The 110,884-nt window shown below is 36.9% G+C and overlaps 6 protein-coding genes across 12 annotated transcripts in view; 2 read left to right on the top strand and 4 right to left on the bottom strand.

The window, feature by feature from the left end:
• Positions 1-3,625: 3,625 nt before the first annotated feature.
• Positions 3,626-30,566, bottom strand: LOC113082409 (NLR family CARD domain-containing protein 3-like). 4 transcript variants are annotated; one of them, XM_026254066.1, is made up of 8 exons: positions 29,992-30,556; positions 24,911-25,085; positions 24,586-24,666; positions 20,625-22,601; positions 17,400-17,573; positions 17,148-17,321; positions 4,856-4,902; positions 3,626-4,740 (listed from the first exon to the last, which is right to left on the bottom strand). In XM_026254066.1, exons 2-8 carry the CDS (start codon positions 25,021-25,023, stop codon positions 4,211-4,213), a joined length of 3,096 nt encoding a protein of 1,031 aa, XP_026109851.1. In that variant the 5' UTR covers positions 25,024-25,085; positions 29,992-30,556; the 3' UTR covers positions 3,626-4,210. The 4 variants fall into 4 exon arrangements, with proteins under 4 accessions (XP_026109851.1, XP_026109853.1, XP_026109852.1 ...); XM_026254068.1 differs by lacking the exons at positions 17,148-17,321; positions 17,400-17,573; positions 20,625-22,601; positions 24,586-24,666 and adding exons at positions 5,440-5,592; positions 5,837-6,010; positions 6,125-8,011; positions 8,743-8,865 and having other exon boundaries at positions 29,992-30,286; XM_026254067.1 differs by lacking the exons at positions 17,148-17,321; positions 17,400-17,573; positions 20,625-22,601; ... (1 more) ...; positions 24,911-25,085; positions 29,992-30,556 and adding exons at positions 5,440-5,592; positions 5,837-6,010; positions 6,125-8,011; ... (1 more) ...; positions 9,148-9,305; positions 10,243-10,343.
• A 390-nt stretch (positions 30,567-30,956) lies between these two features.
• LOC113082415 (caspase-1-A-like) lies at positions 30,957-34,608 on the top strand. The gene is made up of 8 exons (XM_026254077.1): positions 30,957-31,275; positions 32,177-32,447; positions 32,531-32,667; positions 33,009-33,182; positions 33,344-33,599; positions 33,711-33,809; positions 34,063-34,172; positions 34,260-34,608. The coding sequence occupies exons 2-8, from the start codon at positions 32,186-32,188 to the stop codon at positions 34,365-34,367; spliced, it is 1,146 nt and encodes a 381-aa protein (XP_026109862.1). The 5' UTR covers positions 30,957-31,275; positions 32,177-32,185; the 3' UTR covers positions 34,368-34,608.
• Positions 34,609-35,536: 928 nt separating this feature from the next.
• On the bottom strand, positions 35,537-41,364 carry LOC113082414 (tripartite motif-containing protein 35-like). Of its 2 annotated transcripts, XR_003282654.1 has the most exons (7): positions 40,892-41,364; positions 40,694-40,789; positions 39,951-40,172; positions 37,838-37,860; positions 37,554-37,672; positions 35,800-37,295; positions 35,538-35,712 (listed from the first exon to the last, which is right to left on the bottom strand). XR_003282654.1 is itself a non-coding variant. In XM_026254076.1 (6 exons), the coding sequence occupies exons 1-6, from the start codon at positions 41,273-41,275 to the stop codon at positions 36,610-36,612; spliced, it is 1,530 nt and encodes a 509-aa protein (XP_026109861.1). In that variant the 5' UTR covers positions 41,276-41,364; the 3' UTR covers positions 35,537-36,609. The 2 variants fall into 2 exon arrangements, 1 of the variants encoding a protein (XP_026109861.1); XM_026254076.1 differs by having other exon boundaries at positions 35,537-37,295.
• Positions 41,365-62,749: 21,385 nt separating this feature from the next.
• On the bottom strand, positions 62,750-73,157 carry LOC113082411 (NLR family CARD domain-containing protein 3-like). Of its 3 annotated transcripts, XM_026254072.1 has the most exons (8): positions 73,123-73,157; positions 72,848-73,021; positions 71,868-72,026; positions 69,387-71,267; positions 68,981-69,154; positions 65,172-65,345; positions 64,062-64,108; positions 62,750-63,729 (listed from the first exon to the last, which is right to left on the bottom strand). In XM_026254072.1, exons 4-8 carry the CDS (start codon positions 71,201-71,203, stop codon positions 63,200-63,202), a joined length of 2,742 nt encoding a protein of 913 aa, XP_026109857.1. In that variant the 5' UTR covers positions 71,204-71,267; positions 71,868-72,026; positions 72,848-73,021; positions 73,123-73,157; the 3' UTR covers positions 62,750-63,199. The 3 variants fall into 3 exon arrangements, with proteins under 3 accessions (XP_026109857.1, XP_026109856.1, XP_026109858.1); XM_026254071.1 differs by lacking the exon at positions 73,123-73,157 and having other exon boundaries at positions 72,848-73,066; XM_026254073.1 differs by lacking the exon at positions 73,123-73,157 and having other exon boundaries at positions 69,387-71,212; positions 72,848-73,066.
• Positions 73,158-81,673: 8,516 nt separating this feature from the next.
• Positions 81,674-97,192, top strand: LOC113082413 (procollagen galactosyltransferase 1-like). The gene is made up of 12 exons (XM_026254075.1): positions 81,674-82,234; positions 89,077-89,187; positions 90,086-90,203; positions 91,172-91,306; positions 92,365-92,569; positions 92,646-92,765; positions 92,852-92,928; positions 93,059-93,165; positions 93,275-93,407; positions 95,282-95,409; positions 95,492-95,698; positions 96,142-97,192. The coding sequence occupies exons 1-12, from the start codon at positions 82,029-82,031 to the stop codon at positions 96,407-96,409; spliced, it is 1,815 nt and encodes a 604-aa protein (XP_026109860.1). The 5' UTR covers positions 81,674-82,028; the 3' UTR covers positions 96,410-97,192.
• A 12,434-nt stretch (positions 97,193-109,626) lies between these two features.
• LOC113082407 (NACHT, LRR and PYD domains-containing protein 12) overlaps positions 109,627-110,884 on the bottom strand; it is a 6,426-nt gene continuing 5,168 nt past the window's right edge. Inside the window, exons 8-10 of the mRNA XM_026254064.1 lie at positions 110,787-110,884; positions 110,381-110,427; positions 109,627-110,308 (exon numbers count right to left, since the gene is read on the bottom strand). The exon at positions 110,787-110,884 is cut by the window's right edge and continues 76 nt beyond it. Coding sequence (XP_026109849.1) covers positions 109,767-110,308; positions 110,381-110,427; positions 110,787-110,884 — 687 coding nt within the window. The 3' untranslated portion in view covers positions 109,627-109,766. The remainder of the gene's footprint in view (positions 110,309-110,380; positions 110,428-110,786) is intronic.

Raw genomic sequence — 110,884 nt, 5'->3', positions numbered from 1 at the left:
AGTTTTAATTGTTTTTGAGTAATAATAATAATAATAATAATAATAATAATAATAATAATAATAATAATAATAATAATAAACACATCTTTCACTACACTGAAAACAGATGAACTACAAGTGACCATAATTGTTACAGTAAAAACACAATGTGTTTAAACTAAATTATAATAGTTATAGAAACTTTTAGGAAAACAGAGAAGACAGGTTTACAGTTGGAGAATTTGTTTGGAATATTTTCGTTTGTGGGGTCGGAGTCATAATACCCGAATATAATGTTTTTCATATGTACTGAGAAGCCTGGCAAAATCTTACACTTGACAAACACACCAATATCATCCCAAAGTTTCTGAATGCAGTGACATGACCGAAATAAGTGTACAGTTTCTACAGTTTCTAACTCGAACAAAAAGAGCATGTAAGATCAATGTCAGATTTAAATCTGTGTATAAACTTCTTTACAGGGTAGAACCTGTGTATGAGCTTAAAAGAAATTTATTTCACTTTGTCTGTGAAAAATATTTTTGTGGTGGAGACCAGAATTAATCAGCACGAGAGCTTTCCAATATGCGCACCACTGAGTGACATCTGTTTTTCCAGGTCAGACAGCACCTGTCCATCAAAAGCTCACTATCCAATCAGAGTAGATCACTGTGACTGTTAAGCCCACCCCCACGAGAAATCTGTGTCAAAACACCAAACGAAAAACTGCGAACCGTAGGAGAAGTCTGTGGCAATGCATTAAGAATCCAAATGATCTAAACTAACAGAGTTTGCTAAAAATGTAAAAGATTGGATGACCAATAATTGTCTCTTATTAAATTCGGATAAGACAGAGAAAGTAATTATTGGACCAAAAAGCAGTACACAGAATCTTGTAGATTACAATTTGACAGAAATATGTGCCCATTACCTGAGTATAAGGGGTTTGAGCCTTCAGGACTGGTTGTGAGGAAGGAAGGTGGCAAGGCAGTACATGTAGCGTTTAGCGTAGCCAGAAAAACCTCATCCAGTGTGGATAAGTGGTATAATTAATTATCACAGGAGCAGGTGATTGCAGTTCCAGCTGCAAGGGCATCGCTCAGTTCAGCCTCTTCAGTTTTATTTTTGATTTTCCCCAGTGTTTTCCCATGACAACCCACATGCCAAATGATTCATTGAGGTTCATTAGTCTTCATTTGGTGCATTAATTTGTTGTGATCTTATAAATTGAACCATATAGGGTGTTCTCCGTCATCACATATCAATACTGAACACATTCTCATCATATCTAATGAAAAAACAGTCCTTCTCAGGAATAGATATGTCATTGTTTTTCACCTTCTGTCCATGCAGCTAAATTATCAACATACAGTATTGTTCAAAATAATAGCAGCACAATGTGACTAACCAGAATAATCAAGGTTTTTAGTATATTTTTTATTGCTACGTGGCAAACAAGTTACCAGTAGGTTCAGTAGATTGTCAGAAAACAAACAAGACCCAGCATTCATGATATGCACGCTCTTAAGGCTGTGCAATTGGGCAATTAGTTGAAAGGGGTGTGTTCAAAAAAATAGCAGTGTCTACCTTTGACTGTACAAACTCAAAACTATTTTGTACAAACATTTTTTTTTTTCTGGGATTTAGCAATCCTGTGAATCACTAAACTAATATTCAGTTGTATGACCACAGTTTTTTAAAACTGCTTGACATCTGTGTGGCATGGAGTCAACCAACTTGTGGCACCTCTCAGCTGCTATTCCACTCCATGATTCTTTAACAACATTCCACAATTCATTCACATTTCTTGGTTTTGCTTCAGAAACAGCATTTTTGATATCACCCCACAAGTTCTCAATTGGATTAAGGTCTGGAGATTGGGCTGGCCACTCCATAACATTAATTTTGTTGGTTTGGAACCAAGACTTTGCCCGTTTACTAGTGTGTTTTGGGTCATTGTCTTGTTGAAACAACCATTTCAAGGGCATGTCCTCTTCAGCATAGGGCAACATGACCTCTTCAAGTATTTTAACATATGCAAACTGATCGATGATCCCTGGTATGCGATAAATAGGCCCAACACCATAGTAGGAGAAACATGCCCATATCATGATGCTTGCACCTCCATGCTTCACTGTCTTCACTGTGTACTGTGGCTTGAATTCAGAGTTTGGGGGTCGTCTCACAAACTGCCTGTGGCCCTTGGACCCAAAAAGAACAATTTTACTCTCATCAGTCCACAAAATGTTCCTCCATTTCTCTTTAGGCCAGTTCATGTGTTCTTTGGCAAATTGTAACCTCTTCTGCACATGCCTTTTTTTTAACCGAGGGACTTTGCGGGGGATTCTTGAAAATAGATTAGCTTCACACAGACGTCTTCTAACTGTCACAGTACTTACAGGTAACTCCAGACTGTCTTTGATCATCCTGGAGGTGATCATTGGCTGAGCCTTTGCCATTCTGGTTATTCTTCTATCCATTTTGATGGTTGTCTTCAGTTTTCTTCCACGTCTCTCTGGTTTTGCTCTCCATTTTAAGGCATTGGAGATCATTTTAGCTGAACAGCCTATCATTTTTTGCACCTCTTTATAGGTTTTCCCCTCTCTAATCAACTTTTTAATCAAAGTACGCTGTTCTTCTGAACAATGTCTTGAACGACCCATTTTCCTCAGCTTTCAAATGCATGTTCAACAAGTGTTGGCTTCATCCTTAAATAGGGGCCACCTGATTCACACCTGTTTCTTCACAAAATTGATGACCTCAGTGATTGAATGCCACACTGCTATTTTTTTGAACACACCCCTTTCAACTAATTCAACTAATTGCCCAATTGCACAGCCTTAAGAGCGTGCATATCATGAATGCTGGGTCTCATTTGTTTTCTGACAATCTACTGAACCTACTGGTAACTTGTTTGCCACGTAGCAATAAAAAAATATACGAAAAACCTTGATTATTCTGGTTAGTCACATTGTACTGCTATTATTTTGAACAATACTGTATGTTTACACATTGTATGCTTTCAAAGGGAAACAATACATAGAAAGAACACAGCAATACTGAGATGTTGCACCTTCATAGACCAAACAGCAGTGATCTCTATGTGCTCTCTTCCACTTTCTTGAATCCCTCAGCATTAACCCCATAAGTGCAAAAGAAATATAAAATAGATCATTACAACCATATGCAGTTACACTGCAGCACTATAGTCAATAATACATGTCAAATCTAATTATTTTTAATCAAGTTAGTTGAAATAACGTCAGGAAGACAACACTGTGACAGTTTGCTATCATAGAATGCAATAACAGAAACTTGCTTCAAAATGAAATTTTAGCAGAACCTCTGAATCAGATGCAGGAGGCCATTCACCATCTTTTGCATCTTGAAACAAATGTAATAAATTCCTCCATAGTTGTATTTGAATCAAAGCCATATACAGCAGGATGAAACTGCATGTGGCCTGCTGAAGCAATGATGGCATCTACAGTAGCATTTATATAAGATCACAACAAATTAATGCACCAAATGAAGAATAATGAACCTCCACTGACTCTAACACAACAAGAGATGATGCTGATGCAGTAGAGTACAGGTCAAACCCCTCAAACCATTCAGAAAAGAAGTGACAAAAATCAAACAGCAAAACGATTAAATTAAGTTTTACAATTTTATGTGTTATGAATAAATAAACAGCTCTATTTCCTCATTTGACACTTCATTACAATTGTCTCCCCTGTCAAACAAAAAGTGTGAGTCTGTGATACAATTGTGAATTTTCTTTTAGTTGCACTTATGGAAGTTGTCCTCTATAGCTTGATGAAGGGGATCCTAATGCACTGAACACAACTTTTTTTTTCTCACAGTTTTTAGTCAAACACAGCCAAGAAAATCCTACAGCTTCAAACTCACAGTACTCTATATTTAATTGATGACTATTGATATCCATGTGTACTGTACATATATAATTTTATCCATTAATTTTCTTTTAATTGTGACATAACTGCAACTTTATATTACAATCTGACTTCATCTCATAACCCAACTTCATACATTACAATTTGACTACAGTTTACATTTGCAGCATCATGTCTTGCAATTGTGACTATGTCATAATTGTGAGACAGAAAGTTGCCAATGCAAAATATACAATTGCAAATACCTTTAAATTGTTTTTCTCTGATGTGAAAATGGGCTTCTGTATGTGTCTGTGGTTCTTCACAAGGAGTTGTCAAATCTGACACAAAGACACTGAAGATTCAGGATAAACCCCAAATCCAGCGTAGAGGGGTTCAGTGAAAGTGGTGTTGAATGTGTATAAGTGTGTGAATGTGTGTGTGTCAGAGACACTGTAGAAGGACAGAGTGCCAGCCGACACATCTACATACACTCCTACTCTATTAGAGCGGGCTGAAGGGCCAATTACATCAGTGCTATTATTATTGTGCCAGACAGAATAAGTCATATCAGAACAATTCAAACTCCAGGACTTTTCATTGAATCCAAAAGAACAGTCAATCCCACCTTTCCTGCCGATTCCTTTGTATGTAATCGCTACATTACCTGAGCCTTCCCATTTAACCTCCCAGTAACAGCGCCCAGTCAGACTCTCTTTACACAGGATCTGCTCCCGATCATCAAATCTGTCTGGATGATCAGGATACTGCTGAGGATCTTTCACATATGTTGTTTCTTTGTAGTCTTCAGACAGGATGAGTTGAGTGTGTGCTGTGTTTGGATCCAGTGTGAGATCACAGGCATCTGAACACAAGAAGAGATATTACATCATCTATGACATCATAAAATATGCACAGGTGTGTGTGTGTGTGTGTGTGTGTGTGTGTGTGTGTGTGTGTGTGTGTGTGTGAGGACTTACATTTTCTCAGTCCTGGTCTGATTCTGAAATGTCCCTCATGGTCAAAACTGAAGAGAGAAAAAAACATACACACACAAATATATATATATATATATATATATATATATATATATATATATATATATATATATATATATATATACATATATATATATATATGTATATATATATATATATATATATATATATATATATATATATATATATATATATATATATATATATATATATTACAGTATGAAGAAAGACATAAAATAAAAATTTTGTAGTTATTTTGTCTTTCCTCATTAGTCCCTCACTATTCTCACCTTGATCTTGGTTATTGAGTTATTTTATGAATTTAAGCCCCAGTGTTTGCTGTGTTGCTTTGTATATATATGCTTGTTTTCTTGAATCTCACTACACAAAGTTTCATGCCATCTGTTGTGTTCTTTTCACAAGCAACACTCAAACTAAACAACACAATGCTAATGAGATGCACAAACTAAAAGGCTTTTGGTCAAGAGGCAAAAAAGTGGTGTGTGGTTTCTGTGTGACCTAAGACCACTCTAAGTTGACCCAAATTGCGTAACTGCCTGACATACTTGAGTATCTGCAGTTTGTGTTTGAGTAGTTGTACTCCCGATGGTCCTGGGTGATTGTAGCTCAGATCCAGCTCTCTCAGGTGTGAGGGGTTTGAACTCAGAGCTGAAGACAAATAATCACAGCCTTCTTCTGTCACCATACAGCCAGACAACCTATAAACTCACAAAACAGTCTGATAAAAAAGGGAAACTCATGTCCATCTGTTAATGTATCTAAATCTACAAAAAATATCCTCGTTAAAACAATTTGTAATGTATGCTTTAATGAGAAAATCTAGTCCACCATATTTTTTGCCTTTTGGTTTTTGAAGTAAACAGCACAAAGTGGAACTTATGGAACCCCATCAAACAGTGTTAGTACAACTATTAGTGCTAAAACATCTATTTTTTCCCACACCTCAGTATTTCCAGCTGACAGTTTGGACTCTTCAATCCATCAGAGAGCAGCTTCACTCCTGAGTCCTGCAGGTCATTGTTACTCAGATCCAGCTCTCTTAGGACACAGTTTGAGGATTTTAAAGATGAAGCTACGATTTCACAGTCCTGAGCAGTAGGATTACAGCCTGCAAGACTAAAATAGATTAAAACAAATGAAAAATAAATTATTAACCTCACTGTACAACTGGTTTTTCAATAATATTAGCTTAATTCCTCTAAAAGACACTAAATGTGATTAAACACTCACAGAACTTTTCTGCAGTTGATCACAGCTGGTATCAGTCTTCTTCTCCCCTCATCTGATGTGTTGTATTTCTTGAGGTCCAGCTCATCCAGTGGCTCCTCTGACATCTGAAGCATGTAGGTGATTGTTGAGCAGTGAGCAGGAGAGAGTTTCTTCTCTGAGTGTTTGTCTGATTTCACAAACTCCTGAATCTCTCTGGAGAGAGTCTGATCTTTCACTTCCAGCAGACAGAGGAACAGATTGATGGATCTTTCAGTGGAGAGTCCATGTCCATCTTTGAGCTTCTCTTTAATGTACTGTGTGGTTCTCCTGATGCTCTCTGAGCTGTTCTCTGTGTGTGTCAGTAGATCCTGTAAGAGTCTCTGATTGGACTCCAGTGAGATGCCCAGCAGGAACCGCAGGAACAGATCCAAATGGCCATTCTCACTCTCAAGGGCTCTGTCTACTGCATCTCTATGCAGATTATGCATTATATCACAAAACTGCAATGTATCTTTATGCATTATTACATAATGGTAAAACACGTATAATGCAGCGAGAAACTCCTGAACGCTCAGATGAATGAAGCTGTAGACCTTTCTCTGATGAACCACAGATTCCACATTAAAGATCTCAGTGCAAATCCCAGAATACACTTTGGCATCAGTGACGTCTATGCCGCTCTCAATCAGGTCCTCCTCGTAGAACATCACATTACCCTTCATCAGCTGTTTGAAAGCCACTTTAGCAAGTTTCACAATCACTTCTCTGTTGGACTGCAGGAGTTTCTCTGGATCTCTCTCTTCATACTTCTGCTTCCTCATGTTGATCTGAATCAGCAGGAAGTGAATGTACATTTCAGTCAGAGTTTGAGGGATTTCTGCTCTCAGATCTTCTTCCAGGAGCTTCTGAAGCACAGTGGATGAGATCCAGCAGAAGACGGGGATGTGGCACATGATGTGGAGGCTTCTTGCTCTTCTGATGTGTGAGATGATTCTGCTGGCTTGATGCTGGTCACTGATTCTCTTCCTGAAATATTCCTCCTTCTGAGGCTCAGTGAATCCCTGAATTTCAGTCAGACGGTCGATGTATTCGGAGGGGATCTGATTGGCTGCTGCTGGTCTGGAGGTGATCCAGATGAGAGCAGAGGGAAGCAGTGCTCCTCTGATGAGGTTGGATATCAACACAGCCACTGATGAAGTCTCAGTCACATGACAAACTTTCTGAGCGTCTGAAAACATCAGTGTGATTCTGCTTTCATCCAGACCATCAAAGATGAACACAACTTTGCACTGCTCATAAATCTGTGAGTCTAGATCTTGAAGTTCAGGATGAAAGTCCAGCAGAAGTCTGTGAAGACTGTACTGATGATCTCGGATCAAGTTCAGCTCTCGAAATGGAAGCACAAACATGAAATCTACATCCTGATTGGCTTTTCCCTCGGCCCAGTCCAGAATGAACTTCTGTACAGAGACGGTTTTTCCGATTCCAGCAATGCCTTTAGTAAGAACAGTCTTGATCTGCTCTTTCTCCTCAGATCCTGCTTCAGCTGAGGCTTTAAAGATGTCATTGCAGTATATTGGAGTGTCTTGTGAGTGTTGTGTTCGAGCTGTTTTCTCCATCTGTAAAACCTCATGTTCTTCATTCACTCCTTCTCTCTCTCCCTCTATAATGTAGAGCTGTGTGTAGATGCTGTTCAGTAGGGTTTCATTCTCCTGGAATTTGGTTCCCTCAAATAAACCCTCATACTTGATCTTCATGCTGGTTTTGTGCTGGTCTTTGACTCTCTGCAGGTCTCCAGTCTCCAGTGTGTGTTTCTGTAGGACTGTTTCAGTTCTTTCATGTCTGATGTGGGTTTGAGAGTGGGATGAAGAAGATGAGCTGATCGCATCTGTGCCATGCATTTTGCTCCTGCAAAGAGACAGTTCAGCTTAGATCAGTGATGCTTAAAAGACCACCTGAAATGTATTCCACTCTGAGATATGAAAATACAGTATGGGTAATGCGAGATGAGTATGTTCAAAAGCAGATTGGTATATAAAAGTATGTTAATTGAGTAAAATCTATAATTTTAATAAGCTGAGGCAGGTTTTAGAATATTGAATATGATTATTAAGTACATATTTTGATTAACTTATTTTTAATGTGCAATTATATTATTACACAGTAAAAGCCAGAGTGTTAAAAAATCAATAATGAAAGTTTAACTTAGAGAAAATAATGTAAATGAATTCAGTGATTTGGGTCAAACAATGATTACATTATAACATAATCATTATAACCTGATGACTTTTGCTCTTGGCTTGCCAAAATAATTTTAAATTTAAAAAGTAACAAGCAAAGATCTAAAGCAAACAATGACCACTATAATGGTGACACACAAATTGTGATTTTCTTGTTTGGTGATTATGCTTGTTAACATCCAGTGTTCATCACTTCTGATCAATCAGCACGTAATTAATCACATAATTATCTCATGAATATTAACACAGCTTCAGTGTTACTTTAACACTCTTTTAGAGTGGGACCATATATGCTCCGAGCAGTATTAATTTAACACTCTGGCTTTTACTGTGTATTAATTAAAACATTATTCATCTGAGATGCACAATATAACTTAGCAAGTAAATGCTTATACTAACAGAGAGTCAGAGGTCACTGCTGAATTACTGAATTCAGGGGGTCTCTTCATAGATGTGTCACTCTTCAGAGACACACTGCTGGGTTCTGGAGACTCTGATCTCAGTTTCTTCATCCTTGTGATGCTGATAAACAACAAACAAATCTTAAAGGAGTAGTTCACAGTAGTAGAAAATAGTAGAAAAAAATACTATGGAAGTCAATGGGGCTCATCAACTTTTCAACAGAAGAAAGAAACTCATAAGGGTTTGAAACAAGTGGAGAGTGGGTAAATGATGAAAGAATTGTCATTCTGAAAGTGAACTACTTTAATTTTTCACAAACATACTATATAGTTTAATGCACTACAAAAGTACATTTAGGTGAATAAAAATGTCTGTCAAATGCTGAAATGGTGAATGTCTTACTTGGGGTCAGAGGTCATTTCTGAGTTGCTGAAGGCAGAGGACTGACTCTGTGTGGGTTGATCACAGCTTATTTTAGAGGAAGTGTCCTCCTCTTTCTTCTCTTGTTGACTCATTTTAGAGGAAACGTCCTAATCTTCTGTCTCTTCACGTCCTCTCATCTGTCAAAGAGTGTTGAAAACATAGTTTAAAAGATAAAATAAAGAAAAAAAGAACTAAAAGAAAAAAATCTGACTGTTATAGCACCTCTGTGTGTAGAATCTATGCTGTTTTCTAAATTCCCAAATAAAGGTTACAGTTAAACACCATTATTTCTGTATATAATGACACAGCAAAAATGAAATCCCATATAAAAAAAGAATCAACCCCAAAACAGCTTCTCATTTTTACAGGAGTACATGAAATTCAGATTTTCTATCTGTTAAAGCATGTGGAAAATAATCTTAAATCGTGAACTCAGTTTTCAGGAATGCTTTGCAAAATTGATGCATGGGAAAACTCCCAAACGAAGAACAAACCCGTTCAGATCAACCAGAAACATAAGAATTAATAACAATCAATTATTTCATCATTTATATAGCACTTTTCTGGGTACTCAAAGTGCTTTACATGAAAGGGGGAGAATCTCCTCAACCACCACCAATTTAGAAGCCAATTTAATATCTGATACTCGGATACTACATAGTTTAAGGTTTTTTTTTTTTGTTTGTTTGTTTTCTTGATGATTAGGATGATGAGTTGGTAAGAAGAGATGTTCTAAACTCTTTAAGTCTTGTATCCTACTGGAAGTATATTACAAAACTGCAACAATTAGGATTTACAGTTTAAAGTAAAATATTTAATATTTATTACTTATGTCTCCTAGTTCTTCCGATCTTCGTCCTCTTCAATAGTCAAAAATCTGCATTTCAAAATAACTCTGCTACGCACTTCAGTTATCGTCTCGGCCATTTCGGCCAGAACTGTTAAATTGTGGAATGATCGAGGTCTTAAATCCAGTGTAAAGAACAGCAACACAAAAACAGCAGCTCAGTGAAGGAGACATACAAGCTTACTTGGTAAATTCTTAATACATAAATAAATACATTATTAACTTACCACAAAACAGGCGATTTAAAGATGTGGCAGTTTTACAACCTGGAAATGGCAGGTTTACAACCTTGATATGGCGTCTCTTCTTTTCATCCTCTTTCACTTTCGTTTCTAGTTAGTCACATGTTCCTTCACAGTAGATGTAAACACACTCGCGCCCCTCTAGTGGCGCGGAGCATCATCACACTCAATGAGATCACTCTAGAGCAGCTGTGATGTAGGTGACAGCACAACTGAACAAAACCCCTTTAAACCATCACAGAAAATGTTATTGCTTTCCACTACAAATACCATCACAAACCATCAACTTTAATGTTTTCTGTAGTGTGTTGTGGGACATATTCGATTAAGATTTATTGGTTTTAACAAGCCACCAATAGAAGGCGACTAATTACCAGTAGAGACCCACGGAAACCATTACAGTTTGCATTAAAACCAATACAAGTCCCATTTTAAACAGTAAAACTATAACAAATTTTGTAATGGTGTCTATTGTTTTTCTTATTTTTCAGCAGGGAGAGCACACAGTCTGAATGAAAATTAAACTTGGCACAAAAACTAAACATCAATAAAATGTTATGTCATCAGATTAAGTAATTACCTTTTTTTGGTGGGGTGGGGTTTAGTCTCACAATATACAATTTAAATACACAATATATTTGATAATAATATGCATAACTATATACTATTTATTAAAAACATGCTTACATAAAAGAACAGGCTTCTGTGTTGATAAAGAATAATCAGTCCACTGTTGCATAACAAAGAGAGATAAGCTACAAAGCAGCAGACCCAAAAGGGCGACTATGGCAGATATACCGGGGACTTCATATAAAGCACTTGAAGAGCCGTAAAATCATGTGATATCAAAATACATTGAAATTTCTCAAAAACAGCAAAAACATTTGGATGGCTTTCAGCCTCACTGAAGGGTATTCAGATTCAGCAGTGGCACAGGAATAATTATTTCATAATGTCACATAAAGCGGTGATAAAGGAAAAGTCAGTAACTTCAAATGGACCTGTTTATTAATAAAACAGTAGCAAGAGGATGGAAAAATGCTATCAGGCTGTAGTGATACTATAGAGATGAGATCAGGTATTAGTCAAAGAGTGCAAGACAACTGGGCAAACATGAGTCTTTATAAAAGCTCATAAGTTTAACTTCTTAACATGTCCAGGAGATTCTCAGAAGTCAACTCATTTATTCATTACAGCTCTCAGGGTGATTTCAGGAACCAGTGGGTGAAGATATGAACCAGTGTTGAAAACAGTTGTGTACAAATTGTGTTCAGGATTCTTTGATGAGTAGAAAGTTCAAAAGAACAACATTTATCTGAAATATAATCTTTTGTAACATTTTAAATGTCTTTACTGTCCCTTTTGATCATTTTAATGAATCCTTTCTGAATAAAAGTATTAATTGAGTTAATTTCAACCCAAAAAAAGAAATAAATACTTTACATTCTTACTAACCCCAGACTTTAGAACAGTAGTGTATATTGTTTCAAATTATATCTATTTCAGATAAATGTTGTTCTTGTGGGAAGGAGGAGGCGGGAACCGGCGGACAATCGAATGATTTTTATAATAAAATAAAGACAAAACAGTGCGGTAGCCCCTCACGGACGACTGCCGCACACAAACAAAAACCAACAACAAATAAAACCTAGGACCTGGTCCTCTCTCGTCCTTCACTGTCATCGCTCCTGTTTTATATCCTTCCATCTCCTCCGTGGGACTCGAGACCGGTGGATCGAGTAGGTGTCGCTCATTTCTCATTCACTCCACTGGCCTCGCCCCGTTCCTACGGCTCTCGGCCCCGCCCCACTCATCACAACGCAGAGCATAAAAGAACCGGTGAACCGGGTTCCCCGGGTGCTGGATCTATAGCTGCCCACTGCTCCGGGTGTGTGTGCACTTGGATGGGTTAAATTCTGAGTATGGGCTATCATATTTTTCAAATGTCACGACTTTCACTTTAGATAAATAATAAACCACCTTCACATTCTAATACCTGTCAAACCCATATCATTTTAAACCACCTCATAAACCAGTGCACACACACACACTTATATTTCCAGTATGACAGTAGTTTTCCCAGCTAGAATATTTTTGGTTCTAAAAATGTTCTAAGAACATTCCCATGGATTGTTCTAACAATGTTTTTAGCGGGTAGTTTTATTTTTATTCCCATAACGTTCTCTCAAAAAATAGAATAACATTCTAAAAATGTTTATTAAGAACATTCTTAGAACATTATCCCTTAATATTTTAATTAAGGTTTTTGATAATGTTGTAACAATGTTATCAATAGACTTTTTTTTGTTTTTAGAGAATGTTATCCTACTTTTCAGCAGAACATTCTGGGAACTGAAATAAAACTAGCCGCTGAAAAAAAATCCTAGAACATTAAAAAATAATAATAATAAATAAATAAATAAATAAAAATACAGAATATGTCTATGCTTCAATTTTAGGACACTTAGACATGTTATACATGCAGCATATTTTGAATATCCCATATGTGTATGCATTAAATAAATCATAGAATTATAGATGACTTTGTTTTTTATACACTTAAAGGGCAACGTGCCTTGGGAGACACAACACATTAAATATAAAATATAAAAGATATTTAAAAAAAAATTGTTTTAATGTTTTAAGTCCAAATTATATAAAGAGTGAAATGAAAAGATTGTTTTTTTGCTGATATTTTTGCACTCTAGCCTGTTTTAGGGTTAAGATACCAAGATTTTGCAATGACACTGGTGTTATACGCAGATTAAACACAAAATTATTAGTTAACATGAAAACACAATCATTTAGCGCTGATTTTAGATGCCTTGTTTACTGAACAGAAAGAAAACACATTGATCTAACAGCTGGTGACAATTCAGCGGGAGGAAACAGTCTAAAGATCCTCTGAAACTTTACAGTAGCTTTTATAAGATCACAAAACATGAAAATGGATTCGTTCAAACACAAGTAATAGCATATCATAAAAGCTAACAGACTATAAACAGCGAATCTTTCATTTTTTTTTATTTTTTTTATGAGGTCTTGGACAATGAAATGCATGAGAAATATAAAAAAAAATTGTGAATGCTTGAAAAATACAGTTTTTCAGAGATGGGCAGATATTGCATTACTTATATTTAAAACATGCTTTTAATTACTTTTGAGTATTGATGTAATTTATAAAAAAATATTTTGACAGATTGACAATGTATTAAAAATAAATAAATAAATATAACAAACATTAAATAAATAAATACTTAATACAACATTTTAGTGGTTTTTATGCAGTCTGGTGTTGTTCAAATGGTTATGTCCTTTTTTTCAGACCACGAAAGGCTAAAAAATAGTCTGAATGTTACAGCTGGTTGTCAGTTAAAAAAATTTTATATATTTTTGACCAACTTCTCCCCATTTTTTATTTAACTTTTTGTGAGAAAGTAGTCTTTATGCTGGCTAACTGAGCTACTTTTCTTCATATTGTCTTGTACAGTAAACTCAGTATGAGGGACAATGCTGGAATGAAATGTTTGACAAACACAGTTCCTAAAACAATATTTTAACCTACATGATCAACTTAAAAACCTATTTAATAATAAATTATAATTTAATCAAGCCATTATTTTGTACAGAAGTTTGATACTTTTTTGACATGTACGTATTTGTGAATCTTTGTGCTCACCTCTGTTGCTTGAAATGTCTCAGTTGTTTCTTACAGCAGTTTGTTCAATCTGACACAGAGACAGTTCAGAATCATAAACCTTGAACCCAGCGTAGAGGGGTTCAGTGAATGTGGTGTTGAATGTGTGTAAGTGTGTGAGTGTGTGTGTGTCAGAGACGCTGTAGAAGGACAGAGAGCCGGCTGACCAGTCCAGATACACTCCTATTCTCTTAGAGGATGAACGGACTGGTATATTCCTGCTCATATTATTGTGCCAGACAGTGAATTCATTAGCAGAGCAGTACAGACTCCATGTTTTATCACTGTATCCAAACCAACAATTACTCCCTGCTTTCCTCTCGATTCCTTTATATGTCACTGCAACATCAGCTGCCATCCCGCTCCGCTCAGCCTCCCAGTAACAGCGTCCAGTCAGACTCTCTCGACACAGAACCTGCTCATAGAGCTCAAATCTCTCTGGATGATCAGGATACTGCTGTGGTTTTTTCACATGTGTCATCCTCCTGTAATCTTCAGACAGGACGAGTTGAGTGTGTGCTGTGTTTGGATCCAGTGTGAGATCACAGGCATCTGAACACAAGAAGAGAGATACATGAAGAGAGTGTGTGTCTGTGAGTGTGTGTGTGTCAATAAAATGTAAGACCTACATTTCCTCAGTCCGGATGTGATTCTGAAAGGTTCTCCGTGGTCCAAACTACAAAGAGACAAATATAAACCACAAATGATAAATGTTTGGTTTAACATATGTATGAAGCAGCTAAATCATTAGTGTGCAAAGTAACAGAAAACAGAGTAGCCTAATACAGGATTTAGGTAGGAAACAGTCTAATAAACGTCACAGTGATGTCACCATGAGCTCCCAGGATACTCTTGATGAGATCACAATGTGAGGTCACAGTGAGATAAAACTCTAACCTCACAGTGCCCATGGTGTGTGCTCATACTAATAAAACACAAATAGTGGCATTCATTATATTTCCATATTTTGTAACATTTTTTTGCATAACATAGTTTCCCTGTAGCTCAAGTGGTAGAACATTGAGAGGTTGGGGGTTCGATTCCCTGGGAACACAAATGAAAGGTAAAAATTGATAGCCTGAATGCACTGTAAGTCGCTTTGGATAAAAGCGTCTGCTAAATGCATAAATTTAATTTAATAACTATTATTCATTATGTAGCCTAAACATGCCTTTATACTTCACTCATGTTCCAATATCCATGTTAAATCCTTCATGTACGCTAAAATGTTTGTTTGGAGACTGCACACTGATTTTACAGCGTAACTTTTAAAATTAACTGTAACTTATGTTTGGTTAACTGCATTTAGTTTATTTTTAACGAATGGCTGAAATGTCAGAAACAGTAGCTCTAATGTTGTCTGTATGTGCATGAGTTGCCTGTGTGATCAGATGGATTAAAGTAATCAAATTAAGATAAAAAAGAAAATAAATAAAATTCATTAAGAGGGTCACAAAAACTAGTGCAGCCTATACTTTTTGCACAGTTTTTACCGAATCCTCATGGTCTTGTTTACGCTGCTATTCGCGCATATAAAGCTAAAGCCCTGTATAAAAAATAAATAAAAAACATTCTAGTCTTACTGGTCAACAACTGACAAATGAGTTTGACGGTCAAAAAAATAAAAATGAACAAAATTATGTTATTTTACAATTCTCCACTGTATTTACTATGTTGCTCGCAAGTTGAGGTAACTCAAAAATGTGTGCACACAAGCTGACACCAGACGTGATATTTGAACATAGCCACCGCTCGCGTCCATATTGATAATTTCAAGTTTTGCGTTGAAACAACCGTACACCCAATTTTCTGCTGTATGTTTGTTTTTCCGTAAATGAGGCCCACTGTGAGTATCACACTATGAGAATGTCAATGTCATCATTGCTTGATCTCACATGTTAACTGGTTAGACCCAAAAAGCCAGATCTCAAAATCTTATAGCCAATGTTGGAAAGGGTTCAAAAATGAAAATTATGTAGATAAACTAAAGAATTTGCAGGGTCTGGAAAATTTTCCTTAAGACAACTGGGAAGTTTTACTCAGTTATTGCAAAACACAAGATCATCCAGGTAACAATACACAGTATATCATACGTAGAGGTTTAAACTGAGTCACTTGTGTAAAATATATTATTTTGTCTTTTGCACTATATGTGCAAATTACTATATGAAATGTGAAATAGATTATTTTATGTAATTCTCATGAGCCTTTCTATTCTATTAACCTTTCATATATACTGCAAGTTGTATATAAACTGTAAAAATCAGTTTTTGATTTCCAAACAGTCCCTTTGCAAACAGTGTAACCATTAGGGCTGTCACTTTTGAGAAAAATCAAATTCGAACGAATATCGAATATCATGCAATGTATTCAAATATATTCGAATATCTATGTGCCCGCCCCCCTCGCGCGTGAAAAATAATTATAATTATTATTATTTTTTACTTAATGTTTGAAACAGCAGGTTATCAATTCAGAATATCAACTTATATGAAGTGCCACTATGCATATCCCACAACATTAATCAAAATGAAAAAAGGAGTAAGGCATATAGCCTAGCCTAATTCATTTCTTAATATTGTTTGCAAGAAACACCAGTCTATCAACTTGATCTGGAGAACACACATTCGTAGCGCACAGATGTGCCGGGCTACTAGCTATTATTCGCTTGATTTGGTCATGGGCCTATGCTACAATACATCTAGAGTGCCCTCTACTGGATAAGATGGCAAAGAATAAAACAAAAAAACAAACGGTCTAATCCTAGACTGTAAAAAATCCGCTACACATGGCATTTTAAAAAACTGGATATTTTATTTATAGTTCGATTACGGATATTTCACGTCATGTTCGAATGCATATTCGAATATCGAATAAAAAGTGACAGCCCTAGTAACCATTCAGACAGAAGACAGGGAGACTAAAGATTAAATCCATTGAAGAAATGTTGCAACTTGTTCAACTACCTTAAAAACTATTTTCAAGTTAATTAATTTTGTGTTGTGAGATAAAGTGTGGTTTTGTTCCTTGATTAATACCAGTAAAAACTTCATTTTGGTAGGCATGATGCACAACTGACAGCTGTTGATTTTATACTGCTCAACTGATATTAAACAGCATTGCCAGTATTATTGTATAGTGTAAAATAAAATGAACAAATAAATAAATAAATAAAATAATACGGTCTACATACTTGAGTATCTGCAGTTTATAGTTTGTATCATCCAGTTTGTGTTTGAGCAGCTGGACTCCCGATGGTCCTGGGTGATTGTAGCTCAGATCCAGCTCCCTCAGGTGTGAGGGGTTTGAACTCAGAGCTGAAGACAAATAACCACAGCCTTCCTCTGTCACCATACAGCCTGACAACCTACAGACACAGTCAGATCATCTACAGACACACATTGACATTATGACATTCGACATTGACATCATCCTTCTTACACACCTCAGTATCTCCAGATGACAGTTTGGACTCTTCAGTGCATCAGAAAGCAGCTTAACTCCTAAATCCTTCAGGTCATTGCTACTCAGATCCAGCTCTCTCAGGACAGAGTCTGAGGATTGTAGAGCTGATGACACAACTTCACAATCCTGAGCAGTCAGATTGCAGACAGCAAGACTGAAACAGAGTAAATAAGAGTAACACATCCCTTCACACTGGTGTTTTTCCCTCAGCATTTAGACAGGCTAGTATAACTACACTACTTAAGAAACCCACCCTCAACCCATCTCTTTTAGAGACCAGTTTCCCTTTTTCCTTTCATTGCAAAACACTTGAACGAGCTGTGTTCAACCAAGACACATTTTTTACACAGAACAACCTCCTTGACAGCAAACAATCTGGCTTCAGAGTGGTTTGAGTCTAACTATCAGATAGGTCCTTCAAAGTATCTTGGAGAGGGGAGGTGTCCAAAGTCACAACATCTAACTACTGGGGTGCCTCAGGGCTCAGTTCTTGGACCACTTCTCTTCTCTGTCTACCTGGCATCACTAGGTTCTGTCATTCAGAAACATGGCTTTTCTCATTCCATCCTGATGATCCGACATTAGCTTCTTACATCTCAGCTTGTCTAACATACATTTCTTGCTGGATGAAGGACCATCATCTTCGACTCAACCTTGCCAAGACAGAACTGATTGTGATTTCAGCAAACACATCGTTTCATCACAATTTCACTATCCAGTAAGGCACATCAACCATAACTCCTTTAATAACAGCCAGAAGCCTTGAAGTTATGATTGATGATCAGCTGACTTTCTCAGACCACATTGCTAAAACTGTACGATCCTGCAGATTTGCTTTATTCAACATCAAGAAGATCAAGCCCTTTCTTTCAGAACATGCTGCACAACTCCTTGTTCAAGCTCTTGTTCTATCCAGGCTGGACTATTGCAATGCCCTCTTGGCAGGTCTTCCAGCCAATTCTATCAAACCTTTACAATTAATCCAGAACGCAGCAGCAAGATTCATTTTTAATGACCTGGAAAATATGCACACCACACCTCCGTTTATCAGTTTGCACTGTCTACCAATAGCTGCTTGCATAAAATTTGAGGCATTAATGTTTGCCTGAAAAAAACACCACTGGCTCTGCACCCCTTTACCTAAATTCATGACTTCAGACTCATGTGCCTCTAGAACCTTGCGTTTTCGTTGCTTTATTGTGCCATCCCAATGAGTCACAAAATCACTTTAACAGACTATTAAATTAACTGTTTCCTCCTTGTGGATTGACCTCCCCAACTCAATCCGAGCAGCGTAGTCTTTAGCCATCTTCAAGAATCAGCTAAAAACACATATCTTCCATCTTCATTTGACCCTCTAACTGTAGCACTGTCTATTCTAATACTATTATATATATATATATAGTGACGAGTGTCTCGATTCCACATCAGCATCGCCCTGGTAATTCACGAGGAGCACCGGCTCGAGGCTCATCTTGGGCTGATCACCCGCATCTGCCGCTCATCAGCCGGGCCTCATATAAACAGCACACACACAGGAAAAGGGTGAGAAGCCTCTCCACAAGCTAGCACACTGACTCCTCTCTCTGCCTTCCAGAAAGCAGCCTGATCACTGGATCAGCCGGATCACCATCATCACCCCGCAACCCTTCACTTTATAATAAAAGCCATCCTCCAGGGCTTTACACTTGAGTTTGCTCCTGCGTATTCCTTCCACCCCTCCACACTGGTGGAGAATGCGGGCATAACTGTGGAAGGAATACAAATCTCAGATTCCCCAGCTATTCAAACTACTTGGTTTTTTTTGTGTTTTCTCTGCCAGGCGGCTGCTGCTCCCCGAACCTCCAGAATGGAAGAAATCCTCCAGCGACTTACGGAGGTCAGCATCCGCCAGCAACAGATTACGGAACACCTAGCTGCTCGAGTGGACCAGATCGAGTGGCGTGCCCTTGCAACTCCTTCTTGGCCAAGACTGGCCGGGGTTCGACCGCCTCCTGGCCGCCACCATACAGCCCGCCACCACGAAGGGGAGCCGCCCCAAGAAAAGGCCAGTAAGAGGAACCTGTCAGCAGAAGGCCCTACTGGCCATGGACAGCGGGAGAGATGGTGAGTACCCGGTTGTTGAAACTAACCTCCACCATGATCTGTTTCAACAGGTGAACTAAAACCGGGGCCCCATCCTCTCCTGCACTTCATTGTCCAAAATGGCCTACTCTACTGTGTCGCGCAGCGAAGGGGGGAGGAAAAAACTTTGTTAGTGGTACCCCGGACGAATACGGAAAGGGTGCTAGAGTTGGCTCACTCACACCCCCTGGCAGGCCCCCTGGGGTCCGAGAATACCACTAACCGGGTTAGGGATTGCTTTCATTTGCCCGGGCTGGAAGCAGAAGTCAAACGTTTCTGCCAGGCTTGCCCGATCTGCCAGAAGACGTCCCCACGGAAACCTCCCCCCAGCCCGCTGATTTCACTGCCCATCATTGGGGTGCCCTTCGAGCGCATCACAGGAAAAGGGTGAGAAGCCTCTCCACGAGCTAGCACACTGACTCTCCTCTCTCAGCCTTCCAGAAAGCAGCCTGTGACCGGAAGACTTTGCCACGAGCACTCCACCGACGTACCTGGACCCGAGTGAGAGCACCTTTGCACGACGGATCACCGTCATCACCCCCGCAACCCTTCACTTTATAATTAAATCCACCCTCCGGGGCTTTACACTTGAGTTTGCTCCTGCGTATTCCTTCCACCCCGCCACTATATATATTATTTTATATATATATATATATATATATATATATATATATATATATATATATATATATATGCCCCTTTTAGACTTGCACTTTATTCGTCTATCTAGCTCGGTCTATTTTGTTTTTTCCTATCGGTTTTCTTTTTATTTATTATGATTTAAAAAATTGCTATGCGTACTGCATTAAGCTAACTGAGACTTTTTGTAGCACTATGATATCATTGCTCTTTTGTTGTTTTTCATTGCTTTCATTCCTCAATTATAAGTCCCTTTTGATAAAAGTGTCTGATGTAAAATTAAAAAAGCATAATTTTACAGTTTGTATTTTGATAATATCAGCTGATTTCAGTTCAAGTCAAAGACTTTCTACAAATTATAAGATACAAGATACATTAGTCAGCACAATAAACTAAAATCACACTCAAAAACGATTTCTTGTTGTAACATTTAAACACTCACAGGGCTTTTCTGCAGTTGATCACAGCTGGTATCAGTCTTCTTCTTCCTTCATCTGATGTGTTGTATTTCTTGAGGTCCAGCTCATCCAGTGGCTCCTCTGACATCTGAAGCATGTAGGTGATTGTTGAGCAGTGAGCAGGAGAAAGTTTCTTCTCTGAGTGTTTGTCTGATTTCACAAACTCCTGAATCTCTCTGGAGAGAGTCTGATCTTTCACTTCCAGCAGACAGAGGAACAGATTGATGGATCTTTCAGTGGAGAGTTCATGTCCATCTTTGATCTTCTCTTTAATGTACTGTGTGGTTCTCCTGATGCTCTCTGAGCTGTTCTCTGTGTGTGTCAGTAGATCCTGTAGGAGTCTCTGATTGGACTCCAGTGAGACGCCCAGCAGGAACCGCAGGAACAGATCGAGCTGTCCATTCTCACACTCAAGCGCTTCATCTACTACACCTTTAAGCAAATATTTTACTGAAGCTAAATTCTTCAGTCGCTCCATAGTTTCATTTACATGGTAGTTAAAAACATAGAAAGCAGCGAGAAACTCCTGAACGCTCAGATGAATGAAGCTGTAGACTTTCTTCTGATAAATCACAGATTCCTCCTTAAAGATCTCATTGCAAATCCCAGAATACACTGAGGCATCAGTGATGTGTATGCCGCTCTCAATCAGGTCCTCCTCATAGAACATCACATTGCCCTTCATCAGCTGTTTGAAAGCCACTTCAGCAAGTTTCACAATCACTTCTCTGTTGGACGGCAGGAGTTTCTCTGGATCTCTCTCTTCATACTTCTGGTTCCTCATGTTGATCTGAATCCGCAGGAAGAGGATGTACATTTCAGTCAGTGTTTGAGGGATTTCTGCTCTCAGATCTTCTTCCAGGAGCTTCTGAAGCACAGTGGATGAGATCCAGCAGAAGACGGGGATGTGGCACATGATGTGGAGGCTTCTTGCTCTTCTGATGTGTGAGATGATTCTGCTGGCTTGATGCTCATCACTGATTCTCTTCCTGAAGTATTTCTCCTTCTGAAGCTCAGTGAATCCCTGAATTTCTGTCAGACGGTGGATGTATTTGAAGGGGATCTGATTGGCTGCTGCTGGTCTGGAGGTGATCCAGATGAGAGCAGAGGGAAGCAGCTCTCCTTTCATGAGCTTTGACATCAACACAGCCACTGATGAAGTCTCAGTCACATCACAAACTTTCTGAGCGTCTGAAAACATCAGTGTGATTCTGCTTTCATCCAGACCATCAAAGATGAACACAACTTTACACTCCTCATAAATCTGTGAGTCCAGATCTTGAAGTTCAGGATGAAAGTCCAGCAGAAGTCTGTGAAGACTGTACTGATGATCTCTGATCAAGTTCAGCTCTCGAAATGGAAGCACAAACATGAAATCTACATCCTGATTGGCTTTTCCCTCGGCCCAGTCCAGGATGAACTTCTGCACAGAGACGGTTTTTCCGATTCCAGCGATGCCTTTAGTAAGAACAGTCTTGATCTGCTCTTTCTCCTCAGATCCTGCTTCAGATGAGGCTTTAAAGATGTCATTGCAGTAGATTGCAGTGTCTTGTGAGTGTTGTGTTCGAGCTGTTTTCTCCATCTGTAAAACCTCATGTTCTTCATTCACTCCTTCTCTCTCACCCTCTATGATGTAGAGCTGTGTGTAGATCCTGTTCAGGAGGGTTTCATTCTCTTGGAGTTTGGTTCCCTCAAATAATCTCTCATACTTGTTCTTCATGCTGGTTTTGTGCTGATTTTTGACTCTCTGCAGATCTCCAGTCTCCAGTGTGTGTCTCTGTAGGACTGTTTCAGTTCTTTCCTGCCTGTTGTGAGTTCCCGAAAAATGTACAGATCTTGTCAGCTCATGTTTCTCTTTTACGTCACTGAATCTAACAGGTATCTCCATGGATCTGCTGCTCTTCACAGACACACCACTGGGTTCTGGAGACTGTGATATTGGTGGCTTGCTCTTGCCGATACTGACAAAAGACAAACAAAACAGCATTTTAGAGAACAACACAGTTCATCCAAAGATATTCTGTCATTCCAAACACGTAAGATTTTTTTTCTTCTTTGAAACACAAATTTAGATATTTAAAGAAACTGGAGTAGAAAACTCAGAAAACACAGTTTTTCATACACTATAACCTGTCTTTTGCTGTTGTGATGACATTCACTGTCATGTACCAGGTCACAACACACTTCAGTTGACTTCAATAGCTACGCGAAGCATCACATTAACATTTATTAAAAGGATAAGGAAAACTCAATGAAGTTGGGAAATACCCTGAATTATGTGTCACAAACCACAATTTTCAAAATTTGGAACTCTGCTGGATGGAGGAATATTTTCAGGTGAGATTCTGAATTAATTCAGTTAACATAAGCTCTGGGGTAAAATGTTCAGTGATTGAGCTTAGCATCTGCTGGAATGAATTGTACAGTACAATCATAACATCACCTACAATACAGACACGATCTTAGATCCATATTATCTGAAGGATCTAAGAATCCTCACATACAAACTGTTTTGCATCAAGCGAGCAACCATACATTTTTTTTTATTCACTTATGATTTAATCAATCATTTATAATCATCAGCCATTTGTGTAATATATTTTATATTTGTTATTTTTTTCCCTGCTTATGAATTTTATTCATTTATTCTTACATTTTGTCTGTATGAACGAGAAATAAGGTTTTATGGAAATTCAAGGTTTATGGGATGTTATTGTGAAGCAGTTTGGAAATAACACTATTTATTGGATTTGTGCTGTTTAGATGAAGACTGAGCATTGAAACACATGCTTTTCATTATCATTACTTCGTCTCTTAACTTACGGAAATCTGAATGGTTGGGTTGAGGTTACAGCACTTGGTTGTGTTTATCAGACAAGATGACGAAGAAGATTATGTGCTGCTGTAGAGTTATATTTTCGCAAGTTATAACACATGCACCTGAATAATTACGTATGCAAATACAGCAAGTCTGTTACAATTATGAAAACATTTTTATAATAAATTGCTGACAGTAAAATACAATTATGAGACTACAGCGTTTTTCATACATTAATTGCATTGATTGGGGATTTATATCACTGCCTTTCTGAAGGATGAACTATGACAGTTTTATGAAATAGTAAACGTGTATCATACACAAATATAAGTGAACTGAATACCGCTTACCATTATTTTGGATATATCTTCTTTGCAGTGCTTTGTAGTCAGTTAGCATCCATTTTTTCAACAATGTAATTTGATTTATAAAATGAGATTAAACCACAGATTCATATCGCTCCACAAATAAACTTAACTGTCCAGAAAAAATACTCCTCCACTTCTCATTATTGTCCAATGAAATTTAAACATGTGCCAGATCATGATTGGTTGGTGTTTTATACATAATATGGCATTAATGAATAAAGTAATATTCGGAAATATATAATATCTGGATTTTTTTATTTATTAATTCTACACACTAGCTTTGATTATTGATACAAAAAAAAGTTTAAAATATTGTTTGGTTTAATATTTTTGCTTCAGTCGACCCAATCACTGAAATAATTATACAGACTCAGAGTCAGAACAGACTGTGCAATAACAGTCAAGCAGAAGGCACACAACCCAGAGCAAGCCTCAGATTGACAGATATGTAAAAATAAACAGGTATTCAGACTTGTGACTTGTTTCCGAGTGATTTGTTATGGTTTTGTACACATTTTCAGGTTAATCATAATTCAAATGCATTTTTTATTGACCACAATACCATTGCTTTTTGTCTGAGAGGGGTACTTTTGAACCACTTTGAAAAAGGACAGGGGCTTGAGCCCCCAAAGCCCCCTCCCCGTCTATCTGTATAAGACGTATGCTTAAAAATAAATTGCGTCAAAACTGAGGCATACTTCAGACTTGAGTCACTTTGGATAAAAGCATCTGAAAATGTAAAAGTGTCTAGTTTCTTACCTGGGGTCAGAGGTCACTGGCTTCACACCGCTGGGTTCTGGAGACTCTGATCTCGGTCTTTTCTTCCTGCTGATACTGACACTAGACAAATACAATGTCATTCTAGACCACCTGCTGTGAATCTGCTGTTTCTCAATCTCTCGTCTCAAACACTGGCTGCGGTCTGCAGCGGGTCTACAATACCTTTGATTGACATTTATTCAAGAAGTTTTTTTTTTCTCAAAAGGTAAAAAGCCCAAACAACATCATTTAGCAACATTGCCAAGAAGTTGCCCCATGTACCATCAGGCTATGAGACAGACAGACAGTCAGGTGAATGTCTTACCTGGGGTCAGAGGTCATTTCTGCGTCGCTGAAGGCAGAGGGCTGACTCTTCGTGGGTTGATCACAGCTGATTTTAGAGGCAGTGTCCTCCTCTTTCTTCTCTTGTTGACTCATTTTAGAGGAAACGTCCTAATCTTCTGTCTCTAGAGTCTCATTGAGGTGGCACATCCTCTCATCTGTCAAACATAGTTCAAAAGATAAAATAAAGCTAAAAAGAACTAAAAGAAATAGTGTTGTTATAGCACATCTGTTGGCATTTTCATTAAACTGAGCTACAGCCTTAGAATTCACAAATAATGGGAACAGTTAAATGTAACCCCTCTCTCCTGGAACCTCATCGCCACATCTCGTACTTACTCCTAATAGGCTTTGAATCCAGGTCTCCATCATGACAGGCAGATGCACCAACAAGCCTGCTAACATTTGTTAGAAGCACTAACAAAGCGTCTGCTAACTGCATAAATTTAATTTTTAATTTAATTTAAATGTAATTATAATGAACAGGCTGCATTGTCCAAGTAGAAAGTTTAACTGAGCATGCAGCGCTGGTGCAATCACTTGAGTTTTCACTTCTAACAGTGAACGCAACTACTTGCTTTAGTTGTAAAGATAATCTGAATTGTAAACGTTTTTCCTTCATATGTGTTGATTCACAATAAAAACAAATCTTTGTGCATAAAATCAGACTAAAGAAAAATAGTATGCCACTTTCTGCTGTTTCCTTTTGTGCAGCAAAAACATTAACCAAGACTGCATTTTCATTCATTTTCATAATTTATTATTTACATAAATATTTATTGTATAGGCCTATTTGTTTATATATATATTTATATATGTTTATATATTTTTTTTTCTCCACTCGCAGAAGCGCTGCAGGTGCGTGATGTGATTTGAAGAGCTTGTGAATCATCATGTTCTGTTGTTTGCTGCTTTCAGCGCATGTGAAATCAATCCCCGGGAATTTTTTTTTTTTTTAGTATTTTTAATGGGTCTCAGACATTGATCCTTTCTAATTTAATTAAATTCTAATTTAAAATAATATTGTTGGTTAACGGTTAATAATCGGTTAACGACCGTCGGTTGCCGGTTAAGAAAAAAAGTTGAAAAAAGTTGAACATAGTTGAACCACTAAAATATTAAACTTCTGTCATGGTTAACTCTCCCTCATGTTGTTCAAAACCATTTTGAATTCTATTCATCTTCAGACAATTATTATTATTATTATTATTTAATATTCTTCCATCATTTTTGTCTTTCCATTGGAAGTCTAGGCAGTAGATTTATTATTTCATAGGAATTGTGTCATAACAGAGTTTGTAACATCAGCTAATGTGTTTTACAGATGGAGCGTGGAGAGACCGGACGGTTCCCACGGTGCTAGTTTTTCAGCACCCCACACACACATTCATATACTGTAGAAGTTTTCAAGAATACAAAGTTCATATGATGGTTTATATTTAGCTATGAAGCTATAGTTCATTCTCATAAATATTAAACTAAATATTAAAGTCCCCCTGTAGTAAAAATCAAGTTTTTTATGCTGTTTATGCTTTGTGGTTTTAAATATGCTTTTAGACAAACCAAGTGTCAATCCGTGAATCAACACCACTGCTGAGTATTTTCTCCTTTAACCGTATCCTGATGGCAGTCCCAGATGGTTTGAAACAACCCTTGGTTTGCTACGTCACAGTCCAATAACCAATCACATCAAAGAATCAATTCCTATCATTAGCATGCAAAATATACCAATACCAGCACAAGACCAAAAATACATTATAGCAAAAAAACAAAAAACAAAAAATAAACATTAAGCTGTGGTTTAATGTGAATTTAAATAAAGACAACAGGGGGACTTTACATGATATGCAGTTTCCACCAGTCTGTTCAATGTGTTAATGAGATTTTTGAAAGTGATTATCTTTAATAATTCAGATCCCTGTTGAAAATGCACATGTAATTATATGCTTGCTCAGCAGTGTTGGGGAACGTTACTTTTAAAAGTAATGCATTACAATATTGCGTTACTCCCCAAAAAAGTAACTAATTACGTTAGTTACTTTTTATGGAAAGTAATGCATTACGTTACTTTTGCGTTACTTTTTAAATATGAGCAGGGCTTGATTGTTTTTAATATAAGAAGTTATATTTATAGCAAATGTAAAAGCCCTTTCACACCAAAAAGTGTAAAGAATAAACCTCAGGCTGAAGGAAAAGTTAATTCACGTCTGTACAGTAGCACACAGCAGAAGAAGATTCAACACTCATGAGCAATTAAAAAAACAATGAAGCACAATTGTTAGTTTATCTAAAGTAATTTTTGCTTATTAGTATGGTTGAACTGGATCATCAAAGGACAGCAGCAAAGTTAATAAAATGGGATTAGATTCATTTGTGTTATTTAACATTTAATTATTGCAGGTTTGTGTGATATTTTAAGTTTGCATTTCACTGTTTTAATTCATTTTGATGAATACTAACTCTAAATTATTTCGTGAGTAGGGTGAATTAATACAGATTCACATTTAGTCTAGAACTACATCATGTTCACACAGTGCACACAACGCCTCTGTACTTCTGATTTCTCTCAGTATGGGGACTGGAGACTTGTCAGTCATTAAATGAAAAAAGAAAAGAAAGAAACTGGCATTACTTTTTAGAAAAAAGTAACTTCAGATATTTTCTTGTAAATTAAAATGTAATGAGTTACTTGACTAGTTACTTGAAAAAAGTCATCTGATTACGTAACTTGAGTTACTTGTAATGCGTTACCCCCAACACTGTTGCTCAGACCTAATGTTGTGTTGATAAGCATTATGTTGAAAGAGAATGTTGCAACTTTAAATTTTAGTTTTCAACATTTTATTAAGCTACCCTTTGTGATGTTCAAATGAATGTTTATCTAATGTTTTATTTTTAATAAAATGTAAGTGGAAATAACATTGTAGGAACATTATGCTAACCATAAAATAACGTTCTGGAACCATGAAAACGTTCTAAGAACATACATTTGTTAGCTGGGAAGGAAGGAGTCTTGTGAGATCAGGGGAGTAAGGCCTCCGTTACTCAAACACCGTTATTTCTGTACATGACAACAGCGCGCATGTCATTCTTTCGCGTTTATGTAACAGAATAAACAAGCAGTGGTTTATTGGTATCGTTTCGTGTTGGTGGCTATAGTTTAACGCTAAATCTGTGCATTAAAATGGGCCTTGTAGAGAAATATCTGAACGCAATACGCTAAATCACAGCACTTTACTCGCATGAAATGCACGGCGGTGTAACGTTATAGGCTATATTGTATCTCGTTCTCCGGTGTCGCTGTCTTCTGACGCGTTATTGGGGGCTCTGGGGGTGGGGAATTAGTAGTGTTATTAGCTCGATGCATACATATGCTCATCAGATTTCCTGCACATAGTAGACCTATACAACTATATAAAGGTATGGCTGAATTTTGTCCTTCAGTATCACCCAGCAGGCACAGTACATCAATGTGACGTCAGGAAGACGTTGGACTCCAACTAATCCAACGTCAGTCAGACGTCATATTTTGGTTGAAAATGAAAGTCGGGTTGACGTCTAAACCCAACTTTGTTTGACGTCAAACTCCAACATCAGACAGACGTTGAATTTTGGTTGGAATAAGCACCACACTGCAACAATGGGTGAAATGCATGGCAGCACATTAAATATCTCAAGATCTCAGCAGAGGAGGATTAAACAACTCCACAAACAGCATCACCAGCTTCACTTATTACTAACCAGACTGACTTTATTTCTGTCAGACGTCTACAAAAGCTCTTATTGAAAATTAACAGGGGTTTTTCTAATATGTTTAATTTCCATAAAACCATAACAGTGATTAGTGTTTCCATTAGTTGGGCTCTTAACTCGTATTATATCTCTTGTCTTTTTTGGCTGCTGTGATGGTGTGTATGTCAAGCACATTTGCAGCTTCAAAGAAAGCTAAAGTGACATTAGATCAGGTGATGGTGTTATCTGTTGATGGTTTTACAAATCATCATGAAAAAAAACCTGATTTAATGATGTTTTTTAGTCTAACAATTATGTTGTGGTTTTAGTACATTTGTATTACAAACTCAGATCCAGCAGTACTATAACAATCATTTAAAATCTTTTAACAAACATGATCTCAATAAAAGTTGCTTACACTGACACACACACATACATCAACAATCAGCGTATGAATCTCAACATTGGTGACATGCTTCATGCAGCAATGCATACTGGGAGCCATGATTTATACTGTGTTGGCTCCCAGCATGCATTGCTGCATGAAGCATGTCACCATTGTTGAGATTCATATACTTATTATTGATGTCTGTGTCTCGAAAACATTTCTCCCATAATGTATTTAAAAATGAAAATTCTGAATGTCTGACCTCTGGAAAGAAAGTATATAAAGTACATAATATAGTTCACTAATAATAAATAACCACTTTGGGTCAATGACAACAAGAGTCCTCAATCACTCTTCTTTATGACAATGAAAACTATACCACTTTATCTTTGTTTACGGCTCATTTCACAATAAACTATGTGTTTTAGCTACAACTATTACAAGAGCCACGAACTTACTAATACAAAAGTCAAACTATCCAACTAAAGTAAACATTGACCACAATAATGGTGACCAAACATTTCCAAATAAAACTTAATTCTTGTTAATTCTCAAAAAGAACTTCTGTAGACGTCTGACAGAAATAAAGTCAAACTGGTTAGTAATAAGTTAAGCTGGTAATACGTGTACTGTTTATGTTATTTTTGGGGGATGTTTATTCCAGCCAATATTCAGCATCTGCCCAATGTTGGAGCTTGACGTCAAACAGTCGTTGGATTTAGACGTCAACCAGATTTTCATTTTCAACCAAAATCCAACGTCTAACTGACGTTGGAGTCTACATCCTGTGCCTGCTGGACAGAGTATGCCACATTATACTTTTTTTTTCTTTCTTCGAAATATAACGATCCGGAGCAGAAGTCCCACAAAAAAGAATCAACCCAAAATAGCAGTTCATTTTTATAGGACTGTATGATTGTATTAAGATTATGTTTTGCTCTTACCACAAAAGCACGCATCCAGTCGTATAAACAGATTGCGTCCCTTTTTTCCTGCTCTCATCTTAGTTTCGGGGGGATGTTAAATGTCGTTTTTGCGCTCTTAACGGATACTGTGGGAAGGGGTGCCAGCAAATAATGAAAACTCGTGGTCTGTGATTGCTCGATCCTTCCCAAATGCTTCAGACTGCAAACGCCCCCTCCGGCCTCCCGCATCAGGTGCTGTTCTCTTCAGAGGGAGGAGGGATGCTCACTGCTACAGTCAGCTGAGCTCCTCCCTCTAGTGGCGCAGAGCGTCATTACATCATCAGAGAGTCTCGGAGCAGCTTGGTGACTCAACCACTGATCTATAGATGACTGGATCGCCCGCTCATCGCGTTCTAAACGGCCAACACAAGACACCGGAAGTGTTCGATCCGCTATCTTATTAATCCCTAGAGCGCCAATGCGAACCACTGACCTAAGCAAATCAGTCAACTGGGACAGTTTATGCTGTGTATGTAAATTCATTTTTATTTCAGGTGTGTCTGCCTAGTTCTTTATTAACATAATTATATTGTAGCCTACATAGTACGTGTATATTTTCTATGAAAAAATGATGATGTATATATATATATATAATGTCCTGATTGAGAAATATCTATTTCAGACCCTCCGAGATCGTGCAAATTTGTTTGTTATATAAACATTAAATATCTGTACAAGTCAAATAAATGTATACAAACATTTCTTTAGATTTCAGAATGAGCACTTTTATTATATATATATATATATATATATATATATATATATATATATATATATATATATATATATATATATATATATATATATATATATATATATATATATAATAAAAGTGCTCTTTTTTTTTTTTTTTTTTCAAGGTCATGTCCATCTGATGTTTATCACTTTCATGAAAAAAAAAAAGGTGTTTGTGTGACACCCTGTATGTGTAGGCTATATTACAAAACTGTATACTATTGTGCGCAGTCTGTCATGTCCACTGGAGTATCGTCACGTTGGAATAAAAGGACCCTGAAACAGAATCTACTACGGGTTACGGATCAGGTTATGCTACATTATATGGATACTTGCCCTTAAGTTTACCTGTTTTTACTTACCCTTAAACATACCCAGGTATGTCACATGACCTGCGTTCACCCCTGGACTGTTATTCTAGAGCTCCGCCCCAAGACAAGCTTCATTTCTTAAAAGAAATCGAAACCTCGAAACGAACCGAGAAGAAGAAACGTCAAACTGTACGAGAAAATCTGTTCAAGCAGAATCGTAAGTAGATTCCCGTTCAGTTTAGTCATTTATCATTTACAGCGAGGTTGCTAAAAACAGCTTTAAAATGTGGCAGCATCACAAAGGTCTTGATTTTAATAAAATTATAAATTATATTTCAACCAAAAAGCAACACTACAGGAAATAATAGCGCTGAATGTGTGTATGATGTTACTGTAATTTACTTTAAGGGGGAGACTTGAATTTGACTTCAAGAATTTGACTTCAAGTCTTACAAAAGTTTTTCCGATAGCTCTTTGAATGAAATTTCGTCTTCAAAAGTTACATGCACATCAGGTTAAAACATTTTTTTTTTTTTTAATTTAGACAAAGCAGACATCACAGAAGTCTGAAGTATTGAATTTAGGTAAAGGACTGCAGAGCCAGTTGTAGTTTTGTATGCAAACATCAATGTCTTGAATTCTATGCGAGCAGCTATTGGAAGCCAGTGTAAACTGATAAACAGAGGTGTGACGTGTATTCTTTTCAGCTCATTAAAAAATAATCTTGCTGCTGCATTCTGGATATATATATATATATATATACTTTAAAATAATGTATCTAAAATTTTAAACTAGGCTAACATACGTAATTATAATTTGATTTAAATTTTTACAAAATAATGCACATTATAATGTAGTATGTTGTAATTGTAGTTTTCAATTCTGGAGTAACAATAAATAAAACTATGTAATGGTATTTGTAGAACAATGTGTAACACTGGCTACTTTACCTGGTCGGTTCTGCATTCGCTGGTTCTGTCAGCTCAAACTGAGGTGTATTGCGCTTCACAGAAGTAATCAGACAATTATGCGTCTCAATCACATGGGAACCGTGAGCAGATGTTCCATGGTGTTGCTTTAAGAGCACAGTCAAGACTGATTTGTTTTTTTTTTCTTAGTGACGCAAAATGGAAGCCACTATAATGTTGGATGCCCTTAAGGAGCTTACGAAAGAAGAGCTTGAAAACTTCATTTGTTACCTGGGTGAAGATGTGGCAGAAGACATCGAGCCTATTCCTCGAGAAATCCTGGATGGAGCTGATCGTCTGCATGTGGTGGACTGCATGGTAAACCAGTACAGTGATGATGCTGGGAAGATCACAGCCAAAGTGCTGCGCCTCATGAAACAAAATAATCTCGCAAAACTCCTTGAGTCAAAACTTCGGGAAGGTGTGTGTGTTTTTATATTATACATCTAAAATATAAAAAAACATATAAAAATTATATATATATATATATATTCCTGGCTTCAGGTCAGCCGCCTGTGCAGGAGAAATCAAGACGCGCTGCAGAGCCTGTGGAGCTCAACCAGTCTGATGGGAAACCTCGCTGCATGACTCCATCCAGCCAAGAGTTTAAATGCAAAAAACTTCAAAAATTGGGAGATTATGCAAGTATCACTGTCTCAGTTATCTTTTGTAAAAACAATACCTTCAGGGGTAGTCAGACCTGATTTCGGAAGACCATCTTTCCAGCAGAAAGGTGTTCAGGATTACCTGAAAAATAAAGGGATTGACGCTCCTGAATATTACTCTTAAATTGTTTTCTAATGTAATATTTCTGTCAGAAAAATATGTGGAGCTGAAAGCAGATTCTTTGGTTTTCTGGCAAAATATACATACAATGCTAAATGTTTACTGCTAGGAAGTCTCAAGGGTTGAGAAACACTCATTCTGTTATTCTGCAGTCGCTCTTTATTAATTCGGAAAGAATGTGTTTCTTTCTCCATAGATTTATAAACCAGCAAGTTCTCAGAGGAAAGGCTCAGCTCTGCTGATCACCAACATTACATTTCACTATAAAGAGTACAACAGGGATGGAGCAGAGAGAGATGAGGAGAACATGGAGTGGCTGCTGAGAGCTCTGGGTTATAATGTTGTGAAACACAGAAATCTCTCTGGAAAGGTACGTAAAACAATATTCCTCCATCATGAAACCAATACTGTAAAACTAATTGATTCATAGTGTGGAATGTGAACACATAGCCTATTTCAGTTTTATTATACTATACATTTTATTTTTTGCAATCCATTTCTTTTAAAAATAGTTTGTTTATTTATCCCCAGAAAATAGATGGAGAAGTCAGAAACTTCTCTAAACTTCTCTCTGAACATCGAGAAGCAGACAGCACCTTTGTGGTCATCATGTCACATGGGGCAAGAATTGAAAATAGAGATGCCATTTTAGGTGTCCTTTATCATGAAGAGAAAAACCCTGAAGATGTCTACTATGTTGATGAGACCTTCTCTCGTCTGAACTCAGTCAACTGTCCCGCTCTGATTGATAAACCGAAGGTTATTCTCATTCAGGCCTGCAGAGGAGGTACAACACGACGGATGAAACTCAGTGCTTATCATATTGTTATATCTCAATTTTATTTCACAGCATGTGTATACAGTAGAATTGTCTTCCACATTGTTACCTGTCACTCAGGTCACTCAGGAGGTGTGGAATTTCGTGACCAAGTGCCTGAATCTAACCCCTGGGTTCATAGGGAGAAAGACTTTGTCTGCTTCATGTCCACCCTTCCTGGTGAGTCTCAAAAACACGGATGAAATCAGACTGATAGCTCACAGCTCTTCATTTGTCTCATACTTTAAAGTTTAGAAATGGTTAAAATCCTTTTGTTGACAATGTTAGCTTAATGTTGTTCCACACATTGAGGCAGTGACCCTCATAGAGAGCTGATCAAACATCGTTATCATGTTTCTGCAGTGAGCAAAGTTTCAAAGGTTACTTAGTGAACTACTTTATTGCATAATCTACCAATGAATTGTCTCCACAGATACTGCAGCTTACAGGAATAGTGAAACTGGAAGTCATTTTATCAATTACATACTCAATGTTTTCTGTGAATGGGCTCATCAAGATGAAATTATGGAGTTATTCAGGAAGGTAATTTGGAAAAGACAGATAATTTAACCTGATGTGCCTTACTGGTCATTTAAAGTACCCCCCCCCCCTCCCTCTCTCTCTTTTTAGGTCACTAATGACATGGCGACACGCCCAGGAAGAACGAAAGACAAACTCTTGCCGTGTCTAGAAAGAACCTCCCTTACGAAGAAGTTCTACCTGTTCCCTGGGCTCTGATGCACAGCTTAAACCAAAACTTTACATTTCATTCATTCATTCATTCACACACACACACACACACACACACACATACACAGATATATTCAGAAATTTTACTTTTTGACTTAATCTCTGGAAAATTTTTGTTGCTGCCTTAATTTTTTAATCCTAGTTATCAGACAGGCCTTGTAAAACTTCCCATGTCCAGTTGACTAAAAGTTAATCTTAAATCAACAAGAACGCATACTTTTTTTTATTTTATTTTTTAAATTAGTTTAATTTAAGTGTTTAAATTAAAGCTGCAGTAGGGAACTTTTGACGCTCTAGCGGTTAATAAACAGAACTGCTTGCGTCTTGCGGAAGAACATTGTAGCCGGAGCTACTTCTCTCTGTTTATGTCTATGAAGAATCACAAAGTTACTGGGTTACTCCGCCGCGGTACCCCCGAAGCAATCTAAAATAGTCCGAATATAAACACTTATTATAGGTGCACCCTAGTGATTCAGGACAAGCCAAAAACACGGTTTGGAAAATGGATTCATGGTGTACTCGCTTATTATATACATTTTTCTACATTTTGAACACAAACAAAGTTACGGACCACAGCTCTGATTGGTTGTTTCTTACCGGGAGCGATGGAGTTTCTGCAAATGGCAATAGGACACTGGGAGGAGCTTGATTTATTCACAGATTATCTGTCTCATATTCTACTGTCAGGACATAATGACAGGTGTCACAAATATGTAAAAAATATATATTTTTACAAAATTTATCTACTGCAGCTTTAAGCAAATAACTGATTGTTTGATTCAAATCCCCCCAAAATTGTGAGAATGTGCAGTCATTTTTACTCCATTCAGATGTTTTTAAAGAACTTTTAGAAATCTTTGATACTTCAAAAATGTAATTATTAAAGTTTTTCTAATTTGCTACTCATGCATTTGTCTTCCTTCTGCATCTTAATCTGCCTCACTTACAAGACTCAACCTGATATTACTGTCTAGAGAGAGATTTAGCAGCAAACTTCAACTGCAGGCTTTAACAAATCGTCCTGTTCTTCCGATCAGAAGCCTTCATTTACTCATAACTCTTGAGTTTAGAACCTGTCCTACTTAGTAGATAAAAATCACAAACACGACACTATTTACAATTTATTGATATGCAATATTTATTCATATAATTCATTTATATAATGAAACAGATGAGGAGAACAAAGAGAGTTGAATTCAAAATCTCTAATCAGATTTTCCAGTCATTATTAATGGCACAAACATGGCATCTGTCCACTGAAGGCATGCCGCTGTGGACCATTTACAATGTTAGATACTCCAATGAACTGTTTAGGCTACAACTGCATCTCTACCTCTGATTTGATTAGTTTTTTTATTGATTTGATGTTATTGCCATTGCCAAATCGTATTAGCCCAGTGTGCTCTCATTACGTTATTACCTGTTCTTTCATTTCACTGTAACTTGCATCCTTTGTGGAAATGATGTTATTCATACTTTAATAACACATTTTCACTTTGTCAGAAACAGAAAGGGCAAAAAGTAGATGTGAATATCTCCTGTTAAAGTTAGCAGGATACAGCGTGATAAAACCACAGATAGTTAACAATGGTCACAAGTTACTGACAGATTCAGTATCCCCCCGAAACTGTAGTTCCTATAAACATCCACAGACAGCATCTCTTACTGCAGCAATCAATCAGAGTCTGTTGTTAGTTTGACATCTGGACTCACAGATCATGCTCCTGTACTAATGTAACATGTACGGTAAGTGCTATTTATCCTAAACCTAATATAGGATATGTCACAAAAATATCACACATTTCTAAGATATCAAAATGCACATGTGATATAAAAGGGAAAAAGTCATAAGTTTAGGATAGTCGACAAAACCGAAGAAGATTATGAAATACCCTGAACTGTAATTGAACAAGACTTTGCAAACCTGTTCAAACAGGATTTACACACACAAACCAGGATAGGAGCGCTTCTAGAAGCAAAGATGAGTCACACGCTACATCACAACAACACTGCAGGACATTGTGAGGAGGATATAAAGGATTGCTGGGTTTCTGTAATCATTCTACTACAATAATAAACCAGAGCAGTGCAAATATCTGTGCTTGGCATTATCATCGTGGACATGGGCTCCATTATACTCACATGATAGTGCAGTGATGCTAGATCATCTGCTTTAGCTGACTGAACCATTATAACAGACCATTATGGTAATTAAACAGCCTTTTACTTCTCATCTGCCTTGACGGTCACTCTTTCCTAACAGACTCATAAATATAAACACGATACAAATACAAAAAGAGAAAAGGAGACAAGAGAATCGATGTATCTCTATTAACGGTATTTTCTGTTCAACAGTTAGCGTTACGTTAGCTGGGACGACATGCAGCGGGACGGCCTGATCTTCTGGGATCACGAAGGGAAAGAGTTTCTTCTTCAGTGGCACTCTAGCAAATTCTGCAATTAATGAATTGCTGCTAGCATCAGAAAAGCTGACCTTCCTCCAGCGTTTCAGCTGCATCATGTCTTGAAGAAACTCATGACAGTACACTATCTTCACTCTCACTACCTTTACATTTACCTCCATGTTTACTCTCGACATCCCAGCGGCCATCAATTCGTACGAGTCTCCATCGCGTCTGAGACCCCAGAAGCCATTTTCAGGGGTCAAAGGTTGTGTAGCAGGTTTACCCTCCAATCCGAAACACACTCCAAGACTCCAGCGGTGACTGTCTCCCACCTCAACGTCCCACGCGTGAGCTGCATCAGCGTACCCCACGCTGGCCAGCACCATACGGTTACTGTGCAGGGGAAGAGGGTTCCCCTCGTCCTGCCGATGAAAACATGAGGTCACAGAGGTCAGGTCATCGGACACAGAGATGTCTGGTGGAGCAGCGCTTGGGTTCAGGATCACAGGGTCTAAAGGGGACAGGGAAAAGAGATTTATGCTGATAAATAGTTCTTACAGGAATTAAAGGGATAGTTCACCCAAAAATGAAAAACGTGTCATTAATTAGTATAAATCCTCACCCTTACGTTATTCCAGACCCTTTGTTCATCTTCTGATGATAAACGAAGGTCTTATGGGGTTGGAATGACATGAGGGTGAGTAAATAATGATACATTTTTCATTTTTGGGTGACCTATCCCTTTAACTTTTACAGATCTAGTTCTCACAGTAAGGGCAGATGTCCTTCATCTTTTCCCACACTTGGTACTTCAAGTTCCCCAGATGTGTGGAAACATCGATGAGAGCTTCTGAACTCAGCTCCTGATCTGGGAGTGTGTGGTCAGACCTACACACACACACACACACACACACACACACACACACACACAGACACAGACACAGACACAGACACAGACACACACACACACACACACATCACAGAATCAGGTCTGAAAATCAATGCTCATGAACATTCTAAAAGGAAAAGTGAAAGTTCTGATAGAGAAAATACCTGTCCATAATTCTGTGATAATTCTGAGAACAAATGCAGAAAGAGAACAACATAAGCTCCTTCAATGAAATAACAATAATAAACTATAACCAACACACCAACAGGAGCATGTAACCTCACACAGAAATCATTTTTAATTTTGCTATAGTGATATTACATATACTACCACTAGAACACAAATACACAATGTGAAATGTGGGTAAAAGTAATAAATGCACATCTGACTCTGATAAGTGTAACTCTGTGAGATAAAACATTTAAATGAACACCAGTTTCTCTTTCTGTAGTAGATTTTAATGGCATGTCAGTAGTAGGGCTAAAAAATTCACAATATAATGTTTCATATCATTCGTTATCAGTGTTGGGTGTAACGCGTTACAAAGTAACGCGTTACTGTAATAATATTACTTTTTTCAGTAACTAGTAGTGTAAGGCATTACTCGTCTGAAAATAGTAATATTATTACAGTTTTCCCAAGCTAGTTACTTGCGTTACATTTGCCAGTAGCACCTTCATCACACACACAAGGCACACAACACAGAGAACAGAAGGGAAGGAAAGGAGGGCGTGAATGGAACAGTGATTGGTCTGGGTTTGGCACGAGGTAGCATTTACCATCACTGATTGGTCGACAGCCGGCAGCAGAGCGGCACGCTCAGACAGATGGGGAAAAATGGAAGCGTCAACAACGGCAAGCTCTTTTTCAGAGGAAGGTTCCCAGCAACAGAAAGCTAGTTTCGACGGGTGGAGATTCAGTAATTATTTTGTAGGAGTGCTCCGATCACGATCGGCCGCTCGTTAATGCGCATCTCAGTAAAGCCGGTTCTCTAATCAGCGGTTTATTCCATCAGGTGCGTGAACCATATGTTCATACAACCGTGCCAATAAACGCTGAAAATGAACTGGATTTGCGCATCTTCTCAGTTAATAACGGCTCTGTGTAGTAACAGCTGCTCTATGTGAAATCACGCACCTGATGGAATTAAACGCTGATTAGAGAACAGGTGTACTGACGAGCAGAAATATAAGTGAGTTGTGTAAACAGTGATTTATGTGACTTCAATTATTTCTTATTAAACTGAAATCGAAAAGTAAAAAGTATTTTTTGGAAAAACCACATCCTAGTGTTAGTCTTCATATGCTGATGAATAGTGTTAACACGGATATAGAAAAATAAGGAGTGCAAGAGATTGATTCCTAATGTCAGTTTATTTTTAATTAATACTATAGTAGTTCGGTTCCCTTTACATCTTTAACTACCCGTTAATTTATCAATTGAATGGGTGACCTATCCTCATTAATAGAGCAAACATTTGCCCCCCCTGAGAGAATTGGCAGGAGCCGCCACTGATAAAGACCCTAAAGAACACTCCTCCTTTGTATGTTCTCCCTCCATCTGATGCATCTCAGGCAATCATAGAGTAATTAAGAAAAAAAGATGTAACTAGTAATTTAACTAGTAATATAACTAGTTACTTTCTCCAGGGAGTAATAAAGTAAAGTAAGGCATTACTATTTTTGAGAGTAATATGTAATATGTAATATATTACTTTTTTGAGTAACTAGCCCCAACACTGTTCGTTATCGATAATTATTGAAACATTTTTAATAACCTTTTATTTAAAAAATACAAGTAGAAAAGTTTGAATTTAAACACTATTTTAATTTATTCGCATTATTAAGGCAAACTACAAATAATATTAGTTTTAGCAGTCAAAAACTAAAAAAATGTTAACAAAAGTATCTCCTTTATGTCTTATCTTAAGAAAAAAAAAAGTGTTTGTAGCCAAAAGTGTTCTGTACATTCTCTAATTACACATAAATACAATTAAATAACATTCAAAAATGCTGAAAATACAAACATTTTAAATTAGACAATATGTTTTACACTTACTTAAAAAATCTATAACTCTTTCTGGTGTAGTCTTATTTATCATTATTATTTTAAAAAGGTGCTTAAGAGAGCTTATTAAATTAAAACGTTTTCTACTTGTATAAAATGTGTTTAATAGAAGGGGGAGGGGTCTCTCCTTTGTTATTGTAAGTGATGTGTGTGTGTGTGTGTGTGTGTGTGTGTGTGTGTGTGTGTGTGTGTGTGTGTGTGTGAACCAACCTGCAGGAAGGTGATGTCATCATCCTGAATTCCTTCTTTCAGTTCTTTGACTCTGTCAGAGAGAGACAGCATTTCTCCTTGTATTCTTCTTTCCATCTTCGCTCTCTTTTCCTTCTCTTCTTCATTTAGAGCCGTTATCCTGCCCTCCTCCTCCTTTCTGAGGAACTGATGCAGCGTCTCAAACTCCATCCTGATTTTCCTCTCTGTATGCTGAGCTTGAAACTGGGGGAATGTCATGAGTACACACACACACACACACACACACACGAGACAAATCAAAATAAAACATCTAAGTGTATTGTCCACACACAGGATAAATGTCATGACAAACCAAAAACACATGTTCTTCTCAAGGCTGTAACTATTTTCATGTGATGATTTCCCCCATGTCACTTTATTGTGGGCACTATACTTATATATTTTTATTTCTAGTAATAATGTAACATTTATTTCTTGAATTTCTCAATCAGCTTCTGTTACATTGTGATAAAACTGTGATTTAATCACTAATGAATCAATTCTATCAACGCAAATTCAAGACCACTCATTATTATTAGTAATATATATTTTTCTCCAACAAGAACATATTCAATCCTCAATTCAGTTGTTCAGTGTTCATTATTTTAATTTCTTCATCATTAACTTGTGTAAACAACGAAGTCCAGACTTATTTGCAGAGTTCATATCATATCTGGAAGACTAACTCAATGTTTAATTCTATTTATTCTAAACATGAAGCTCACCTGAATGTACCTAGAGATTTTGGGATCTCGTGCTGTCCCTTTTTGTAATGAGACCAATGACTTCTCAGCTGAACGAAGAGCTGCTTTCAGCTTCGCCTTTAAAGATAAAAGTGTAATCATATAAATTGATTCTTCGTTAACGAAGTGGACGGCCATAATTTGAGCATTGATTAATGACATCATCGCACCCGCTCTCACCTTGCGTTGTTGCAGAGTCTGTTGCAGCGGCTGTATTTTGTGTCTCGCATGCTCCTGTTTCTTACACACTGCACATATAACCTCTTCATCTGTTTGACAGAACAGCTCGATTTTCTCTCCGTGTATCGGACACTCGTGTTCTTCATCCCTCTCTTTCCTCGTGCTTTGCTCTCTCAGGTAAGTCTCACAGGTGTTCCTCAAGCACAGGTTGGACACTGGCTCCTGCGGGGACAGCTGTCTACAGACGGGACAGTTTCTGGAGCTGCTGGAGGTCCAGTGATCATTAATACACTGTCTGCAGAAACTGTGTCCACAGCTCAGTAACACCGGGTCTCTGAAGACATCAGTGCACACGGGACACGACAGCTCATCCTCCAGCGCCATTTAGAGAGAAACTAAACAGAGATTTCACTAAAAACAATCCTGACTCTCTGTAAGAACATGGAAACAGACGGAGCAAACAAAACACTCCCTAATTTTAGTACAGCCTCTCTGTATGAGGAAATGACATGTCAAACTCTCATTGGAAGAAAAGAAAAATCGGAACTAATCCCAAAAACGTTAAAATATCTGAACACCAGAGGCGCTGTGCGCTGATGATCCTCTAAGGTTCACATTCAAATCTGCAAAAGCATTTAAAAAGTTGTAGATATTGGCAACTTATTAGTAAAAAAAATTTTAACACATCAATATAATAATAATAATAATAATAATAATAATAAAAACATTTCCAAGAAATTAAAAAAATAACAGTACATATAAAATGTCACCAAGCACACGTACATTTATTTATTTGACATCTGCAAGTCATCTTTTTGTGTTTGCTCATCTGAAATACTACTAGGGCGTCTCTTATCAGATGTGAAACAGACGTCTATTAGATGTCTTTAAGATGTTTATGGTTTAGAACATATGTACAATTGACATCTTAGAGACGTCTGTCAGATGCTTGATGCACAGAAGATGATTTCCAGATCAAGCGATCTTTAACAGACATCTTTCAGACGTATGTGTGCTATTCATTTCCGTATCATTTTACCCTTAAATATAAACACAAATGTAGTCTATTATTGCAGCTGAGATTTCATTTACTTGACTGTGACCACAGCAGATGTCCTCAGTCAACACAACTGGTTTGCAAACTCAACACACACACACACTCGGAAATGCAATGTGTGCTAGATTCTCTGTACTTACACATTCACACGTGGACAGAAGTGGACACACGTGGACAGCATTTCACCAGTACTCTTAAAAGCTTTTGATTTTAGGCTATATATTAAATGCTTAGTATTTGGAAGTGGAGAAATTAAGACGTGCATATGTGTATGGTCATTTGTTGTGTAAAATAAAATGATTTGATTTTGTTTACAGAAGCTACAATTGTAATTTATAACATTTAACATATTCCTGTCTTTATTTCACAGGTATAGTAGAACTATGCATGCATGTCTTTTGTTATTTTTGTTTCTATTATCATCAATCTTGATCTGATTAGTCTCCTAAAACCCCAGTGTAAATATAGTCTAATATAGACTGAGGCACTATCACAACGACAACAGAATAGAGGTCCAGCTTCAAATGTAATGCTGGATCTAGTTATTACAGTAAGAGCAGGTGTCCTTCATCTTCTCACGCACTTCGTACTTCAAGTTCTCCAGATGTGTGGAAACATCGAGAGCGTCTGAACTCAGTTCTGCATCTGAAAGCGTGTATTTCACACTGAACACACACAAACAAACGCACCAAACTTATACACGGATAAACTCATGCATATTTTCTTTTAGAAAACAAAGCATACCTGTTCATAATGCTGTTATAATTCTGTAGGGATGCACACTGAGACAGTTTCTCAAACCCCTCTTTGATTCTTCTCTCTGTTCGCTGAGAATGTGAGGATGGAGTTATCTTGTAAATGGGACGTCAAAGGTTTATATATATATATATATGAGGTAAAAGCAAAGTGTTACTGCTACCAGGTCAGTTGTAAGTACATCAGTTCAAATGATTGGAAATGAACTACACTGATGTAACTCTGTGTTTTTGATCTCTTATGCTGAACTTGTTCATGGACTCTTAGTTTGTATTAACTTTCCACTTGTTCAATCCTGTCTACTGTATGTCCTGTGTTAGGATCGGTGTCTTTGGGATCTGCTGTGTTGTGTTCTTTCTCCTCTTTCTTGTTCGTTCTGGTCTTTGATAGGTTGTGTAATGATGGGGTGTATGATCACCACTGGCGGTTCAGACGAGGCGTGATCTCGCCGTCAGCATTCAACAGGAAGCTCATTGTTGTTTCGTTTGTATTTGTGTTGAGAGCTCCTGGATCCCTCCTCCGGATGATGATCACATTTGTTAAACTCACCTTCATGTGCTCTAAACATTATGTTTTAAGAACGTGGAGCGTAGGGGTGTCTTGTCTATTTATTTTGGCTGGTTCGTTTGGTTTGTGTGTATACTAGTGTTTGTGTCTTCAGTCTTCCTGCTATTTTCTTTACACTTCACTATGTAAAGATTTCACAAAATGTATCACAAAACTCCCCAGTCTTCCTGCCTGTTGTTACGGATCTAATAAAATGTCTATGGAATGCAATTATTGTCACCTATTTAGATGATAGCAGGTCATTTAAAATGCATGCTTTCACATGATTGTGAATCATAAAGACATATACAAAGAAACTGATCATCTCAGATTTAAAGATTTCCTTTAAATACAGTATATCTGTGCAGGGTTTCCTGCTACATCAGAATGGTGTTGGACAACATTGTGAACAGTTTTGTTTGTTACGTGAATTCACCACTTTGATGAGCACAATTAGTGTACAATGGCCCCAGATCAGTTTTGTCCTTATTCTCCATTAAAAGATTCATCACTGATGCAGCTGAGCAGCTTCTTCATTACTTACTTAAAGCAATATTACTTGCAATCATTTATTGCTTAAAGTATGTGGTAGAAGTTGCTGTAATAAAAGCAAAGCATGCATGCAAAGCATACTCTACATGAAAAAGGCGGATACTTTGTTACCAGTGTGGGCGAGACCTTAAGAGAAATTGAAACCTCAAACTGAAGAGAACAAGAAACTGCAAACACATTTTTGGTTCAGTCAGACATGTAAGTATCTTATAGTTTTTCTTTTTACTTGTAACATAGAAAGAGCTGTAGCTAAATCTTATTAATAGTAGACCTCTTCACTTTCTTTTCTCTGCGTGTTTTAAACATTGATCCTCTTTAATAACCAAAAGACTGAATGTTGTGATTTCCTAAGCCAGGTGCAGTACTTCTGTCAGATATTTCTTTGCTTGTTTTTGATAAAAATAGAAAATTAACTTATTAGAACATTAACTCCATCTGACAAATAATTATACGGTCCAGTCATTAATTTATTGCTATATATATATATATATATACTTTTTTTCCACATGTCATTCCATTATATTCATATATCTTTTGTCACCTCAAAATGGTGTTGATGTAGAGGACTAATTTCCCCTGTAGTTCAGTCTGACTGGTTAAACTGGCTCTTGACACTTCTCTATTACTAGGCAGTGGATTTAACAGATAATAAGAGAACTGCTAGTGGGTTCAGACCAATTGAGACGGTTTTGTCCTTTTTTCTCTGATGCAGTGACAGAAAATGGATGCCACTAAAAACCTGATAAGTGAGGCACTTGAGCAGCTAATGAGTGCGGAGTTCAAGACGTTCGTCTGGCACCTGTGGAACGGTGTGTCAGCAGACATCGAGGCCATTCCTCGAGCGGCTCTGGAGAACGCTGATCGGCAGGATGTGGTGGATCGCATGGTGCAGAAGTACAGCACTAACGCTGGGACCGTTGCAGTTCAAGTGCTGCTCAACATCCACCAGAACGACCTCGCAAAGCGCCTCGATGTGAAACTTCAGAAAGGTAAAGGAAAACACTGCATGTGTTATGATTTATGTCTGATGCAGACCAGTGTATATTTCTCATAGAGTATGACAAACATCTTCTCTTTTCTCTCTCCTTCTTCAAGCGAATTCTAGCTGATTAGGAAGAGTTCAGCAGGAACAATCCCATCTACAGCAACACAGCCATGAAAATAAAATCAAGGGAACATTGTTTTAAGATTTCATTTATCTGTAATGTAGTTATTCATTGTCTTTCTGCAAATCAGTAATTGATGAAAAACACATCATGTCTGTATTTCTACAGTAACTCACAAAAAGAATGAATTTGAACAACAGCAGTGGTCAGAGTTATTCTCTCATCTAATAAATGTGATGTTGTTTACTACTGGTCTGTTGTCTGTGTCTGTATCTGTGGCAGTCGTGGTAAGTGATGTTTGGTTTATTTGCACCCTCATTTTATTTTCCATCCCAGTCAAGTTCAACTTGATCTGGATTGTCTTGTAACAGCTCACACAGTTTGTCTGTTTTGTCCATATTGCACAACACATCCATTTCCAGTTACTTGTTATGTATGTACCATTCCAGAGCCCCTCCCCTTCACACTAAATAAACCGGATTGACAAAAACATCTGCTTCTGAGGAAGGCTTTATTTCTTAACAGAAAGGAAACTTCTAAACAAAGTAACAAGGAAATGCAGACTACAAGAAAACTGTCTTCAAACAGAACTTATAGCCATGTTTATGTTTCTTTAGCACTTCATACAGATTGCTAAAAACAGCTTTACAGTAATAAACATGAAAAAACATGTTCTTTTTAATTATAACTCTGATTTCAATTATAAAGGGCTGCTGAAGGAAATAACATAGCGCATAGTACATATGATCAAAATACACACACAAGACGACATAACACAGAATCGTGCTGCAAATACACTTTTTATTTTAACATCCTGGCTTGTATTTCCCAAAAGAATCATAAGCCAAAAGCCCAGTTTCCACCACAGGAATTTGCATTAGATCTTATGTAAGCTGGTTTGCTAACCTTAGCAACTTCCCTTACAAACAATAACTATGGCTTTTCTATTAAAATAAATTAATAAATACTACACTACACTGGCTACACTAACCAGACTATTAAGAATAAAGGTGCTTCACAATGCCATAGTAGTGTCACGCTGTCTAGTCTCTGTTTCCCTGGGTGTCCACTAGCGAGCTCACTTCCCCTTAGGTGTAGTACTCCTGTAAGTAACAAGACAATGAAGAGAAGAACGCATTTGTGATGGCTTCTCGTCTTTGCATTTACTACGAATCTCAATAAAAGCAATGCATATTACAACTGCTCAAGACACTTCATTGTCAATACACATCTGACGTTTCCATAGTAATGCCTGAATATTAACATTACAACTTTAACATTTTGCATATTCAGCATTTACAATTGCCAACGTGACACTCTAATTGATCATTTATATATATTACACTTCCACTAACTTTACAATTTATCTAAAATAATAACATGAGAATGATAATGTAAAACATATTCAGAATCTAATCCATATTCTCAGTAAAGAACATACACTCTGTTTGTTATCTGATGCATTAAATTGAATGACGAGAAATATGAAATTAGCTCATTTACATTCACTCAACTGTAATGCTTAACACAGTTTACAGACATCACTGCCGAATAAATGACCACGTATGTAAATTAAGAGATAATTTATAACATGGAACAATATTATCTCTTATATATTCAAATATTATTTATACTTTACAGTTATAAGGGACTTTCGCGCTAATCGCGGGGCACTTATGCTAACCATGTGCTCAACATGACGAACTCATGACTCACTATTCAAATAACTAAACAGCTGCGTTAAACACACACACAACTCGTTCGTATTATTAACAAATGTTTATGCTTAAATCGAAAATGTGTTTTGCATTATACTTTGCAGTTACCTGTAAGTAACAAGACAATGAAGAGAAGAACGCATTTGTGATGGCTTCTCGTCTTTGCATTTACTACGAATGAGCATCACTGGCGCGCAGGCTGCTATGAGATGCGTGCGATGACGTCATCACACTGGTAGGCTATGCCAAGCGAAAATAATCAATTTATAAATGCATAAACACTCTTTCTTTTTAAACATAAAGTACAATAAAACATTTAAACCATATTTAAAACAATTTGAAAATTAGCATCACACTAAAAAATGTACAAACACAAACTGCCTGTACTCACTATTACACTCTCCCCTACAGGATAAGATGTCGTCCCGACATCTACCAATGCCCTTCTCAATCGAGCTCAATCAATAATGCTTTTTGTTAAACAAAGTTCTTTTTTTTTCTTTTAGTCCATATAAATCAATTGGTGAATGTCATATATTGACAAGAATCTCAAAGTTCAGCAACAATAGTCCATTTGGGGGGATTGTTGTTAGGAATTGACAAAAAAAAGAATATCTCACTTACGCTAAACAAAACAGTCCATTTAAACAGGGGTCACCAATCTAAAGCTTAGAAGAGCTTAACGTGGCTGTGTTCAGAGTCCTAAAACAGTCCATGTTCCCTAAATATCCATATCTGCTTTGCTGTTCACTAGAGTTCACTAATGATTGTCCATTGTTCATATTATGTTTCCCAGCTCATCAGTGTGCATATTAGAGAGGCAGTTCATAGCTGATCAAATGTTCCAGTATGTGTGACCACATATCAACAGTCCATATTGTTTCACCCCAAAGGTAATTGGTAGTATAACCAAAACAGTAGATCACTTAAAGATATGGTAGATTAAAGTTAGTAGCAAAAAGGTGGGGCCTGGTGATAATAAAAGGGTATTGTTGACCAAGTGTTTGGGACTCTGAAATCCTGATAGTAGTCGCCACTCATGCTCTGCACATTGCGACATACTGGTGTCCCAAAGGTGTCGTAAGTGAACGTTTTTGGGGGCCGTCGCATTCTCGTTGTTAACTTGGAACTGTTTTGTTCTCCTGAGTCCATGTTTCTCTGTTCTTGTATTGCAGGTGCTCCTCTCTCAACTAACTCTATTTCTTCAGACTCAATAGTTGATCTGACCTCTAGAGCCTCCTGTCTGTCTCTCGTGTCACTGACTTGTCTCTGTTCTCTAGGCTCAGTTTCCAATTCATCTTGGGTTAACTGTGGATGTTGTTCACGAGCTAGATCATGGTTACCTACTGATGATTCAGGGAAGTCTGACTCCCTTGATAACACATCTCTATTTATCCCATGTTGTCCATCAGTCCTTTTGTCTCTTTGTTGGCATTCCACTCTGAAGCTGTACTCATCTTCCTCACTTTCACTGTTGGCCTCTGGCACATAGTCTCTGTTTCTTCCAAGCTGACCCCTCTTTTTCCTCTGTTGGTTAGGTGCGGCTTGCTTTTCCTCTGCAATGGCTGGCTGTAAATAATCACATGGTAGAAGTAGATTTCTATGTAAGACTCTTGACCTCCCTTTCCCCTGCTCAGGTTTCACCTCATAAATAGGGACATCCTCCATGGCTTGACGGATTACAACGTGTACTTCGTCCTCCCAGTAGTTCCTTAGCTTTCCAGGACCTCCCCGTGGGGTAAGATTTTTCACCAGGACACGGCTTCCAGGGTACAGGTCAGCACATCTTACTTTGTGGTCATAGTTCCGCTTGTTCCTTTCAGCAGACTTTTCTGCATGGTCCCGTGCGATCTCATAAGCCTCTTGCATTCCCTTCGTCCATCGTTCTACATACTCTCGCTGATTAGTGGTGCCGCGGCCCTGGTCAAGTCCGAACAAAGCATCAACAGGGAGTCTTGGGGACCGACCAAACAACAGGTAAAATGGCGAGAAACCGGTAACCTCACATTTAGTGCAGTTGTATGCGAAGACTAGTTTGTTAAGCGCCTCCTTCCAATTGGATTTACCTTTCTCCGTCAGAGTCTTGAGCATCTGTAGTATCGTTCGATTAAACCTTTCCACCTGGCCATTTCCTTGGGGATGGTAAGGGGTTGTTCTTGATGCTGTTATACCACTGTACTTCCTTAGTTGGTCAAACAACTGGTTCTCAAATTCTCCACCTTGGTCGTGGTGTATCCTCGAAGGGAATCCGAACTTGAGGGCAAAATCATTGAACAATCGGTCTGCCACCGTTTTGCCGGATTTTGATGTGGTAGCATAGGCTTGAACAAATCGAGTAAAGTGATCGATGACGACGAGAATGTACTCATATCCTCCTTTGCACTTTTCCAGATGGAGAAAATCAATTGAGACCAGCTCAAATGGGTAAGTTGTCTTGATGCTCTTTAGCGGTGCTCGTATCTCCCTAGATGGTTTTTTTTGCTTAATGCACGGACACACCCTTAGGACATAATGCTCAACTTCCTTTTGCATCTGTGGCCAGAAAAAACGGTCTCTAATAAGACTTGTAGTCCTATCCAACCCTTGGTGGCCCATCTTATCGTGTAGTTCCCGCAAGACGATGTGCTTGAACTTGGCCGGTAACACAAGCTGAGTTCGCTGTGACGTTTTACGGTACAGTATGCCATGTTCATCTAACTGTAACTTGTCCCATTCTCGGATTAAACCTCTAAGCTTTGGTTCAACTGCCCGCCACTGTTTTGAACCTGGCCGCGACCCAGACTGTAAGTGCTCGACGATCACCTTGATGTCCTTGTCGTCACTCTGTGCCTGTCGAATCTCCTCTTTTGACAATAAAGTTGGTGATACTTCATCTGTGTCTCTCCCTGCCATTATGTCCTCGCATTTGACAGTCATGTTGGGGCCCAGCTCATCCTGGATTTCAACAGCTTGTATCATTGCTCCGATGCAACTTGATGGAAGCTCCTCTGTGTACTCTTCCATCACAGTCTCTACATCCAACGGTATCCTAGACAATGTGTCTGCATCCACATTCTCTCTTCCTGGCCGGTAGCGAATTGTGAAGTGGAAATCCGCTAATTCACCGACCCACCGGCACCCAGTTGCATTGAGTTTTGCAGATGAGAGTACATAGGTCAAGGGATTATTATCGCTGTACACAGTGAAAGTTGGGGCGTAATACAAATAGTCCCTGAATTTTTCAGTTACAGCCCACTTTAGGGCGAGAAATTCCAACTTCCCACTGTGAAGATGGTAGTTCTTCTCGGCTGCTGTCAATGTCCTGGACCCGTAAGCAATCACCCTCAACTTTCCACTTTGGCGTTGGTATAGAACAGCTCCCAGGCCTTGATTTGATGCATCCGTATGCAGGATGAATGGTTCAGAGAACTCTGGAAACCCTAACACAGGCGGTTTAACCCTCTGGAGTCTAAGGGTATTTTTGGGGCCTTGAGAAGTTTTGTCATGCCCTGACATTTGTGCTTTTTTCAGTTTCTTATAAATATCTAAATGGGTAAAGTCTAATATCACTGTAATCAGCACAAACTGGGCTATAATAATATGTGAAACCCATGCATGTAAATGATTGTATTTTTGAGAAAAAAAATGTTATGCATGGTTAGTGAAAAACTAAAAATGTTAAATCACTTGAATAAGGGAATAAAACACATACATAAAATTGGTTGCCGGAAAAGTTGAGAACTGGAGCTTGTAGCCTAGAATTTTTCTTTCTGAATGATGTGAAAATCATCTTGTTTACTCACTCACAGAAAACAATATATTGATTTAAATTTTCTAAAACACTTTTTGTTGGTAAAAGTCATATGCGAGTAGGCGTCAACTATCATGAATATCATTGTGATTTACACCTGAGAAGACAAAGGCCTGCATAATGAGCTGCATAATGAGCCTCTCATTCAACTGTGCCACTGTGAGGGAGGACTTACAAGAAAGAGAACAAAATAAAAGTATATAATTTTATGTTTGTAGTTTATTAAGAATATATTTAATTATCCCACAACATAATTTAATATCCACTTGGGGGAGCAGTTAAACAGTTTATTAGGAACAATCAAAGCTGACTTTCAAACAATTTTTTTTGGCATCTTTACTTCAGTCACACAATCCTTCAGAAATCCTTTTAACAATCTTATTTTCTACCAAATAAACCCCATTTATTATCATCATCATTATTATTATTATTATTATTAATGTTGAAAAGAGCTGATAATATTTTTCAGGTTTTTTTAGGGGGAATAAATCGAAAGAACTGCATTGTTTTTACATTTGTTAGAGTTATCTCTATTTGTCAAATTTATATTATTTACATCAAGCTTTTGAATGGTATAGTATTGTATATTGTTATTGAAACTTCATTATGTTTCACTTGATTATACATTTAGTCACGAATTATAGTTTGGAAAAAGTATTTGGAAAAAGTCTAACTAGTAAAATGTTTACACGTTGTGTGAAAACTAGTACAAATAAATAAAGAGAGACTTACTCTGTTTATGATCTCTGCTGAATAAAGTGCTTCATTCTTTTTTCTGAGGAAATCCATTTCTCAAATCCTCAACCACATCACATCTTTTTGGGGTGAATTATGTCTTAGTCCTCTCATCGCGAAGCAAACAGTAAAATAAAATAAAAACTTGAAGAATAGTCTGGCTGCTTTTTCTTCTGTGTGGGCGTATGCAAGCTGCGCGCTTCAGTTTGAATCTGAATAGCGTGTTCAGCGCGGGGGCGTGGTCACATTAAATATAATGAGCGGAGATATGAAAAATAGACATCGCGTTGTTTTCATATGGATTACTTTATCTCAGAATATTTGTTTTCGGCAGCACTTGTTTAGTTTAAAAGTAGACATTCCAGGCTTTCTATAGATCTCTCTCTCATGTCTCTTCGTTGAGTATTCACGGAGTTACAGTTCATTTTAATGAAATGTTTGTACATGACGATCAGCGGAGACAAAGACTGTAGACAGCGCACCTTGTTTGTTATCTTTATTTTATAAGTGCACAAAGGTTTTTTGTTATTATGTCTGTATCAAAAAAAAACTAGACCCTTTACAGATTCGATTGATGTATTGCTCTTATCTGTACGATTAAAACTGAGAGTGTAATTTAAGTTCTTTTTGGGGTTATCAGGTGAAAATGTCTCAAAACGCATATATGCGTTAATCGACTCGAAAGGGTTAACCAAACACTCAATCAATTTCTCCAAGACTTCTTGGTGGTCCGTTGTCCATTCAATTTGCTGGTTTGATGGCACCACAGAACCTTTCTTGCTCCTTTCTGGCCTTTTCTTTGCCTTTGCTGGACTTTCCCCATCATTGACTTTGCCCTTCAAAAGGTTATACAGCGGACTGGCAGTTCTTGAAAAATCCTTTATGTACCGACGGTAGTAGCTGAGCAAGCCCAAGATCTTACGTAGCTCACCTACAGTGCTTGGTCGCTTATCCTTCAAAGCTGTTACAGCAGCGGTGTCGGCTGGGTCCATGCGACTACCCTCTGCAGACACAATTCTGCCCAAGTATCTCACTTCGTTCTTGAACATGTCGCATTTCCGTGGCTTTAATTTAATCCCATGGGTACATAATTGCCTCAGAACTCTCCTCACTGCCTCCACTTGGTCATCGAATGACTTTGTGAAGACCAAGACATCGTCCAGATATGGCACACAGATCTCGTCTCTCATTCCCTCCAAACATTTCTCCATGAAACGCTGGAACGCTGCTGGAGCATTCATAAGGCCAAAAGGAATGCGAATCCATTCATATAAACCCCAGGGAGTTGTGAATGCTGTTAGTGGCCTGCTCTCTGGGGTCATGAAGCCTTGGTGATATGCTTTCCCTTGGTCAAGCAGAGAGAACCAAGAATTGCCTCCCAGGCCATCTAAGACATCTTGCACTCGAGGAATCGGCTGGCGGTCTGGTACTGTCTTCCGATTCAGGTCCCTGTAATCTATACACAGTCTGAGGCTGCCATCCTTTTTCCGGACACACACAATTGGCGAAGAATAAGAGGAGTTGGACTTCTCTACCCACCCTTGAGCTATTAAGTCCTGTAGGTAGTCTTTCATCTCCTGGTACAAGGGCCTTGGCACTGAATTGTATGTTCGAGCTACTGGTGTACTGTCATTCAAAGAGAGACTCATTTGAAGTCCCTTTGCACAACCAATGTCGTCGTCGGATTTTGAGAAAACCTGGCACTCCTCCCTTAACATCTGCTTTACTTGTTGTTGTTGCCGTGCAGTTAGATGGCTCAAGTCAACTGGTGGGTCCCACAGGCTGTCTTCCTCTGTTTCCCTTGGTGTCTCCTCGACCATAATCTGAGTCACAGATCCTGTTCCCCTTGGAGATATCATCATCGCCGGTAAAACTGATCTAACTGGCTGCACTACGCCCAGCTCCACTCTACCTCCTAGGATAATATCGTGATCGGTCTCGTTCTGCACGCTCAGAGTGACTGAAGGGCGACCACCTTTTTTCACCTCCAGCAAGGTGTCAAACAGTTCTAGGCCCTCAGGGTGTTGAGGGTTGATGCATGGCTCAAACAGCAACACACTGTCTTGTCTCACATGTGGCATTTTTATCTTGCACTGTATCTGCATGATTGTGTGCCTTGGTATGTTTACAGATCCCTTGCCCGTACTCACTGTATACTCGCCAAGATCATCAGCTGTCACCAGATTGATGAAGGTATGCACTTTGCCTCTTTTCAGGTTGGGAAAGGCGCTTACAACAGTTTGATACAACTGCCTGTTAGTCTCTTTGTCCGAATTGTCCGTATCTTTTTGTTTCATCACTTGCTCGATTACATTAAATCCAATTATAGGTTTAGGGAGTTGCTGACCTTTTAGAACAAGCATAGGAATGACTAATTCTTTCACTCTTTCAGCAGGGGAGGCCAACCTGAACGTCACTTCAACCCATCCTCCGTACGGCATGTCAGTACCATTGGCCGCCACAAGATGTAGGCGTTCGGGTGTTTCTGTGGCTTCAGAAATATCCCTCAGTCTAACTTCCGGTATGTAGTGATCTTTCCACTGCTCATCAATAATACACACCTGGGAACCTGTGTCCCATAAAGCTTCTGTCTCATGTCCTTGCAAATAGCAGGCCACCAGGCATTGCCTGCCAACTAGGGAGGTTACTGGGGAGTGCTGATTAACTCTGCATTTGGCTGTTATTATGCTGTCTATCTCATGAGGCACAGGGTATTGCGGTTTGGTTATGAATTGTCGTGTCGTGTGTCGTCGGGACATGCTTGTCTCTTGGGTCACTCCCTGTCCCTTTGGAGCAACCCTTCCCCGTTTAACTGGATCTCCCTTGAGTTTCTCGTACCCCGTACTCTGCACCCGGCTGCATAATGTTCGCTGCTGCTGCAATAATAGCAATGGGTGCACAGCTCCGTGCTTCCCCTCTGTTGGCAGTGAAAACATTGTCTAGCTTGCTGACGTTTGGGCTGTTGAAACTGGCGTTGGGATTGCGGCATCCGTTCAGTTGGGTATTGTCGTGAGACTGGGTATAGTGACTGACTGGCTGGGGGGGGTATTTGAAAGTGATGGCGCTGGGGCTGCTGTTGTTGAGCGAAGCGTGTCAAAGCATTGGGGGGCTGTGGTGTTGTATACTGTTGCTGTGAAATAGCACCAAACCGCGGCTGTTGTGCTTGAAATTGATAATGTTGTTGCTCTGAATCCGGCCTCTGGGCTTGATGACCTGGCCCTGGGCTCCACTCTGGTGGCAACTGGCTGATCTGTGTCATGTTCTGCGGATGGTGGCGTGCCGCTGTCACTGCAAATTCTTCATTGTTAACTGCAAAGCACTGCTGTGATGCAACTAGCGGTTGTTGAATTTGCTCTTTGATCAGCATGATGTCATCGCTTAGTTTTTTTAGCTGAGACATTAAATCAAGTTTTGACTGTTTAGGCTGGCATTTCTGTTCAGGGACAGGCTCCTCCAGCTGGGTGGCATGAACAACAGCCTGACGTTCTGTTTTCCGTTTGTTCTGCCTCTCTGACTCATGAGAGCATGCAACATTTAATTTTTCCAGCAATACTTCGTCAGAAATCGCAGCATCAGAAAGATACGGCTGTAAGACGCTCTGAACACGGTCGTTTTGCAAGCACGTTAAAACTGAATGCAGAAACATGTTCTGCACTAAAACAGGGTCATACTTCAGCCCAGATTCATCTTCTTGTGAGGCAAACAGAATTTTTTGTCTCAGGTCAAGAGCACGTATCAGGAAGTTTTGGGGGGTCTCTTTGCTGCGCTGGCCCTCGGTGGTCAATTGTTTGTATAATTCAGTTGCATTTTTTTCTTGATAATGAGAACGGAGAATGCGTCTCAGAGTGGGAAGAGTTAAGCCAGTTTTACCTTCAAGATAGCTACGCAGCTGAAGCCCAGGTGTAATGGATCTGATTACTGCATCTATGATTTCCTGTTCAGGATACCCCTTGTCCAGCCCACTCTCAATTTGACGAGCAAGACTAGAGAATGATAATCGGTCCTTTTGGCCTGGTTCACCGATCAAGCCTGAGATTTTAAACTCTTTATGCCAAATGACTGGCGCGCTGTGTCTCTGGAGCAGTTGTGAACGGTCTGTATGCCTCCCATCTGATGTTGCCTGCGCCCCTGATGTGCTGTTTGCCACAGCAGTATTAATGTGCATGGCCTGAAATGACTCAGTTACAGTACTAGTTCCCTTCACTGGTCTCTTTGCCGTGTTTATGTCTCTCCCCACTTGTCCTGGCTCCACCCATTTTTCTGTATTGTCAGCAGTGGCCGCTGTGAGTTCACTTATTTTCTCTTGAATACACAATAACTCCGCCATACCACTATCCTCTAGTTCTTCCAGCTCACTCCTCAATAAATGACTGCTGATATACTTTATGAGTGAGAGGCGGGTCACATCTTTCACTGACGTGATGTGTAAAAAGGAACAGAGTTCTATTAATTTCTCTCTTGACAGTGTGCATAACTTTTCTCCTATCTCCTCCTGAAGAGTCTGAAGCGCATCCATTCTTGTTTTGTTTTCTCCGCAGTATTTAGCAGTGTTGAAAGTAGTGGTTACCTCACTGACCTGGGTGCCGTCGCTTCTCAACTCACTGTCTCAAGCGCACGCATCACTAAATCAGCCTTGTCTCTCCACTTCACTCTGCAGCCTCACTGCTGTACGTCTGGGTAAGAGATGAATGTGACTGGGTGGTTCTCGCTGATGAAGGAGTCAGTCCACCCAACAATCATCCCAGCGGTGCCTCCAAAATTGTAGTACTCCTGTAAGTAACAAGACAATGAAGAGAAGAACGCATTTGTGATGGCTTCTCGTCTTTGCATTTACTACGAATCTCAATAAAAGCAATGCATATTACAACTGCTCAAGACACTTCATTGTCAATACACATCTGACGTTTCCATAGTAATGCCTGAATATTAACATTACAACTTTAACATTTTGCATATTCAGCATTTACAATTGCCAACGTGACACTCTAATTGATCATTTATATATATTACACTTCCTCTAACTTTACAATTTATCTAAAATAATAACATGAGAATGATAATGTAAAACATATTCAGAATCTAATCCATATTCTCAGTAAAGAACATACACTCTGTTTGTTATCTGATGCATTAAATTGAATGACGAGAAATATGAAATTAGCTCATTTACATTCACTCAACTGTAATGCTTAACACAGTTTACAGACATCACTGCCGAATAAATGACCACGTATGTAAATTAAGAGATAATTTATAACATGGAACAATATTATCTCTTATATATTCAAATATTATTTATACTTTACAGTTATAAGGGACTTTCGCGCTAATCGCGGGGCACTTATGCTAACCATGTGCTCAACATGACGAACTCATGACTCACTATTCAAATAACTAAACAGCTGCGTTAAACACACACACAACTCGTTCGTATTATTAACAAATGTTTATGCTTAAATCGAAAATGTGTTTTGCATTATACTTTGCAGTTACCTGTAAGTAACAAGACAATGAAGAGAAGAACGCATTTGTGATGGCTTCTCGTCTTTGCATTTACTACGAATGAGCATCACTGGCGCGCAGGCTGCTATGAGATGCGTGCGATGACGTCATCACACTGGTAGGCTATGCCAAGCGAAAATAATCAATTTATAAATGCATAAACACTCTTTCTTTTTAAACATAAAGTACAATAAAACATTTAAACCATATTTAAAACAATTTGAAAATTAGCATCACACTAAAAAAATGTACAAACACAAACTGCCTGTACTCACTATTACATAGGCACTTCACCGTAGGCACTAGAATTCCTCTAGTCTGGTCCTGTCTTCACAGTAATTTCACTCCTGTTAATTTGGATTATCCCTGAATAAAGACATCTGCAATTGGTCTCTCTCCTTCCCTGTGTCTCTCTGGTACACGATTGTCTCAAGTAGAACCTTTTTTGTCTAAATGTTTCCATAAAGAACCTTTGGTTACTTGTGGTGAAAGATGGTTCTTAAAAAAGGTAAGAAATGGTTCTTTAAATAAACTTTGACTGAATCATTCTTTGTGGAACTAAAAATGGTTCTTCTGTGGCATCACTGTGAAGAACCTTTTTAAGCACCTTTATTTTTAAGAGAACATTTAAAGCTGCGGTAGGGAATTTTTGACGCTCTAGCGGTTAATAAACAGAACTGCTTGCGTCTTGCTGAAGAACATCGTAGCCGGAACTACTTCTCTCTGTTTATGTCTATGAAGAATCACAAAGGTACTGGGTTACTCCGCCGCGGTACCCCCGAAGCAATCTAAAATAGTCCGAATATAAACACTTATTATAGGTGCACCCTAGTGATTCAGGACAAGCTAAAAACATGGTTTGGAGAATGGATTCATGGTGTACTCGCTTATTATGTTCATTTTTCTACATTTTGAACACAAACAAAGTCACGGACCGCAGCTCTGATTGGTTGTTTTCTTACCGGGAGCGGATGTATTTCTGCAAATGGCAATAGGAGCACTGGGAGGAGCCAGAGGAGCTTGATTTTTACACAGATTATCTGTCTCATATTCTACTGTCAGGACATAATGACAGGTTTAACAAATATGTAATAAATATATTTTTTTACAAAAGTTCCCTACAGCACCTTTAACCATGATATTTGTTCAACTGTGGTTATACAAATGTTAATCAGATTAAACAAAAACAACAACAAAAAAACGGATTGACAGAAATATGAGCTGCTGAGGAGGCATTTATATGTTTTATATCAAGAGAAAGCAAGCCTCTAAACAAAGGAACAGACCAGTGCAGACTGTACATGAAAACTTTGTTCTAACAGAAATGTAAGTAGCACTTTCTTGCACCTTAGAAAAAATAGTAAAAAAATAAATAAATACCAAAAATTATATCTGGTGTATGAATAATTTTTTGTTTGCCTGTGGATTAATTATTGTTTAAACTACAAAGTAATTCAGTTAAGAGCAATGAGTGATTTTCTTTCATTCTGTTTCTTGGATTAACATGGGTGGGGTCACTTTAAGAGATAATGCTGCCATTATAGTGATACACATCAGTGAGAGTACTCAGTTGGGTTTTTCCACGGCTTGTGTTTGAATGCTTTATACTCTTTTGAATGTTTAAATTAGCATGGCTTAAAAACACATGCTAATGATCAGAGGTGGAGAGTCCAGGGGTCAGAAAGTAAAAGTCCTGCCACATTTTTGCTCCACCCATGAACTCAGCAGCTGATTTCACCAGAGGAGGAAACAAGTCATTCTTTCCAAGTCACAAACTAGTCTCAACTCAAATCCCAAGTCCTCAAAGAGTTAAAGTCAATGAGATAATTAAGAGACTAATTAAATGATGATTGTGCATTGGTGATGAACACCTGCTGTTATTGTGCGTTACAGAGGATCAGATGCTGATGTTTTATTGGTTAAAATTATGCCACCATCATGGAGATCAGTGTTTGCTTCAGTTGGGCTCTTGACCTTTGGTTTCTTATGTTAGATACTTCTCTGTAAAAGTACATGTGCTGTTATAAAACCGTTACTAGCTGGTTTTACATGATGAAGTAATTATTAGGCATCAGCCTGTTTATTTCCAAAAAAAATATGTATTTATTATTAACAAATGTTCAGTTTTTAAATAATCTACCTTGTGGAACCGTTGGTTTAATCACTATAATGAATACATTTCCTAATGTATGTAATAAATATACATTTTTGAAATCTTCAACTAATAAGACGCACAGACATCATGACCCAGCATATGAATCTCAACAATGGTGACAATCAACAAAACGCTTCAAGCTGAAGTGCATGCTGGGTAACACCATAGTAAAAACTCCCATCATGCACTGTAGCATGAATAATTATTGTAACCACTGTTGAGGATCATATGATAAGTGCTCATGTCTAAAATCCCGAGCCTGTACAATTTTTTCCCCCCAATATTTAAGCATTACAATAATATTTGTTTAATAGGACTTTTTTTGTAGTTCAGTAATTGCTGAACATAATTTAACAAACCAAAGAGAGACACCTTCATGAAGTTAATTAAAATGTTTTAGATGAAAAAAGGGCAATTAAATTGTCTACTTCAAGCTTTTAATTCAGCAATGTGTTAATGTTTACTACGTAACACAACCGCAAGTGTTTAAAAGCAAATTACTTTGAATTATTAAAAGGGTCAAGAGCCCAACTAAAGCAAACACTGATCTCCATGATGGTGGACTCACCACAATTATGGGGACAAAGTTTTTTTTTTTTTCTTTTTTTCTTCCAGTTGATGTCATCCAAGGCTGTGCTTAAAGTCAATTGTAGTTCTTGTTTTTCTCTTTTCTTCAGTGATGTTGATTGTTAACAGCAGGTGTTCATCACTAATGCAGAATTATCATTTAATTAGTCACTTAATTATCTCATTGACTTTAACTCTTTGAGGACTTGGGATTTAACTTGAGACTTGTTTGTGACTTGAAAAGAAATGACTTGATTCCTCCTCTGGTGAAATCAGCTGCTGGGTTTATGGGTGGAATAAACATATGGCATGACTTTTACTTTCTGACCCCTGGACTCTCCACCTCTGCTAATGATAAGCTTTCATGACTATGGGCAGCAGTGGCCTGTCAACTGTCTTTTTATGATTGCCTCAGCCAGAGATAAATTCATAATAGACCATGTTTGGTTTTTTTGTTTATATTAGTATAAGCAAATATATAATATGATTAAATAGATATTATATGTATAATAGATTGTTATAAACCTGAACAAATACATATAAAATGATGCACATGTTTAAAACTTTAAAAGGAAATTGCAGGTCTGGTAAGAGTTTAACCACACTAGTAAACACAGTTATTAGTTTTGTTTGACTGAGCACAATCAATACTTTTTTTTCCTCCTAGTGACATATAATGGACATCAAAAGAGTGATGACAGATGTACTCGAGGGTTCTTGTGGATAAAGAGCTCAAACAATTCATTTGACAGCTGTGCAATGGTGTGAAAGCAGGCATTGAGCCGATTCCTCGAGCAAAGCTTCAGACTTCTGATCGTGAGGATGTGGTGGACTGCATGGTAAAGCAGTATCCCGATGACGCTGGGAAGATGAAACAAAATGAGCTTGCCAGGCGCCTTGATTTAAAACTTCACGAAGGTATTCATTTATTTTCTACTGCTTTAAGGTTTCATATTTGTGAAACATTTGATGGTATTGGTGATGATGGAGGTGTGTATGTTCGTGACTGTGTGTTTGAATCAGACTCCTGGGTTCACAAGGAGAAAGACTTTGTCTGCTTCATGTCCAGCCTCCCTGGTGAGTCCTCAAAAACACTGATTGCTCAGATGAAACTGATTTATTGATTACATTTGGCTGTTCATTTTGTACACACACAATGGCCGGTAGAAGCTTTTAAAACAACTCAGTTTTCCTTTTGTTAATTATATTAGTTCAAGGTTGTTTCACACTCTGAAGAAGAACCTGACATGAAACTCAAAAGTTTCAAATGTTGCTTTGTACTTTATTGTATGACTTGACAATGAATTAATTATCTCCACAGATGTGTCTGCATACAGGGATACTCACAATGGAAGTTATTTCTTCAATTACATAGTGGATGTGTTCAGCACAAGCGCTTTTATATATGACATTATGGAGTTGTTCAGGAGGGTAAATTGTTTTTCTTTATTCCAACTAAAGGTCAAAACAGTCTCTTTAATTTTATTCAGAATGAATGGGTTTGCTTCTTGTCACATTGGGAGATGATCTTTTCTTTGATAGATTGCCTCACGCATTGAGATTGACCCACATTTCAGAGGCAAGGAGAAACTACTGCCGTGTATTGAAAGGACGGCCCTTGTAAAGAAATTCTACCTGTTCCCCGGACTCTAATGAAGTAAAATCAGTTAAGAGGAAGAACAGGGGAACGGGGTAAAACTATGTAGAAACAACAGCATACTTCCTCAGTTGATTAATCACAGAACATTATCAGAATTGCCTTATATTTTAAGCTTTTTGAAATGTTGTTTAAATGTGCAGTTGAGTCATTACCTACCTAAATATGGATGCATTTACATAATACATCCATCGTCATTTAATTGATTTATTTATTGATTAGTCATTTAGATTTTATCATATTTTTCCATTGTTGTTTATTTTTATGTGTGGTTTCAAGGGATATTTGTCTTCAGAGAATGTCTCCATTTAAAGGTTTTTAACATTAGTGTACATTGTTGTGAAGCAGTCATTTTCCATTGCTATTTTTTGTGGTATAATAAAAATAGTTGGATTTGGGCTGGTCAGATATTTCAGTCTGAGCATTGCAGCTATGATTATCTAATAAACTCGACTCCGTCAACTTCTTTGCTGACAGAAGATTGTTAATAGAGTTTGGAGCACCAGAGAAAAACTTCTGGGCCCGTATTCATAAAGAATCTTAATGCAAAAAGTAGCTCCTAGTGACAAAATTCTAAGAAAATTTTTAGAAATGTGGGCGTTTACTCTTAAAATTAAAGAAAAAATCCTAGTAAAGAAAAAAGTAATTCAGAAAGCATCTTAACCCTTACAAGAGGTCTTAAGGTCAAACTTGTTAGGAGCACAGACGAGGACTTTTAAGAGGCTTAAGAGTTTCTTTAGCAGAGGAGAAAATGGCAGAAAGATGAAGATGCAGAAGAAATGTGTTGCAGACAATGGATGACAGGGAGTTAATAAGAAGTTATAGATTATATAATAATTTATAATTTAATAAATAAATTAAAGTAATCACTACATTACGATATTTGGCAACTGGGAAAATGCAACAATGCAATAGTGATGATTTGGGTCTGCCACAACCTTCTGTAAGCAGAGTGATCACACAAACAATTACAGCACATTCAGAACATCTTATTGTCTCGCAGTTCATTTAGTTTCACTGGACATTCCCTCAAAAAACTGTAGTTATGAATATAGCAGGCTTATAGGTGCGCACAAGCAGGGGGAATGAACCGTTAATAGTTTGTGCTATACGCTCCCATGTCTGCTTCTTGTCCCTTGCTGTGACACCCGGCCCGAATTATCCTTTAAGAATGGCCTTGTGTTCATCCACTAACTGGGCTAACAGTAAACACTGTTCCTCTGTCCAGTTTGGCTTTCTCACCCTTCTTGGTTTTGATTCCATGTTTGATATATTAAACCAACATTCAAACCACCACTTAAATAGGACAGCAATCACTGTAAATGGAAAGAGTGGAACAATTTTTATCATTCTAAGCCAATCAAATACCTTATAGGAAATTAAAAGCATGGTAAATAAAAAAAAGGATTTAGATACACACATATAATGTGTGTTTTTGTGTGTGTGTGTGTGAGAGAGAGAGAATGGTCAAATAGGAAAAATTACGCATGTAAATTCAAAGTGAGAATTAGAATAGAGCCTATACTTAAAATCACTCTTTTTTTCCTTCTTGGACAACTAACCAATCACAGTCTTCAAAAGATTGTGTCATACATAGCAACCGGGTCAACCCCGCCTCCTCACTAAGATGAAAGTTTTTGTCTTTTCCTTACTCAGAGTTGCTCTCAGATCGATCCTGAATCGCTCTTAAGCTAAGACTCCTACGTAAAAGTTTTTAAGCTAAATTAAGAGTTTTCTGAGAGGATTCTTAGAATCTTTATGAATACGGGCCCTGGGTTTTAGATACAAGACAAACAGATATGTTACAAACTCAAATCTATATGTAGATGGACATAGTTGAAGTGTATTTAAATAAAAACTTAAATTTGTAGTTTTATGTTTTCTTATATACTACACTATTGTCATATTACTATATTAACCATAAGCTAAGGAAAGGCAAGTTTATTTGTATAGCACATTTCGTACACAATCGTTATTCAAAGTCCTTTACATAAAAGAAAGTAAAATAATCATGAAAAATAATCATAAAAATAAAACAAGGAATTTAAAAACTTTGGAAATTATTTAAAAATTTGATTTAAAATGAATTTAAGAGTGCAATCATGTGAGTGCTTGGAAAACTGACAGCTTGTTTGTGATGCCTCCGTTGTGTCTTACAGCAAGTTGTTTAATCAGACACAAGAGACACTGAAGAATCAGCATAAACTGCAAACCCAGCGTAGAGGGGTTCAGTGAATGTGGTGTTGAATGTGTGTAAGTGTGTGAGTGTGTGTGTGTCAGAGACGCTGTAGAATGACAGAGTGCCAGCTGACCAGTCCAGATACACTCCTACTCTTTTAGAGGATAAAGGGAAGGGTATATTATTGCTCACATTATTGTGCCAGATAGTGAATTCATTAGCACAACAGTACAGACTCCAGGATTTGTCATTGTATCCAAACCAGCAATCACTCACTCCTTTCCTCCTGATTCCTTTATATGACACTACTATATCAGCCCCCTTCCCGCTCCATTCAGCCTCCCAGTAACAGCGTCCAGTCAGACTCTCAACACACAGAACCTGCTCACAGCTATCAAATCTCTCTGGATGATCAGGATACTGCAGTGGCTCTGTCACATGTATGATCTTCCTCTTCTCACCAGACAACATGAGTTGAGTGTTTATGGTGTTGGTATCCAGTGTGAGATCACATGCATCTGAAAACAACAAGAAATATACACAAAGGACAGTTTTAGCTTTAGAAAATAGCTTTTTACTTCTAAATAAGGTGTTTTTAATGTAAAGACCACAGAGAACAGCATAAAAAAAAGAGCAGTTCATGACCCCTTTGAATCTAGTGTTTTGTCCATGTATCTGTAAGGGGTACAGTAGGTTTAGGGGTAGAGGTTTGGTTAGACTATAGAAAGTGTCATTGATCTGTTTTAAAATCAACGGATATCTGTACAATGTACATAATAATGTGGTCATACAAATGTGTGTGTGTGTGTGTTTGTGTGTATGTGGGGTGGGGGTCAGAGAAAAGACCTACATTTTCTTAGTCCTGGTGTGATTCTTAAATGTTCTCCATTATCCACACTAGAAGGAGTCAAAAAGAAACCATGACAAATGACTGATACTGATAGCTACAGAACACCAAAGACACAAAAACCAACAGCACCCATAAGTTACTGAGGATAAATTTAAAACCAAGTGACTAAACACAAAATACACTTTTCAACCAGTTGTTAAAAAGCAAAAGTCTCCAAATATCAAAGTTAATGAATTTAATGTTTCATTTTCATCTTATTTTACGTAGTTATTGCATCTTTATGTGGATAAACATTTTTTGGTATGTATTGAGAACATACTGAATGTTTTTTCTCTCTCTTTTTTATCTAAATGGCAAATAAAATAAATAAAGTACCGGACTGCTTGCTCTTGAAATCTTTCTGAAATCTTTTTTCACCCAAGTTACCACGTCATCATGCAACGATCAAATCTTTTAATTTTTGATAAATATAATTTTGATATATATATATGTATGTATTTGTAAAAATGCAAATTAGGCATGTACATAATATGAACTGCACATAAGCCTACTGATCATGTAAATGTAATTGTGTTTTAGAAAAAAAAAATGGGTAGCCTACTGAACAACCATAAACTGTTAAAGCTCTTGATCAGTTTTCTTAATGCTATCTTGAACGTTCTATGGTGTAACTTGGGTTGAAAGTTATTGCTTATGAAAGGTTTTGCAGGGCAAATAGCATGGGATTTTTAAAAATGTATTTATTTTATTCTTCTTTTTTAATTGAATATCAAAATATAAAACAAACCAGTAAGTTCTTAATCAGACACAGATATTAGGTCAATAAATAATAAACAGGAGCAGAAACATTCAGTTCAGAATGAGCTGAAGGCTTCTTCTCTTGTTTCACAGAAGAGAGAAAAACTGAGACAGTCTAGCCCTTGTTTATATTGCACACGTCTGTGATGCATTTCAGCTCAGATTAGGTTTTATTTATTACCAGGAGCATTTCAGAAGCTAATGACAGAGATGTTCACATAGAAGGCCTACTGTATGTGTATACATACTAACCCCCGACACTGATTATCAGTACTAGTGATCTTGTGTAAAACACATTATTACCACACATACTTAAGTATCTGCAGCTGATAGTTTGGATCCTCTAGTCTGTGTTTGAGCAACTGTACTCCTGACGGTCCGGGGTGATTGTAGCTCAGATCCAGCTCTCTCAGATGTGAGGGGTTTGAACTCAGAGCTGAAGACAAATAACCACAGCCCTCCTCTGTCACCATACAGCCAGACAACCTATAGATGGATACATAACACACACACGCACACACATACATATGTGCACGAACGCAAACACACATGCAAACACACAAACACACACACACACAAACCAGATAATCTACACAACAGGAAATTAAATAAGACATTAAGGGCCTGTCCACACGAAGTAAGAGCTTTCCCTATCCAATCTTTTTTCCCCTTGTTCTAAAAAAACCCCTGTAAATACAGCATTGTCTCAAATATATGCATACACATAAAACTCAAAACGATGCAGTATGCATGCCATACCAGTACGTGGTGCTGTATTCTGTCACAGAGACACACTAAAAATGGAGAAAAAGACTTCAAGCATGCACATGTGAATGGGCCCTAAGCAGTGACAGTGCTAAAATTAGGAAAACTAACAGTGAATTTATGGTTAATTTTAAAGATCTTTACCATCATCTACATACCATTTATTTCATTACAGTATGTTGCTGTAAAAAATATCCACGCTTATGGATTTTAGTTATGTTTTTTCCTGTCCATATTCTCCTGCCTTGTTCAGTTTCAGTGACCTAGTTTCCCATGTTGTCTTGATAATGATTATTAATTAAGTCAACAGTCCCTAGCTTACTTTAGTATGTATACTCCCTCTTCTGTTCTAGTCATTTACCAGTTATTTGCTATGTTTTGTGTGTGCTTTTGGGCTGGGATAGAATATCATTCTGTTCACCTGTTTTAATTAAAGGGACAGTTCACCCCAAAATAAAAAGGGCCATTAATTACTCACCCTCATGTCGTTCCAAACCTGTTCCTTCAGAGCACAAATTAAGATATTTTTGATGAGCTATCTAACACACCCAAAGATAGCAAGGGGACTACCATGATCAATGTGTGCTTTGATCTTAACGTAAACAATGTAATGGGTTTTAAAATAAAGGAAGCATAATAATTGTACTGGTCTGGGGATCCCTGCCAATTATAATTATTTGCTTAACCACTTTAAAATGGCTTTTTGATTGCTATTAGTCAGAAACCATAAAGAAAATGACACAAACAGCAAAATATTATAATTTCATTTACCTAGCATATCAGTTGAAGCAAACATCCATCCCTTCTTAAAAGTCTGTTTTAAAACGAGCTGCCTGTTGTGATATTTAATGAGTCGACTGCTGTAGCCTATATCCATCTAAGGCATGTTCTCCCTTTATTTTTAATTTGTATATATACTTCTTAAAGGGGGGGGGGGGGGCTTTTCAGCCTCGGGATCTGATTCTGGATCATAAATATACGGCTGAATCTGACTGTTAGCCATGGTTTGTTTTGTATGATGTTTTTTTCCTCATGGTAATGTCAGAGTTTCCAGATGCTCTCAACGCAAAAGCCTACTCGCGCTCGTGATTCTTTAGCTCCGCCCACACGTCACGCCTCCAGACGCTTGTGTTTTTCCGGGGAAAAATCGGTACAGACTATCTTTCTCTTATAAATATAATAAAACTAAAGACTTTTTGGAGTTATGAAGGATGCAGTACTACTCTATAGGTACTCAAGATTAACAGGATATTGAGTGAAAACGAGCATTTCACCCCCCCTTTAAATGACAGCTTGGTAAATCTGTTGGCAATCAAATATTCAATATCGCTACTCATAAGCTATTGGTACATTATCAGCATTGTGGTATTACAGCTGTGAAATTACAAACCAAAAATACACATTCTGAGATATGAACTGAAATGAATTGTGAATTTTATTAACAGTAACTAGTCCTCCTCCTATTTCCACCTCAAAATTTTGGGTAAGCTGTGCCTCCTCCCCCGATGAGCCGCCACTGCTGCTAACACAGAACATACTTGTGTGCCCTTTGTCGCAAATGTAAACATACATTGTTTATGTCCAATTCAAAGCAAAATTACTCTCCAAAATGGCACTCTAGGGTGACATGGAGCAGATGAATTGTTGAATGAAGTTGTTATTTTTCTTTTTTCTTTTTCTTTTTTTTTTGCACAAAAAGTATTCTCGTAGCTTCCTAAAATGATGGCTGAACCACTTACATCACTTGGACTATTTTCAAATGTCCTTGCTCTGTTTCTGTACCTTGATCATGGTAGTAAACTTGCTGTCTATGGAGGGTCTGATGTGGTTTTGTGTCTTTTCTATCTGTTTACCTGTATGTTACATGTCTTCTGCGTATGTCCAATAAACACACTATGAGACCTTATTTCGTGAACCGAATTCTCTTTTACTGTGTAACTTCTATACAGACTCACATGAACCTCTCAGTCATAAGCAATCAATCGATCACACTTAAAACACAGAAGCCCACTTTATATACACAGAGTGTCTCACTCAAATCCATCACAGGGTGAGATAGCTCTCGGGTTTCATAAAAATATCTTAATATGTGTTCCAAAGATGAACAAAGGTCTTACGGGTTTGGAATGTCATGAGGGTGAGTAATTAATGACAGAATTTTCATTTTTGGATGAACTATCCCTTTAGTCATTAGTCCCTTCCATTATTTTTATTTTATTTTTAATGACTACTCAATATATAAGGCAAACTTGGACTCTGATTTTTCACATTGCTCAGTTTGTTTGAATTTAGGGTGTCATATCACTGGCTATGCATCGAGATGTGTATCGAATCAGCCTTAGCTATGAAAATGCACAACCCTTTAATACAGTCCACTTGGCAGAGAGAATGAAAACACTGATAAACACCTGATGTTTACAAACAGATTCACTCGAGAAAAATAGAAAAACAAGAACTGCAACTTACTTCCAGCCTTATCCTTCACTTATTACTACTCAGACTGACTTTATTTCTGTCAGACATCTACAGAAGTTCTTACTGAGAATTACAGAGGTTTAGAGATTAATGTTGTTTTACTGAATAATAATTTTCTTGTTAACAGTAGGTGTTCATCAATGTATGAATTCACTTTTTTGTTTTCATTCACTCCTTCAAGTTGACTATATTATTAAACTAACGTGGGGAATAATGAATGAGTGTATCTGTTGTGTTTTGACTTTGAGTGCTGTCAATTCACAATATAATGTGGTAGTGGTATTTTTTAAGTGTATTCTTGATCAATTAATGTGCCTGGTTTAATGTCCTAGGTACTGCCCATGATTTCTATCAGCTATTACAACAGTGTCAGTTAATAATTATCCATGCTCAAGAGAGTGGTTTTCATAGGTAGTTTTTGCAGCAGTGTATTTATAATGAATGTAATGACTGTTAGAATGAAAGTTTATCCAGACACTTCTTTTTACCAACTGTGCTCAATAAAATCATAGACTCTCAAATTCTCTAATGTAGGCTACACAGGAAAGGTCAAAATGATCTGGAAGTTATGAAGATAAGTCTGCAGTTTATACTCTGAATAAACATAAAATAGTTTTGTTTGGACAATTTTGAGAAAATATGGTGAAAGCAGTATTAGAGAAATGAATAAGATAATTTCAAATTATTTATTTATTTATTTATTTATTATTATTTTGAAGGTAAAATGTGTAGACATCCAGAATAAATGCCATTTGATTAAAAAGCTGGAAAAAATATGTGCAATTGTTTAGCTGTTGACACCAGGAATGCATTATTTTGACAGTGTGTTACATTTAACAATTTCAGATCATTCATTATATCCAATATCAAATCAGAAATACCTCAGTCTCTCCAGCTGACAGTTTGTACTCTTCAATCCATCAGAGAGCAGTTTTACTCCTGAATCCTGTAGGTCATTGTTACTCAGATCCAGCTCTCTCAGGACACAATTTGAGGATTGTAGAGCTGATGACACAGTTTCACAATGCTGACCTGAGAGATTACAACCAGCAAAACTGAAAAAGAGAGAAACACAAGCATTAAATTATTAAACCCCTTCTAAAACTGTCATTTCAAAAACATTACCAGAACATTCATTTTAGTTAAATGTATTCTAAAACTATGAAAATTATACCCAAGCAAAATTATTTTCACAACAATAGAGAAAGTAATTCTAATTCGAAAGGACTCAGAGAAAGTAATTCTAATTAGAAAGGACTCACTATAAATCATGGATTAAACACTCACAGGGCTTTTCTGCAGTTGATCACAGCTGGTATCAGTCTTTTTCTCCCCTCATCTGATGTGTTGTATTTCTTGAGGTCCAGCTCATCCAGTGGCTCCTCTGACATCTGAAGCATGTAGGCGATTGTTGAGCAGTGAGCAGGAGAGAGTTTCTTCTCTGAGTGTTTGTCTGATTTCACAAACTCCTGAATCTCTCTGGACAGAGTCTGATCTTTCACTTCCAGCAGACAGAGGAATAGATTGATGGATCTATCAGTGGAGAGTTCATGTCCATCTTTGATCTTCTCTTTAATGTACCGTGTGGTTCTCCTGATGCTATCTGAGCTGTTCTCTGTGTGTGTCAGTAGATCCTGTAAGAGTCTCTGATTGGATTCCAGTGAGACACCCAGCAGGAACCTCAGAAACAGATCCAGCTGTCCAGTCAAACTCTCAACAGATTTATCTACTGCTCTTTTATGCAAGTTTTGCAGTGAATCTAATAATGCTTCTGTATTGCTGCTTATGTGAAAGTAAAACACATAGAAAGCAGCAAGAAACTCCTGAACGCTCAGATGAATGAAGCTGTAGACCTTTCTCTGATGAATCACAGATTCCTGCTTAAAGATCTCAGTGCAAATCCCAGAATACACTGAGGCATCAGTGATGTGTATGCCGCTCTCAATCAGGTCCTCCTCATAGAACATCACATTACCCTTCATCAGCTCTTTGAAAGCCACTTCAGCAAGTTTCACAATCGCTTCTCTGTTGGACTGCAGGAGTTTCTCTGGATCTCTCTCTTCATACTTCTGGTTCCTCATGTTGATCTGAATCAGCAGGAAGTGGATGTACATTTCAGTCAGAGTTTGAGGGATTTCTGCACTCAGACATTCTTCCAGAACCTTTTGAAGCACAATAGATGAGATCCAGCAGAAGACGGGGATGTGGCACATGATGTGGAGGCTTCCTGCTCTTCTGATGTGTGAGATGATTCTGCTGGCTTGATGCTGGTCACTTATTATCTTTCTGAAGTATTCCTCCTTCTGAGGCTCAGTGAATCCCTGAATTTCTGTCAGACGGTTGATGTATTTGGAGGGGATCTGATTGGCTGCTGCTGGTCTGGAGGTGATCCAGATGAGAGCAGAGGGAAGCAGCTCTCCTTTCATGAGGTTTGACATCAACACAGCCACTGAAGGAGTCTCAGTCACATCACAAACTTTCTGAGCGTCTGAAAACATCAGTGTGATTCTGCTTTCATCCAGACCATCGAAGATGAACACAACTTTACACTCCTCATAAATCTGTGAGTCCAGATCTTGAAGTTCAGGGTGAAAGTCCAGCAGAAGTCTATGAAGACTGTACTGATGATCTCTGATCAAGTTCAGCTCTCGAAATGGAAGCACAAACATGAAATCTACATCCTGATTGGCTTTTCCCTCGGCCCAGTCCAGAATGAATTTGTGCACAGAGACAGTTTTTCCAATTCCAGCGATGCCTTTAGTAAGAACAGTCTTGATCTGATCTTTCTCCTCACATCCTGCTTCAGCTGACGTTTTAAAGATGTCATTGCAGTTGATTGGAGTGTCTTGTGAGTTTAGTTTTCTGGCTGTTTTCTCCATCTGTAAAACCTCATGCTCTTCATTCACTCCTTCACTTTCTCCCTCTATGATGTAGAGCTGTGTGTAGATGCTGTTCAGGAGGGTTTGTGTCTCTTTAAGTTTTTTTCCCTCAGATAAACTCTCAAACTTGTTCTTCATCCTGGTTTTGTATTGTTCTTTGATTATCTGTAGTTCTCCAGTCTCCAGCATATTTTTTTGCAGGACTTCTTCAGTTCTTTCCTGCATGATGTGAGTCTGAAAGTGGGATTAAGAGGATGGCACAGATCTGATCAGCTCATATGTCTCTTCTCTGATGAAATAAAAAAGAAAAAAGCAGCAAAGATTACATTAATTTTAGGAGACCCGCAGAGATATAGCAATTAAAGGATCTGATTTTTACTCCCTTCTTTGAGGTGCACCCCTTGTGTTGTTGGAGTACATGCAATGGTATTTCATGTATGTACTAAATTAAATTAGAAACTGCATGTTTATACAAACAAGGAGTCAGATGTCCATCACTGAATGCAAAGGGTTGCCTCATGGATCTGTCACTCTTCATAGACAGACTGGGTTCCGGAGACTATGTTCTTTATTTCCTGATGATAGTAAACTATTACAGCACTATTCTAAATGCACTTTAAATTTACATTTATTTATCTATTACTCATTTTTGTAAATAAACTAATATCATAGTATAAAATTATCAAATATCCCTTCTTGAAAGATGCAAGGGACTTTCTGGGAAGGTTGGTGGGAACATTCCACTAATTAGAAACAGTGACAGTTTAAGTTAAAGAAAGTAATTTTGTGTCTCTCTGTGATGATAACATGAGGCACCACTCAACAAAGGCCATCTTCTGGACAGTCACCTAGGACAAAAGTATCTGCTAAATGCAAGAAGATATCTCACCTGGAGTCAGAGGGTGCTGGTCCATCACTGAATTCTCAGGGATTGATCACTCTTCGCAGACACAGAGTTTGATCCAGAAGATGGAGAGGCACCCATTTTAGATGAAATGTCCTAATATTTTCTCTTGACATAGAGACTTTCAAAGTCACTTTCCTTCCACTTGAAAGAAAGAAAGAAAGAAAGAAAGAAAGAAAGAAAGAAAGAAAGAAAGAAAGAAAGAAAGAAAGTTGAGTAATTGGTTTCGGATCTCTTATGGGGATTTTTTGTATTACGTACAGACATACACAATCACATGGCAAAACCACATTGTCTGCAAGAAAGGAACTGATACTTTGAGGATTGTACAGATAATCCATTAGAACTTGGCCTTCTTTACATGATTTATCATTTATTTAGTAATTTGTTCATTTTCATTTTTCAGTTATTATCATGTTTCAGTTTCATGTCAGTCTTTTATGTAAGACTCCAGTAGGTGCTACATGTTATTAATATAAAACCAGGTAGACAGAGAGATAAAAAAAGTATTTATATAATACATTAATAATAATATTAAAATGCTATTTATAGCATCATACATTGTCTAAATAGAGATTAAAAAAACATAGTTCTTTATGAAATCTTATAAATAGGTTTCCATTTAGCATCAATAGTTCTGTTATTGTTACACTCCAAGGAAACTGTAATCTCTTAATCATATAAAATAAGTTACATGATGGTTTTCATCAACAAATTATATAATGTATATGTATATATATATATATATATATATATATATATATATATATATATATATATATATATATACACACCAAAGATATGAAGAAACCTAAGTAAATATCAGAAGTAATTTTCACTTTCATTGCCAATGTTTTTGTAATTTTGGACAGAGCTGTTCACCGATGATTAAACTCACATGTAAAGAAAAGCAAAAATATATTATATGACTACGTTAATATATTAAGAATAAGTTCTGAACTTACCACAGAATATGCAACTGTTTAAATTTCCAGTGTCAACAGATTTAAAGTCTCAAAACCTAGTTTTTCCTTCTTCCTTTTAAACTTTTGATTGTAGGGTGAAATCCAGTCACAAATGGACACTGCAGGAAGGGGAAGCATCATGAAGAGTCATGTGTCTCATGCTGCTGTCTGAACCTGAATAACACAATTGCACAATTCTGAAGAGCCTGTGACATGATGAGAACATGTCCCACTGATATGAACTACAAACACACTCATTATGAATGATGACTTACTCTATATAGACTGTGTGTGTGTGTATCCCATAGACAGTAAAATAAATGGACACAGTGACCCCATTGGATTCAACTGAGACAAGTGAAGTCAATTAGAAGCACGGACTTCCTGGGGGTTGAGCATACTGCGCAGACTCAAACTGAGCTTGATGACGTAAATGTCATGTGACTAACCTGTCTGACAATTGTAAGTCTTCTAATCGCTGTGCCAAGAGAAATCTGAATCACCCACTGAATCTTGCAGACGTTGTTGAATAATTTTGTCCCATTACTTTTATGGACTCTCTATGGGCTTTTCCCTTGATTTCATGCCTCCACGTCCCCCTGATAGCCTCATAGAAAGTAAAAGATTGTCTGCAAGCTTCTCCTCCTGTCCATATGGTAATTTCTCTATTATGTGACAGAGAGTCACAGGATATGACGCAATCGTTGGCCTATTTTTGACAAAAACTGCTTCTACGGGGCCACAACGTAAGATACAAGGTAATGGGGCCTTTTATACATTTTCATGTTTCTTTAGAAACATAATGAATGGACAAATGGAGTCTTTAAATGCCTCAGATGGAAATGTATTCACTGTCAAAGTGACGCCAAAATGAATGGGAGTCAATGGAATGCTGGTGGGGGACCGCTAGCCAATGGCGGCGCCCAGGGATGCTTCAATAAAATATGAAACTCTGCCCCCCCTGGATTATCCTCATATTTGTGTCTTCAGTCATCCTGCCATTTTCTTATAACTTCAAATATGTAATGATGTCACAAAATGTAGTACAAAATTCCCGTCTTCCTGCCCGATATAACTGATTTAGTCCTGTATTGGTTCTGTTTTATCCAAATAAAATGTCTATGGAATGCATATAATTGTCACCTGATTTAATTACAGATTTTACCATCTTGTTCTGGACTCTTATTTAATGACAAGGTATTCTCAGATGGACGAACAGCTGCTTTCAGCTTCCCCTTTAGAGATAAAAATACAAATAATTAGCATATAAACATTTGATTTAACTTTATAAGCAGGCTTAAGGTTTGAAAAGAACTGCTTTAATGTGACATATGATGAAAATCTGACTTTTCCTGGTTTTACCTTCTATAATCAGGTCCCCAAAGCATCTACCAACCAAGGAAATGTGAAAAAGAATAACCCAGTAACTTTGTTTTTGGTAAACCTTTTTCTGCAAGTATCTGAAAAAACAACTAGTGAGTCTAATTTTGCTCCCTTGGTGACGTGGCAAAGGGATTTTTCAAGAGACAATGGTGTACCAGCTCTAATGTTATGGTGAAGGTTTGAGCAAAACATGCTAACTGTTCTGTCTTCAACTCCACAGATGAACACAGAACACTGTTGAGAGTCCAAGCCTCAGAGGAGACAACAGAGCAGTGAGTTTCTTGATTTATTTACTGTATACTGCTGCTACCACACAAACTTGTGTGAAGGGAAACTTAGTTTAGTACTCACATGCTGTGACTTTTTGTCCATGTGCTTCAGATGTGTGCTCTCAGAAAACCCTATATCAGAAGTTTAAACTAACATGGTTTAAAAATCATGATGATAAACATGATAATCAGATCCCAAACAGATGTTTTCAGAAGGTCGGAGCTGTAATAAGGCAGCTCCATTCTGGAAAAGAGGGCGGTTCAAAGCAGCTCATTTGCATTTAAAGAGACAGGCACTAAAACAGCATCTTTCTGCTTCATTCAAAATAGGCTTTTTCAAAATGAAACTTTATAGACACATTCTGCGGACACCAGAGACTTATACTGCCTAATGTAAAAAGGGGCATAATATGTCACCTTTAAATCCTTAAAAAAGAAAGTGACAGTGAAAAACAGTGTTTAATTGTTCTGTTTGCTGTATTTGGAGAGAGGTAAGTTGTTTAAAGTATTTGAGAGACTGAACTGATTTACTGATAAATAACCAAAATATAAAATAAAACTTTCTCACCTTGCGTTGCTGTACAGCCTGCTGTAAAGGCTATGTATGGTGTGGTCTCTGCTCATAATCCAAACACACTGCACATTTAGCCTCTTAATTTGTTTGACAGAACAGCTCGATTTTCTCTCCGTGTATCTGACACTCGTGTTCTTCATCCCTCTCTTTCCTCGTGTTTTGCTCTCTCAGGTAAGTCTCACAGGTGTTCCTCAAGCACAGGTTGGACACTGGCTCCTGCGGGGACAGCTGTCTACAGACGGGACAGTTTCTGGAGCTGCTGGAGGTCCAGTGATCATTAATACACTGTCTGCAGAAACTGTGTCCACAGCTCAGTAACACCGGGTCTCTGAAGACATCAGTGCACACGGGACACGACAGCTCATCCTCGAGCGCCATTTAGACACAGCAAACATGAAACTGAATAAAGATTTCTCTGAGAACAAATCCAAAATAAACACTTCCTAGTTGTTACAGCCTTTGTATGAGGAAATGACATGTCAAACTTTCATTGGAAGAAAACAATTCAGGAGTGGGAGCTCCAAGATGGCGCCGTGGATAGTAGTGGTTTTCTAAGCTGAGAAACAAATTGGGTATTTCTCACAAATGGTCGTATACATTCCGTAAAGTTGCTCGCTACTATTGGTAGATTGTTAATAGTTGCCGAGATTGAATAAATATTGAAGTTGGAGTGCTGCATCAAAACTAAACTTAATTACGAAATCATCAGGTTCACTGCACATTTCAGAAAAATGGCTGAGGATCTTGGCGCAGAGATGGAGGTTGATACTATAAAAGAGAAGAGAAGTTTTAACGAAACTCACTCGTATGCATGTAAAGTGAAAAGCGGAGGAAGTTGTGAGTCTTGTCCGAACACACCAAGCAAAAATCAACCTCCCAAAAGACATAAAAATGACATTGACTCCTCTGCCAAACAAACTGAACTTTCTTTGAATGACGTGCAGGAAAATATCCGAATTCTCTCTGAGAAAATCAATGAACGATCCGACCAGCTAGAAAGAATGGTTAAAGAGAATTCTTTCAACATTGAAGCTTTGGGCAAATCTCTCACCTCAGTGCATGATGATGTGATGGTCCTTCAGAAAGAAAACGAAATGCTGAAAAATGCGAATGCTCTTCTGGAAAAAAAGGTGAAGGAAATGAACACAAAAATTAATGATCAGGAACGTTACAGCCGCAGATGGTGCCTGCGTTTGTATGGGCTGTCCGAACAAACTAATGAAAACGTGAAAATGAGAGTCATGGAAGTTTGCAAAGCAGTGGTTTCGGACGGGGATAAACGGGTGGTAGCAGATGGTTTGGATGTGGCACATCGGCTTGGTAGGCTTAAAAATTCGGATGATGGCAGAGTGAAACCAAGACCGGTGATCATAAGATTCGTTTCCCGTACAGCCAGAGATTTAATCTGGAAAAACTCAAAAAACAACGAGTGTCTAACTACCAAGGGGCTGCGATTTAAGGAGGATTTGACAGATTTTGACATGGAAGCACGGAATCGTCTTTGGCCGACTGTGGAGAGAGCAAGGAAAGAAGGCAGAAATGCATACTTCAGCGGAGCGAGGGCTTTTGTAGACGGGAAAGAGATTCGTCTTGAAGGAGGCAACGGTCCTACATAGGCTTATGGTCGTCTTGTTGCAGTCTGCACAATTGGCGGTGTTTTGCAAGACATGTTAATCTTTGTTTGGGAAAGGAAGAAAAGAAAATAAGAAATGTATGCTTTTGGAACTGAATGCTCATTACTTTTTACTTTCCCTAATGTTTGCAACTTTAAAAATAGTAGTAGCTACTTTTGTCGAACATTTGTTAGGATCCCATTATGTAAAAGTCTAAAGTTTAGGTTTATTTTACTCTTGTGGTTCTTAATTAATCGTTGAACGTTTATGTCTCTTTCTTTATTTTCTATCAATGCCAGAGGTATTCGTGATCTTCTGAAGAGAAAAGCTTTATTTTTGTATTGCAAAGGGAAAAATTTAGATTTTTGTTTAATTCAGGAAACGCACGCATGTTCTTCAGATGCTGTGTTTTGGAAAAATCAGTGGGGAAAAGAGATTTGGTTGTCATTTGGCAGTAACCGCTCAGCGGGGGTCGCTATTTTACAAGATAAATTTACAGGGCAAATAGTAAACTACGAAAAAGATGACTGTGGTAGATGGATATTGCTTGTGTTAAATAAGGATAATGAACATTTTGTAGTAGTCAATTGTTATGCCACCAATAACAAAGTATACAACGGAATACTTTTTTCACATATTGAATCTAGGATTCAGCATTTTATTTCCCTTTATCCTTCAGCCCAAGTTATTTGGGGAGGAGATTTCAATACTGTGTTTAATGAAACCATTGATAGATGGCCTCCTAAAACTAGACCAGGCCCTTCTAGTGAATTGGATAATGTATGTTTAAGATTGGGTCTTATTGATGTGTGGCGAAGTAAAAATCCAGACAAGGAAGAATATACATGGAGTAATAACGACTTATCTCTTCATTCTCGTATTGACTATTGGTTAGTGTCTAATGATTTAACTAATAATGTGACCTCTGTATTGATAGAACCTTGCATAATGACAGATCATAAAGGAATTTTTATAAAAATAAATATGGTACAAGACAAATTAGTTAAAAATCATGGTAGCTATTGGAAATTAAATAACAAATTGCTTGAAAATGAATGTTTAAAGGAAAAAATTAAAAGTATTATTGAAAAATATAGAAAAATTGCAGAGTTAGAAAAATCATATGGAAAGTATTGGGAATTAATGAAGTTTGATATTAGAAAGGCATTTATTAATCAAGGAAAATTAGAAACAAAGAATAGAAATATTAAGGAAAAATCTATAATTGAGGATATTTTTAATTTGTGTAAAAAGAAGAAGGAACTGTTAACTGATTGTGAGTTACAAAAATTTGATTTATTGCAAATTGAATTAGATAAGATCTATGAGGATAAAGCAAGAGGAGCATTTGTTAGAACTAGACTTAAATGGTTAGAAAAAGGGGAAAAAAATACAAAATATTTTTTTGGCCTTGAAAAGAGAAACCATGATTTTGCCTCAATTTCTAAATTAATGATTAACAACAAATTAGTAGATAATTCTTCAGTTATTTCAAAATATGTTGCTCAGTTTTTTAGTAATTTGTATTCTCCTATATCAGCTACTTCAAATATGGATACCTTTTTAAATAATTTAGTGAGTGATACCAAAAAAATAGACCAGAACTTTCAGAATAATTGTGATAAAGAAATAAATAGTGAAGAGTTGAGAGAGTGCATTAACTCATTAAAGAATAACAAATCTCCAGGCAACGACGGGCTAACCAGTGAGTTTTATAAGACTTTTTCTAAATAACTTTTACCTTTTTTATTGTTAGTATTTGTGGAAGCTATACAAAATGGAGAATTGCCTGCTTCATTAAAACAATGAATTATAACATTGATTCCCAAACCTAAAAAAGACAAGTTATTTATTGAAAATTGGAGGCCTATTAGTTTATTAAATAATGATAGTAAATTGTATGCAATGATTTTTGCTAGAAGATTGAAGCAAGGTTTAGACAAAATAATTGATATAGAACAGTCTGGGTTTATGAAAGGCCGTCATATTAGGGATAATATTAGACTAGTATTAGATATGATTGATTATAATAACTTTATCGAGGATGATAGTTTTATTTTATTTATTGATTTTTATAAAGCATTTGATACAGTGATTCATAATTTTATTTTCAAAGTTATTAAATTGTTTGGTTTTGGAGATATGTTTTTGAAAGCAGTCAAAACATTGTATAGTGGATGTAATAGTTCTGTCAAACTTGCGCATGGCACCTCACAAAGATTTGATATTCATCGTGGCATTAGGCAAGGATGCCCTCTCTCTCCTTTTTTATTTTTGTTAGTTACTCAGGTTTTAGCATCGCATATAAAACAAAATCAGTTTAATGGTATCACAGCTTTAGGTGTACAATTCAAACTTAGCCAGTTTGCTGATGACACTGCAGTGTTTTTGAAAAACAAATTTGAAGTACCCAAAATAATAAGATATGTTGAGGAATTCACTGGTGTTTCAGGCCTTAAAATGAACTTAGATAAATCTGTATTATTTCCCCTTAAAGATTGCTCCTCTTCAGAAATAGAAAATATTCCAGTTAAACATAAATTAACATATTTAGGTGTAATAATCTGTAAAAATGAAAAAACAAAGGAGTCAATTAAACTTTGAACCAATTATTGAAAAAACTAAAAAGAAATTTAATTTGTGGTTATTGAGGGACATTTCGATATTTGGGAGGGTTTTATTGTCAAAGGCGGAGGGTATATCTAGATCTGTTTATACGTCATTATCATTAGATGTGCCTCCCAAAATTATTAAAGATCTAGATCAGATTCTTTATAATTTTATTTTGAGGACAAAACCACATTATTTAAAAAAGGAGGTAATTTGTAATCCTAAAGAGCAAGGCGGACTGGAGGTCTTAGATTATAATACTCTCAATGACACTTTTAAAATTAAATGGTTGATAGAGTTTATGAAAAATAGAGAAAGTCCTTGGAATGCATTTCCTTATTATATATTTTATACTCTTGGAGGCATAGACTTTTTGTTGAAATGTAATTTTTCTGTTGACAAAATTCCTGTTAAATTGGCCGGTTTTCACAGACAAGCCCTGTTAGCATGGAAATTGGTTTATAAGCACAATTTTTCACCCCACAGATATTTCATATGGAACAACAAAGACATATTATTTAAAAACAAATCTTTATTCTATCATACTTGGTTCAAGGAAGGTATACTTTTAGTAAGACAGTTAGTTAATTCCCATGGATACTTGTTATCGTATACTGAATTTCTTCAGAAATTCCAATTACCAGTTAAACCAAGAGAATTTGCGATTGTTTTTGATGCAATTCCAAAGAGTGTGATGTTACTTTTAAAAAACTGTAACTTAGAAGAAATCAGCATGGTTAATCCTTTTGGTAACATTTTCATTGAAAATACTGATGTTTTAAAACAACAGTGTAGCAATAAGATTATAAGAAATGCTCTTTGTTCTGTCTCCTTACCCGCAGCAAGATTTTTTTGGTCATCTTTATTTGGTAATATCTCCTGGGTTAAAGCGTGGAAACTGCCAAATAAGTTTTTTATCAATAACAAAATTAAGGAAGTGTCTTACAAAATACTCCATAGAATTTATCCTGCTAAGCATGTTTTGGAAAGATTTAAGCTTAATATTTCATATTCTTGTGAATTTTGTGGTCAAGAAAAAGAAACTATCTTACATCTTTTTTTTCATTGTATTTATTCAAGAATATTTTGGAAAGATTTGGAATTCTATATTAACAGAAAAATTGAAGGTATGATAGAAATTTGTATATTTGATGTAATTTTTTATACAGAAAACGAAAATTTGAATAGTAAAGAACAATATATTATACAATTGTTTATTTTGTTAGGAAAATTCCATATACATAAGAAAAAGTGGGCTCAATGTAAACCAAATTTTGTACATTTTATAAATGACTTTAAATTATATCTAAATCTCTTGGAACAAACCGAAAACAAAAAAGCAATGAAAACATGTAATGCTCTGAAATCATTGAAATGTAATGTATTTTTTTCTCTCTCTCTTTTTATCTCTCGCTCTCTTTTCTCTGGCAGCTAATGTTAATTTGATTATGTGAATATGTAATACCTCATGTTCTTGTGGCATTGAATTAATAAAGCATCATAAAAAAAAAAAAGAAAACAATTCATTGAACCGTTAATATATCCACATGACAGGGGGCGCTAATGATCCTCTCCGATTCACATTCAAATCTGCAAAAGAGTTTAGCTATACTGCCAAAATCTTAGTAACATTTACAAACAGATTTATTATTATTATTACAATAAGAACATTTTAAATAAAAACAAAATGTCAACGTGGATTAGGGGTAGAGGTATAATATTTAATATTGCATTATATTGTTCGTTTCCGTATCAAATTGTGCATTAAAAAGTGTATAGCTGATTTGAACTCATCCTTGAATTTAGGCTACATGACTGTGACCAGCAGATGTTCTCATCGAGCGCTTCAGAACTGAGCTGGTTCACAAGCACCGTTTGTCCCACTGCCATATTATTCATCACTATTCTAATAAATGTATATTCATATCCTTCTGGTCTGCTAACAAGACTCTTTTTTTATTGAACAAACATAGCAGCAAATACAGTTTCATCTACAAAAACAAAAATAAAATAATTATCAACAGTAGACAAAGAGCAAGTAAAGTAAAAAGTAAGTAAAATAGACAAAAGTAAAAAAAAAAAAAAAAAAAAAAAAAAAATTAATTTACAAAATAATAATAATTGAGCCAGGGGTAATATATCCTTTAAATAAATTCAAGAGAGATATACATGCATCGAGTACCTTTTGTTTACATTATAAAAAAGCATAAATATTATACTTTGTGCATAATGTAACTGATTTTAAAGCTTTGGCATTGTTGGAAGAAGATATAGTACTCAAGTAATATTTAAGGTCATTGCTCACAAGACTCAATACTGTAGAACGCTTGTATTGTGACGTGTACATTAGCCACACCCACAAAGTTTCTAGCAGATTCGGACCGAGCCCAGCTGCTGTTCTTAAAGGGGTCGCCGCGAAATTAAAGGAGAACACATTACTTTATAGTTTAATTTCAGTCTACAGTTTAATTATCGTTAATCTCTCTGTCCTTTACCAGATGATTGAGAGCAGTGTATTTTTCTGATCTTTTCGTACCCCAGCCTTTCTATTTTTAGTAAGAAGCCCTTCCCTTTAAATCTCCTCCAGGGACCACCTAGAGTCGCTCCGTATTTCTGTCGGTTGGCAGTAAATCACCGATGGTCACTGTTCGCGTCAGCGCGTCGCGATCAGTCCGCCGTTCCGCTTTCTGCCCGATCTTTCGCTTTTCCTGAAATCCTCTCGTTCTCCAGCCATGCATCTGCTGTGTTTCTGTATCCTGCTGCTGTGGACCGGACCGGCGCGCGGTTATTTCCCGGAGGAGCGCTGGAGCCCGGAGTCCGCGCTGCTCGCGCCGCGGGTGATGCTCGCGCTGGTCTGCCGCAACTCGGCGCACTCTCTGCCGCACGTCCTCGGAGCCATCGACCGCCTCAGCTACCCCAAAGACCGCATGGCTGTATGGTGAGTCCCGGCCGATTGGACTGTTTGGCGTTATTTATTCTGCGCGATTACGCGTCTGACAGCTGCGCGTCCTGCGCTCGACTCATGCGTTACGTGTTTAACTGTATCACGGTGATGCACGCTTGCTACAAATGAAGCGAGCGAACGGGCGTTTATGTGTGTGTTGAGTGAACTAAACTGAGTTTTCTGAGTCTTAACAGATGTGCTTTATGATTTATCTCTGTTTGGAAACGGGAGCAGGATAGTTTTGACTCGGTTCCTGCTGTGACCTGTGTTCGTGGAGGGAAAATTAGCGAGTTTAGACGTGTCGAGGGCAGACAGACACCCCCTTCATGCCCCTCGAGCGGCTCTGCCCCTTTTTTTCCCCCGCACATGCCGATCTGATCAGCCGACGTGTCTTTGTAGCGTGATGGAATCTGTGAGAGAGCAGAAGAACACATGAAGAGGCAGTGAGCTGAGAACTTTCCCTGCGGCGACACACAGATGAAGCACCTTCTGAGAGACTTTAAACCCTCATAAAACATGCATGCCAGAAGACTAGAGAAGACATGTTTAATAATTATGTCGTGAACTAATTATTGATTTCTATTTACTTAGAGCAGTTTCTTCATATTCATCAAATATTTTAATATTTAGTATTCACAGTCAACATCTCTTCAACAAATACATAAAGGTCCCTTATTGTCGAAGTTTAAATTTCCAGGCTTTTTCATGAAAACTGAGGTCTAGGGGCCGGGTCATTCCTGTAATACAGTAACTTCTATGTCCCAATGATTTATTTAACCACATTTTCTCTAAAATGAGTCACATATCAAAATTTCTCAAAAATACGAAAGATTTGTTTTAATTATGTTATAGAGTAGGCTAAACTGCCTCTAATCATACGGATAAATCATGTGAAAAAATATATATATATATGTTTACATTTTCTTCAATTACCATATCATTTTCCATCCTGTTAGTACATACTTTCTCACCGTCCAAAACTGACTGCAATTTCACTGAGACCATTTTATAGAAGTGACATAATGTATTTTTCCCACTGGAATTCATCTTCACAAACTGAGGTAAGCTTCAACTCTCACACCTAATTAGCATAGTTTTTTTTTTTTTTTTGTCCAATGAAATCAATATTTTTGTGTAAATTTTACTTAATTTTTTCATGTTATTCTACTCATTTTGAATGGTTAATTTTACTTAATTAAAATGTGTTAAATTTAATTGATAATATTGCTTGTAATTTTTTTACACAATTTTATTGAATAAGTATAGAGGATCACTTTTTACAGTGCATTCCTAATAGTTAAACATGTCACTATTTTGGTAGAATGAAAAAAATAATGTAACTTTTATTCGCATATCAGGAATGACCCAGCTATTTAACGACCATATACATTTCAAAACAGTCAGTCCACAGTAAAATGCACACAGCCATGCATAAAGTAGCTGTTTTTCTCGAACCGTTGTGACTTCCGTAAAAAGTTGACATCAGAACTACACAATACCTCCTTCAGTCACCCCACACCTCCTTCTGTCAAACCCCCAGACAACACCACATCTGTGCCATTGCAGAGCACTGAGCAACAACAGCACTGAAACATGTGGAAAAGGTTAACTTTAACCTCGAAACCAGATCAGATGACCTGTAACGTTACACTCTCACTCAAAGGATGGAGGATCTGAAAGGATTGTTACTATGAGGAGATCACATGTATAAACAAACTCATCGCGTCTAGCGCGTCATGTTAAAGATGTGTACACATTTCAATTTCAGCAGGCAACTATTTTTACAGCTACATTATTGTTCCAGCCACAATAAATCACTACATTGTATATACAATTACAAATGATTATATATAATGGTCAGTTGTTGTTTTACACACATGCACAGAAATTTTTTTCATACACGACATCATGAGATGCAAAAAACATATGGCAAGAAATTGGTAGACTCGTCCATAACAACAATACTTTATTGAAACTTTTCAGTAAGTGTGGACTGCAAACACTTAAACACTAGCCTACTTTATTTTTCCCTTGAAAAACTTAATTTTTCGATATTTTTTTTTCCTTTAATTACAGTTACTTCCATCTGATGTCATTTGCATTAAATACTATAACCACACTGTAATAAAAACAGTAGAATTTACAGGATTTTACTGGCAAAAAAGTTGTCAATAAAATCGGTAAAAAATAATGCTAATTGTTACGGGCTGAACAAGACGTGAGACAAGCGGATCCATTTGCTGCTAAATTGTTGTTTATTGTCAAGGATAACCCCTTGAGATGAAACATCTCATTTTCAAGGGGTTCCTCGAGACATAGACAAAGATAATACAACACATATACATTCACACTCACAAAATTTGCAAGCTTTATTAGGAGACGTGGTCAGAAACAGGCATTGGTCAGACAAAGGCAAACAGATATGTAGAAGACATGGCAAGAGCAATCCAGTAAACAAGCGTGGGTCAGTCAACGGCAAACATAATCCATCAGGGCGAGACTAGAGGGTCCAGGCAGGGACAAAAAGTATCCAAAGAGGACAAGACGAGAGAGGAAGTCCAAAGTACACAGCACAAGACAAAAACTGAAATAATCTAACACTGAAGATGTAAATGGTATCTTGTAATTAAGTAACTTTAAAAGTAATTTACCCAACACTGGGGCCATTGTATTGTCATTCAGTGAATGACTTTCAGCACATTCAAATGATGTTTTAAGTAGGATGTGCAAATGTGCAGTATTAATTAAAACAAACACCTGGACTTCACCATCCAAAGAGGCAACTAGAGCTCATCTGATGATTATTTACAACTTTGAAAAACAATATTATTTAATGACAGAACATACTTTGTAAGAAAAAAAAAAATGAATATTTTTTGTTTGTCAATTCAGAACCAAGTTATTTTCCAGTGGATTATATAAAACTATTTTCATATAATCCAATAAACAAACCTGGTTTGAAAAAAAAAAAAAAAAAAAAAGCCAATCAGAATTCATCAGACTTTAAAGAGCTCCGACATTTAAATGCTAATGTACAAGCTGGATGCTAATACAGTTATTGTTCTTAGTGTGAACGAGCCTTGAGTAAATGAAAAGAAATTAATGAAATTGTGGGTCTTCCTTTAATGTGAATGTTAAATTGTTAAAAATAGCATATGATTGGCGTGTATCCAAAGCATGTAGAACAGTTTTGGCAGTGTATAATTCTCGTTTCATACAGTTCAGAGTGGCAGCAGTCTTCAGAACTGAAGCATCGCTCTCAGCGTGTGGTTAACAACAGAAACCGAACCGCCGGGGTTTGTGTCGCTGCCACAAACAGACCAGAATGAAACCACAGGCAGTCCGAGACTCTCAGAAGCCGTTTGGGCGGGTTAAGCGCTCGTTAGCACTTTAGCAAATTGAAAAGGAAATCTGTTTACACAAAGTCTTAGTTAATGATCTTGGCAGATCTGAGTGTCAGCACATACACATCAAATTCTATATAATCTAAAGCTTTATTACAGAAATAACTCCAACTGCGCTTAAATCAGTTATGAGAGGCGCTGACCACTAACAAGTATGATTGCTACATAATCGTAGCATTAGAGCGGTTCACACACTCACATGAGAACAGAGACACACGACAACTCGTGATTAACATCTCTAGTTTGGTGGGGTTCTCATCTGCTCCAGATTTCATTTTTACTGGTATACTGTAGGATGGGCGTCGTCACACCCGCGGCCCTGTGATTGGTTCTTTCAGTGGCTTCAATTGACTCTGTAAAAATCAGGCAGCCACATTAAATATATAATTTTACACCCACAGATGTTTAGTTGCCATTTTATCACCATAATTAGATATAATATATAATCCCACCTAGAAATGTTTAATGTTCTAGGAACGTCTTCAGTGGCTAGTTTTATTTTAGTTCCCAGAATGTTCTGCTGAAAGTTAGGATAACATTCTCTAAAAACATTCTAAAAATATCTATTGATAACATTGTTACAACATTATTCTCTAACATTCTAATAAAGCTTCCCATCACACTAGATGTGGACTGACATTGCTCAGAAGTCAAATGTTGGTTGAAAGTGAAAACCCAACCTCTGTTTGGAGTCAAACTCTAGCGTAAATACTCCAAAAACAGTATTACCAACCTCACTTATTATAAACAAGATTTATTTCTGTCATAAATTTAAAAAAGTTTTTATTGAGATTAACAGAGTTGTTGATGGTTTATTGGAAATAATAGTTTAGCTTGATGTCACTATTATGGTGATCAATACTTAGGCAGTATGACTCTTTCAGTTACAGTTAATTTAACTGCTGTAGCTATATTTGTTACAGCGAAAACAGTGAGAGACAAATGACATCAGGTGATCTTGGTTACTAATATTAGAACTTTCCTCATGTAGTGATCTGATCAGCTTGTTTTATCTGGAGTTGAATCTATGCTATTAATTTAATATTAGTGACTATGGCAGATGCAATGCATAAGATCCTACATATTAATATCATATTTTGTCTGTTCTTTTTAAATTACATTGTTAATGAACCAGAGAAAGCTTAGACACACAAAGACCTCAAGAATTACTGTATGAATCTCAACAATGTTGACATTCTTCATGCCACAGTGCATTCTGGGTGACATGGATAAGTTTTGTGTGATATACCGATAATACATTGCAGCATGAAGCATGTCACCATTGTTGAGATTCATACACTGAATCCTGATGTTTGTGTGACAAAAATTTTTTTTTTCAAATTATTGAAATAATCTGCTTTAAATTCAGCTGTGTCTCAGAGCCATTAAGTTGCTTTAAGAAATAATATGTAACTAACATTAGATTTGGTGAAAAACGGTAAACAGACCACATATGTGATGATGTGTTAATCACCAGCAAGCAATCAGCACCATTCAACCACATGTTATCTTGCCACAATAAAGATTACAGCAGCTAAAGAACAACACTGATAAGCCAAGTGTCAAATTGCACAACTAAAGCCAACACTTATCACCATTATGGTGACATCAAACCAAACTATTACTTTAAACAAGGCAAGACATCCAAGTGCTTCTCACGGCATCTGCTTAAATCTTAATAAGAATGTTAGGGGATAATGTTCTAATAATGTTATTTATAGACATTTTTAGAATGTTTTTAGAGAACGTTATCATGAGAACGTTAGAACAATCATGGTAATGTTCTTAGAACATTTTTAGAACACAAAAATTCTAGCTGGGATAATATGTAATTATAATTCATAAACTACTCTTTAAAGTCAGTAAGATATGTTGTAAAGTAAACACTAATTCTGTGAAATAATATGGCAATGCTATTCCAATTATTATATGATTTCATATATTGTGATTTAAAATAACTGTTTTCCATTTATCAAAATGTAATTTATTCTGACGATGCAAAACTGAATTTTCAGCAGCCAACAAATTAGTGTAAGTTTTTATTATCAGTAGTGTGGAGAGTAAGATACATTTTTATTTCAAGATTTTTTGATGAACAGAAAGTTTTAAAGAACAGCTCTATTTCAAACAGAAATAGTTTCTAACATTATATATGTATCTTTACTGTCACTTTTGATCAATTTAATGCATCCTTGCTGAATAAAAGTATTAATTTATTTTAAATGTATATTTTGACACCAAGGTTACGATTGTATACCATCTTTAATATAATATAATATAATATAATATAATATAATATAATATAATATAATATAATATAATATAATATAATATAATATAATATAATAATTTTTGTTGGAAACTCGAAGAAAATTTTTTTAGATGCAAACCAAAATATCACATTATTAACAAAAATTACTTAGATCAGAAGCATTCTAGTGGTCTCTAAACCTAATTATGAACACCAGTACTAGTCATTTTTGTCTTTGCAAATTTAGTGTTAATAACAGAAGCATCCAGACCTGTAGGTCATCAAACACAATCCTGATGGAGATCAGACAGGTGTGTCAGATTTGATTGAGACTGGAAAAAAGAGGTATGGAATTTGCCTTAGGAACTTTCAGAAGCTTGTGTGTGTGTGTGTGTGTGTGTGTGCGTGTGTGTGTGTGTGATATGAGATTGTGCACCTGGATACCATCTGTTCACAGCTAAACCCTGAGCACCAAAGACAGCCTGTGTGATCTCAGTGATAACTTGCCTTGATTTCCCCAGGATCATCTGCTGAACTCACCTGAACACACACGTTTGTACAGTATCTGGCAACGTTGGGTGTTACACAATATATGTAACGCGAGTTACATAATCAGATTATTTCCCCAAGTAACTAGTAAAGTGCATTACTTTAAATTTGCAACTGAGTTTTGCACTTCCTTCATTTAACTCTTGTTGTGTACAGGCCTTTACAATTTCCAAAAACTATTTTTATTTTTAGGTTTATCTTTTATTGAATACAAATAATCAAGCCCAGCCCATAATGTATACATAACATAATGCATTACTTTTCATAAAAGTAACATAATTAGTTACTTTTTATGGAGTAAAGAAATACTGTAATGCATTAGTTTTTAAAGTAACTTTCCTCAACAGTGGCATCTGTGTGAGTGAATCTGACTCATTTTCTTCACTCACACATTGTGTGAAGGGCTCTGGTTCTCCTGTGCTCCTTCTGCAGCCAAACACTAAAGACCAGCTCGGCTTTCCAAGGTCGTGTAGTGCAGTTAAATATGGGCTGATTTTACAGCGCTGCACATCAGTGCAAACTCAACACTCGGGAAGAAAGGAAAATGTAAAAGTTCTAATTACAGTAATTTACTTTCTATTTTGTCATTCATGTTTGGAGAAGTCTGTTTCAGAGGATCTCTCTGTCCTCAGGGTGGCCACAGATCATAATTCAGACAACACCACTGAGATCCTGCGCGAATGGCTCATAAACGTCCAGAACTTCTATCATTATGTGGAGTGGAGACCTCAGGAGGAGCCCAGGTGAGACTGACCTTAATCTACAGGATCACAGAAACATCTGCACACATCTGTGATCTGACCAGTGTCTGCTCGCTTACTCTTCTTATGTTAGAAAACATATTTTGTTAAATCAATCCAAATTCGTTAATTTCCCAATAGACTGATCTTTTTTTTAAACTTTTATTTAAAAAAAATTGTTTTCATTAAACATAAAAAATGTTCAAGTTTTTAAACACTTATTTTCAAGGTAAAAAATAGATGCCGTAAAAATGTACGGTAAAAAGACATCAACATTAGGTTTAACACACAACCCTAAAATACAAAAAACTAAGGAAAAAAATAATTATAAAAATAAAAAAAAACAAACAAACATGAAATAAAAAATTTGACGCAGGGAATTCTGTGAATGTCAATTTTTTTCACTTCCAAAAACGGTATTCTACCATAATATTACATGTAATGACCAATACAGTTTATTACCGTATATAGTAGGGGACCTTCCCTTTAACCATTTAACAGGTTTTTTTAAATTTTTTTTTACTGTTAAGCATTTTTCTTTCACCGTTAAATTCACAATGATTTTTTTCTGTGTTAACGTCCTCTGCTAAGAAATCTTTTCTTGGAAAATAGCTGAAATAAAACAAGTTTCAGTTTTTTTTTATGTATATTTTACTTTACTTGTAAACATTGTAACACAAATATATAAAGTATATTGCACCACATGATATTTTACCACCTCAACTAACCTTGCATTTCCATAAAACAGATTTTTTTAATGCAGAAAAAAACATGCTAATTCTAGTGCATTTAAGTCATTTCATGTATAAATTGCATTTTAACACATATTTGAATTAGTTGAAAGGATGACAAATCAGTCAGGTTTGTGGCTCATGCATGTGTTTGTCTGTGTGTTTCTCAGAATCTATGAGGACGAGAGCGGCCCAAAGCACTGGACGTACCTGCGATACGAGCACGTGATGAAGCTGCGTCAGGCGGCGCTCGACACGGCGCGGGAGATGTGGGCCGACTACTTCCTGGTACATCATCTGAAATCTGAAAGAGTGCCTCTGCTCCTCGCTGAAGTCAGCCACCATCATGCACGGCTGTAATGTTGCCTGTCAGTGCAGATGATGTGACAGCAGTGTGATTACTCTTCCCCTCCCGTCTGTCGAGGGTCACGGGCCGGGTTGCTTGTCTAAAGTTAGCAGTTGCTCTGTTCAGTATTACAGGGTTATTCCTGCTGCTCTGTGATCAGCTCTGTTCCTGCTGTCCAGCGTTTGGCTCCACACTAGTTTAACTGCTCTGCATGTGTTTTAGTGGAAGTACTCTGTACCATTACAGGATTAAACACACTGTCCCTCGAGCCAAAACCACTGCCATGTATACAAGTCAAACATCTTTCCTGGAGAACCACATTGAGTTTTATCTTCAGTAAATGACATACTGTACGTTAAATCGTTTTTTAGTCATCTCTTGAGTTCAAACTGTAAAATTAGGTGTAAATTTCACTCGGAAATAGCTAGTAAACTTCACAAATAATTACAAAGAAGCAGGACCACTGAAATAGTATTTTATCATAAAGTGTTTTCCAATAATGATTGATCTTTGAAAAGTCATTTTTACAATGTGATTCTGATTCAGGAGACAAAATCCAATTTCAAAATGAAATGCTTATAGATTTTAAATTAACTTAATTGCAACCTACAAATGTGTAATTACAAATATATTTAAACAAGTTCCAATAGAAATTACATTAAAATGTATTTTAGTTAACCATAATTATTTGTCAGTGCATTCAGCCGTGCTTTAACCATATTTTAATGACAATAGAAGTCATTTTCAAATGACATATAAAGATATACTTAAGTCCTCTCTCCAGTTGAGTGTCATTTTGTTGTGGATTGGTTTAAAACAATGCATATTTTTTAGATCTAACATTATGTGATTAAATGTGGAGTCGCTATGAATAATAAATGAAATAAGGCTGACAGACTCGTGTGTGCAGATGGTGGACTGTGATAACCTGCTGACTAACCGGGATGTGTTATGGAAGCTGATGCGGGAGAATAAGACGATCGTGGCACCCATGCTGGAGTCCAGAGCGGCGTACTCAAACTTCTGGTGCGGCATGACCTCTCAGGTGTGCATCCGGTTTAGACTTAGTCCTGTGTCAAATCTGCTTTTTAGTTTCTGTCATACTGTATTCTTAGTCAGGTTTTGGTGTCTAAACACTGGGTATTTTAGTCAAGGTTTAGTCAGTGAAGTTTGTATTTGTTTAGTCATGCTGCATAGTGGTTTAACTGATAATCATAATTTCATCGCACAAAATTCGAATAGATGTCATTGTTATTGTCAGTTGTCAAGTTCTCTAAGTCGCTAAATTGTCAAATCATTAAATCAAACTTAATAAAATAAAGTGTTCACGAAGCACAAACAAGGGATCATTTTGACCCTTTGCCCAACGGGGATAAGTATAAATATGTATTTTAGTTTAGCCTTTTTGTTAACAATATTGTATGTTTATATCAATTATAATTAAAAATTAAATTTTTCATATGGCAGTCGCAAACCAGCTTGTTGACATACATTTACATAATATTTTTTCTACTTTTTGTTGAAAAAGATAAAGATAATTATTAGTATTATTATTATTATTTAAATGTTTATAAGTAACTTTCATAATTTTAAATGTTGTGTTTTTGCCTCTTTTGTCAGCAATATTGCATGCTGATATAAATTATAATTATATATTTATCTGAGTCTTTGTTTAATGATTGTTTCAAGGTCCGTTCACACATCAATTAAGATGTTAACTCTAATTGCACACTCCAGATTTGTCCTCTGTCTCTTTAATTTCTCAAGCTCTTTAATGCGGGATGAATTCTGATTGGTTGTAAATATTTATATTGTTCATCAGCTAAAAAAACAACGAGTGTTAGTGATTCCATCAATATTGTTCTTCTGTGTCACTATCGTTTTATTTAGAATGACTTTTCAAACTATATCTCAGTCGTTATTGTTCACACAGGACAAAAATAAATAAATACTCGCTTTTTCGTGCCGCGAATTAATGATCGCACCTGGTGTGAATAGCTCCATATTTCATGTTCAGTGTGAAAAGGCCTTTAGTGTTGGAGGAAGGTTGTGGACACACATCTTTGTTCACAGTCTTGTTAACGAGCGAGTGTGTTATTACAGGGTTATTATAAGCGGACGCCGGCCTACATGCCGATCCGCAGACAGGAGCGTAAGGGCTGCTTCGCCGTGCCCATGGTTCACTCCACCTTCCTGATGGACCTGAGGAAGGAGGCGTCCCGGGAGCTGGCCTTCTTCCCGCCTCATCCCGACTACAGCTGGGCCTTCGATGACATCATCATCTTCGCCTTCTCCGCGCGCATGGCAGGTGCGTCTCAGGCTGAGATTACACCCAGTTATCATGAGCACTGCGTTTACTCGAGTTTTAACATTGTTTCCCGCAGAGGTTCAGATGTACATCTGTAACAGAGAGACTTATGGGTATTTCCCCGTGCCCCTGCGCTCCCATAATACCCTGCAGGACGAGGCGGACAGCTTCCTGCACTCGCAGCTGGAGGTGATGGGTGAGTCACATGACTGTCACATGACCTTGTTTCTCAGCTGAAAGAGCGCAACGGTGTCTTTGATCGTTCGGTGTGTTTTGTCGCAGTGCGCAATCCTCCATCAGAGCCGTCCGTGTATCTCTCTCTTCCTCCGAAACAGCCGGATAAAATGGGCTTTGATGAGGTCAGGAGGTCACCACACTACCACACTGTTTCACTTTATGTTTTAGATTGCAGTATATTTAATTGTAAGTGTATAATTTTATATTGTATTATTCCCATATATAATAAGCTGCTGTAATGTGTTTCTGCAGGTGTTCATGATAAACCTGCAGAGGCGTTCGGATCGCAGGGAGCGCATGCTGAGGACTCTGTACGAACAAGAGATCGCCTGCAAGATCACCGCAGCTGTAGATGGCAAGTGTGTATCAAACACACACAAACACCTGCTCTCACCTGTTCTGCTCACACGCAGACCGTCTGACACCAGTGTGTGTGTGTGTGTGTGTGTGTGTGTGTGTGTGTGTCAGGGCACTGAACGCCAGTCAGATCGAGGCGATGGGGATCCAGATGCTCCCCGGATACAGTGACCCGTATCACGGCCGGCCGCTCACTAAAGGAGAACTGGGCTGCTTCCTGTCACACTACAACATCTGGACAGAGGTGAGAGAGAGAGAGAGAGAGAGAGAGAGGCAAAATGCTATCATTTCATTAAATGAACATGTTTTTACTAATAACACAGAACAAACCATGCATTTTTCCACACTCTTTATTTAAAATGTTGAATGTCCATGTAAATATTATTTAATTTATTTTAAACTATTTTATGTAGCCTTAAGTGGTTCAGAATTAAACATTTTTTAAAGTAATTATTCTGTAGTAAACAGTGAGTTATAAAATGATTACAAAACATTAAAATCTGATACAAATGAAGACAGTGCTTGAAACTGAACGTATCCATCAAGTAAATTGATTCAGATTAATACAAAAATAATTAATTGTTTAGAAAATATTTGTAAACAAAATAATACAATGTGTAAAATTCCACAAAAAGTTTCAGGTTTAATGTAGACTTTTAGAAAAATAAACAATAGTGCTTTTTATAATATTTGAATATATTTTATTAATAAATAATGTTTGTTTTTTTTTTTTAAGAAAATATTCAAATATATATTTTAAATATCTTATGGCAATGTGTTAACTAAATGCTCTACTATTGTTAAAAGGAAATAATATACGTATATATATATATATATATATATATATATATATATATATATATATATATATATATATATATATATATATATATATATATATATAATACTACAAAATAGAGTTTTCTAGAATAGAAATAATCATAATTTACAATAAACATTTGTATATATTTTTGAAAATAATATGAAATTATATATATATTAGGGCCGGGACTTTAACGCATTAATTGAGATTAATTAAGTACACAAAAAATAACGCGTTAACTAAGATTAATTAATTACAGATAAAAATTGCCGCATTTTTAATAACTTATTTTTGCACCGCGGAACGTTTCTCACTGGATGAGTTTCGGCGGACCGATTATACTGGAGCACCAACTAGCGTTCGCATATCACCGCAGCACATCGAGTCTCAAGGATCACCTGAACACAAAACATATAGCAGCTAGCGTGGACTTTACACTTTATGTTGAACTATGTATTATTTTGTTGGTGCAACAGTATATGTTGAACTCTTTATTGTTTTGGCCAAGGTTATTGAGAGTTGGACTTAGTATGTTATGGCCTCTGAAGCAACAGAGAGATGTTTTCTAATAGTCAGTGTTTCCAATGTTCTGAATGTAATTGACAGTATTGTGTTTTACTTAAAAAAACACTTTACAGAAGGCTCCAGCACCTATAAGCTTCCTGAATTTCTGAAATGTACTATTTCTAAATTGTTTCTAAATATGCTATTGCTACACTTCATGGCAAAAATTGCACTGGTCTGCTAGACTTGGTTGAACAAAAATAAACAATATTTTGTTGCTTAAGCTTATGTATTCAGTCATTATTCAATGGTATACTATAAATCCATGTGGAAAAAAATTACTTCTCACTGTTCTCAGGTCAAATATTTATATGCGATTAAAATGCGATTAATTGATTACAAAGCCTCTAATTAATTAGATAAATTTTTTTAATCGAGTCCCGGCCCTAATATATATACACATTACTTAATTTAGCTGACGCTTTTATCCAAAGCGACTTACAATTGCTATATATGTCAGAGCTCACACGCCTCTGGAGCAACTAGGGGTTAAGTGTCTTGCTCAGGGACACATTGGTGTCTCACAGTGGATCCGAACCCGGGTCTCTCACACCAAAGGCATGTGTCTTATCCACTGTGCCAACACCACCCCCACATATATAATGTTTTAAATCAAATGAAATAGTGATTTTTGGATGGTATATTAACTGATGGAGATGTCTTTACTCAGTCTGTGTGCATCAGTGTGTGTTTCTGTGTTCTGTGTTCTGTGTTCTGGTTCTGTGTGTTAGATTGTGGATCGGGGGCTGAAGGCGTCTCTGGTGATCGAGGACGACCTGCGCTTTGAGGTTTTCTTTAAGCGTCGTCTGCAGAATCTGATGGAGGAGATCGAGTCTCAGCGGCTGGACTGGGACCTGATGTGAGTGAAGGAGTGTGTGTGTGTGTGTGTGAAGCGTCCTCTGCTGACTCCAGCTGTCTGTCTGTCTCTGTCTGTGTCTCAGATACATTGGCCGCAAGCGGATGCAGGTGGACCGGCCGGAGAAATCTGTGCCCAGAATACACAACCTGGTGGTGGCGGATTACTCGTACTGGACGCTGGGATACATGATCTCCCTGCGCGGCGCTCAGAAGCTGCTGCGGGCCGAACCGCTCCGAAACATGCTGCCGGTGGACGAGTTTCTGCCCGTCATGTACAACAAACACCCCATGTGAGAGAAGAGCCATCTCTTCATATAGCCCTATCATTAATCCTAGTGTTCGCTTTGTCTGTTTATATTTATAGAAAATATATATTGTTAAAAATGTATTGTTATTTTTATTACTTGTGATGATGATGATAATAATAATAAATAATGATACATAACATTATTATAAATATGTATAAATATTTTATATAATTAAATTTAGTTTACATTTATCGATGGTCATAGTCATCACATTAAATTATTATTATTGATAATAACAAAATTTATTATATAAACTATGGTAATAAAAAAATATATTTTTTTAAATATATTTGGATCATTATTAATATGAATATTTTATTGTTATTTGTAAATATAGCATAATAATATTTTGTGTAAGTTATTAGGAAAAAGCATTGTTTCATTGAAGCAGCATAAGTGAAGTGGTTTGGTCTCTGTCTGTGCAGCGAGGACTACATGTCTCACTTCGAGCGGCGGGATCTCCGAGCGTTTTCAGCCGAGCCTCTGCTGGTTTACCCCACGCACTACACGGGCGACGAGGGCTACATCAGCGACACGGAGACCTCCAGCGTCTGGGACAACGAGACGGTCCTCACCGACTGGGACCGAGCGCGATCACGCAAGAGCAGCGAGCAGGAGGAGCTCAGCAGCGGGGCGCAGAACTCAGACGTGCTTCAGTCTCCGTTGGACAGCACGGCCCGAGACGAGCTCTGAAACACTCACGTCATCGAGGACAAGTGTTCGTCAGACGCCACACTTCACCATCTACTTCAGATACTCCCGGATGATTTCCATGAAATGCTCGACTGGATGCAGGAATAGTAGAAATGATGCTAGTTACAGTTGAGGTCAAACGTTTACAACCTGTTTTAGTTTTTAGTTTAGTTTTAACCTGATCTGATGGGTCTAGTTTAACGCTTGTCAGGAGTCCTGGCCGATCCTTTGTGCTTCAGTTCAATTTGTTTTTATTTTTAACATTTCATTCCTTTAATATTTCACTTTGAACATGATTTAAGTGAGCGTAGACTTTTACTTTGTACGTAAAGCTGTTGTTAAGCGTCCCAGATTTAGGTCAGAATCAGATCGGCGTGTGTTTATCTGATAGTTTGCTTGCAGATGACTAATTTATTGCTTGTTGAGCTTGTTCGTAGTCTTCGATGTCAGTATTAACACAGAGCCGATGGATCTGTTACCCGTGCTGTGAACCGCACAGAAGTGTTTTACCTTTGTTTTTTTCTTTCAGTTGCCATAAGAGATTTGTATGGGAGAAAAGTTACCAATTAAAATGAATCCATTTTAAAGCTAGCAAACGAATGCTTGTGTGGCAAACTAATGTTTACATGATGCCTAATGTGCTAACTCAAGAAATGGATGTTGTAATATTTAGTGAAATGAGATGAGTGAACATTGATTTTTTTATGTATCAATCCTTTCTGTTGCTTTCATCCTGAATGTGCCTTTTATACCAAAGAATAAAGAATGTTTCTTAAAGTCTGATGCTGTTGATCCAGTCTGATTTTCTGAGGCATCTGCTGTGGGATACTGGTGCAGTGAATGGGTGCCGTCAAAATGAGAGTACAAACAGCTGATAAAAACATCACAGTAATCCACACCACTCCAGTCCATCAGACTCCATACAGATCAATAACTGATGATTATCATCACCAACATAAAGTATATCAACCTACACCTAAGGACAGGTTAACACCTGATGGCTTTTCTTCTGGGCTTTTGAGTTACAACAAATGTGTTTTAGAAACACACGGTTATAACAGCCAGAGAAAAGACTAAGACAGAAGTCAAGGGTCAAGAGCCCAACTAAAGCAAACACTGATCTCTAACATGGTTACTTCAAATGAAACAATAAATCAACATCTAAACCTTAGTTCATTCTCAATAAGATCTTCTGTAGACGTCTGACAGAAATAAAGTCAGTCTGGTTATTAATAAGTGGAGCTGGTGATGCTGTTTGTGGGGTTGTTTAATCAGATCTTGAGAGATTTCATGTATTTTATTTCAGTTGATTTCATCTAAGTCTGTGTCTGAAGTCAGTTGTAGTAGTTCTTGTGTTTCTCTTTTCTTCAGTGATTCTGTTTGTTAACAGCAGCTGTTCATCACTAATTCACAATCAGCACTTAGATAATCAATTAATTACTTAAATGCTAAGTTTTAAAACTTAACATGGTTTAAATCAAGGCAATCTGTTTACTCAAACGGTTTGAGTAAAGTTTACTTATCTGGTTTTACAGTGCTATTTCTTTTGTCTGTTTTCTTAATTGCAGAATATTTATCACGTGCATCCAGTCCTTCGTGCTGTCTTTGCTGTAAACTGGTTTAAAGGGACAGAAGTGAGAGACTTATTTACCCTCATTTGATAAAACTGTTTTGAAAAAAAATATTTTACATTTAGAAATTTCTAGAATATCTGTTTCGGGTTTTTTGTTAGTGTAAAAACTTTTCCAAAATAAAAAAGTAAGTAAGTGAAATTTTCACTTATTTTTCACAAGGTTTTGAAGTGTTCCTGTAGCTCAGTGGTAGAACATTGCATTAGCAAGAGCAAGGTTGTGGGTTTGATTCCCCGGGAACACATGATAGGTGAAAATTGTTAGCCTGAATGCACTGTAAGTTGCTTTGGATAAAAGTGTCTGCTAATTGAATAATATTTAATTAAATTTTACTCAATAAAATGTACTTATTATAATTTTTTTTTACTTAACTTAGTTAAGTAGATTTACTTAATTTCCAAATTTACTTGAAAAATGCTTGTGCAAAAACATGCCAAATAAAAATTAAGTAAATTTACTTATTACTTTTTTCAGTGTATATGAATGATGGTTTGTGCTTATGTTAAACATTTTAAAGACCAGACAACTTTTGAATAAATATATTAACTTTAATGGAAGAATGCTTGTTTATAACTTTGTCGGAATTTAAACATAATTTAGAATGTTAGGGATGTTCTATATTCCCTGTCAGATGTATACAATATTCTATAACAAAAAAGAAAGTGGTTGGGAACCATTGTCTTAAGACATTTTTTTCCCAACCCTGGCTTAAAACACTAATTATGTTTTCCTGCTGTATTCAGCGTCACTTACAAAACAGATTGACTTTATTTCTGTCAGCTAACACTGATCACCATAATGGTGACATCCAGTAGTGGACAGTAAAGGAGTAGCTTTACTTCGTTACTGTACTTAAGTAAATTTTTCAAGTATCTGTACTTTACTGGGGTAGTTTTATTTTGAGTAACTTTTACTTTTACTTCACTACATTCCAAAGCATAAGATCGTACTTTTAACTTCACTACATTTCATAAAACATATCGTTACTCCCTATAATATATCACATGCTCCGACACGCAGAAGCGGTGTCTGATTCATCATGAACGAACTGAATCTTTTCAAAATAAACTTTTAAATCTGATCGCGAATCACACCAAACGATTCGCTAACGAATAAGAATGATCCGATTGCAGCTGTTCTGGAGTCGACACCTCACTGATTCAAATGAACCGTTTAGTGCGAGTCAGTAAGAACCGGGAGATCTTGTGAGCGCACGTGCGTCTGATGTTGCTAAAAGTAAGTTATTAATGTCGAAATATTGGATTAATTATTGTAACTGAAAATCATATTTAGGTCAAAATTGTCAGTTGTTTGGGAACTAAATCCGCTGTAAAGAGTGATCTATTTAAGCCCACTGAAATGTTCCAGTGCAGACGATGCAGACACATCAATCAGCATCTCTGTGTTTTAGGTAAAAAAATAAATAAATAAACTAACACAGATTAAATAAAATAACTCATGCATGTTCAAATTCCCCGCTTCCGTAATAGTTTTATTAAAATGCTACCATGTCCTATGTGACGTCTGTTTTTATATTGTTTATCAACAGTTACGTTATATTGTTTGGATTAACTAGACGAGTAGACAGACATGAATGTTTATTCATAACCGAACTGAAAATAATTAAATATCGTTAGCTGATGCTAACTGTCTAGCTAACAAGCTTGCTGGTGCTAACTTGAGGTAATTTTCAAAAATAATGTCCAAATATTTTTATACATAGGCCTATATATATATATATATATATATATATAGAGAGAGAGAGAGAGAGAGAGAGAGAGAGAGAGAGAGAGAGAGAGAGAGATTACATCTGGGGAGAAAAGTAAGCATGTGATGTTCAGAACATAGTAACTAGTAATTATCAAAGAGGGGAAGAGATGCACCCCGTTTGGCCATGGGTGTTTTTACACCACAGACAAGATTTGAGAAGGAAAAAATCATTATGAAAATATAATTATATTTTCCTTAAAATGTTCTTCCTAACTTCAGACTTAATTCTCATGTCATATATAACTGTGATGTTCTGTAAAACAACACACTTTAAAAGACTTTGTTCTTCCTGGTGAAGATCAGATGGTCAACTCTGTTTTCTCTCAGGTACATCACAGTGTAAGCTTCACAGTTAACATCACTCTCATCAGCGTAGTCCATATACACAACAAAAATATATCTTCACTCCATATAGTGGTTATTTTGGAAAAAATCCCAGGTATTTTGAGCAGTAGGATTATATAAAAAAAAAAAAAAAAAAAAAAAAAAAAAATGTGCTAATATAAAATTAAATTAGCCTATAAAAATTGCAAACATCTATCTTTCAGTACTTTTTTTCTTAAGTACATAAAAAAATGAGTACTTTTGTACTTTCACTTGAGTAAAATTGAAAAAGGTGTACTTTTACTTTTACTGGAGTAATATTTTACAATACGTATCTGTACTTTTACTCAAGTACTTGATTTGTGTACTTTGTCCACCACTGGTGACATCAAACCAAACTATTACTTTCAGTAATATCAACATCTAAACCTCTGTTAATCTCAATAAGAACATTTTATGTTTATGTAAAGTTTGACAGAAATAAAGTCAATCTGGTTTATAAGTGAAGCTGTTAATGCTGTTTTTGGAGTTATTTACTCTGGACATCAAACAAAGGTTGGGTTTTCACTTTGAACCAACATCTGACTTCTGAGCAATGTCAGTCCACATCTAGTGTGATGGCAAGCTTTCTTAGAATGTTAGAGAATAATGTTGTAACAATGTTATCAATAGATATTTTTAGAATGTTTTTAGATAATGTTATCCTAACATTTAGCAGAAAAATCTGGGAACTGAAATAAAAATTGACACTGAAAACATTACCTGAACATGAAAAATCTCTAGATGGGTTCAAACTGGTCGTGCAAGCACCCCAATCGCTCCCTGTATCTGACACACTCACTTCAGGGTTAAATCAGGTGTGAGAGATGAGGGAGACACAGAAATGTGCAGTGCTGGGGGCACAACGTAGGATTTTGGTTGAACCTGTTTGTCACAATATATATAATACAGATGTCAGCCTTTAAGCGACTGACTCCCAGTGGGCATGGGCGAAGATGTAAAATGATCCACCAATGTCTTGCTCTAGAATCAATTATATGCAAATATATTTGCCCATTTGAAAAGGGGGGGAAACTATAAGTTTTTAAGTTGGTGCAAAAGTATCATAATCATAAATAGTTATCTCATTTTGTGACTAACATCATGTTTACTCTCAAGAGCTTTTAGTAAACAGGAACGTTTCGACAGAACTCGCGGGAATACACTTCAATAACAAGTGCCATTGTTCTCACTAACTTGTTTCACTGGTCCTAGGTGTTCCACGTGACCTCTTTAAAAACAACACATATTATATGTGTAATTTAAGCCCTTCTGTTTTCAGTAATGACCAGATAACCATTATTACTGTACAGAAATTTCAAGATGTATCAAACATCTATAACTATGAATATTTTACATTCAAAAAAGTAAAAAGTCCTCTGTATTCTTAATGTATTTAAATTATCGATTAAAACAGCAATTTTTTCTTCCTTCTTGGGCAGATGTTTTCCACTGTTTTTCTTGAGAATGAACTGGGGCATTGCTTTTATCTACAGCAAAAAACAAAAGCGAAACCGCCCAAAGCGAGATAGCACGTACCGAAGTTTACATCTTTACTTTCAACTTCGTAAGTACACCATTAACTTCATTTAAGTCTTTGGAAATAGTTTATATGTCACAAGTTCTCAGTGTATTCTTTAAGTCTAATTACATAAAGTGTGTGTTTGCGTATGTGTGTGTTTTTACAGAAATGTTGGTTTTAAATGAAAAGTAGCCTTTTGTCTTTACACGTTTGAAACCAAAATACAAACAACATTCTTTATTCTGACAAATATTTGTTCTGTAATTGAGGTATGACCCATTTAAATATGTACAAAAGATTTTACCTCACTCTTCAGGGTTAGTTTTTATGAGTTTACAAATAAATAACAAACTCCCAATGCAGTCCTAGTCATCGAGGTCCAAGCACAACAAAGCTGATATTGTTTGGTGGTTAAGCTGCTATACGTCTTTCCAAATATTGTTAATATTAAATCTGATTTGTAATATGCAAGTGTATTTGTAGTATACAAAAACACACCAGTTAGGAATAAAACATATATCCAGGAATAACAAATATATAGGATTCAAATCCTAACCTGATGCTCCCTGTAGTGGACTGCTCTGGAATTACAGTCTTGAAATGTTACGCACAGCTATAGTTGTCATGCTTGGGCAACTAAAATCGACAAAAGTAACTCTTTGGTATGAAAAATGTTACAAAGTAAACATTTTATGAAATATGTCTCAAAAGATTTTCTTCAATAAACCTGAAGAATGCAGTTCAATCAGTTGATTCAAAACAATGGGGTTCAGTTCATTGGTTTCAGTTCAACTGGGCTCGAATCAATAGATTCACTGTGAGACAGCATTCGATTCCACTGTTCTAGAACACTCCGCGTGGTACGGAAATATAAGGAAGCAAACTGTTGTGTCTTAAAGGATATACATTGAGCATAAAGGGGGGGGGGGGGGGGAACGTGGTTCTGTTTATGCAAATTAACTGATAATCATTATTAGATACTGGCATGGGTTGGCTCGCCATCTTGCATCATCAACTAATTAAATGCCAATATGAAAAAAAAAAAAGATTGATAACATTTGTCAGCCAGCTAATCAATGACATTTCCACTGCATTTGACTCTTATATTACACTTATAAACAAACAAATAATACTCATTACCATCGTCACAAAATATGAACATATATGACTTACACACGTTGTTGCACACAGTGTTTTAACTTATAATGCAACACAGCTCATCGGAATCACGTTGCTGAAGTCTTGAGATTGCATTTTCTCTGACTGAAATATCAGTACGCCTATACAACCAGTACACACTGTTGAATGTCCGCTCACCAAAATCCAGAGAAATAACACAGATGTAAGTGTTATCCTCCTTTTTCCTTTCTTTTGGCACTTGCTCAAAGCTATGCTGCTGCTCATCTGATGCAGAGAAGTACTTTTACTTAAACTTAACCTGATTGGACAATTACTGCGATGTCATTCAAATGAAATACATTTTAAATTGATTTAATAATTTTTCTCACACTATTTGCTCAATAAGTCTATTTCTTTACCAAACTGTTTAATTATTCAATTATTGCTAATGGATTTTTCACGCTTTATGTATTTATTTATTTTTATTTTAAAGTATTCCATGTTATCATAGCTCTGTAGAAAGATAATTATCTTTTTAGACATTATTATAATTAATTAAAATAAGAAATAATGCTATTTAGTATTAATATTAAAAATGTTCCATTAGTATTATGATGTTTATAAATAATGTTATTTGTTAATTTTATCATTCATAGGTTACAGAATAAATAACCCTGTCATATATAATTCATGACATCAAAATAGTTACGAATTTACTAAGAAATGGGACAAATGTTTAAAATATAGTCCTGATTAAAAATGTATCCCATTCAGGTAATAGCAGCAGATTGTGCAGAATTGTATAAAAAGTAATAATTGGTTCCAGAGATTTAAATGCACACAGATAGCACACAGGCTTATCCTGGAGGAATAGATAAAATAATCAACTCTGTTCTGTTGAGTTGTCAGGTGTTGAAATAATCAGTATGAATGGGTGTCTCTTATTTTGGCACACTGTAGGTGGCAACTCTACTCTCAGTCAATAATTTTTATAAATTAAATGACAGCATACCGAATCCACTGCTAGGACCACAAAAAAAAGTTAAACTATGCAAAGTCTTTGGGCTGGCAATGAGGCTGATCATGTTGTATTTTTATATTTTGCCCATAGTGAAACCAAATGGCTACAGTGATTTATGATGCTCTTTCTGAGCTACTGGAAGACGAGTTCAAAGAATTCAAATGGCACCTGTCAAATAGCGATACAAAAGACAACTCTATTGCTCGTGGAAAGCTGGAGGACAAAAATCGGCATGAGGTCGTGGATCTCATAATGCAGCAGTATGGCAGCTCAGACGCCGGGAAGGTTGCAATCAGAGTGTTGCGCAAAATTAAGCAAAATGATCTGGCTGATCAGTTGAAGGGAAAACTTCAGGAAGGTATTTTTGACACTTGTTCATCTACATCTAAGAATTTTTAATCTAAACTCTTTGCATTTTGATTTGATCTCTGTCTCTCCTTCAGTTTCAGAGGATGTTTCCGCTGAAGGCGGAGCTTCATCCGGTGCAGCGGCTGCAAACAATTCAGTAGTTACAGTGTCCTTAAGCTCTAGCAGTGGAGGAACCGTAAAGGCCCCTGTTATTCAGGGGAGTGTTATTCATGGCCCAATGACCTTTAACTAATGCTCAAGGATCTAACTGTCTTATAACAATGATTTTAAAGGCTCGAATGGAGAGTATCTGAAATTATTCAGATCTACTTTGTTTTCAAATGCATATTATGTTCACAGCTCTGTTAAATTTGACAGAACATTTTTATTTAGTTTTAGTCATAGTCATGTGTAAAATGGCATTTAGTTTAGTCATATTTTAGTAATCTAAATGGTTTTAGTCTTAGTCTAGTTTTAGTTGACTACATCTTCCATAGCTAGATTTCCAAACCCATTATATATTCTTGGAAAAAAATATTTAATAAACTGGTAATATAAATGATTTGAAAACGCAACAAACAGATTTAACTGCTGTTACACTTAACATGTCTTCATCTCAAAATTAAATAAAACTACAAAGAAACAAGAACATGGTCCTGTTTTTAATTAAATAACAATTGTCATATGATGTGCATTCTTCATAAAGAATGAACTCAATCCTTATTATAGTCACTAAATTGATTTATTCAAGAGTGATTTTCTTTCTTTGTTTGTTCATTAACAATCATGACACAGACAACAATAAATAAATTAGTCTGCTGTCCCTTTATAGCTGTCTGCAATATGCTGGCAATATTAGAAAAAAATAAAGGGCCTGTATTACTTACTATTGGAGAAAGCATTATGGCTAACATGGATCACGTGTGATATAAAACAGAATTTTTTCAAACTCTAAAAATAGTTAAATACAAAAGTAGTGTTTAGTTTAAAACATGTTGAAAATCAGCAGTAATTAACTCAGTTCATTAAATGATGAATGAATAATTCATTCATTGTAGTGAAGCCACTCCTCCATTAACATCCATCAAAAAAAAAAAAAAAAAAAATGCCTCTGGTTTCAGTTCCATCAGCATTAAATATTACGCTTTCTTTTGGCTACAATTTGCAGACTTGCCTTCTAGTGGCTTACTGGCTTTGGCGATATTCTCCCAAGAGTTTACATTCGCTGAATATGTAACCAAGTGTGTTTACATGACTACTCGTCAAAACTGAGAATTTGACATAATTTAGTGTATTTTTCTCCATTAGCACAGATTCAACTATTTATTATTGTAATAGCTACAGTTTGCACCTTGTTAAATTCAACATCTACATAAATTAAGTGACTAGAACTAGTGTGCATGCAATTGCTGATAGAAAACAAAAACCCTTGCATAGTCAAGCCAACAAAAGCAAATGCTGATCTCCATGATGGTGACTTTAAATGAAACATTTTCAAGAAAAAAGGTCAACATCTAAACCTCTGATAATTATCAATAGGAACTTCTGTAGACATTAAGCAAACAGAAATAAAGCCAATCTGGGTAATAATAACTGCAGCTGGTAATGCTGTTTGTGGAGTTGTTTAATCAGATCTTGAGAGATTTAAAGTCGTGTATCTTCAGTTCATCTAAGGCTGTAGCTGAAGAAAGTTGTAGTTTGTGTGCTTATTTCTCTTTCTATTTTTGGTGCTGAAAACTAACATTGACGAAACTACATATTTTTATGCTCTTGGAAAGTTACAAATCAATGTTCCAAGAATGTTGAATTTTAAATCAAAATTAAGTTGACAGAACGTTTGAGGATCATCATACCTTTTAAATACATTCCTCTAACATCAAGAAAACTGAAAAAAATTATGTTCCTAGAACCAACACTGAATATTTGGAGAACATTATTGTAACAAAATTATTTTAGCTGGGCTCTTTCCTTCCTGGGCTGATGGCCCAGGCCATAAAAGTTTACTTAGGGATATCAAGAACTCAGGTTACTAGACAGCAAAATCTCACAGAAAAAAAATGTTAAATAAACTCTGCTCAAAGTGTATATCGCGATCTACAGAGTTAAAATAACACTAAATCTAGTGATGTCGTGACTAAGCCTCATGAAGCTTTAAATGGGTCATATAATGCCCATTTTCCACAAGTTGATATGATTCTTTAGGGTCTTAATGAAAAGTCTTGTTTCTTTAAAAATGTTCAATGTTAGTGTAAAAAACAAATGTTTTACCCTATCAAAACAGCTCTTTTCAAAACAGGCTGGTTTTTAGGGATTCTCCATTAATGCTAATGAGCTCTGCTGACTCCGCCCCTTTCTTCTGATATCTCTGAGAGACTGTTTACTTTAGTCACATTCATAGTGAAACTTGCTAATTAGCACATTATTAGGAAAGGAAATGTTCAATGATTTATTTAAATACATTATACTCACTGCTGGAGGCTGGATCATGAAGGGTTCGTGCAAACATAAACACATTTAAGTAGATCAAGGGCGCATGTCTTTCATTTCTTCAAAAGTAAGGTAATCCTTTAATTTCAGTAGCTCAGATGTTGGGAGTAAATGACTACTGCTATGTTCATTATGACATCCAACAACAAAACACCTCAGTCACGTAAGAGTCATGCTCGTCTGCATCTCGGAATGATGATGGCTCACTCAGGGTGGGTCTGAGGTAAGACACAAGCCCATAGACAGTAAAAGAAATGGACACAGCGACCCCATTGGAACTCTATTGAGACAAATGAAGCCCAGTTTTAGCGTTTTTTAGCACTTCCGTTTCTGACGCGCAGACTCAAACGAAGCTTGACGACGTAAGCAACCTGTCTGACAGATGTAAATCTCCTAGTAGCTGTGCGTGCAAACTGCCATCGTTAATCTTGCAGAGACGGCGAGCTTGAGCGGGGAGTTCTTTGTCGTGAGTGAGCAGGAGTAAGTATTCTGATTAATTATTTTGTATAGTATTTTAAAATGTAACGCCAGTACGCCATATTAAGTTAATTGCCTGCGAGCTCCTCCTCCTGTCTGTACGGTAATGCGACAGAGAGCCGAGTGGTTATGACGCAATCGTTAGCCTATTTTTTACAAAAACTGTTTATACGGGGCCATAATGTAACATAGAAGGTAATGGAGCCCTTTATACATTGTCGTGTATCTTTAGAAATAAATAATGGACAAACAGAGTTTTTAAACGCCTCAGATGTAAAGTTATTCGCTGTCAAAGTGATGCCAAAATGAATGGGAGTCAATGGGAATGCTAATGCAAGTGAAGTTCTGCTAAAAGATGGCAGCCCCCACCCGACTTCAACTTCCGGTCGAGTTCCTTGCCCCTTCACTTCAAACAACTTGTAAGAGTGCATTTAGCATTATGTGAACCCTTTAAGCTTTTCAGCAAAGTGGTTGACAAAAGGGTTAATTTCTGGAGACTTAATTTGCACACAATACCACCTGGTGGCCAAAGAGTGAAAAAAAAACAGATATATTACAGACAGAGGTGTAAAGTCCAGGGGTCAGAAAGTAAAAGTCCTGCCATATTTTGGAGGAACCAAGTCATTCCTTTCAAGTCACAAACTAGTCTTAAGTCAAATCTCATGTCATCAAAGAGATCACGTTAATGAGATAATTAAGTGACTAATTAGTGATTAACAGAGGATTGGATGCTGATGTTTTATTGGTTAAAATGATGCCACCATCATGGATACTATATAATAGTAAGTTATAATAAAAATATTTAATGCTTATAAAATAAAAAAAATTAAGTCTGGTACCACGAAGACACACACAGGCATCAAGAAAGAGCATATAAATGCTGCAATGCTGTGTAACACGATCCATTGTAAAAAAAAGTCCCATCATGGGACTGCTGAGGATCATATATGTGTTTATGTCTAAAAACCTGAGGTGTTGCAGTTTTCTTTTTTGGGATTTTTTTTTTTTTTTCAGATCAGTAACAGAGGAGTAACAGACAGTAAACCAAAGAAAGAGACCCCTTAATTATGTCCATTTGTCACAGAAAGAGCAAGCTCAGCTGCTACTTAAAGGTTTGATTCAGCAAAGCACAAACATTCCACTGTGAAACATTGTAATTATTTAAAATAAAATTTCTTTGATTGAATAAAAGGGCCATGCAATACCTATAGCAAACATTGACCACAATTATGATGGCATTGTTTTTATTTCTTGTGTTTCTCTTTCATTTAGTAATTCTGCTTGTTAAATGAAGCTGTTCATCATTAACTCATTTGTGCCCATTCTAAGATTATTTGTACCAATAATATTAATATAAAATGTAATAAAATTATAATTAAGTTCAGTTAAATGCACTTGACTGATTTGCTTAATTTTTAAATGATAATGTTTCATTCTGTTTTGACTTGTCATTGTCAAAGACTTAACAATACTACACTGTATATTAAAATGTCTGTGATCATTTAACCATTATCATGCAATATTGTATTCATCTTGTTTATCATGGGTCACATAATATGCTGCCAGATCTTAGCCTGATTTGGGCCACATATCACTGGACTGATCTGGGCCACACTCCTCCCATCAACAATCGACCCTCATGTTGTTTGCCGGATCCCCACCGTGCTGTCAGTGCCACACATGGCCCAGCTCTGGGTGAAAGGGTACATGCCATTGCCGACTGGAGGCCAGCAGTGCCACTTTGAGGCCACATGTGGACCAAGTCTGTTTTGCTCTGAGCAGAGATGATTTAATTCTGGAGATTTTGCATGATATACCGCATTTACTATATCTTCAAAATCAATAAGCATAACCCTTTCATGTTTGGTATCAATTTGACAGTCTCTGGACAGTTGGAAATATTATCACACTCCCATATCAGTAGAACAGACCAAAAATAAAGTTCTCAAATCTTTAGAAAATTATGTTATTCTGGTATGGGTTGTGATAAGGTCATTTCCAAATGTTTTTTTTCCTCAGGTTACCTCATGACCCAGTAAAAGCTCTGTGAAGCTTTTGTTATGCAAAACTAATAATTTTTATGTTCTGGTTATTTAAAGAGAATTGGCGAAACATTAATGGAAGCATCTATAAACAGAAATTCCTGCACGATTGTCTTATGTCTCTCTATTTGCCAGGTATGCTGACTCTTTGAAATTATTTTAGTATTCTAGGTTTGTAATTCACGCTGATTAGTTTTGTTGCCAAATTTGAATGAATTTCCTGTAAACTGATGTACTCTCATTTATAATTGATTTAATTTATTTTTATTGTTTTTTTATTGTTGTTTGATTATGCATGGAACAATAAATGTTCATTTAGATTTTCCTGGGTTTCCCAGAAATCATTTTTCAAGAAGATTATTTATTTTCGTAACAAATTAAGCATTTTAATAAAAAAGCCAGCTTAAGCATAATAAAAAAGGTGAATCATCAAGTCATTTCTAAAATGTGGTTTGATTTTATTTACAGTAAAATGTAAAATCCTTTGCATTTTACCTGCTTAAATTCAATATTGGCACACAGAGCAAAACAAGATGGCAATAAATGTGCACAATGTTAGGATAAAGAGGCTTGCAGGTTACATCTGGCAAAAGGACACAGAGCCACTGTCCACTTTGAATGCTGCATAGAGAGGATCTGTAAAATCCGCGAGGAAGGTGTACAAGTGTGTGAGTGTGTCAGAGACACTGTAGAAAGACAAAACACCAGCCATTGTGTCAACATACACACCAACTCTTTTAGATGAACAAGAGGATGAAACCTTTAAATTAATGTCTTCTTCAGCGTGAGAAACATGTGGAATAGTTTCAAAGGTGATTTTCCATGACACATTATTATTTCCAAGCTGACCGGTGGCCTCGACTATACAAAGATCATCATTTTTTCTCAGGATGTTTTTGTAGGTCACCCCGACCGTCCCCTCCAGACCTGTCCATTCAGCCTCCCAGTAGCAGCGGCCGGACAGGCTCTCTCTAGACAGCACTTGTTGGACAGATTCAAATCTCTCTGGATGATCTGGATACGGCTGCTTCTGCATTACATATGCTGCTGTTCTGTCTCCATTGGAGAGACACAACTGATCATGAGCTGTGTTTGCATCCAGCGTGAGATTGCATGCATCTATTGAGACAGAAAACACATCCGTTGGTGCCTCAGATGGAGACAGAGAGAGATGCAGAGTAAGAAACTTACACTTCCTTATCCCTGCTTTGATGAAGTGTTCACCCATAGGCTTAGTTCTGTAGAAATCAATAAAGAAGAAGAGAAAAGTAAGAAAAGGTTATGATAATGAAAGCAAATGATAACAGAAGGTCATGAGTTTGATTACAGGGAATGAACTACAATACAAAAAGTAGCAGCACAAATGTATAATCGCTTTCTGTATGTCACTTAAACAACATTAACCCCATGATTGATGTTTTGTCTTAATTCAAAACAGCTCTACAGCTAGATTTGTATTAAAAAAAATTTTGAGCCATTCTTCTATAACTTGTTGACCACAACATTACTGACCAATTTAAAAAGAAGACAGTGAATCATAAGTCATTTTCTGCCTACACAAGACCATTCAAAAGAAGACATAGACACAAAGACATACTTGAGTATCTGCAGTTTATAGTTTGTATCATCCAGTTTGTGTTTGAGCAGCTGTACTCCTGATGGTCCTGGGTGATTGTAGCTCAGGTCCAGCTCTCT

This window comes from Carassius auratus, unplaced genomic scaffold, assembly GCF_003368295.1.
Source record: "Carassius auratus strain Wakin unplaced genomic scaffold, ASM336829v1 scaf_tig00036059, whole genome shotgun sequence".
In the NCBI taxonomy this organism is placed as follows: Eukaryota; Metazoa; Chordata; class Actinopteri; order Cypriniformes; family Cyprinidae; genus Carassius; species Carassius auratus.
This window is presented reverse-complemented; position numbering and strand designations above follow the sequence as displayed.

Coding starts and splice junctions, on each gene's coding strand:
- LOC113082409 (XM_026254065.1), bottom strand. CDS start 25,023: ATGAGTCAACAAGAGAAGAAAGAGGAGGACACTGCCTCTAAAATCAGC. Junction 14,631..17,147: donor TATAAACTGCAGATACTCAA/GTATGTAGACCG, acceptor GTCTCTTTGTAG/TTTGGACCACGGAGAACCTT. Junction 14,507..14,583: donor CACATCCGGACTGAGGAAAT/GTAGGTCTTACA, acceptor TCTTGTGTTCAG/ATGCCTGTGATCTCACACTG.
- LOC113082415 (XM_026254077.1), top strand. CDS start 32,186: ATGGAAGCCACTATAATGTTGGATGCCCTTAAGGAGCTTACGAAAGAA. Junction 33,183..33,343: donor ACAGAAATCTCTCTGGAAAG/GTACGTAAAACA, acceptor ATTTATCCCCAG/AAAATAGATGGAGAAGTCAG. Junction 33,600..33,710: donor CATTCAGGCCTGCAGAGGAG/GTACAACACGAC, acceptor CCTGTCACTCAG/GTCACTCAGGAGGTGTGGAA.
- LOC113082414 (XM_026254076.1), bottom strand. CDS start 41,275: ATGGCGCTGGAGGATGAGCTGTCGTGTCCCGTGTGCACTGATGTCTTC. Junction 37,861..39,950: donor ATGACATCACCTTCCTGCAG/GTTGGTTCACAC, acceptor ATTTGTTCTCAG/AATTATCACAGAATTATGGA. Junction 37,673..37,837: donor TATCACAGAATTATGGACAG/GTATTTTCTCTA, acceptor GTGTGTGTGTAG/GTCTGACCACACACTCCCAG.
- LOC113082411 (XM_026254072.1), bottom strand. CDS start 71,203: ATGCAGGAAAGAACTGAAGAAGTCCTGCAAAAAAATATGCTGGAGACT. Junction 69,155..69,386: donor ATCAACTGCAGAAAAGCCCT/GTGAGTGTTTAA, acceptor TCTCTTTTTCAG/TTTTGCTGGTTGTAATCTCT. Junction 63,730..64,061: donor CACACCAGGACTAAGAAAAT/GTAGGTCTTTTC, acceptor TGTTGTTTTCAG/ATGCATGTGATCTCACACTG.
- LOC113082413 (XM_026254075.1), top strand. CDS start 82,029: ATGCATCTGCTGTGTTTCTGTATCCTGCTGCTGTGGACCGGACCGGCG. Junction 90,204..91,171: donor TGTGGGCCGACTACTTCCTG/GTACATCATCTG, acceptor TCGTGTGTGCAG/ATGGTGGACTGTGATAACCT. Junction 92,929..93,058: donor ATAAAATGGGCTTTGATGAG/GTCAGGAGGTCA, acceptor GTGTTTCTGCAG/GTGTTCATGATAAACCTGCA.